The sequence below is a fragment of the Muscardinus avellanarius genome (genome assembly GCF_963383645.1).
Source record: "Muscardinus avellanarius genome assembly, chromosome: 1".
Taxonomy (NCBI): domain Eukaryota; kingdom Metazoa; phylum Chordata; class Mammalia; order Rodentia; family Gliridae; genus Muscardinus; species Muscardinus avellanarius.
In genome coordinates, this window is record NC_137786.1 from 31,608,350 (window position 1) to 31,752,528 (window position 144,179).

General features: G+C 39.1%; 3 protein-coding genes across 7 annotated transcripts in view; 1 reads left to right on the forward strand and 2 right to left on the reverse strand.

The window, feature by feature from the left end:
- Positions 1–3,263: 3,263 nt before the first annotated feature.
- Positions 3,264–37,738, forward strand: SKP2 (S-phase kinase associated protein 2; the record flags this gene model as incomplete). 3 transcript variants are annotated; one of them, XM_080698331.1, is made up of 10 exons in its annotated part: positions 3,264–3,307; positions 3,827–4,098; positions 14,621–14,732; positions 17,180–17,323; positions 19,402–19,536; positions 21,191–21,289; positions 22,940–23,070; positions 30,830–30,881; positions 31,031–31,138; positions 35,909–36,122. In XM_080698331.1, 10 exons carry the CDS (start codon positions 3,264–3,266, stop codon positions 36,120–36,122), a joined length of 1,311 nt encoding a protein of 436 aa, XP_080554457.1. The 3 variants fall into 3 exon arrangements, with proteins under 3 accessions (XP_080554457.1, XP_080554458.1, XP_080554459.1); XM_080698332.1 differs by lacking the exons at positions 3,264–3,307; positions 35,909–36,122 and adding an exon at positions 37,570–37,738 and having other exon boundaries at positions 3,924–4,098; XM_080698333.1 differs by lacking the exons at positions 3,264–3,307; positions 3,827–4,098; positions 14,621–14,732; positions 19,402–19,536 and having other exon boundaries at positions 17,295–17,323.
- A 5,485-nt stretch (positions 37,739–43,223) lies between these two features.
- Positions 43,224–94,628, reverse strand: NADK2 (NAD kinase 2, mitochondrial; the record flags this gene model as incomplete). 3 transcript variants are annotated; one of them, XM_080719710.1, is made up of 13 exons in its annotated part: positions 43,224–43,362; positions 45,449–45,572; positions 48,047–48,100; positions 48,245–48,300; positions 59,276–59,371; positions 60,688–60,753; positions 63,531–63,609; positions 66,636–66,772; positions 69,365–69,448; positions 75,105–75,186; positions 76,256–76,344; positions 77,574–77,662; positions 94,131–94,628. In XM_080719710.1, the coding sequence occupies 13 exons, from the start codon at positions 94,419–94,421 to the stop codon at positions 43,224–43,226; spliced, it is 1,386 nt and encodes a 461-aa protein (XP_080575836.1). The 3 variants fall into 3 exon arrangements, with proteins under 3 accessions (XP_080575836.1, XP_080575834.1, XP_080575835.1); XM_080719708.1 differs by lacking the exon at positions 60,688–60,753 and having other exon boundaries at positions 94,131–94,418; XM_080719709.1 differs by lacking the exons at positions 60,688–60,753; positions 69,365–69,448 and having other exon boundaries at positions 94,131–94,418.
- Positions 94,629–101,905: 7,277 nt separating this feature from the next.
- RANBP3L (RAN binding protein 3 like) overlaps positions 101,906–144,179 on the reverse strand; it is a gene marked incomplete at both ends in the record, with an annotated part of 66,858 nt that continues 24,584 nt past the window's right edge. The window contains 14 exons of the mRNA XM_080700707.1: positions 101,906–101,949; positions 103,547–103,736; positions 107,547–107,689; positions 108,431–108,551; positions 109,931–110,055; positions 110,391–110,511; positions 116,448–116,532; positions 118,403–118,503; positions 126,423–126,562; positions 126,941–127,012; positions 129,034–129,108; positions 130,843–130,920; positions 131,388–131,427; positions 133,053–133,111. Of these exons, the coding sequence (XP_080556833.1) occupies positions 101,906–101,949; positions 103,547–103,736; positions 107,547–107,689; positions 108,431–108,551; positions 109,931–110,055; positions 110,391–110,511; positions 116,448–116,532; positions 118,403–118,503; positions 126,423–126,562; positions 126,941–127,012; positions 129,034–129,108; positions 130,843–130,920; positions 131,388–131,427; positions 133,053–133,111 (1,394 nt within the window). The remainder of the gene's footprint in view (positions 101,950–103,546; positions 103,737–107,546; positions 107,690–108,430; positions 108,552–109,930; positions 110,056–110,390; positions 110,512–116,447; positions 116,533–118,402; positions 118,504–126,422; positions 126,563–126,940; positions 127,013–129,033; positions 129,109–130,842; positions 130,921–131,387; positions 131,428–133,052; positions 133,112–144,179) is intronic.

Here is a 144,179-nt window from a genome sequence, read left to right on the forward strand (position 1 = left end):
TTTAAGTTGTTTAAATGAATTCTTTGGTCCACTTTTTCTAATGAACAAATTAGAAACTTTCTCCTATTATTCTTTTAGATGTGTTAAGATAAAATGCTATGAAAGTCATATTTAATATAGAATTTAATTTTTTACCTTTCAGGTAATAGTGCTATTATTTGATTTAGGGCAATGTGTAACTTTAATTTATATAAGTAGAAACTCAAGCATAGAGAAAATCAGAACTCTTTTTTCTTTGCTCCAATCTATCCATCACAGATCATTAAAACAAAGAGAAATCAAGATCTACTTTAAAACTAATCAAGCTGAGTTGATGATGTGCACCTGTAATCCTAGTAGTTGGGAGGCTGAGAGAGGAGGATCCCAGGTCCCAAGCCAGCACTAGCAACTTAGTGAGGTCCCTCAGCAACTTAGTGAGATCATGTTTCAAAATAAAAACTAAAATAGGCCTGGGGTATAGTTTAAGGTAGAATGCCTCTGGGTTCAACCTCCAGTGTCCCCCCCCCCAAAGAAAATTAATTAAGGGAAAAGAATCTTTTTAAATTTTTACTGACGGATTAAAACTTTTGCTATGTAATTATCCTCAGCCTTCTGTCCTCAAAGCTAAATAATATGAGAGAAAAACGAGAGAAACTTTAAGATTTACTTTATGCTATGATGGAACTAAGAAAAAAGTATATCAACCTATATAAACAGATTCTCTCTTGTCATATTTGATTTTCAAAATGATAATAATTACTAATAAATATATATAGTTACTTATGGTTGTAGTTACTTATGGTTGCCAGTGTTTTATGCCCCCCAAGCCCTGATATTATTGATCATCTTATAGCTATATTGGGTTTTTAAATTTTTTATTATTGGTTTTGATTTGCATAAATGACACCTTTCTTACCTCTTCTAGTGATCTCACACTGTATGATATTTTCCTAATTTATAAATTCACTTGATATTCTATCTGAAGCTTCCAAAAAGCACTAGAAATTATGTACCTTAATGTCATTCAGTTACAAAAATATAAATCTTCTGTCCTGGATATTGATATAGTAATCTCTTACTAAAATGGAACATAAGGTATGCTGAATATGGTTAAATTAATGAGTATGCAGGAAATTAAAATATTCTATACTAGTAGTAATCACAATGCAGTCTTTTACGAGATAACACAGCGGCAACTAGTAATCTCAAATCTTCATCTAGTAATCTTAAATCTTGCTTATATTAAAAAGATTCAAATGACAATTTAAAGGTATTTACTGTACTAAAAGAACAATCATGATTATAAGAAATGCAAAAACCAATATTCCCATATTAGCAAGCTAAATTATATCTGTTACTAAGACAAATCAGTCTTCTAATTTTCAAAGTGAACAGACTCCCCTTTAAGAACTCGACAGGACCTTGTATCCACTGATTCAGGTATCACAAATATTCTATTTCTCTGTGAACTCTTAAATCCAAGACTGAACTAGGTTATTTCATATTTTTTGTTTATTGTTTTCCTCCATTGCAAACTCTATCTTGCTATTTTCTTGAAGAAAACTATAATTATTGGCTTAAAACATTTTCTCTAGTGAGTGTAATTTTAAGGGAAAGGCTGTAGATTCAAAGGAGGTAATTCCTTTCTCCAAAGTAATATAAACTACGTAAAAACCCAAAAGGATACATTTAAAAATCTTTTCCTTACAGTAACATTACTTTAATAAATTGTGAACAATCAGCTCTTTTTGACTAAAATCAATTTGCGAAGAGATCTCTTCTTTACACCAATCTCACCTACTTGCATGAACAAAGTAAAGGTTCAAAAGTGCTTTCTCTGTCAAGAGATGGTACTTTTCAAGCCAAGGATCAAGCTTGAAACCAGCACATACGTGGGCAAAGGTTTAAACAAATCATTTTTAAAAAAGAAACACAAGGGCATGTCACACCGCATATGAATTAATATTTTAATGTTTGTGATGTAGCTGGCCTGTTGACTTCTGAACTTTGTAAGCGCTCTTCATTTTTATCTGGCTTGGAATTTATTCCGTCCCTGTCCCACAGTCTTCCCGAGGTCACGGCTGGAGTAGCTTGCACAATGGATTTCGCCTGGTCATTCTACCTAGAACATGGCACGCTCCCTACTCTAACCGCCCCCAACCTCTTTTCTATTCGGATAGGCTAAATACAGCTCGCTTTTAGGCTGCGACGCAAACGTAGGCAACGGGTTGTGCCAGAGCACCGGAATGGCTTTCCTGGTGGCTCTTTGCGATACACGGGTACAGGCCTTTGCAAACATACTGTCATCCCATTTATTTCGTTGCTAGCACTTAAAAGGCTTGTCAAGGCTGCAAGGGGATGCGCAGCTTCCCCACCGCGCCCACTGTGCTCTCCTGCTGCCCTAAAATTTAACCACAGCTTCTAGTTCTAACTGCGCTTGTTTACACAAAGGCTTTAACACGTTTTCTGATTTGATCCTCATCCTAGGCCTGTGAGACGAGCGTGGTCGAGCCTATCTTATAGATGCGGGAAGGTCCCTGTGCACGAAGGGCCGCCCTTGTCCCGGGGAGGAAGAAGCTTCTTGGCAAAGGGACTGGCAGGTGTGACAGTCGGCTCGCGGGCTCGCACCTGGCGGGCGGGGCTGGCTACAGCCCCCACTCAGACCAGGGAGGAGCCCGGGGAGGTGGCCTCGCGGAGGCGGCCTTTCAGGGGCCCCAGGCGCCCTTTTACACCCGCCGGTGCACGGCCGGGACCCCAGACCCCAACGCGCTCCCGTCCCGGCTCACCCTCCGATCTCGCCAGACGGCGCCTGGAAGGGACCCGGAAGCTCCGCGTCCGCCACAGCTGCCCAGGGTCGGGGACCCGCGCTCGGAGGCGACGGCGGTGGCGGTCACCAGAAGGCCTGCGGGTCCCCAGAAAAGGAAAACCCGTTCTCAGTCAAGACGCTGACATTTCCCTGGCAGCCGGAGCTCCGCCCACTTCCTCCTCCCCGCCTACCCCGTACGTCGGCCAGCCCGCGCCGCGGGGGGTTGTGGGTACCGGGGAGGCGTGCCTAGCCTCAAAGGAAGGAAGTAGGGACCGGCCAGGCCAAGAACTACAATTCCCAGCAGGCTGCGGGGCCACAGGGGCGGCCGCCCAGGAGAGCGGGCAGAAGGGCCCTGCGCGCGCGGCGGGGATGGGACGTTGCTAGAGTTCGCGGGTCTGGCTTTTGGGGGCCGGGGCCGCACGCTGCCAGCCGCGGAGCACCAAAGCGGGAATCCCGGCGGCGGGCGGCCCTGAAATTAATGCAAGCGTTTAAAGCTTCCGAACCTGGGGACGCCATGCACAGGTAAGCCGATTGCAAAGAAAAAAAAAAAAAGGAAAAAAGAGACAGCATGAACAGACCTTTTTACTTCTTTTAGGCCACGAATGTTACTATTTGCTAAGGTTATTACTAATGCTGTTATTTGAATGGTTGCTTAGAGCCTCTTTGGGGGGAAAGTGTGGATGGATGGGTGCTTTTTATGCGAGGATCAGCTTGGGGTTTTATTTGGCGGTCACTAAATGGATTTCCCTGCTGTCGTTTTCAATCACTGTATGAGTGCCTTCCTTCTTTCCTTGTTCTCTCCACGGGAAGAAGTTCTTGAGGCCTTGGGCGGGATTGTAGATCGAAAAGCTTTGGGGTTATTTTTAGTATTTTCTTTTTTATTCTTGGGAACCCATTAAGGATACGTAAAAATATGCAATTCTATTAGCTTTTGGGGACGTTTTCTAAAGTCCATGACTTGTGCTGCTGCTTTTATGCCTACCCTGGAATTATTTAAGGGTGTGTTTTTACAAGGAAGGTGGGTATTGTGCCCTTCTGCAGGAAGCACCTCCAGGAAATTCCAGACCAGAGTAGCAACGTTGCCACCAGCTTCACTTGGGGATGGGATTCCAACAAGACTTCTGAGCTATTGTCTGGCATGGGCGTCTCCACCCTAGAGAAGGAGGAAGTGGACAGTGAGAACATCCCCCAGGAACTCCTCTCAAACTCCGGCCACCCCCAGAGCCCCCCACGGAAAAGGCTGAAGAGCAAAGGGAATGACAAGGATTTTGTGATCATCCGCAGGCCTAGGCTCAATCGAGAGAACTTTCCAGGTACTGTATGGAGGTACAACTGTCAGTTATCTGAGGGGTAGATTGAACTATTTTGTATTGGTAAATACTTGCTGGGGGATCTTTTGGGTGGGTCCTTTTTAAAATGACCTGGTTACATTTATTTTCCAGTGAAATAAGGCCAGTCCTCCATTGACATCCCCCACAATCTTGGTAGGTCTGTAGCTTCTGATACACAATCAACTTGAAACTTTTAATCCATGGAAGACATTCCTACTCTTTTCCGTAGAAGGGAATCTGCCTGCTCAAAGTCCAGTTTTGTGCCACTGATAAGTGAGAACATAAACAATGATTTTCTTGGTAGGATTCCTTGTATAATCTGCTGCTTTGTACCCCAGTGGATTTTCTGTTGTAAGCACTTGTCAGTGGACTGCTAAAGCCAGTGTTAATCTAAATGGAGGAGACTTACCCCAGGTTCACCCACCAGAGGTAGAATGGATTCAGTACAATACAGAACTCACCATTTATTATTTCTTTCCCTTTTGGGGGTGGGGGGGTGGGATGGAGGAGGGTGTTGGGAATTGGGCCTTTCTGTCTCTGAGCTACAACCTCAACCCTTTTTATTTTTTATTTTGAAACAAGGTCTTGCTAATTCACCAAGGGTCTTGTGAAGTTGCTCAGGCTGGCCTCGAACCTGTGATCTTCCTGTCTCAGCCTCCCAAGTACTAGAATTACCAGCCTCCTAAGTACTGGCATGCGCTACTGCGCCTGGCTCTGTTTCCCTCTAAATAGCTTCCCATTTCCTGGTTTCTCAAGCAGATGAATGTGTGCCTTCAGATTGGATCAGAACCTTGGAGTACTCAAAGCTATTGGATAAACAGTACATTGACCTGATGGTTAACAGTTTTTCTTGGCAGTAGGTCATTTAAAGATAGTAATTCAGCAAATATTTGCTGAGCACATACTGTATGCTAGGCATTGTTCTAGGGGCCGAGGATACAGCAGTGAGCAAAACAAATAATTCCTATCTTCGTGGTGCTTCCAATCTAGTGAGGCAACATAATAAACACAATAAAGATGAATTAATATGGCTTTATGTAGTATATTAGGAAATAATTTGTACTATGGCTATAAACAACCATAGAGCAAGCTAAGAGGGAGGTAGGAAGGTAGGCTGAGAGTCTTAAACAAGGTCTTGAGGAAGAGCCTCAGTTGCACAGTGGCCTTGAAGCAGAGGGAGTATGCTATGCTGATGCCTTGGAGAAAAAAAAGCCCCAAGCAAAAGAGTAGCCCTTGCTAGATCCTGGGGAAAGGGATAACATATTTGTCCGAGAAACATCAAGGAAGCCCAATACCAAAAGTAGAAGTATTGGGAGGTCAGGCTAGAGGTGGTAGTAAGCAAAGTTGTGTTACCAGCTGATTGAACCTTTTAAAAAGACAAATGATAAACTGTAAGGAGGTAGAGGATAGAAGCTTGAAGACTTAGGAGATGTGCGAGAGATGATCCGCAGTGGTCAGATTCTGGATATAGTCTGACATTAGAGACAGTAGAATTAGGCTCTTGAAATCGGCTGTAAAAGAGGTGATCAGAGTCCAAATTGAAATTGGGTGTTGATGAAGACAGAGATTAAAGAAATAAAGACAAAATCTTGCAGAGTGAAGGTAGATACATATAATCCTAAATTATCCATCTGGCTTTCTTTGCAGAAGGTTTAGTTGCTTGTTTTAAATTGTTTGTTTGTTTGTTTGTTTGTTTGTTTTTAGGAAAGAAAGCCATGCCAAAGTCATGACATGGGAATCCACATTAAGAATTAGATTAGCCAGGCGTGGTGGCACACACTTGTAATCCCCGCACTTGGGAGGCGGAGACAGGAAGATCGGGCAGGTTTGAAGCCAGCCTTGCTGGCTTAAGAGACCCTGTTTCCAAATAAAAATATAAAATAGGTCTGGGAGTGTAGCCTGGAGATAGAAGGGTTTACAGGAACCCCAGTACCACCAAAAAAGAAGAATTAGATTAATTGAGTCAGATGTGGTGGCAAATGCCTGTGATCCCAGTGATTCAGGAGGCCGAGGCAGGAAGATCACAAGTTTGAGGCCAGCCTTTGTAACTTAGGGAGACCCTGTCTCAAAATAAAAATATATATATATATTTTTTTTTTCGGTACTGGGAATGGAACCCAGGGGCATTCTACCTCTGAGGTATATACCCAGCCCTATTTTTTATTCTTTATTTTGAAACAGGGTCTCACTGAATTACAAAGGGCCTCACTAAGTAGTAGCTGAGGCTATCTACGAACCCGCGGTCCTTCTGTCTCAGCCTCCCAAATGCTGGGATTACAAGTGTGTGCTACCACACCCAGCCTCAAATAAAAATCTGAAAGGCTGAGAATGTAGTTTTAGAGGTACAATGTCCTTGGGTTCAATATTTAATAATATATATATACAAGAGAGAAAAGGAATGAATTATGGGTGAATTAGACAGGCACTAAAGGGTTTTGGTGATAGGCAAGTCTGGATTTGAATTGTTATTCTGCTGTTTATCCACTTGGAAAGTTATTTGAGCTCTCTAATCCTCATTTCATAGGTTGCTGTGAAGATTACGTGAGACTGTACATAAAGTTCTTAGCATGTTTCTGGCCCATAACACTCAACAAGTAAACCCAGTTAATATTTAATATTGGTCAACAAAATTCCTGAGATCCATTAGAGAGACTCCTTGACCTTTGCTTTTGTCCATAATACTGTTAGTCTAGCCCTGATAGCGTAGAACCCTTTTTCTTTAAAATTTAATGTCACTGCTATTTTTAGCATCTGGAATGTAGGCACTAGCAATTTGGTACTTGTCTGACCAAATGTAGTGAAAGATATTTTCTGCTAAGATGGATAGATTTTGATTAACTCGTCCAGTGCCAGCAGCTTTTGGCATGAAGTGTGATTGCTGCCTGTCCTTCTACATGTGGACAGACACAGATATAAGTTAAAAAGATACTTCTTAAGCAAGGTACTGGGAACCAGACAGAAGTATAAAGGATGGTTGCTGTCTCTTAGGAATTTGCAAATAATGTTGAAAAAAGAGAAAGAAGTAAGAGCAGCTTACATGCAGCAGACTAGCGGCCCGGTGAGTAGCTCAGACTGAGTGCACTAAGGACCAGAGAGCGGGAGCTCCCTTTGCAGAAGTGATCCAATTCCCGTTTAGGACTGGATGTGGATAATCTTTCCACTCAGTGAAAGTGGAGGTTCCAGGGAAAGAGAGGAGCTGAAAATGGTCCAGCCAATGAGTCTAGATTTTAAAACTGAATTCAGAAATGTAACTGGAAATGAGAGAGAGAAAAAATAGTGACTTTAGTGCTTTTTATTGCTCAAGAGAGAGGCACAAAAGACAGAGGGAAAGCAGTAGTAAACATGTGTATGTGCATGGCCTTACACACGTGTAGACTGTTTAATTGCTGTGGATGGGTGGGGGCAGTAGACTCAGTGATACAGGATGAGGGACAGCTGGTGTAGAGGATTCTCAATGGGCCTCCGGAAGCCGTGGCCTCCAGTGAAGATGGAACCTCATTCCAGGGAAGTTTGTCTGCAGTTGTCAGGACAGGTGGCTAATATCTCTGCCAAGATTAGGGTAGGACAGGCCACACCAGCTGTACAGAGAAATCTGATGACTAGCCCCACGTTGAATTTTTTGTTGATTCTTTATTAAGTAGTCTTTCCCTTCAGGCCTCAGTCCAGCCTCACATCTGGCAACTAAATCCTCTTCATCTGTTTATTTTGGAAGATTAAAGCTATATGACCAATCCATGCCAGAACAGGTTTGTTTAGCCCTTGGGGCCAGCGTATGGACAGAGTTGAGAGGAAACAGACCAGTGGGGAGGTCAGTAATAAGTGGAAAGAGGACAATCACATTTTATTTATGATTATTAAATTCCTGTTTCCTGCCCTTTAAACAGGTGGTGGCCATGAAAATGTGGTTGAACTAATTTGTTGATCATTTCATCCATGACTGTTAGATTACTTGACATTCCAGACCCTACAAAGGATCTCAGAGACTCTAAAGTTCAGAGTAGGTCCAAATCTCCAGGGAACTTGTTCAAAGTGCAGAATTCCTGAGATTCTGAGTCAGAAAGTCTTTGAGTCTGGGAATCTGTGTTTCAATATCCCAGGGCAAACACCCCCCCCCTCCCTTTTTTTAACCAGGAAGAAATGTATTATATTGCAATCCTGGATCTTTATCTGACAGTTTCACAAAGCTCTATTTTCCATCCTAAAGTATTTTCCACTTTGTTCTAGTTCATTCTTTTGTGTGTATATGTGTGTGTGGTACTTGGAATTGAACTGGGTGTTCTCTCTCTGAGCTACATCTCAACGCTATTTTATTTTTTACTTTTTAATAGAGTCGTCTAAGTTGAGGAGGGCCCTCCTAAGTTGCTGGGGTTGGCCATGAATCTGTTATCTTCCTGCCTCAGCCTCCCAAGTACTAGGATAATAGGCATGCACCACCACACCCAACTTGTTCTAGCCCATTCTTTGGGATAAAAAATAAAAGGCAGTTAAATCTATTAAATTGATTATATGACCCATCAATGAATCTCAGCCAACATTTCTCAAATCTCAGTTCTTTAGGAGTTTTATCAGAACCCTCCCAGGCATCTTCCTTTGTCTTGGAGTTTCTATTTATTCATTCAGCAAATATGTGTTCAGCACCATTCTAGGGATTGGGAATACAGCAGAAGACCAGCTAGGCATGGTGGCACATGCCTATAATCCCAGTACTCAGACACTGAGATAGTAGGCTCGCAGGTTCGAGGATAGTGTAACTTAGCAAGCTTCTCTTTGAAAAAAAAGTGGGGGGAGGCAGGGGTGGGTGTAATCCCAGTACTTGGGAGGCGGAGACAGGAGGATTGCAGGTTCTCGGCCAGCCTCAGCCACTTAGTGAGGCCCTCAGCAACTTAGTGAGACCCTCTTTCAAAATAAAAAAAACAGGGCTGGGAGTATAGCTTGGAGGTAGAGTGCACCTGAGTCCAATCCCCAGTACTGGGAAAAAAAAAAAAAAAAAGGAGGGGCTGGGGTACAGCTCAGAGTTTAGACACCTGTGGGTTTGATTCCCAGTACCACATAAGAAATAAAAAGCAAAAGATGCTGCTTTCATGGAGCTTGTCTTCTGTACCTTATTCTTCAGTTCTTCAAATCTGTACTCCTTACAGCCTCCAGGCTTGCACAAGTCTTTCATGGGAACCGAGGGTTGTACTCCTTACAGCCTCCAGGCTTGCGCAAGTCTTTCATGGGAACCGAGGGTTGTGGGGCCAAGGTGTCACTAGAGACCCCTGTTTGGTTTTGCTGTTCTGCTCACCTGGCCAAAAAAGCAGAAATGCTAAAAGCTATCATAGGCTCCTGTTTTTCTTGTTTGTGGAAAGAAGGACTCATCTAATTGGGCAGTTTCTAATATTCAGTGCTAGGTAAAATCTATGTGTAGTTCCCCAGAAAAGAAGCAGGGGGTGTTCCTACTTAAAACAAGCCAGCAAAAGCAATCATGAGGGGAGCTGCCTTAAAATTAAACTAAACAAACAAAAAATAACCAGTAGACATGTTACCAGGGCCTATCCTGCAAGTATTATTTGGTTATCGATGCCTAAAGACAGGAGCAATTTTTTTGTGTGTGTATGATGGTACTGGGGTTCCTCCGGGCTACACTTCCAGACCTATTTTATACTTTTATTTGGAAACGGTCTCTTAAGCCAGAGAGGCTGGCTTCGAACCTGCGTGATCCTCCTGTCTCCGCCTCTCCCAAGCCAGGTAATTACATGTGTGTGCCACCACGCCTGGCCAGACAGGAGCAATTTTAAAAGTCAAAACTTGGGCCGGGCGTGGTGGCACACGCTTGTAATCCCTGCGCTTGGGAAGCAGAGACAGGAGAATCGCGCAGGTTCAAAGTCAGCCTCGCTGGCTTAAGAGACCCTGTTTCCAAATAAAAATATAAAATAGGTCTGGGAGTGTAGCCCGGAGGTAGAAGGGTTCCATCCCCAGTACCACCAAAAAAAAAAGTCAAAACTTGGGATAGGTTTAGGGGCTTAGGATTATCTTCAGTTTTCTATTTGAATCTGAGTATAGGTAACGTTCTGAGAAATAGATCAACTCAGAGGAGTTACCTATACTGCAAAGATGGAATGCTCTGGAATGTCATCGTTCTCTGCAAGCCCCTCTTCCCAGAGGAGTTTGAGTGGCGTGGGAGGTGGTGGGTTTACAGAGGTGTGGGAAGCTGGGTTTGTACCTGGAGGAATCAAACCCGTGTGAGGATGATCCACAGTCAGCTGTCGGCTGCAGCCAGGTTTTGCCCTGGCTCAGCTCTGAATGCCATTGAAGACTGGAGGCTGTGGGTTTAATCATTGTTTCCCTTCACCTAGGCCAGTATGCAGCTTTGTGGGCTTTGCAAAAGCACGTGGAGAAAAGACCTCTAGATTTTTTCCTTCCTTTCTTGGCAAACAGACCACGTAGCAGTGCAGTCAGGAATCCAGGAAACAGATGTCTACTGTTTTGAGGATTCAATATGAAAAGTAAAATTAAAATTAAGTGTATCTCAGTCTGGATACCTGTCACAGAGCAGCTATTGAAGACAAACTTCTGCCTGGGCTGCTGGGACAGCAGTCTGTTGCATCCCCAAGCAGGATCCCTAAATTGGAGATGGCTTAAGGTCAACTGAGTGGAGCCCTGGGTTCATGGCTGTTAGTACAGGCTGTCCTGGGCCCTTGCTCCTCCCATAGGGGGTGGACCCATTGGTACCTCTCCCCATGTGTAATTTACTCCATCTTCCCTCCATCAACCAATTTGCTCGGCATGACTGACTTCTTTCTCTATAGCAAGTCAAGTTTAATTCTCACCTTTGCTTAACTTATAAACTCATCTAGTACAACTCTGAAGAGAACACAGAATCTTAGAGCAGAAAGGGAGAGAAAGAGGGCATGCTTTGAAGTCAAACCAAGGTTTGTGTTCCCACTGTGCCGTGTGTTGTGTGACCTTGTTCCTTTTAGGATGGTTGATAATTTTCTCCTGAAGCACCTCCCCGTTTCTCCCAAGGCTATTGGTGTACTGATACAGAACATCACTGCTGTGCTCTTAGTTTCTGTCTTCTGCCTCCTCTCCTCTATATAGCAAGATTGCTGTGCTGTTCCTTTGCAGGTACTGTACAGGCACTGATAGTGCCCTCTGCCACGTGGCAAGTCATCAGCTTTCTACTTCTTTTGACTCCACACTTCACATGGGGGCATGCAAGTTTGGAAACCCAAGTTTGCCTCTTGGCTCTTCTGCCTAATAATTGATACTACCTTGGCAAAGTTACTTAACCTCATGAAGATAAGTTTCCTCTTCGGTAAAACACATGTTGAAGCAGAGATTAACCTTAGTGTTAATAAATGCCTGAGACTTCTTAGAGCTTCTGATAAGTTGCAATTCACATTGTTAGGTTATGTATTTATTATTTCATCTCCCAGGGAGGCTGTTGGGCAGAAGCTATGGTTTATACCCAGCCCTCGGCAACCCTGCAATGTTTATAAGTAGAGTCATAGCCCAACTTTGTCATTTTACACATGAGGAAACTGGTCCTAAGAGGCTACTGTCTTGCTTATATTTAAAATAAAGCTAGCACTCTTCTCTGGGATGCCATCCATTCCTTTATGAAACATTAATTGGGCAGTTTGTAATATTTAGTGCTAGGCTCTAGACACTGGGCTTATAGTAATTAATTGGTTGGTTAATGTTGGTTAGCCAGTCACATTAAGACAGAATTTGTACATTCAAAGTGTAAAGGGGAAGTAAAAGGTCTAACACATTTAGCAACTATTTATCAAATGTCATTTCTGTGTGGCACTTAACTGTACATCAGATGTCATCATGTGCCTGGCATTGTGTTGGGGCTGCGTGTGCAGACCTGGGTGCAGGGCTTTGGTGGTAACCTGGCTTCTTTGAGCAAGTGCAATCTGGAAGACATACGAGTCAGTCATAAAAAGACAGAAGTTGCAGTACAAAACCCTCTTCTCTCTGGATTCTTTTCTGACTCACAGAGCTTCGTTGCCTGGGTTTGTTGGCCTCCTCATTCATCATTGTTTTGTACATTTTTCCAAAAAACTAAGGAGCACTAAATTTGTTCATGTATTTCATTATCTCATTTGCCTTTCATTTCACAGCAAGCCTTCCTAATTTCCTTTCCCATCCATCCTTTTTCTATTTTTATTTTTTCTGTGGTATTGGATTGAACCCAGGAGCAGCTTTCTTTCAAGTTACACTTTCAGCCCTATTTTATTTATTTTGAAACAGGGTCTCACTAGGTTGATGTGGGTCCTACTACTTGCCTAGGCTGTTCTCGAACCTGCGATCCTATTGTGTCAGCCTCTCAAGTACTGGAATTACAAGCATGTGCCACCATGCCTGGCTCCCACCCACCCATAGTGGACACTGTGCCTGGTTCATATCCCTTAAAGCTCACACTCCCCTAATACCAAAGGCTTTCTCCTGTCCATAGCTGCCACTCCATGCTTGAGGGCTTTCTCTGGACAGGAATGCTAGCGAGTTAACATCATAATGATCTCCAGCAATCGGTGGATGCATGTACCAGCATCCATCCCCTCAGGGTTCAGCTCTGGGGCAATTCCAGATCGTCTTCTAGGGTCCCCAGAAGATTTGAACCCCAGTACCCACCTCGATAACCTTCTTACTAATGTACGTCAACGTGTCTAACTTCTCTTTCAAGTCTCTCTTCTCCATTTTTTCCTGTGTTCCCTGGCATCCGTTCCCAAGTAAATCACTAGAAGTCCTATCTTTAGCATCTGCTTCTGGGATCTCAAAGTAGGAAGGTAGATGCGGGATTTTGGTAAATGACACTGTAGCACTTGTCCAGACTCTCCTCAGACCTTGGATTTTTGCCCATTGATGAAAATTCAAAGCAGCCTTAAGAAGAAGGGGTTATCACAAAAGAAAATATGTAGGTTTAGTGAGGGAAGGAGAGGAATAGACATGAGAACATTCAGCTCTGCTGCATTATTGAATCTTCCCCTCCTTGTCATTTAATCTTGACATTGAACAACTTTGCAAGATAAATCTGGTTATTATCATTCCTACAGATGGAAAATAGCGGCCCAGAGAGATGAAGTAACGTGCCCAGATGCACAGCCTTGGGGGCAACATAGTCAGGATTCCAATTAAGGCCGAGCTTCATCCTCAGGCCTAGAGTTCTTACAGTAGTCCATTAGGATGATCTTTGTTTATCATAGTAAAAAATCTCAACAAAATAAATTCAAAATAACTAAATATGGCAATTTTTTTTTTTTTTTTTTTTTTGCCAGATCAAATACTAGAATCTGATGGACACATGCAAGAGGAAGCAGAGGCCAGAGTATTAAACATTAACGGAAAAAATACTTACGCATGCCTTGCGACTTTTTTTCTAATTTGGGGGGCAAGCAGGGAGCTGGTTTGAGACCCTCTGTCCACTGCCCACTTTGGCTCTGGAGGAACTTTGTGGCAGCGGCAGGAAGGTTGCCACACTGACCTGCTTCCCCAGGTCGTGACCAAGGCTGGCATGGGCCATCTGCCGCCATCCCCTGGCTTACTCTCGGCTTTCAGGGCCTCAGTCGGTCCTCAACTTGGCCCCCAAAGCAAGAAGGACAGGCATTGACGGAACAAGTGCCTATCTCCCACTCATTCCTCATGAGGTCGCTGCTCCCGGGAGGCTTCCTTGTCCACCGCTCTACCCGCATGTGCTGCCCTGAGCCCTTCCCTAGCCAGTTGTGATACTTGATTGAAATTTCTTACTTGTTTGTCTCTCAGACTCAGCACAGTGAGGATCAGGACTGTGCCGTGTTTATCTCTCTAGAGTAGATCTCAGCAAATGACATATGTTCAATAGATGTATGAATGGACCAGATTGTTGGAAATACAAAGCATGTAAAATAATAATTTGGGTTCTCATTCACAAGAATTTGTGAACTAGTTGGGGCCTAGAAAGAGGAGTAAGTCAACAAATTGTGGTACAGGAGTGGCCTGCCCTTGGTGATGTCAAGGGAGGCCTTCCGTAGGAGTTGGGATTTAGTAGCAATTTGATTTTAAGTGAACAGCAGCTGGGAGGTGGCACAGCTCCTTTGTAAGGGCCATTGCAACAAGATGCAGAATGACTAGTTCTAAGACACTTAAAAGAAGGAGGAGGAAGGCCTGTTTGCCTTTTAAGTAATCCACACCAGAGAGAAACAAGGCCTGCCTTAGGACCCAAAGCATCATGATGTCTTCATGGGCTGGGACTCGCTCTGTGCCATCATTAATGTCCATAGTTGGCCAGCTGGCAGAGATGAGAGAAGTGATGAAACTGGTAGTCTTGGTTTTCTCTCTCCTTGTTTTGAAAAAGGGAGATAGTTACTTCAGAGAACACAGTCAATGTACTGGACAGAAAAATCAATGTGAGGATGAGGAATTCAGTTAATGTTAAATCCCCCTTGTAAGCCAATTATTGTGTGTCCCTTACATGCTTGGAGAGACTCCGTAGCTGCGATGGGGAAGATGAGAAATGGTATTTTTGGCCTCCTCGCAGGTGTTTCGTGGGACTCCCTTCCGGATGAACTGCTCCTGGGCATCTTCTCCTGCCTTTGCCTTCCCGAGCTGCTGAAAGTCTCCAGTGTTTGTAAGAGATGGTACCGCCTCGCGTAAGTATTCTGTACCCCTTTGGGCATATGCAGGGGAGGAATGGGAAAGGAAGGTTATGTGTCTGGTGAAGCTAAAAATCAAGAAAAATACAGCAGCTTCAAGCAAACTTGATAGCTTCCTTTTATTGATTGACTGATTTTTTTTTGGGGGGGGGTCTGGGGATTGAACCCAGCGAGTGTTCTCTGAGGTACATCTAATCCCAGCCCTTTTTATTTTCTATTTTGAACCAGTTTCAATTAGTTGCCTGTCCAAGGCTGGCCTCAATCTTGAGATCCTCCTTTCTCACACTTCCAAGTAGTGGATTTACAGGTCCTGCTGGTATCTTCCTACTTTTAATCAGTAGTTTCTTCATTTCACAGTAGAAAAGAAGTCTCCTGGAGGTGAGAACTTACCCCCATTTCTGACAGCTTTTGCTCCATAATCAGTTTGGCACCTGCTGACCCTTGTGGAGCCTAGGCCAGGCCATTTGCTAAGAGTGGCGAGAGTTCTGGGGGACCGGGAAGACATCCTGTCTCCCCCACTCAAGGGCGGGCTGATCACAGGAGGAGCAAATACAGATCTCTGGCACCAGGCCCAGATGTGAGCCCAGCCTCTGCCACGTATGCTGTATGTAAGCTGAGTTACTGGATGCTTCTGAGCCTTGGCCTCCCTGTGTGTAAAACAAGCATAGCCATACTAGACTGATGCTGGTGCCTGGCTCCCGGGCATGTTGAGCACAGGAAGCCATTGTGGGTGTTTTTTTTTTGTTTTGTTTTGTTTTTATGGCAGCACTTTTCAGGTAGAGATGGTGATCTGGGAAGGCAGTGGCATTCCTGAAGCCAGAAAAAAAGACTGACTTTTTTTGTTTGTTGGGGTATTTTGTGGTCCTGGGAATGGAGCCCAGGGCCTCACACATGTTCTGACCTTATACTGCTACTGAGCTTCACCCAGCCCTGGGCTTCTGTTTTGCTTTTTTGTTGTTGTTGGGTTTTTTCCTTTGTTTTTGCTGTTGTTTTCTTTGCAATACTGAGAATGGAACCCCAGGTGCACACTACCACTGAGCTACATCCCCAGCTCTATTTTTTTTTTCTTTTTTAATTGTGAAACAAGAGCACACTAAGTTGCCCAGGCCAGCCTCAGATTTGCTGCCCTTCTGCCTGCCTCAGCCTCCTGAGGAGCTGGGGTTACGTGTCACCGGCCCAACAAGACTCTGTGTTTCACTTGGAACTTTTTTCAGCTCCATCCCTCCCCACTCTCCACCCTGGTCATTCTTTGCTGTGTGTTCGTAAACCATCCATCTGGTGTCTCTCTCCATATATCTAGAACTCCCTTCCTGAAGCAGCAGGAACCCCTTGGCTGAACTCATCCTCCTGTGTATTAAAATGTATGTTATTTGGGAACAAGGTGAATGTTACAGAATTTTCCCCTGGTTGTCATAGGATGCTCGTTAGGCTGTTGTTGGCCGCCGTGCAAGGAGAAGTATCGGGGATGAGATTTGAGATAAGCAGAGCATGATCTGGTATCATTTTCTCAGCAGTGGATTTTAGTTTGGGCAAGAGCAAGGCACAGGACAGCCATCCTCTTAAGGTTATCTTATCTACAGTCCACTTCTTTAATAATTGGGGTCAAATTGCACACTGCTAATTCCTATAAAATGAAATTTTTGAAACCCTCGCCAGTGGACCACTTATTTCAATTCCTATTAGAAAAGAAAATCCTGGCACACCTGAACATTTAGAGAGTTCCCTCATATGCTTGTCCTTGCTTTTTTTTTTAATTTAATTTCAGCTGTGGGTTATTATTGAAACTCCCTTATTGTGCTTCTCAGTGCATTCTTAAAACCTCCCTTTCACTTTAGAAACATTATCCATAACCTAATATCTTTCCTTTTCCTTTCACATTACCCCCACAGACACATGCATCTATGCATGTGCACATATGTATACACATGTGTGCATGCAGTTTAAGGTTAAAACGTACTGTGAAATATAGCTGCACTATGACTACATTTTTAATAGGAAATGTCTGTGACAGCCGTATCTCATAATAAAATAGTACTGACTTTTTTCTGTTCCATTATATCTGCATGCTACTTTTGGTAATTGTGAACTGTCTTTACTTAACAAAAATGGCAAGTGGGATCGCTTAAGCAGTTTTGAACTTATTCTCCTAGTAATCAGTTAAACAATTTGAATAATCATTTTTAAATTTTAAATTCACATTGAATTTGAATACTGGAATTTTATCTGCTGGTTTCATATCACTGGCAGCACTAATTTTAGCACCAAGCCATCTGAATGGGAAGTATATAGAAAGAGAAAGATGGAAGTTTATCCGTGTTGCATAATCAACTTCAGATATCACTTCAAGGAGGTTTAGTGGCTGTGTCTTTCCTGTTGGTAATGTCTTTGGGGACCACCAGCATTCACTTTGACCACCTACTACACCATGCCCTTCTCTTATCTAGGTTTGACGAATCTCTCTGGCAGACCTTGGACCTCACAGGTAAAAATCTACACCCCGATGTGATTGGTCGGTTGCTGTCTCGTGGGGTGATTGCCTTCCGCTGCCCTCGATCATTCATGGACCAACCATTGGTTGAACATTTCAGGTAAAAATGGAAAATCCCTGAAAAAGATTTCTTTCTAAATCTTGAGGGGGTAACAGATCAAAACTCCGTTTTCCTTTACCTGCAGCAGGTATCTATGCAGTGTGGGAAGTTCATTGCATGTTGAACCATGTGGCCTTTGGGTTGGAACGTGACATAGGTCTCAATGACACCATCCCCATTTTAACTCAGGGTTACTATTGTTCATTATTTAGCTTCTCATGTTGCGTCCTCAGCAAATGGGGATTCTGAGTCTTACAAGGCAGGAGCAGGGTTGCCTTGTTTTTTTCCCGGTGCCCATTTCTGACAAAAATAAAATCAGGAAGAGTGTTATTTTCAGATTTGTAGCATGGGCTTTCTGTCCTGTTCTGAGCATATTTGCAACCTGAAAAAAAATGCAAATGCCCTCGTTTTGTTTTGTAGACTATTTTGACAAAGAATTTCTTCTCTGGTGCTGCTAATTATGTAGTATTAAGGTTTAATGCTTTCATATTTGAGTACAGTAACTAAATGCAGACCAAAAAAAAAAAAAAAACCCCAGCTCCAGACAGCAGAGCTATAGATAAAACATGTCTCCACATATGCCCCCTTCTTTCCATCAAAACCATCCCTAGTCAAGTGTGGTGTCACACACCTGTAATTCCAGTACTTGAGAGGCTGAAACAGGAGGATCACAAGTTCACAGCTGGTCTCAGCAATTTCACGAGGCCCTCTGCAACTTAGTGAGACCCTGTTTCAAAATAAAATGGGGTTGAACTTACAGCTCCAAGGTAGAATGCCCCTGGGTTCAATCCCTAGTACCACAAAAGTAAAGGAAATAAACATCTTTTCCCACTTTTTATTTTTTTATTTTTTGCAGTACTGGGGATGAAACCCAAGGCCTTGCGCATGCCAGGTAAGTGGTCTACCCTTGAGCTATATCCCCAGCCCTCTCCCACTTTTTAAAAATCTATTCGCATGGCCATTTCTTGTTTTCTTAACATGTGTAATCCCTTCTCTTCACTCCAAGATTCATCCTTGTCTGCTTTTCTTCTTAATGCACATGCTGTTCTCAGACCAGCTATGTCCTGTACTCTCACGTTATGCTCAGGCCTCTCAAATCCATATCTGTAGCTCAGCCCTCACTTTCAAACTCCTGATTATCTAAAACATACCTGGATTTCACCAAGAAATTGTACACACCTGAATTTCTTCAGGTATGTCCATGTTAGCATGTCTAAAATTAAACTTGGCCTCCCTATCAAAATCACTCCTCTTTGTCTTCCCTGTTTGTTTGTTTATTTACTTGTTTATATTTTTGTGGCATTGGGGATTGAATCCAGGGCATATTCTACCTCTGAGCTACTCCCCCAGCCCAATTTTTTATCCTTTATTTGAAAACAGGGTCTCACTAAGATTTAAAGGGGTTCTTTTCTTTGCCTTTTTTTTTTTTTTTTTTCCCCAGAACCGGGGATCAAACCCAGAGCTCCACACCTGCAAAGCAGGCGCTTTGCCACTGAGCTACATCCCGGCCCCAGGGTCCCACTAAGATTTGTTTATTTTTTTTTATAAATCCTTAGAGCTATAACTCCTTAGAGTTATTTTAGAGGGCCTCACTAAATAGCTGAGGCTGGCCGTGAACCTGGATCCTCCTCTCAGCCTCTCAAGTACTGGGATTACAAGCGTGCTCCGTCATGCCCAGCGCTGTCTTCCCTGTTTTAGTGAATACTGCTGTCACCCACCCACTCACTCTCCCAGGATCCAGGAGTCATCCTGGAGTTAATCTCCTTGTCTAGCACATCCAAAGCATTCTCCTGGTGCCCAGTACTTGATTTTCTAACTAGGGCTGTTTTGGGCAGCAACACAATATACTTGGCAAAAATCCTCTTGAATTTTAAAAATAAATGAGAATGGGAATTAGCTAGTAGCCATTTGTTTAATGGCTGGAATTATGTTTAGTACTTGAAACGTATATTTAGGATCTTGTTTTTGATTGGCTGCTCATGTGGGGAGGAGTCACATTTGATCTGGATGTACCTAGCATTGGCCACCTTACACAGCCTCTTTTTTTTTTTTTTTTTTTTTTGGTCTTCTTTGTTCAGCCCTTTTCGTGTACAGCACATGGACCTGTCCAACTCGGTTATAAGTATCTCTACCCTCCAGGACATTCTGTCTCAATGCTCCAAGTTGCAGAATCTCAGCCTGGAAGGACTACAGCTTTCAGATCCCATTGTCAAGTGAGTGGCAGCCAGAGTGGTCATGTGTGTGGATCTTGTTCCCTGTGTATGAGTGGGTACCCTTCTATCCAAGTCCAGATGGACACAGAAAGTATCTTATGCAGTGGTCCAGCTTCAGAAAAACTTTCTAGGACTTGCTGAGGCAACAGAAGTTTGAATGCTAACTATAAGCCAGGCCCTATGCAAGGTGCTAGTGCTAAAAAGATGGCTAGTACATGCTCCATGCCTCATTCATGGGTGAGAGATAATTGCAGTGCAGTGTGTTTGTTACATGCATTGGTGATTATGTGGTAACCCACCGGGAGGCCTAATTACGTTTAAAGGAGGGCAGCCTTCTCAGAGGAAATGACTCCTAAGCTGGATATTAAAGATATTCAGGCAGGAGATCTCCAAGTGATAGCATAGAGGAGTAGCCAAAGTAAAGCTACCAGTGTAGTTCCAAACTTTTTTTGGTACTGAGAACCGTACCCAGGAGCATTCTACTCAAGCTACACCTAGTCATTTTTTTTTTTTTTTTAAAGGTGTTTCTAGGTTGCCAAAGGCCTAGCTAAGTTGCTGGCCTCTCAAACCTGAGATACTTCTGTCCCAGCCTCCCATGTACAGGGATTACAGGTGTGCACTGCCGCACCCAGGTACTTCTAAACTCTTAAGCAGCTTAAAGTTGCTACAGCATTGGACCTGTGTAGGGGAGTGATAGGAGGGGAGGAGAGTCAAGGGCCACATTGTAATTAGGGCCTCTATGCCAGGCTATGAGGAAGTCAATGCTGGGAGGCTGTAAGTGGCCATGAAGCATGGTGAGGAACATGGTCCTGAGGATGAGAAGAACGTACCAGAGTTGAAACTTCAGAGGATTAGCTCATTAGGTGCCAAGGAGGGTCAAAAGGACATGGGGAAAACTAGACTATTTAGGACACTGTTGTGCTCATTCAGGTAAGAAAAAATGAAACCTGATATAAAAATACAACTAATAATAATAGCTAACATGTATTGAGCACATTTTATATGCCATATGTCAAGTTCTTTAAGTATATTCTTATTTAAATCTGACTACCACCCCATGAAATATTTTCTTGTTTCCTTCTTAAAGATTTGGAAACTGAGATACACCAAGAGCCTAATAACTTGTCCAAGGTCACTAAGTGGGTGGCCGAACCAAAATTTGAACTTGTCGTTACAACACAATTCCAGAATAATGACTCTTAATCACTAAATTTCTCTAAGCGAGACATTTAGGAATATAGTAAGAGCAAATTTAAGAGATGTAAAAATTTAAAGAACCTTGTGACTTTACAATTATAAATGTACTTAGAAGCTGATTTCAGTTATGGGTGAAATGGATATGTGTTTATTCCATTTCATTTTATTTTATTTTAAAAGTACATTAATCAGTGTTTCTTGTGTACTTAATCTGCCAGGTACTGTGCTGTCTTTTATTACATTATGTCATTGAATCTTAATATCCCCACAGAGAAGATACTGCTCTTGCCACTTTACATATGAGTAAACCAAGACAGAGGACCTTGCTCAGTGTCACAGAGATAGCGCAACGTGGATTTTAAACTCACTTTTGACTCAAAGGCCTGCTTTCCTCTGAATTCTTAATGATCAAATAAGAGTGCCTTAGAGTATTTCTCTGGCGTTTTTCTTTTTCTAGTAATCTTGCGCAGAACTCAAATTTAGTGCGACTAAACCTTTGCGGGTGTTCTGGATTTTCTGAATCTGCCCTGAAGACTTTGCTAAGCAGCTGTTCCAGGTAGGAAAGATTTGAACCTTGACGATAGAGCTCTCGTATCAAGTACACTCTTGTCTGAATAGAGTTGGATGGACTTTTTGAACTATTCCAAACTCTCCATATTGTTGACTTGGGTAATACAGCATCCTTTACTTTGCAAACTTTTTATTGATTTATTTACTTACTTACTTACTTATTTATTGGTACTGGGGATGGAACCAGGGGCATTCTATATCTGGGCTACACCTCTAGACCTACTTTTTTTCTATTTTATTTTATTTTTATGTGGATCATATTGAAAATGGCATATATTCAGACTGTGCTTGGTGCTCTCTCCCTCAACACACACTTTCCCTAAAGACCTGGAGAACATTATGTTAAGTGAGATCAGCCACGCACAGAAAGAGAAGGGACATATGTTTTCTCTAATATGCCCAAACTAGTGAGTATTAGGAATACGAGTAGAACTCCAGATAATGGAGGGGAAACCTCAGCAAAGCTAGAATGGAAGGGTAGGAGAGGAAGAAGGCTGAGGTTGATTAATGGAGGAGCTACATCCGAATGTGTAAAAGTATGAATGTAGCATGGTTAACCTGGACACTCATTGTTAGGAGGGGGGAGGGGAAGTGGGGGGAGAGAGGGCACTAAGTACTTTGCAAACTTTTTTACTCAACTCAGGAGACAAACTAATTCTGTTTGTAAGAGAGAGCTACTCACATAGTATTTCCTTCTTCTATTTATATGTTACTATTAAAATAAGGAAAATGTAGTGTTGTGTTTATCACAGTGTCTTGGAAAGAAATATTTCGATTTGACTGTACAGTCAGGTTTTTCCCCTATATCTACAAGTCTAATATTTTTAATCAACATGGTACATTGTAAGTATAAACCATAATAGATGTGAGTGACTTCATTAACTATATTTTATAACATCAGTGCATGATGCAGCAAATTGCAGGGTTATAGATATTGCTAATTGAGCGATACATGATTTTCAGAGTACACAATACTATGTGTATGTGCTTTTTTAAAACTATCCCTTGATCTTTGTGATCTAGCATTTTTACCTGTGTCTCAGTGATTTGTTGAATGTGGATTGCCTTTGGATAAGAATGTTATGAGTGAAATAAAATGTACAACACTACTTTTACTCTGCAGTGCTGGAAGTGGGGAGTTTAATAGTCTGACAACTGTCTTTGAAACCCTCATTGGCTCAGTTAGCAGAAGCAAAATCAGATTGACTTTCTGCATTGTCTCTGTCTTTATCAGGAGTCTGTAGTATAATCCATCACTTTTGTAAAACATCTCAAGTGACTGCTCAGTTTGTGTGGTTGTTTGCCAACCACCTGGGCTAGAGCTCCCCCTCTGCAGTCCTGGAAGGTTTGAGTCTTCTTCTGGAGGAGAGGAGAGTGCTCTGCTTCTTTTCCAGAAGGGGGCAGCATTCACCAGGGCCTTTGCTCAGATGCCCTGGCAACTTTCAGAGTCAAATGGGACAGGGAAGTATGTCTGGAGGGAGAAGACAATGTCAGATGAGCAGAGAGAGAGTGAGCAGTGAGTATTCTGTGGGAAGAATGTAAGGAATTTCTGCTGCCATGTTTGCTTTGCAACTTGAGGCAAGCTCATTCCTGGGCAATGGGTTCATGCTTTCCTTATTACCCTTCTTTTGTGCAGACTGGATGAGCTGAACCTCTCCTGGTGCTTTGACTTCACTGAAAAGCACGTGCATGCGGCTGTCACACACGTGTCAGAGACCATCACCCAGCTGAATCTCAGTGGCTACCGAAAGAATCTCCAGAAGTCAGGTTAGCACTTTGGGCCTGGGCAGCTGAGGCTTAACAGTAAAAAGAGATTGGGTAAATTGAGCTTCTCCTGAGTTATTCTCCACAGAAGTTGTCTCATTTAGTCCAGTGTGTATGTTTTTTTCATTTTCCAGGTGAGAACTGCTGATCAAAGGATTAGGTAAAGGGGAGCAGCTAGTGAGCTAGAATCATGATTTGAGTCCAGAGGAAGAGACCTTTATACTTTTAAACAACTACTACTTTTTTTTTTTTTCTTTCTACCTCCTAGCTACATGCACAGCCCTTTTTTATTTCTTTTTTGTTTGTTAGTTCTTAAAACAAGGTCTTGCTAAGTTGCTGAGATTTTCACTAAGTTGCTAAGGCTGGTCTTGAACCTGCTATCCTCCTGTCTCAGCCTTCCAAGTACTAGGGTTATAGGTATGCACTGTAATCAGAAAAACTACTTTTAATCAACTAAATTACTAGGCAAAACCCGACCATAAAAATGGATATAAGTAGTAGGTGGCCTTCTGTATCTGTCAGCACAGTATCCATGCATTTAACCAACAGCAAATCAAAGATTTTCAGAAAAAAAATTGTATCTGTACTGAACTTGTACAGATCTTTTTTCTTACCATTCTCTGAACAGTACAGTATAACTACTATTTATATAGTACTTACTTTAGGTGACATAAATAATCTAGAGATGGTTTAAAGTATACAGGAAGAAAGATTACATAGCAGTACTACACTTTTATATAAGGGACTTGAACATCCCTGGATCTGGGTATCTGACAGGTCCTGGACAATCCCTCAGAGTCTGCAGGATGAGTCTGCAGGATGAGTCTTAAGCAGCAGTTCTCCACTGGAGACAACTTTGCCTGTAAGGAAACATTTGACAATGTCTGAGATGTTTTTAATTATTACAGCTGTGGGGAGATTGTTGACATCTAGTAGGTTATAAACCTTACAATTTTTGCTATACTTTGGTTTGTGTATAAAATACTGAATTTTGATTTGTAGTATTAGTCTCAAGCTAATAATTTCAAGTCAAGGCTACACAAAACTTAGTTAATCTAGTGACACATATCCACTGTATCTTTATTTCTTGATGTTAGATTTCTAGCTCATTCAAGTGTAGAGCTTTTCTTTATTGGCATTTTTATTATGTTTTAAAAGATTTGAGTCAACCATATGTAAGTACTTCTTAAAATTTAAGTATTAATTTGCTTCTTCAGAGGTTAACACCCAGATAATGTCTGATAAGTCAGATATGCCAGGCTATAGAAAATAATGGCTAGATTTTTTATGAGTGGCCAGAGATTTAGTTCATTGTCTAAACATTCATTTAGTTCAGGTTTGAACTGCTACATTCCAAATGTCTGCTTTTTAAAAATGGGGAATATTTTCTTTAGAGATTTGTAAAAGTTACAAATTATAGCTTGATTTCATATCACTGCATCTATAAATGGTATTTCTGTTAGTATTGTTACCCTTTAAACATTGTTAAATCTTATTGTAATATTATATAGCCTTCTCAAAATTACATGCATATACATATTTTTTTTAAAAATGCACACGGCAGGCAAGGTGGCACATGCTTGTAATCCCAGTGCTTGGGAGGCTGAGACAGGAGGATCGCAGGTTTGTGGCCAGCCTCAGCTACTACTTAGTGAGGCCCTCTGCAACCTAGTGAGAACCTGTTTCAAAAATAAAGAATAAAGCCAGGTGTGGCGGCGCACGCTTGTAATCCCTGTGCTTGGGAGGCGGAGACAGGAGGATTGCGCAGGTTCAAAGCCAGTTGCCCTGGCTGAAGAGGCCCTGTTTCCAAATAAAAAAATATAAAATAGGTCTGGGAGTGTAGCCCGGAGGTAGAAGGGCTTCCAGGAACCCCAGTACCACAAAGAAAGAAAGAAAGAAAGAGAGAGAGAGAGAGAGAGAGAGAGAGAGAGAGAAAGAAAGAAAGAAAGAAAGAAAGAAAGAAAGAAAGAATGAATTTAATAAAAAATAGGGCTGGGAGTGTAGCCTGAAGGTAGAAAGAAAGAAAGAAAGAAAGAAAGAAAGAAAGAAAGAAAGAAAGAAAGAAAGAATGAATTTAATAAAAAATAGGGCTGGGAGTGTAGCCTGAAGGTAGAATGCTCCTGAGTTCACTCCGCAGTACTGCAAACACACACACACACACACACACACACACGACCAATCTAACATCTTGTCGCTCTTTCCTATATAGGAATGTTCTATGTAATAAAATGTTTTCACACACACACAACCCCTTTTCACGTGGCTGTACTGCATCATCAGAGCGGTGTGATACTCCGTCCAGTGGATATGGAATAATTCATATTAAGTCAATAATTATGCATGCGTCTGATCTCCTTCTAAGGAATGCTTAGAGTCTTTCCAGTTTTCCCCTTCTCTAAGCAGTGTTGGGATGGACAGAGACAAATCTTTGGGTATATTAGGATAGATTCTTAAAAGTAGTATTGTTAATTCAAAGATGTGGCACTCTTAAACCTTGGGTAGTTCTTGCCAAAGTACTTCCCAGGGAGTTTAAACCCCACCAAAGAGTGCCCCCCCATCAAATCTCACCACTCTTGCTTTTCCCTCGTCTGTCTTCAGGAGAAGGGTTGGCAATTTCCTACTTATACTTCTTTCCTACATCAGAATTTCCCACTACTTTACTGAGGGTTTTTCTGACATGAACAGGTATAAGGTTAGAAGGTTGCCATAAGGCAAATTGCTGTTAACTTTGGCTGACTTTGGATGTAAAACTTTTCTTTTTGTCCCTTCACAAAAAGAAAATAGCTTGTTTACCCAGTTAAGGCAGGAATTGTAGGTAATAAAATCCAGCTTGCTGGATATATTCAGTTCAAGAACAAAGAGAGTATAGAGTTGAAGTGTTACTTTCATAATTATACTCTGGGAATTCAAAAATTTGTGCTAATGTTATTAATATAGTGCACACCATTTCATTATATATAAGGTAAGATGGATTTGGTTTCAGCTTGCAGACTGGAGCCTTACTGCCTGGCTCAAATCTCTAGTCTTACTAGGGAAACATGAGGAAGTTGTTTAACTTTTCTGTTCATGTTTTATCATCAGTGAAATGGATAGAATAGTAGGACCCCCCCTCTAAGAGTTACAGTAAGGAATAAATGATTTAATATGTGTGCAGCATGTTGAACAGTTCTTGGCCCGTAGTTGCAGTTCAGTTACTGTTGACTGCTGATTACTGCCCCAATCCCTTCCTCCCCTAGGACAGCAGATAAGGGTGCCAGATGAGGTCTTCAGGACTTCACTTTGGGCCTTGTATTTGACCTCAGTTTTTCTAGTTGAAATCCCCTTTCCTCCAAAGTGATGGGTTGGATTATATGGTTTCTACAATCCCCTCTAGCTCAAGTGGATCTACTGTCTGTGGGTAAATAGAGCACAGTGAAGAGGGAATCTTGGCAGACTCCACTGTTAACAACATTTTCCACCAGGGGAGGACAGGGCTAAAATGAGGGCTGGAGAAAGAGTAATGTTATCCTCCCTCTACCCCACGTTTGGTTCTTTCCCTAGTGGTATCAAATAAGACGATTACCTAGTTTTGTTGAGGGCTAGTTGGCTGGCTAGGGGAGTGGTCACTCAGAGTTGTGTCATGCTCTTCTTCATCGCCTGGGCGTACATTGCACATGTGTTTATTGAGACCATGATGCATGGAGGCCTGTTCCAGACTTCTAAGGTGTGGTCTTGAATACAGCAAAGATGATCTCTCTGGTGCAGCTTACAGTCTGTGAGGGAGCCAGGCAGTGAACCAAGTTCTGTTTGTTAGGAAAGGAGGAAAACGTTCAAGTAGAAAAGATAAAGCAGAGTGAGCAGGTATGATGTGGCAGGAATGGACTACTTTTTTTTTAATCTATTTTATTTTGGTTCTGTGGATTGGACCCAGGGGCATTCGACCTCTGAGCTATATGCCTCAAGTCCCATTTTATTTTTTTTTATTTTGAACCAGGGTCTCACTAAGTAAGTTGTGGAGGGTCTCACTGAGTTTCTGAGACTGGCCTCCAACCTGTGACTCTCCTGTCTCAACCTTCCAAGGACTGGGATTACCGTGTGCACCGCCACACCCAGTAGGAATGGACTCCTTTGAGATGCAGTGATCCAACAGAGGGCCTCTCTGAGGAGGTGACATTTGAGCAGAGCCCTGATTGAGTGAAGGAGAAATACAGATGGATTGTGAAATAAAAATATTCTGGAACAGAGGACCAGCAAGTGCAAGACCACTTTGCACTGTGGCAACCAGTGTGTGAAAAGGAGCAAGAGAGATGAGACAGCTCGAGGGCTCTCTGAGCCAAGGCAAAACCTCGAGCTTCTGAGTGAGGCCGGAAGCCAGGGAAGTGTTCCGGGCTGAGCAGTGGCAGGAACCTTTTAAGAGACTCTTAAGCTGGGTTTGGTGGGGCACACCTGTAATCCAGTACTTGGAGGCTGAGGAAGAATTGCAGGTTAGAGCCAGCTCGGCACCTTAGCAAGGCCTTCAGCAACTTAGTGAGACCTGTTTAAAAGATAAAATAGGACTAGGGGTGTTTCACAGAAGTAGAAGAAACCTGGGTTCAACCCCCCGTACCAAAAAATAAAAAATAAAAAAGAGGGGCTGGTGCTAGGTGGAGAAAAGTCTAGAGGGGGGGGTGTGACACAGCAAGGACAGTTAGAAGACGCCGGTGGAGACATTTGAAGTGCCAAGACATGGTCTGAAAACAGCATAGGAAGACTTGGAGGCGGGTTGGGTGTGGGAAGTGACACAGTCAAATGTGCTTAGAGTTTGGGCCTAAGGCATACTACCCATGAAGTTATCAGTGAAATGGGAAGAACTCTGGGGGAAGGAATCAGTTCAGGGGACTATCAGTCAGCTTTTGAGTCCCTGGGAACAAAACACTTAACAGGCACAATGTAGAGGAAGAAAGCTTTATTGGCCACACCTGGTTGACCGGCTCCAAGGCAGACACTGCACTGCGGGCCTAACAGAGGAGGCCAAGCCGCTCTCGCCTCAGGGCAGCCAGGAAGCTGAGAGACTGAGGAGGCGCCAGGGCCTCGCCCGCAGTGACCCAGCTGCTCCTGCCCTGCCTGCCTCTCCACCTGGCTGCAGTGTCTGATCCATGCGCTTCTCTTGATGTTTTATATCTGGATTATAATAGGGGCAGACTGAGTGTTTGGCTTTAAGCCCTAAACTTGGATGCCTCTTTCCATATATATAAATGGGTAAGTTGAGAAGGCAGGTGGAAATGCAAGTCTAGAATTTAGGGAGGGGATGCAGCCAAAGATAAAGCTGTGAAACAATAACAGAAAACTTCTCAAGCGCTAAGGAAGTTTGTCTATTGTTATAAATAAATCACATTTATTGAGTCATTTCCTGCTTACACTGTAGCTTAGCTCATGTGACTTGCTTCTGTACAATCTCAGCATGCTTGCTGACTGTTTACTGTAGTTCACGTTTTAATAGATTAACATACAGCTTTTTTTTCCCCTCTGTTTGTATGTATATGTGTGTGAAAGAGAGTTGACCAAATTGAGATAATGTCTTATACAGATTTTCTTTTGTTATTTTCATGTTATTAAAAATCTTTTTGAGACGCCGGGCATGGTAGTGCATGCTTGTAATCCCCACGCTTGGGAGGCGGAAACAGGAGGATCACGCAAGTTTGAAGCCAGCCTCGCTGGCTTAAAAGACCCTGTTTCCAAATAAAAATATAAAAATAGGTCTGGGAGTGTAGCCCAGAGGTAGAAGGGTTTCCAGGAACCCCAGTACCACCAAAAAAAAAAAAAAAAAAAAAATCTTTTTGAGCCAGGTGTGGTGGCACAGGCTTGTAATCCCAGCATTTGAGAGGCTGAGACCAGAGGATCTCAGTTCGCGGACAGCCTCAGTTAGTGAGGCTTTCCACAACTTAATGAGACCCTGATTCGAAATAAAGAATAAAAAATGGGGCTAGGGATATACCTTGGAGGTAGAATGCCCCTGGGTTCAATCCCCAGACCCAGGGGGAAAAAATAAATTAAAAAAAAAAAAACCTTGTGTGGACCAGCGTAGTCAGTGCACACTTGTAATCCCAGCATTTGGGAGGCTGAGACAGGAGGATCACGGTTCACAGAGAGCCTCAGCTACTTAGTGAGGCCCTTTGCAACTCAGTGACACCCTGTTTCAAAACAAAGAATAAAAAATAGGACTGGGGATGTAGCTTAGAGGTAGAATGCCCCTGGGTTTTATCCTCAGTCCCCCCCCCACACACAAAAAAAAAGTAAAATAAAATAAAATGAAAATCTTTTGTGTGTGTGGTATTGGGGATTGAGCCCAGAGGCATTCTAACTGAGTTACACCCCTTGCCTTTTTTTAAATTTTTGTTTTGAAACAGTCTAAGTTGCTGAGGGTCTTTGCTGTGTTGCTGAGGCTGGTCTCAAAAATACAATCCTTCTGTCTCAGCCTTTGAAGTACTGAGATTATAGGTGTGTGTGACAACACCCAGCATTTATAACTATTGGTACAGTGCATAGTTCATATTCTTCTTTTTTTTTTATCCAGTAGTGGAGATTGAAACCAGTGGCATTGTACCTGAGCTACACACCCAACCATATTTTATTTTTACTGTGAAATAGTCTTGCTAGGTTGCTAAGAGTCTCACTAAGTTGCTGAGGTTAGTCTTGAAACTACGATCTTCCTGTCTCCGCCTCTCAAGTACACTGGGATGACAAGTGTGCATCACTACACCTGGCTCTATACATCTATTTTTCTAAAACTAGAATTACTGGACCAAAGGGCAAAATGTATAATGCTCTGAATATTTTTTTAACAAATGAATTCACTATCAAAAAAATTTTTTAAAATCACTTTCAGTCTCCTGAACGATTGCACATAAAATAAATATCACGGGTAGGGGATGAGAGAATCTGTTTTACTATTGTCGGTTCTAGGTGTTATAATAATTTTTCATTTTATGGTTGAAAAGTAGTATTCTAGTTTTATTTCATGTTTCTAACTCCATTTTTTGTTATCTGTATTTTGCTAATTAGCAGTTGATGTTCGTGGTGCCTTTTTGTTGTTTATCTTTTTCCTCTTCGTATAATAAGACTGTTACCTCATTTGACTTATGTAGAAAACATTTATTTCTCAGTTTTCTGTTGCTTCTCTAATTGTTTTGTTGTAACACCATAGAAGTTTAAAAGTTTTGTGTAGCAGATTAGAAGTGCTTTCTGAATGTGTCTTTTTATGTTTAGAAACAACTCATTTTTCCCAAGCATTGTTAAAATAGTTGCCCATGTTTCCGTGTTTAGAACTTTTTAAAAAGTGTGGAATTTGGGGGAATTTGCCATTTGAGTTGAAGAAATAATTTTTCCCAGGTATGGGAGCAGTAGTGTTCTTTAATGAGCCATGATTTCTCTCATCATGTTGAAGTGCCACCTTTATAATATATATGGTTTGTCTCTATGCTGCTAGTGTTTGATTTTACTTTTTGCTACTGTTCAGGGATTACTTTTCCTTGACTTTTCCAGCCAGTTACTGCTGATACATAAAGAAGTTACAGCTTGTCATTAACCCATCATTTTACACTGTTCTCTTAACATTCTCAGTAGCCTCTCTCTGAGAAGAATATTTTATATGCCAAGGAGACTGTTTTGGTTTTTTCTTTCTTCTAATGCATGACTCTAACTGCATTGTCCCGAACTTCTAGCACAATGTTAAATGCTATTAGCAATAGAAAATTCTTGCCTTGTTCATTTAACAGTGACCATCATGTTTGTTCATTTTTCCTAGATGTCTCGATCCTAATTAGAAGATGCCCCAACCTTGTCCATCTAGACTTAAGGTATTTCTTGTTTATTTTAAATCAAAAATTGAAAAAATATTGATTGCTCATTAAATGAGGAAAGGACCTAATACTGGATTAAAGAAACTAAGCAGTATTCTCCAGCTAGAAGGTATAGGTGGTTCTGAATACCTTCTGCTTTTTTACAGTGATAGTATCATGCTAAAGCATGACTCCTTTCCGGAATTTCTTCAGCTCAACTACCTCCAACACCTATCACTCAGTCGGTGCTATGATATCATACCTGAAACTCTACTGTGAGTATGTTTTGTCTTTTTAATACAATTAGAAGGCAGGGACCAACAGAGATGCCACTAGTATTAAAAATCCATTATTATTAATAGCAGACATTTAAAATTAAACATTAATATTAGTGTCATAGACTGGCTTAAAATGTCTGGTCAAGGTGAGGTGACTGAGATTATTCATTAAACATTTATTATTTAACATCGCCTTCACCCCCATGGTACTTGGGATTGAACCCAGAGGTATTTTACCTCTGAGCTATACCCCTTCAGCCACATTTTATTTTTTATTTTGAAACAGGGTCTTACTCAATTGCTGAGGGCCTGAGTGTCTGAGGCTGGCCTCAAACCTGCTGTTCTCTTATCTCAGCCTTCCAAGTACTAGCATTCACTGACAACAATTTTAAGTACTAATCATTGACAAAGTTGCAAAAGATGTAGAATTCTAGGAGCCTTTGCCTCCAGGGCACTCATGGTAATTAGGAAGGCAGAACCAATATGAGTGGGATTTTTTGGTTTTGTTTCCCCATATTGTTCAGATCAACTCTAGTTGATACTAAAAGCTTTTGTTTGGACTTAGAGAAAAAGTTCTGCCATCTTGCTATGTATGTCATGTGGATGGTAAAGGAACATGAAGAATCAGTAGGTGGTATAAATTCATAAGTCTAATGCTTTTTTTTTTTTTTTTTTTTTTTTTTTTTTTTTTGCAGTACTGGGGATGGAACCCGGGGGTGGGGGGCAGGTGTCCTACCTCCAAGCAACCCCTCAGCCCTGTTTTTTATTCTTTATTTTGAAACAGGGCCTTACTGAGTTGCAAAGGGCCACTAAGGAGCTGAGGCTGTCCACCAACCACGATTCTCCTGTCTCAGCCTCCCAAAGGCTGGGATTACAAGTGTGTGCCACGACGCCTGGCTGAGTCTGAAGCAAAGCGGATATTAGGACCCAAAAAAATGAAGTGACTAATTTAGATCTGATGATGAGTTAACTGGCTGAGCTGGTTCTAGATTCGAGTTCTCTTAGACCAATAGAAGCCAAACAGTCTTCATCCACTCTGGTGGTTCCTCTGAAAATTAATTTTACCTGTTCAGCAACTCCACAGAATCAAGATGTGCAAAGAAAAGAAGTCAAATCAATCTTTCTTCTAGGAAGTGTTGTACTCAGATCATCCTGGCAATGATATTATCTCTTTACTTTTAAAAAGTTTTATTTTATCTTATCCGAAAGAGCTTAATGACAAATGTAAATGCCTAGCGATTTCAGTAAAAACCACAAGAGGGCAGTGTCTTGCACTTGGTTCGGTGTTCTTTTCATTATAGTCAATCTGCCCCAAATGGGGCTGCTATCCAAATGACAGTAACTTGGCTTCGGTTTCCTACCAAGAAGGGTGGTGAATAAGTTAGTTTCAAGAACTGATGACTAAGTCAGATACTTCAGGTATACAAGGTGAACTAGTAGAAATAAATCCAGTAATTTTGATTAATTATTTTAAATAACCTCAGGGCTCAGGTGCTAAACTGATTATCTCATTTGGAAAAGTACTTCCTGAAAAGGATGTCAGAGCTGGGCTTGATGCACACCTGAAATCCCAGTACTTGGGAGGCTAAAACAGGAGGATAGCAGGCACAATGCCAGCCTCAACACCACAGTAATTCTCTGAGAGACCTTTATCAAGAAAAAAAGATTTAAAAAGGCGGGGGATGTAGCTTGGAGGTAGAATGCCCCTAGGTTCAATCCCCAGTACCAAAAAGCAAAGTTAAAATGATGTCGGTATTTATTTGTTGGCTCTCCAATGTTGGGTTCTAAATTTGTATACATAGAACTCTGATTAAAATTCCTGCCTCTATTTTCTAGCATCCAGATCTCCTAAGAACCTCTAGAGTCTACTCAGAAAGGTTTCTCTGTCATCCATTCTCTCCTGCCCTTGCCATCTAAGCTCCTACTTCTTTGCCTGGGCAGCCTGAAGATAATTCTTTTCTGATTTCTTTTCTCAAGAGAATCTATTATATGACTTGCTTTATCCCTTCTCTTCAGAAAGAAGATAAACAGGTAATAACCCAAGTGTTTTTCCTGAAGCAGAGGCAAGGGGAAGGCTGTGAGCCTTCACATTTTAATATTTGTAACAGTGGGATAATAGTTATACCTACTATAGCAATCGCTGCAGGCAGTTGACGGTTACGAGCTTGGGCCTAAAGTCACAAACCTAGGTGCGAGCCTTCTCCACATTATTATTATTATTTATTTGTTTTAAAATAAGAGAAATGGGCATCAGGAATTGGGTTACAAGTCAGAGTACTACAGTAGAATGAGAAAAGAAGAAAAATGCTACTCTTGAACCTCAAGGTAAAAATATATTTCTTAAGATATCATGTAAATAACACAATTTACATTGTAAGTCCTTTAAGGTGAGTTAGTTGTTTCCCTGTCCTTTTTTGTTGAAATGTTTTTTTCCTGTAACTCCAGTCATTTTGCAGTTGATTTATTTGAAAATTTATCCTAACAAAAATTCCAGGATGCCTCGGTAGTAATCTCCAGAGAGCCAGTCATCAAGGCTAAAGAAGTGGAGGCTATTTATTTCTTATCTCAGAAGTAGTAGGCAAGTAAAATCTGAATGTCTTTCTTCTGTAATAGTTTATAAGCTACTTGAGAAACTTTAGCCCCCCCCCCCCTTGGGTCTTCATTGTATTTATTTCCTTCTTCCTTAATTATTCTTAACCCTCCTCTAATTATTCCCTATTTCTCATTCAAGTAAGAAACACAAGCTGGAGATTGTGAGCTGATCTGAGATTAGGAGAAATTTAGCAGTGCTGTAAGAGAATCTGTAGTTGAGGCATTTAAAATTTATAAAGGAAAACAGGACTACGGAGATGAGGTAGGCAGCAAACCTGTGGGTCTATACTATTTTTTATTTAGTCAAAGTGAGCAAAGACCCATAAGACGTTACCAATGTCATTGCACACTTCGTGAACTGGAAATAAAGGCTTTTAAGATCTTCATCTCTATTTGCTCTTCGTTTTTCCGTCTCTTCCGTTGTGATGTCGGAGATACCTGCAAATTTGTTATCGAGGCAACATTTTTTTTTCTTTGTCTCCTCCCCTCTTTTAAAAGATTTTCTGATCCTCAAGCTGTCAGCCCATTTTATGCGGATCCCTCTTCTCGTGGAACTCTGAGAGTGAGGTGTGATTTCCTTCCTCACCAAATCTTTCTCAATGCTGCTGCAAGAACATCTCCTTCTCTACCATCTGTCATTCCTCCTCCTCTTCTCACTCCTGCCTACACTTTGCTCTTAAATATTACGCACTACAGAGGGATTCACAATGTGTTGCTTTGGATGTCCCAGAACTAGAATTTTCAGTGATTACAAAGTTCTCATACAAATTTCCCGTAAGAGAAATTCAAGGTTGGATTAGGATTGCCATCATCTTCAGTAGTGATAAATATAAACATTTATCAATTGTTACTCTCGTTTATACTTCCATTTCTACAGACCAGAAATCAGTTTAAGAACAATAGTTATTTGTTGCTCTTGACTTTATTTTGATCTGTTCACAACCTACAAATTTTATGCTTATTGTCTACTTATGAACAAACGTGTTTAATTTGGATAGTCCTTTTTATTTTCTAAATTCTCCATCTAGTAGTATGCTAGCATATATTAAACATCCCCAGTGCCTAAGACAGTTTATGGAATGTAAATATATACATTTAGAGGGGTAGTGGAAAGGCTGGAAGAACAGGTTGAGAATGGAAGGTCTTATGGCCCGCTGAACATTCTGGGTTCCCTAAAAGCAAAGGAAGCATCCAAGGTTTTGGAGCTATGAGGATGCCTTGGACATTGGTATAGAATAGGCTGGAAGGAAGGAAGATAGGAAGCCAAGTGAAAGTTCTTACAAAGTGGGTAAGTAATTATTGACTGTGAAAATTATGAAGGATGCTTTCAACTCTGGATCATTGATGTGTTCATTGACCTAAAGTGAGATTTTGTTGAAATTTAAAAAAAAAAGTGTTCCCCTTCCTGAGACTTTGGACTTTGTGTCCCAACCTGGAGCAAATACAAATCAGAGAGATGAATTTCTAGGCACATAGATCTGTGTGAAGAATTGTTACCCACACCAAAAAGTATTTATTTTGGAAGAAGAGGCTCTTATTTTTGTGACCCAGAATTTCACTGTTGCCTCTGTAAAGGTGTGACTGGTTACCCCTTTATCTGTGCCCAACTACATATACCTGTCTAAAATATTTTAGGGAAATTCACTGTTACGTTTCATAACATGAACCATTATTTAGAAGTCATCAACCCTGCTGAAATCTACTTTAGAGAGAGATGACCTTTATTCAAACAAAGGTCATGACCACATTAAATTTCATGTAACCCATGGTGATTCCAGCTGATATCATAGTAAAACACTTATGTTTACATCTCTAGCTTGCTACCTCAGAACACAGTAACCTCTTTCACATCACAGTGTAAATCAAGAAAAGAGAAAGGAAGCAAATGTTAGGAGTCTCATTCAACAAAAAGTACAGGTGCGTCTCCTAAGGCTTGGGCCTGATAAAGCTGGCCTGGGCTTTGCAGTTGATTCACCTTTACGTGTCTATAGCTGTACCACCCTGACCATGCATAATCATGTCTGCCTGACCTCTGCTGTTAACTCAAATTGTTTATGTTGAATTATGTTTCCAGGTAGTATCTTATAGAATGTAAGTTGTAAAAATTCAGTCATGTAACTCTAGTCAACATTTTTCCATAGATACTTCTCTGAAAGTCTCTATCTTCCTTTCCAGTGAACTTGGAGAAATTCCCACACTAAAAACACTACAGGTTTTCGGGATCGTGCCAGACGGTACCCTTCAGCTGTTACGGGAAGCCCTTCCTCATCTGCAGATTAATTGCTCCTATTTCACCACCATTGCCAGGCCAACTATGGGCAACAAAAAGAGCCAGGAGATCTGGGGCATCACGTGCCGACTGTCACTGCAAAAGCCCAGCTGTCTCTGAAGTACCTGCTGCAGGATGGTGTCTCCTCCTCTTTGGAATGGGGAGGATTGCTGGAGCACTTGGCTAGATTACTATTCATTTTCCCTTAGTCTTCATCCTGCAAGTATACTAGGGAACCCTTTACAAGGGAAAATTATGAAGTGTTGCTTTTTAAAAATGACTATTATAGCTTCTGTCAGTGCCATGCCCTTATGAGCCTAAATTGTAGGCCTTTGGAAATTTTAGGAGAGTGAACCTATAATTCTGAGATAACTTTTTACAAAGTAAAATTTGAGCCACCTTTCTCATGTGCCCTTCTGATTAACTATTTAGAATCAAGCTTAGAAATTACCACTGGCAAACAGTTTTCATAGACTTTATAGTAACTTTTATCTATATAGTTTTTTAGTGTTGCTTTATAAGACATGGCTTGGAAGAACAATAAGCTATGTTTGCAAGCTGAATAGTCCTACCTAAGATAATAGAATTTGAGGCGATCTCTTCTGGAGATTTAAAAAAATGCATTCCAATTTCAATTTAGATTTGAAATTAGCTTATTAGAAACGGCCCCACTTAATTCACTTTAAAGCTAAATAAACAACAAATTAAGAAATGACAAGCAGAATAGGGTTAGTATAGAACTGAAGGCTCGAGAATCAGCTTTCTGCATCAGGTTAGTCTGAAGTGTCCTTCATTGTTCACTGAGGTGCTATATTCTCAGAATTCTTAATTAGGTGAGAAAATATAATTGTGTCTTTCTAACTCTATAATCTAATTATGTTAGCATGAGTTGTTTAGCTTTTAAAATGACTTGCTTTGTTTTAGGAAGGCAGTATTATCCTAATCAGTTTCTATTGAAGAGTTGGAGGAATTCCAAACTGATACTGCCTGCTGTTTTCTTTAGTGCTAGATTGATAATCTTTATATTACTCTGGAATCAAGTATTTTAAATTGCCTTTTTTATGATCTCTCACAATATTTGAAACTATCCACTTTATAAAGGTTACTAAACCTAAGAACTGTTTGTTCCTCTAAATCAGAAATACACACTAGAAGCAAGTATATGTTCTGTACAGTTTTAGAGCAATCTGCATTAATTGTACCTACATAAGAGTTAAGACTTAGGTGTGTAACCCTTTGATAACATGAGTGTTGTTTTAATTTTTCAATTTGGTATATAGAACATAAAAGCAAATAGATCAAATTCTGCTTTCTACAAATTACAGAAACACTAGTTTTAAGTCAATGACCTCACCATACATTCAGTATGCAAAAAGCCAAAACTCATCATTTTTTTCTATTTTTTAAAATTAAAACTTTTACATAATGTTAGGAACAATAATATGAAGTGCCCTTATCTGCTCAGACCTAAGTAAGAACATTTTGAAGCAGTGTTACACAGGAGATTATGCTTCAATGTCTTATTAGTTAGAAAGTGCTAAATACTACTTGAAATTATTGTTTACAGATTAGTGATAAGGGCTGGTGGTAGGTCAGGTCATGCTCTGACTTCCGGATGCCCTCAAACATACAGTACCTGTACTTCCAAACTCAAGTCCAGCCATAAGCTATTTTGCCAACATGTCGGAGTAATCTGTATTTTTGTATTGATTTCTACTTTTATAAACTGGTTTTAAAATAAAATACATTTTTATAAAAATGAGTGCTTGAGCTCAGTTGTATCCCTCTTAGTTACATCATTAAAATCAGAAACCATATATTGTGGACTGCCATTTGGCCCAGAGGCCTCTAAAGAAGACTCTTCAAAGTGGAGCATGGTGGCTCACACTTGTAATGCCAGTACTTGGGAGGCTGAGACAAGAGGTGGCAGGTTCATAGCCAGCCACAGCTACTTACACCCTCTGCAATTTAGTGAGACCTTGTTTTAAAATAAAAAATAAGATCTGGTGGTGTAGTGCAGAAGGAGAATGCCCCTGGGTTCAATCCAGTTTTGAAAAAAAAAAAATGGAGCCCTAAACCATCCTACTTCATATTCTTACTGTCATTAAAATATTTATAATGCACTTTGAAAAGGTGCTGAGTGTAGGCTTTTAACCTTCAGCATGCTTCCCAAAGCAATGACATTTATAGAATATTTGGATTCAAGTGATTAATGTGATAGTCAAGTACTACTGTCAGCTAGTAACACTTGGTAAATACAGACTTCATCTGTTCATGATATAGATATTACTGTCATCTGAAGACTTTAGTTCCCACACCCAGAGGCCCTTTAGAAGTTCAGTTCTTTTAAAAGCCAGCCAAGCAGAGTGGAAGCACATGCTTGTAATCCCATCTATTACTTGGGAGGCTGAGACAGGAGGATCACAGATTCACAGCCAGCCCCAGCTACTTGGGCCCTCTACAACTCAATGAGACCCTGTTTTAAAATAAAGAATAAAGAAATAGGGCTGGGGATACTACTCAGAGGTAGAATGCCCCTGGGTTCAAACCCTAGTACTACAAAAAATACAGCCGGCCAAATGGAATGGTGATCCTTGAATAGCACCCCCATTTGTTGGTTATTCTGTTACATTATCATTACTATGCCTTGTTTAATGATGGAAAATGTCAAATATATGTAGTAAGTCAAAATTATGGTGAACCCCATCATCTAATTTCAAGTCATTAACTCCTGCCAATCTTGTTATCCATGATTGCAACCCTTCCCTTTATCCCCAGATTATTTTGAAACAAAACCAAGACCCATTGCACAAACATTTCAGTATATACCCCCAAAAGATGAGGATTCTTCTAGATTCTGAAGCATGGGCTATCAGGATGTTAGCGATTACATACTTGTCTCAAGTGTATTCTTACCTGTGTTTTGGTCAAGCTAAAACGTCCACACGTTGCATTTTGTTGACATCTTTAAAGTTTCAATCTTTGGATTCTTGCTTTTCCTTTGGAATTTACTTTTTACTTAATGTATTAGGTCATTTGTCCTATGTTCCAAAGTCTGAATTTGCTAATACTTCCTTAGAATGGTGTTAAACAGGCAAGTCTGTCCCATTTCCATAAATTGGTATTTTAGCTGTAGCAGAAGCAAGCTCTGGAACTGCTTTTTGACACCTTTTCTGCCTTATGTTCACTGATATCCCTTTACTCTTTTTTGGACACTTGATTCCTCTCTCACTGTCCTGTGCCCTAGTTATAATTTTCAGAGATAGACGAACACTGGCCAAGTGCAAAACTTGCTAAAGTGTGTGTGCCCCTTCTGGTAAGCTCAGCATTTATTGATAAAATACAAGTGGAGAACTGAATAGCAGCACAAGGGAAGATGCAGAGCATTGGGAGAAAACTAAGGTAGTCTAGGTGTTAGGTACCTAGAGAAGGTAAGAGAGGGGCGTAATAAGGTTAGCTCCACTTGGAGCCACAGGTTACTCCACCTCAGCTGATAGAACCCTACCCATAAACCACCTCCTTCATGGCCAGATACTGCCTATAAAACAGGTGTAACCAGCCTGAGGGGCTTTCTAGTTTGGAGCATGGACAGTGTGCCGAGTCGTGTCCTTTGGGTTTACTGCAATTTCATTTATCATGTTTGATCACCCTACCCATGGGTTTTGCTTAGGTACTGATGAAAAATTTTCCAAGTTAGCACAGAAGCAGTAAGCCAAGGCTCACCACAGCAGTAACTGCCCCAAATACATAATACACAATGGAGGGAGATTTCCAGATAGAATATACAAAGTCACCATGCTGCTTCCACTCCGGTATCTTGAGAATATACTTTTGTTTTCTCCCCCAACAATAAACTCTTTCTTCTGCTCAAACAATACACTGTTTTAATGTCTCTGAATTCTTTGCTTTGAGAACACAAGAACTGAGGACTCTGCACTAACCTGTAACAAAGGGCCTGGGCAAGTTGAAGGAAACTCCTTAGCACTGCATACCAAGGCTCAGAACAAGCAGAAATTGACCTCTTCTGACTCCTTCCCCTCCACCTGGCCACATATCTCGGAAGACAAAAGGTACTCTTCACCAAGGGCCTACTCCAAGATACAGGTCAAAGCCAAGAACCTATATTAAACTTATTTTATAGACTTGTTTTGCCTTGGATAATTTTTGTTTGGTGAATTTAAACATTAAAATGCTGATATTTGGGCATTTCCAAATACAAAATACCTGAATTCCAACTTTGAGCATTTAAAGTATTCAACTTAACAATATTTTTATTGCTAGCTCCTTGTTTAATGATTTTCTTTAAAATATCCTAAAACCACAAGACTTAATTCATACTTTCATTACTGCATAAAACTTAATATAAGCCTCACTGACTTATGCCCCCAGCCTCCAAAGTATGTTTAAAATGAAAAATCAACTGCATTCAAAAAGATAAAACTGCACCATTCATTAGATAAACACATTTACTCTTAACCCCAACACTATATATATATATTTTTTTCCATATTACTGAGTAATGTTATCCCTGGGATCTTAATATCTTATACAATTGATTGGTATATAATCTTATAAGGATACATGTGTTGGCAAAATGGAATGAAATAAGTATGTGTGTGTGTATACATACATACGTGTGTGTGTGTGTGTGTGTGTGTGTGTATTTGGTGGTACTGGGAATGGAACCCTTCTACCTCTGGGCTACACTCCCAGACCTATTTTATATTTTATTTGGAAACAGGGTCTCTTAAGCCACAATCCTCCTGTCTCCGCCTCCCAAGCACGGGGATTACAAGCGTGCATCACCACGCCTGGCGATAAGTTCTGGTTTTATATTGCTGTTCTCATAGGCCTGCAATTCCTAAGGAGCAATAATGTATCCTCAAATTTACATTTGATGCCATTTTATATTTAAATAACTAGGACTTTAAATTTCAAAATAAAAATTCATAATTGACAATTTTTTAAAGTGCATACAAATGTTAATTGGTTCTACTTATTTGGAAAATTAAGCTAATGTAAGCTTTTTGTACTTAAAGGCTATATATTAAAACATGACAATTTGATGTACAAGGGCCATGAATATATTTACATATGCAAGAAATACATTAGGTCAAAATTACTTAAAAAGAGCACATTTTCCAAGTAAGTACTTCACCTTCTAATTAAGTAACATCATGCTGTGTTAAATACTGTATGTAAATGAAGTCTATAGGCAGAGAATAATACCTAGTTTGGGGGAACAAGACTTTAGAAACAGTATTTCAGGAAAAGCTGGTTTTTAAAATAATGACCCAAGAGCTAAGGAAATAAGAAATGAGGTAAAACAGAAATAACAATGGCTTAATTTTATTTACATATAGTTGCAATTAAAATGTTAAATCGTTCATAGAAAATTTTGCTATTCTAACATCCTTTGCCTCTCATCTCTTAGAAATAAATCCCAAGGAGAAGCTATATTGCAAATGGAGCATAGTAAGCCTTTTCTAAAATCTTTCAAAATATGGCTTATGAACAATTATACACAGCAGGTTGCCTATTAATATGTTACAATCAGATTTCCTTCAGACAGGAAAGAGTGTTAGCATTTGTTTTCAAGAAAAGTATTTTAAACCTGTAAGGGAGATTTCTATAGTGTGGAACTTATTTGTAAGATATCTTATGATTTTTTCTTTAATAAACCAGAAATTAGATCCAGCTTCCGGAAAACTAATTTTTTATTTCCATCTGATGCATCATGTGAGTTCTTTGTTCAAAGTGTCTATGCAGATACTCTTAGTTAAGAAAATGAAAATAGATTCTTCTGGATACACACCAAGACCTAGACTACCTTGTACTTTAACAATGATTTTTTTTTTTTAATTTTTGATAAAAGCAACATGTAAATCATTTGCAAAACTAAGAGGACTTAATTTTAGTCTACATCCTAGCTTTCACAGAATTTTTACTTCTAGGTCACTAGGCTCAAATTCTATAAGGATAGTCTCATTCATCAAATTTATATCCAGCACCTGACACAGTAATACATGGCACAGAATTGGTGTTTAATAAATATTTATCAATGACAACAAAATTTTCCCAAGCAAGTAAAAAAAATATACAACTCTGAATAAATGGCTTGAGGATACCATTTCATTATACAGTAACAATGGCCTTTTGTGAAAATCCTAGGATTGCTTTTAAGTAGATAAAGAATTAAATAAAAAGTTTCCTCCAAAAATAAAGAAGTTCTTATAATGGGGGGGGGGGAATCCATGACATTCTACCTTACAAAGCTATTATGTAAAATTTAGAATGAGATAAAAGTGAAAACCATCACAATCCTAAGTAAGGCAATTCCAAAACTACTGTGGTTTTTACATATTACTAAAGAATCCTTTCTCTGACACTACACAAATTTTTTTTAAAGATTTTACCAAACTCCAGGGGAATATGTCTCATCAGGTCATCCTTTTAAGTCCTCGAATCCATGTTAGTTTTAAAGATGGAAGAGATCCATGTCATTTTTTAAAGTCAAGTCATTTTTTAAAAAAATTTTCTGACCTAAAATAGTATCATGATTTTGTCCCAATAAATGTATTTTATCAACCATTGCTGAAATTAAACAGAAAGAATGTCTAATTAAAGTATTCATCTATAATTTCAAAAATGATTGAAAATTTTAAAGAATAGCATCATCACTTTATTGTGTCCTGGAATTAGAAAATTCTTAGTAAATATTAAAAAGCACATTTACCTACTTCAATTAGGTCAATGTCAGGATTTATCAAAATTCTCCATCATCAAAAATTGTTTAAGTCTTGGCTGTTAGGTACTATAAAAAATATACACTAATCAAATGATACGTATGACCAAATTCACAAAATTAGGAAGAAAGGGAAGAAAACAACATTTGTACATTTATATTTCAAATCCTAAACATTTAATCCTTTATTTAAGCCTGCCTCTCTAAATTTAAAAAGATAATAACAATCTTGGTTAACCAATTGTAAATAATAGAGAAATTTCACTGGTATCAATTCTAATTTCATTTAGCCCATTTTCTCACACAGTGAATATATTTCTACAACAATCCAGCAGAGTGATACGAATCTCACTTTGTCACCTCTGAGTTAAAGGGCAACCAGTCTTAAACAAACAGAAAATAGAGTTTTAGTCCGGGTCTGTTTCCACAGTAAAGTATTTTTCCAGTAATCAAGATCTGTCATGTGAGGAACTCTTTCACTGTTCTAGAATCACAGTTCGAAGCTCATCTTCTTTATTGATCATCATCGAAGCAATTGCTCCATCATTAAATTCAAAAGAAGTTCCTCCATCCACAACCATGCAAGCATCCCAGCAGCGAGAACGAACACAAACCCTAAAAAGAAACAGATCATTACCAAAAACAAAACTAATCTTTTCTAAATCAAAACTAGCAGATTGCCGGGCGTGGTGGCACACGCTTGTAATCCCCGCGCTTGGGAGGCAAAGTCAGGAGGATCGCGCTGGCTTAGGAGACCCTGTTTCCAAATAAAAATGTAAAAATAGGTCTGGGAGTGTAGCCCGGAGGTAGAAGGGATACCAGGAACCCCAGTACCACAAAAACAAACAAAAAAAAAAACTAGCAGATCCATTTGGCCTTGATTACAAAAAAAAATCAAGCTGCTCTTTGCCATGAGAAAACTGGTGACTGCATAAATAATAATTGGAACAATTCCAAAGTCTCAGAATTTAAATGTTCAGAATAGCATCACCATTCACTCAAATATTTATCAGTGAACAAGTTCAGACTTTATGAGGAAACTAAGGCTGTTTTCATATGACTTGAATTATTACAAGGGTTTAAGCAAGAGTGGTTTCATGTGAAACTTTTACTTAAGGTTAAAGGAATATGGCACAGCTGAGTGGGCACCCTTGTATAAACATCCCCTGAACCAGGAATCACTTCCCTGTCTCAGTCCCAACTTATCGACTATCCTAATTTCTATCACTATAATAGTTAATAGCTTTCTCTGTCCTTGAACTTTAAATGGTATTTTAGCTACTCTAGTAGGTAATAGGGCATCTTATTATATCATTCTTTCATTTCCCAGATGAAATAATAAAGTACCTTTCTCATATGCTTACTAGATATCTTTTATGAAATGCCTGAGATTTTTGGCCATTTTTTCAATTGGGTTTGCTTCCATTTTATTGATTTGTAGAAATTCTTTATATACAGGTTGAATATCCCTTATTTTCCCTTATGGTGGTATATGCCTGTAATCTCAGTATTTGGGAGGCTGAGACAGGAGGACCACAGGTTCAAAGCCAGCATCGGCAATTTAGTGAGGCTCTAAGCAACTTAGCAAGACTGTTTCAAAATAAAACATAAAATAGGGATGAATGTGGAGCTCAGAGGTAGAATGCCCCTGAGTTCAATCCCTTACACAAAATGCTTGAGACCAGAAATACTTCAGATTTTAGAATATTTATATAGTGATAATAAGGTAACTTGCTAATGGAACCCAATTCTAAGCACAAAATTCAATTGTTACATATACACCAGGAAGTAATTTATATAGTATTTCTAGTGCACTTACATTTTTTCTGTGACCCATCACATGATGTTGAGTGTGAAATTTTCCATGTGTGGCATCATGTCTGTGCTCACAAAGTTCTGGACACTGGAACACTATAGACTTTGGACTTTCAAATTAGGGATACTCAACCTATACCATCTATTCTGGCTATGAACTCACTGATACATATTGGTTCTGAAAATGGCCTTTTCCTTTTCTCAATAGTATCTTTGAATTACTAGAAATTATTTTCTAGTGGTTTGATTTATGGAAGTTTCACTTAAAAAAGTTTAAAGAAATTAGTCCTACTGTAACTTAAGTTTTATATGAATGTGTATCCTGATTTCACTGCACAGCTTATAAAAAATAATTTTCTTTCTAATCCATGTTTTAAAAAATATTAATTTGATCTAAATATGTCTTGGCATATTAAAAAAACCAACAACATCCAATTAAGTAACTATATGCCTTTCACTTAAATTTTAGTTTTGCTAAAATGACACAGTAAGTTTAAAAGAAAATATTGTAGCCAAGTTAGCAAGATACCTCATTACTTGTATAGATTCTACTCTTCCTGATTAAGTTTAAATGAGTGACCCTAGTAAGATTAAATCTTTTTTTAAGACCAACTGTGTTTGGGGGGGTTTGTTTGGGGGGGAAAGGGGTTTTTTATGTTTTTGTTGTTTTAATGGAAACTAAACCCGAGGCATTTTAGCTCTGAGCAATAACCCCTACCCCTTTTATTTTTTATTTTGAAACAGGATCTATAGGTTGCTGAGGGTTGGCCTCGAATGTGTAATCCTCCTGTCTCAGCTTCCAAAGTTCTCAACAGACATGCACCACCCCTGGCCAAGTGTATTTTTTAATGGATGAAAAGTCACAAGCCACATGTAGGATACTTACTTTGAGGAGAAACAACGTTGACGACTGCTTGAGAAAACTCTGTTCGCTATTGGTTCTCGAATACTGAAAAGTATTTTTGGTTCTTCTGGACTGTAGAGAAGTGATTCATTATATTCATTTGTTACTATAAAGAAAAAAACAATATTCAAAAAAGGCTGGTCACTTCTGGGAAGTACAAAATGAAACACATGTTACTCCCAAGTAAAAATAAAAATTCTTATTTCTAAAGGTCTGTGTGGGAGCAAGTTTTTGGAACTCAAAACATATATTCAACTAAAAGAAAACAAAATCAAAAAAAGGCTTAAAAATTACTATTAGGTTCTACAACAACTCATTACCAATAGTACCACAGAAATAGATATGGTTGGGAATAAGAAAAAACTATGAAGCTAGTAATTTAACAAAAAATAGAACTAGTTAAAACACCCTCAAAAATATAACCTGAGATGCCATATTCCCCTGCCAAGTTCTTTCCAGAATACCATGTCGGAGAGTTTATAAATCAATACCCTTGATATAAAATAGCCTCTAACAATGCCAAATAATATGCTGTCTCCAATGAAGCTGTCATTACTCAAGGTATTTTTAGAAATCTTTTGGACCTGCTTTCTTTCCAGCAGAGAGCACTGGCATGCAAAGCATAAACTGGTTAAAGATGACTGTGTAAACTGGGCGGAGTGGTGTGCACCTACAGTCCTGCAACTCAGGAATCTGAGGCCAGATGCTAGCCTGAGCCTAGCAAAAGTCTTTCTCTTAAAAAAAAAAAAAAAATATATATATATATATATATATATATATATGGGAGTGAGAGAGGTACAACTGAAAAAATACATTTGAAAGTTTAAGTGCAAATTTTAAAAAAGACTGTCATTTATTATTTAATATAACCTTATTTTGGAAAGTATTTAAATTACAGGTGCTCCTCAACTTACAACGGAGCTATGTCTTGATAAACCCATTCGTTGAAAATAGTTTTAAGTTAAAATAGCTAACCTACCAAACACAAGACATGGAACACTAGAGGCAACTGTTTACCCACCTGACCTTGTGGCTGCCACAGCAAAAGTCAGGAGACACATCAATAACCCAGAAAAGATCACAGAGGGGAGGGTGGGGAAGGAGGCAGGGAACGCCCACCAAGTACTGTGTGCATTTATGTTCCCATCACTGCGGACTACGTTATGATGTTCAACTATAATGCATCAATAAAAGTATTCAAAAAAACAAAATTCAAAGTACAGTTTCAACTGAATGCCTATCATTTTTGTACCATTATTAAATTGAAAAATCATAGTTAGCTTTTTTTTTTTAAATCTAATTTACCCACAAAAATAAAAATCTGCTTCCTTGGGAACACATCACAAAAAACATGCTAGCTCTGATAAAACTTCAAAAGAGTGGTTCTAGAGATGCCTGGAACAGCGATTGTATCACTGATATTCACCACTGCTTCTGAAGGAAGTTAAATCTTAAAAGGAAGATTCAGATTTTAAGTTGGCTCTGTTTGTTGTAGTTTTTATACTGGAAATTGAATGCAAGGACATTCTACCTCTGAACTACACCACAAGCCCTATTTTATTTTGAAAACAGGGTCTCACTAAGTTGCAGAAGGCCTCACTAAACTGCTAAGGCTGACTGAGAACCAGCAATTCTCCTGTCTCAGCCTCTCAAATACTAGGAGTAAAGGTGTACACCGCCACACCTGGCAGGTTTGCATTTTTTTGACTGACATATCATGCTTGTACATATTTATGAAGTACAATGTAATGTTTTGATTCATGTATACACTGGCCAATTATCAACTCAGAACTATTAGTGTACCTACCACCTTAAATTTTTTATCATTTCCTTATGGTTCTATGTTAAGTTAAATTATATAATTAAGAATCAATTATTGCATTGTCTAAGTTTTCTTTATTTGATGCAGATTTAATGCTAATTGAAAAGTCATGATTAAAATAAGCTTTATGGCTGGGCGTGGTGGCACGCGCTTGTAATCCCCACACTTGTGAGGTGGAGACAGGAGGATCGCGCTGGTTCGGAGTCAGCCTTGCTGGCTGAAGAGACCCTGTTTCCACATAAAAAAGAGTTAAAAAATAGGTCTGGGAGTGTAGCCTGTGGGAGTGTATCCCAGAGGTAGAAGGGCTTCCAGGAACCCCAGTACCACCAAAAATAAATAAATAAATAAAACAAAATAAGCTTTACGGTTTCAAATTGAAAAAACAGGATCTATTTTATTTTAAAGAGCTGAAATCATAGGAAGTGAAACCAGGAATAAGGAAGGAATTTACTGTCAAAGCCCACGGAATTCAGGCATGCATTTCCTATGTGCTAGATACAGATTTTTCCATATTTTCCTATCTCCCTATCAAATGTTTCCAATTACAATGTTTGGAAATAAATGTTATATTTTTCATGGTTGACAAAATTCATAATATGGAAGTCTGGCTTTAAACTTTGTATTGTTTACAATTAAGAGTGTATTAACAGCATGTATGAGTCCAGAAAAGTACTTTGCTTTGCTAATTAGACAACCATACTTCACACTTTCCTTCCTAAACTTATTAGTTTATATTGGTTATATCATTTGTCACTGACCTTTCTCTACCAATTCTTTGTTCAATGGAAGATTCAAATTTCCTTGTCGTTTTGCTAGTGAGAGAGAGGAAAAGAGGAAATACTTTAAGTACTTTATATCATACACTAGCTAATACATAATACCATACACACACCATACATGCATCACGTTGCCTGCCATGACCACATGATGTAATGTGGCAGCCACAGGAAACTCACCAATGTTAAGAACATCTTCCACAGCCTGAGATGCCACCCTATTAATATTAAATGACCTGAAAACAAAAACCACAGAATTATTTCTTGGTTTAATTCTAAAATCATGCTCAAATTGAAAAACTGATAATCTACTTAATATAGAGAGAATTCTTAGAATATAAGTTATAAGTGAATATAGTATTAACACTAACATATAGGTATTGGTAGAAATTTATTCAGTAAGACCCTCAAAGCTCAGGAAATTAAGAATTAAGAAATGGTGGCATTAAATTAAAAAGGTTCTGTGCATCAAAGGAAATCATCAAGAGCAGAGAAAAGGGTTGGGGTCTGGAGGGAAATGAACCAAGTGGTGTGTGTATATATGTGGCTACCACTCTAACTCATTATGATATATAATTATAAAGCACCAATAGAAGTATATAGATGAAGATATCAATTTAAATCCTGATTTCACCATCAGCCACATGGCTTTGGGTATGTCAAGATAGAAGAAAAGAGAAGAAGGAAGGGATAGAAGGAGAGAGAGAAAAAAAGGGAGAAGGGAGGGAGAGGGAGAGACTCTCCTCGGGACTGAACCCGGGGGCATTCTATTTCCAAGCTCCACCCAGTCCTATCCCCACCCCCTTTGGAAAGTTGCTGAGGTTGGCTTCAAACTTGCAATCCTCTTGGTCTCACCCTCCCAAGTTCTAGGATTACAAGTGTACACTACACCTGGCCTTGGACTTTTTATACTGTTAAAGTAAAATCACCAACCTTCAGATCATTTGTGAAAATTTAAGCAATATAATTAGCTTGAAACAAAAAGTGCTCAGAAATGATGTGATAAGCATTATCAGGATGTAAAAAAAGGTATAGCTTTTCCCCAACTCCTGTGCTTTTCTTATCTCCTTGCATTTTTTGAAGAGAAAAGTATAGAAAACCAATTTTAGTAGTAATGGGAGTGAAGACAAGCAATGCTAGAAGTAAGCTGCATAGGATACTAAGGTGATGCAGATAGGACATAGTTATATACCAGCATGGGCAGTAACAGGAGACTGTCATAAGCAATGCAGAGAAGGCTGAAGTGCTAATCTAAGCCCTGTTTATTCAAATGCAGCATCAGTACTGGCCTCCAATAATAGGGTATGTGTTGAAGGGGAAGGCTGTATGTGCATGCATTCCAGCAGCTGTTATTCTTTATGTTCTTCTCATTGCTAAAAGTTGAAAAACTGAAACCATCAAAATATACACAATCTAAAGCAGAGAGTCAAAGCCCCACTGCCTTTAACAAAGCAACTATTTCATTAAGATTTCAAAGTCTATCTTGGTAAGTCTTCGATAAAACTGCTATGGTATGAACAAGTCCCCCAGAGTTTATGTCAGAAACGGAATCCTAGTACAAGTTTGAGAGACAGCACCTTTAAGAGGCAGTGAGGTCTCAGGGCTGTGCTGCTGTCAATGGGTTGATGCTGTGATCTCAGGGGTAGGTTCTGGATGAGTTCAGTTCTCCCATTACTACTATAATTGGTTTCCTGCATAACAACTAAGACAACAGCCTGCTGAGTCATCTCCCATCTGTGTGGCCTCAAAGATGACATAGAACCCTCTTCTTTTCTAATTAAAAGCTAACTTTCCTTTGTGAAGACCTGGCGAAAAAGACCCTGACTTTTCAGTCACACACACTTGAGCTTGCATCCAAGTTCTGCTGCTTACTAGTTGTGACTCTGGGCCTCAATATTAACCCTTGCTAAGCTTCAACTCCTTCCTTCATAAAGTGAGGATATATTATATCCTTTCAAGATTTCTCTAAGGCTTAATGTATAAAAGGCATCTAGCACATCTCAAAGTAGCAAGAGCTCAATGACTGCTTGTATTATAACACACAGAACATAGACTGACAGAATCATACAAATTCAGAAGAAACATGCTCTCAATATACTCTTAACTGTAAGCAATCAAATATGTCTTCTCCATTTTCCTCAGATAAGGAAGTTTGTACATGGCTGCAAAGGTAGTTTAGCCAGTGCTCCTAATTTGCAGGCCTGTACTCTTTTACAGTATGCCACTATGCATATTGAAAATATGTATAATACAGGAAAAGAAAAAGTGGAGCCCTTTTTATTTTTTTAATATATTTTTATTGGTGCATTGTAATCAAACATCTCAATGGAATACAAGACTTGTGATGATATACAAGCACACATCACCCAATTAGCCTTTATCCAATGCCCATCCCATTCCCTCCCCCTCCCTCAATCCCATGCTTGATTTAGTGACTGACTTTGATATATTTAAGTACATCATGTGCTTTAAAGAGATTCCATCTTCCCCCATTCTATCCCCTCTGATAGGTCACCTTAATTGCTCCTGCATAGGGCCCTTCCTTCAACTAGATTTCCTATTACCCATTTCTTCCTAGTTTTTGCATATTAGAGAAAGCATCTGATTTTTTTATTTTCTGTGGCATTTCCTTGTTTATGCCACACTGCAGGATCTGATCCTACTCTGGAAGGCCCAGCACCAGCCTCACCACACTGCAGGCTCCAATCCCAACTTTGCTGGCCCCAAAACCAGCCTCCCTCTGGCAGGCTTTAATCCTGGCCTCGCAGGGCTTGGCACCACCCAACATTCTCCTATCCTGGCCTCGGAGGCACCGGCAATGGCCTCACCACAAGGCAAGCTTGGATCCCGGCCTTGGAGGCAACGGCCTCACCACAGGGCAGGCTCTGATTCTGGCCTTGTTGGCCCTGGCACAAGCCTTACCACATGGCAGACTCCTATCCCAGCCTCTAAGGCCCCGGCAACTGCCTCACCTCACCAGCAGGTTCCGATCCTAGCCTCATTGGCCCCGGCACTGGCTTCGCTGAATGGCAGTCTTCTATCCTGCCCTTACAGGCCCCAGTACCAGCCTCGCCACATGGCAGGCTCCGATCCCATTCCTCAGAGGCCCCAACACCAGCCTTGCCTCATGGCAGGCTCCGATTCCAGCCTCGCTGGCCCCAGCACCAGCTTTGCCGAATGGCCAGCTCTGATCCCAGCCTCAAAGGCCCAGCACCAGCCTCGCCTCACAGCAGGCTCTGATCCCAGCCTCACTGGCCCTGGCACCGGCCTCGCCTCATGGCAGGCTCTGATCCCAGCCTCACTGGCCCTGGCACCAACCTCGCCTCACAGCAGGCTCTGATCCCAGCCTCACTGGCCCCGGCACTGGCCTCCCACCACTGCAGGCTCTGATCCCCGCCTTGTTGACCAGCGGTGCCCTATTTTATTTTTTATTTTGAAACAGGGTCCCACTAAGTTGTGGAGTGACTCATGAAGGAACCATTTCTAATTCTTATTTTAATTTAAACAAGTACCATACCATGTTCAGTAGGAAAGATGCTGTCATAATAATGAATGCTGTTAATTAAGATGTCTTCAAATTAGTCTGAGATGATTAAAAATAATTTGATATAGCATAGTAGATTAAGTTTACTTCTTTAAATAATTACTGGAAAAGACATTTTAGAAATATTACTCTCACTAGCCCTCACAAAAATCACATTAACTTACCTTTTTAATTTTTCCCCCAATACTATTATTTGGCTAAGACTTAAGTTTTTGTTTAAAGATGTAAAGTTATTTAATGCTTTTAATAAAATGTCTGGAAATTACTTCAAGATAAAAAAATGTCATTTTGATGTTATTAGAGACTGCATTGAATCTGTAGATCACTTTTGGCAGAATGATCATTTTGACTTTATTCTGCATATGCAACAGCATGGGAGATCTTTCCATCTTCAATTTCTTTCATATTGTTTTTAATTTTCATTGGAGAGGTTTTTTTACTCCCTTGGTTAGATTTATTCCTAGGTATTTTAATGTTTTTGAGATTATTGTGAATGAAAATTGTTTTCAGATTTCTTTTTCAACGGATTCATGGTTGGCATATAGAAAAGCTACTGATTTCTGTAGATTGATTTTCTATCTGCTACTTTACTGAGTTTGTTAATCAGCTCTAGAAGTCTTTTGGTTGAGGTTTTTGGGGGGTCTAAGTATAGGATCATGTCATCTGCAAACAGAGATATTTCAGTTTTCTTTCCTATTCGTATCCTTTGATATCCTTTAGTCTTATTGCTCTGGCTAGAGCTCCAGTACTATACGGAAAAGGAGTGGGGACAGTGGACACCCTTGTCGTATTACTGATTTTAAAAGGAATTCCCAGAGTTCCCTCTCCCACCAGCCCATCACCACCCCTTGTTCAATATGATGTTGGCTTTGGGCTTGTTATGCATTGCCTTTATGCTGTTGATTAAAGTTCCTTTTATTCTGATATTCTGCAGTGCTTTTTAACATGTATGGTGTTAGATTTTGTCAAATGCATTTTTTAGCATCTATTGATATGATTCTGTAACTTTTGTCCTTAGTTCTATTTATGTGGTAAATTACCTTCAGGTCTTCCTGTTGTTGATTCCTACTTTCATTCCATTATGATCTGAAAAGATGCATGGAATTATATTACTCTTTTTTTATTTGCTGGTAACTGAATTGTGGCCAAGAATAAAGGTCTATTTTGGAAAAGCTTCCAACCAGCAGCTGAGAAGAATGTGTATTCAGCTGCTGTCGATTGGAATAGTCTGTATATATCTATTAGATCCATTTGGTTTACAGTATTCTTTAGCTCTGAAGAGTCTCTCACCTTTTGTCAGAAAGAATGATCTCGACTTCCGGGAAGATGGCGACCGAGAAAAGCGGGGCTTAAGAGCCCCGCTAACAACAAATCTCCATTACCACAAAATCAGCACCTTTCATAGCCAGAAAACACCATCACCAGTGAAACAAAAAATCACCAGGCTCCAGAGAGAAAGCGGACTGAGAACAGAGCCACAGAGGAGATAACCGGCCTCACGCCCGAGGACGCGGCAGACGCGGCAGCAGCGCCATACTGCCGGCGGCACCGGCGAATTCACGGGACGGCTACAGCAAGCCGAGGTGAGCCACTGCGGAACAGCCAGGCGGGATTTCTCCGCGCAGAGAGCATCTAAAGCTCCCAGTGGCTGAGCTCAGCACACGCCGCAGGGATTCAGAGTGGAAATCAAAACCAAGAAGAAAAACACCAGCCCCACAGCCGAGGGCGTAGCAGCGGCGCCATATTGCCACTGGCGGCAGCAGCACTGAATTCAGCGAGGCCAGTACAGCTACATCTGCGTACTCAAGAACAGTGAGTCAAATTGTGGGCCACAGAGGAGAAATCCCAGTACTGTACTCCCTGGGACTTGACCCAGTGGGGGAGGGGCAGTGGCAGAGATATCACACCATAGGAGAACGTGCAACCTGGCACCCCCCACAGTCTAAAGCAGCCTCTATCGACTCTCTGGGCCGGAGACTCTGTGATAAAACCCAGTAAAGGAGTAGTGGGGTCTGAGATACTACTGACTCGAGATCCAGAACACCTTAAGTGAAGTCATAGTGACCCAAGGGAAGAACCCAGAGAAGGCACAAACATTCGAAATCAAGGGAAAGAGGAATAATACTGGAGCAATAAATGCCCACAACCCCACAACATCAGAACCCGATAAAACTGAAAATCAGATATTTCTAGAAGATCAAATCAGGAAAATAACTGTAGAAATAATAGAGGTGCTTCGAAAAGAACTCAGAGAGAGCCAAAAAGAGATAAAGGATGCAATTAATGAAGTAAAGGCCTCAATTCAAAGCACAAACAACCGATTAGAACACATGGAGAACAGAATCTCACTCTTAGAAGATGGGCAAACCAAAAATAAACGCATAGTTTCTAATCTAGAAAAAAATATCCGACAGCAGGAATCTGATATTGAAGAAATATGGACCCATTTTAAGAGAGCAAACCTAAGAATAATTGGAATAGAGGAGGGAACAGAAAGTGAAACCAAAGGGATCAACAATCTCTTCAAGGAAGTAATAGCAGAAAATTTTCCAAACATAGAGCAAGAGGTTGATACACAGGTCCGGAAAACTTATAGAACTCCCTTTAGACAGAATCGGAGAAGAGGATCCCCACGCCACATAATTGTCAAAATGACCAATGTGGAAGCCAAGTAGAGAATCTTAAAGGCAACAAAAACAAAGGGCCAAGTGACATTCAGAGGCAAACCAATTAGAATCACTCCAGACTTCCCAAACCAAGTCATGAGAGCCAGAAGGGCTTGGAGTAACATATTCCAAACTCTGAAAGAAAACAACTTCCAGCCAAAAATTTCCTACCCAGCAAAACTTTCTACCAAATTAGATGGAGAAATAAGAAGCTTCCATGACAAACAGAAACTGAAGGAATTTATGTCTTCAAAACCAGCACTAGAGAAAATACTCAAAGAGATTAACTACAAAGAAGAAATAGGTAACACACTCCGGAACTAGAGAAACAAGAGTTTCCATCCAACAGACAACTAAGATTGGTTATCTGTGGAGATTCATTATTTATGTTAGTCTTTTACCTATCTCTAAATGGTATTGTTTGCCTTTATTGTTGTTAATTTTTAGGATTTCTAGTTGGAATATTAATATACCTTCAGATATAGCATTTGGAAATATTTTATCCCATTCTATTAGTAACTGTTAACTCTGTTTACATTGTCTTTGGATATACAATATTTTTTTTTATTTTTTAGGGAGTTTGTATACTCCTCTGTTGCCTGTGCCATTGAAATCATAACCAAGAAATCACTGCCAATTTCAATGTTGTGAGGTTTTATGACCCAGATTTACTCCTAAAAGTTTATAGTCTTAAGATTTATATTTAGGTCTATTATCTATTTTGAGTTAATACTTGTATATGGGATTAGGTAAGGGTCCAATTTTATTCTTTTCCATGTAATTATTATTTTTTAACAATATTTAGTTAAAAGATTAATATCTCCACCACCAAATGTTTGTGGAAACCTTGTCAAAAATAACTTGACAATATAGGGAAGAATTTAGCTCTAGGCTTTTGTTTATCTCCAATGGTTTATATATCTGCCTTTAGAATAGTACTACACTGTTTCAATTATTGTAGCTTTATATGGTTTGAAATGAGAAAATATATATCTTCTAGCTTTGTTCTTTTTCAAGATCGTTTTGGGTACCTAGAGTCCATATTCCATATTAGGATAGATTTTTTTCTGAAAAATAAATATATAAATATATGATAGTTTCACCTAAAATTTAGAAAAAAATATTCTCTGGTAAGAAAGAAAGCAAAAAGAAATATTGAAATGTTATCTTTAAGTCATCAAAAGCTTGGTATCAGACAAATGAAACTGTTATGTGAGATTATCATTTTTAATTTTAGATAAATTGCCATAATACTAGATGTCAACTACTAAGCCAAGCATGGGAGGGAGGGATAGGGAGAGAATGGGGTGGGGATTGGGTGGGGGCTGACTGGGAAAAGTGTGCATGTATGTCTACAAAAGTATGTATCCTACTATGATGTATGAATACAATGCACCAATAAAAAAAAAAAAGAAAGAATGATCTCCCCAATACTATTGTATTGGAGTTTTAGTACTAAATTTCACATGGAAAAATAAAAGACCCAGAATAGCCAAAGAAATTCTCAGCAATAAGAACCATGTAGGAGGCATCACAATACCTGACTCTGAATTATACTACAGAGTTATAGTAATAAAAGCAGCACAGTACTAGCAAAAAAAAAAAAAAAAAAAAAAGACAGACACATAAACCAATGGAACAGGAGATACAGAAACAAATCCATGCACTTACTGCCAATTCATTTATGCAAAGGTGCCAAAAACATAGTTGGAGAAAAAACAGACTTTCAACAAATGATGTTGGGAAAACTGGTAATCCATTTGTAGAAGAATGGAATTAAATCCCAACCTCTCACACACTGCAAAAGAGATGGATCAAAGACCTAGAAATTATACCACAGACTCTGAAATTACTAGAGGAGGGCATAAGTCCAATACTCCAATATAGAGCCACTTCCTCAATAAGACCCTCAAAAGCTCAGGAAATTAAAACAAGGATAAACAGATGGCATTAAGTTTCTGTTTGCCAAAGAAAAACATCAAGAGTCTAAAGAGAGCCTATAGAATGAGAGAAAATCTTTGCTGCTATTCCTCAGAGGATTAATATGTAGAACTTAAAACACTTTACACTAAAAAAAGAATCCAATCAAGAAATGGGTACTGGAACTAAATAGATGCTTCACAAAAGAAGAAATACAAAGGGCCAATAAATATATGAAAAAAATGTTCAACATCATTAGCAATCAGGGAGATGCAAATCAAAACTACCCTGAGATTTCACCTAACCTCAATTAGAATGGCAATCATCAAAAAGTCAAATAATAAATGCTGGTGAGGATGTGGGGAAATAGGAACTCTCCCACACTGTTAGTGGGATTGCAAATTAGTACAGCAGCTATGAAGATCAGTGTGGAGATTCCTTAGAAAACTGGGAATGGATCCACCATATAATCCAGCTATACTACTCCTGGTATCTTCCCAAAGAGATTGAAATCAGAATATTATAGTGCTATAAACATGGATATGTATATATCAACACAAAACTCAATTAAGAGCCCAATCATGGAACCAGCCTAGATATCCATCAACAGATGAATGGATTACAAAATTACAGTATATACACACAATGGAATTCTACTTAACAATAAAGAAAAACAAAATTACATCGTTTGCAGGAAAATGAATGGACCTAGAGAAGATTATGTTACATAAGATTAGCCAGCCACAAAAAGTGAAGGATCATGTTTTCTCTCATATGTGGAAGTGATGGAATAATCAGGATAAAAGAAGGTCTTTAGATAATGGAAGAGAAACCCCAATGGCATGAGGGAAGTGGTCTAGGGGAGGGTGATGGGTGTGAGGAAGGGAGAATTAATGAAGGAAACACTTCTACTGACCGTATGTATGAAAATACCAATACCAATCTCAATATCCTTCATGGAAAGGGGAGAGAAGAGGGAGAGAACAGAAAGTGGAGGAACTGAGTTCTGTGTGCATGTATGTCCCTATCAATATGCACTACATTATAATGTGAGACTACAATGCACCAATAAAAGTATATTAAAAAATCTAAGTATAAAAATAATATGAGATAAAGAAAAGAAGTACAGAAGACCTCTTTCATGCCCAGAGCAAATAAGAGTGGACATAAGGTGGTTATTACTGAACTGCCTACTGGGTACATGGGATTCCCTCATAAATTTAAAATTTTCTACAATAACAAGTTTATAATATCATTCTGGAAAAAACAGGAAATAACAATCCAAATAAAATCATACAAACTTGAAATCAGTTTGATAAGCACTGGTTTAGCTATTTTTATGAGCATGTAGTCATTTAATTTTTTCTGAGTGAATATGCATTCGGTACTGTGCTTTGCACACAATAAATTAAGAAAAAAAAAACACTAGTCACCATCTCAAATCCTTCAAGTTGCTCAAACTAGCTGACTATTAGCATATTAGGTAGCTAAGAATGTGACAGGTACTATTAACAGCACTGTGAGAAAAGTGCCAGGGAAGGACAAAAGGGGGATTAATCCATTGTGCTTATGAGAGGAACTGTGGGTTAATGAAGAGCTCCCAAAGAGAAGGCCATTTGAAGTTTTTTAGCTAGTGGAAGGCAGAGTGTTCAAACATTCAAAGCAGGAATAAGTTGCACTGAGCAGAAACAAAAAGCCAAGAGAGAACAAGCATGTGCCGAGAATCGCAAGTAGCCTGTGGTGTCTCCAGTTGCTGGTGAACAGGGGTAACGGAAGGGCAGGAGTAAGGCCCGTAGGTCGCCGCCATGACCATATTTTGCAGGACTTTACGTGACTGAATAAGTAATATGCGTGGTCAGGGGTCTATGAAAGTTTAGAAGTACAATTCTGTTGGGAGTATCTAATGACAACCAGGAGAGTAAAAGGTGAGGCACAAAGACTGTCCATTAAAAAGCTGGGGGCTGCCGGGCGTGGTGGCACACACTTGTAATCCCAGCATTCAGGAGGCGGAGACCGGAGGATCAGGGTTTGAGGCCAGCCTCAGCTACTTAGTGAGGCCCTTTTCAACTCAGGGAGACCCTGTTTCAAAAATGAAAAGACTAAAAAAAAAAAAAAAAAAAAAAAAAAATAGAGCAGGGGGTGTAGCTCCAAGGTTGAATGCCCCTGGGTTCCATCACCAGTAACACACACACACACACACACACACACACACACACACACACAAATAAAATAAAATAAAATATTGGGGCCTAGAACAAAGCAGCAGCAGTAAGAACTGAGAGGAATGGGCAAATATTTGTGAAGTACAACACACAGGATTTAGAGACTGGGTTGTATGGAGAGCAGAATGCAGAATGCGAAGACTGAGAGGTAAGAACAAGGTTTTAAGTATTATTTTTCTTCTAGAGCATGGAGCAAAATAGCATTAAGCAATATAGGGAATCCAGAAAGAAAATCTGAAGACAGTAAACTCAGTTTTCAATGTGATGAATGTGACGTCTATTAACATCTTGTCCAGCAGGTCATTTTAGTTTGTACGTAGGAGAGAAGACAGCTACAACTATGTTTGGGAGGTATCTGCATGTATGTTCTCAAAAGCAAGACAGATTGTCTGGAGGTTATGAAGAGGACATAGGCTGCACCAGGTTATCCCCAGGCAGGCCTTTAGTGTAAAAACTTCAGATGCGTTTTGGGTTTTATTTTGCTTGGTTTGAAATGGGGCCTCCCTATGTTGCTGAGGCTGGGCTCAAGCGATCCTCCTGCCTCGGCCTCCTCAGTAGCTGGGAGATAGACCACACCTGACTCCCAGTTTTTTTTTTTGTACTTTATGTTCATTTCTTTAGTATATAAAATATATTCTTAACATTTTACACACCTAGTACAGTAAAAACCCAATCCAAGCTATAAGTATAATCTAAGAAAGTCAAGGCAAAAAGAGTGATGCAAAAATGGCCCAACCTCCATGACAGCGCTGGCACCTCTTGTGTACTAAGACCTCAGACGCTCCAATGGGAAAATTAAGTAAATATGTCACTTAGAGTATTCCAAAAATCTTGATAAGCAACACCCCAAGTTACTTACCAGGCCTTTGATCCTGTCCCTGTACACAAATTGAGCCCTGAACTCTTCTGTTTTTCCCATGGGCCATCATCAACTGAAATTTCATAGTAGGAAGCCCTATGAATTGAGAAAATAAAACTGTTTGCTGAGTATATGGTTCACAGTAAATTAAACAGTCTTCTTCAAAATTGATGAAATCTAAGCCAACTTTGACGAAGACATATCTAACTTAGTAGACACATACATCATGGTACTAATTCCAATGTTGATTAAGTGAAAAAGTTAGAAGGAAAAAAAACTTTTGTATGTCTCCATACCTTTCTGATCTATATGCTCCTTTCTATTGATACTTTAATGTTTCAAACAGAGGCTTTTAAATTTTTAATTAGCATTGACACTATTTTTCTTATGAAATCTAATGTACAGAGCTTCCTGTCGAATTCAAAAAAGGTAACACCATGCTTAAGTGACTTTCCTGATGGATAGTCCTGGATATATCTAAATCTGTATCTTACTGAGTTACCAATTGTTTCTTCTCAACTCTTCTTAAATTACATGACAATATAACACTGTCTAAACTGGTAGTAAGCTAACAGGAATAAAGTTATAAAGAAAATTCTAAACCAATTTTAGATAAGCAGACAAAACTAAGAATAAAATTACAACTGTAATTTCTTAAAGACATTTACATTTCTTAGATATGCCATAACTATTAAATCAGACAGGTTTTCTGACACCAGCAAAATTAACACTATTCTTTAACATGAATGTATAAATAATTTAAAATTACTCAAAGAACTTTTGAAATGTATAAAAGTTTACTTTAAAAACACTATCTTAAAATAATAGTGTCAATGGTCAATACTGGATTTTTTTTTTTCTTTTCCAGCAAAAAAAAGTTAACAGACCTTCATAAAATACAGCTTTTCAGAGTAATGACAATGACCAGACATGCTTGCTAACACTAACACTCTAGATAACTCATCTCTTTCACTAACCTTTTCGATTTCTAAAAATTCTTAGCTTATTAAGATTTTACATAATACAACTCCTTTTCATTTTTTTCTCTGAAGTCATATTTCCTTGTAAAAGCAAAAGACGACAGGACTAATATTCACATTTTACCTATTTCATAGCTTCATTCTGTCTTCCTAGAAAATGCACATTAGAAACCTATTACAAACAAACAGGCTGCCAAATCCACAGAATCTGGCTCTTATTATGGCAGAATCAAGTAGAAATGAGATTAAAAGTAAGTGGGGGTGGAGAGAATAGAAGCAGAAGAGGAAAGGAAGTACAGTCAGGTGAGAGATGTCGAGCTCAAAACAATGGGCAAATTTAGTGTCATTTTCACATGCAGGCTTATTTAGATTAGTCAATTCAGAGATTTTTTTGTTTGGGGAAATTATTTTTAAGGCAGCAATAAAACTCACAGTCCCTTTAGAGTGGGTATACTTCTTCTTAAATTGTCCACTGCTACAGCCCAAGAATAAGACATTCTAGGTTAGAACAAATAGGAGAAAAGAAAAAAAAACTGGGCTTTTAAAATGTTCTTAAATCGAAGAACATTATAAATGAGGCAGGAATCATATTGCTGCATTTCATATTTTCCAGCAAAGCACCCAAGTTTCTGGAGCATAGCAAAGCCTCAACACAAGCTCTGGAATCGGAAATGATGGGCTATGTAATAGTGTGGAGGGTTTTTTGGTACTAGAGATTGAGCCCAGGGGCACTACCTCTGAGCTACACTCCCAGCCCTTTTTTTTTTTTTTTAATTTTGAAACAGGGTTTAAGGTACTAAGGGCCTTGGTAAATTGCTGAGGTGGGCGGCAAACCTGCAATCTTCCTATCTCAGCCTCTCAAGTAGTGGAATTACAGGTATGCACCACCATACCAGGTTTATATAACTGTTCTCGTGCCAACAAATTATATGATCTTGGGCAAGTTATTTGAACCCTACAAAGCTTAATGTTTTCACTAATAAATATAACTACCTTTCTTACAGGATGCTATAAGCAATAAATGAAATAACATATACATGATACACAGCTTGACACATAGCAGACATTCAATAAATATTTTTCTGCCTATGAGTCCTATCATAGAATCTTTAAAAATAAGGTCTAATACCTCCAGTAGCTAAACCATGTTCAACTGGATCAGAAACCCAACTTATGGCTGTCCTTTTCTTAACAAAGACATAAGGTAAGATATCAAAGAATACAAAAGCAGCAGATGTCATCCTTTGGGACTTTACTCACTCCCCAAGTCTATCATCTAGTCCCAATTTCCTCCCTTTATATTTAATATTTTTAGTAACTACAAAGAGTAAAGCAATGCTAGTAGAAGCTCTTAGCAGTTAACCACACAATCTTTAAAACATCCAAACAATAAAACAGGCCATTAAACGGCTTGCCTAGAGTAAGCATAAAATCACAAAACATTTTACCTTTCTCATTTAATTTAGTACACTTTCTCCAAAATCAAATTTATTGCTGTTTCAGCTAATTCGTTGGTACTTAACTTATGGCTACATGACATCACTAATTACAGTTATTTTTCTCCTCCTATCACATCCATCTTCATATTGCTTCAAACTCGATATATAGCAAAAGAAAAAACTATATGTAATGTCTTACTATGTTAAAATACATTTTCATATTTTAGTATATTTTTGAGTTTCCTTCAAATATCTTATTTCTTTGAAGAATAAGCTTTACTGTAATCACTTTTTAAAATAATGGACAGGTACAGTGGCATAGGCCTATAATTCCAGTACTTGGGAGGCTGAGGCAGGATGATTGAAGGTTCAAAGCCAGCCTTGGCAACTCAAGAAACCCTCAGCAACTTAGTGAGATCCTGTTTCAAAACAAAAGTTAAAAAGGGCTCGAGAGCCAGAATGCCCCTGGGTTCAAGGCCCAACACCAAAATAAATGAATAAATATTACATACAAGAATAATTACAATTCAAAAGGATTGTTCAAATCATCCTGCCAAATAAGGCCTTCATTATTTTCAATATAACTAGAGTTGATAATAAAGCTACCTATTTACTACTCTCTAAAATGTGGACATCTTTTAGTTAGACAAATTTTCCTTATAATTCCTTATGAAATGATATGACTTGCAACAAACAGAATTACTGAAGGTTCCATAAGTTCAGGAAACTTGGGGATCAACTACACAGCTTTCACAGAGTTACAAGGTTCTGGTAGAGGAAAGTAAGACATAAACCACATTTCCAATCTTCTAACTCTAATTTACTGATATATACAAAAATGAGAAGTTCCAAAATACTACCAAGAGTTACATTAACTCTGTATCATAACAGTTACTTTATAGCTAGTAACTATGTCACAGAAAATTTGCAAAATAAAAAAAACTATTGATAATTTAGGCCTAACTTATCTAAATTTTAGATGCCCTAAAAACATTTTATCAGTAGTACATACTATATATTTATATCCTAATTAATAACTATGTTAATTTTAATTTTTGCTAATAATGATTATAATCTTGACCTATCAGTACACTTGCCTTATGATGTGTTAATCTTAAAAAGGATAGCATTCTTGTCAAAAAATGACCAGTCTGAATCTCACCATGTAGTACAGTTTGGGGAAAAATCATGCAAACCTAAAATAAGGAATATTCTGCAAACCAAGTAACTTAGACTAATGTATCAATATCATGAATCATCACCCCATGAACACATCAGGGGTGGGTCTCCGAAGCCATTCTTAATGCCCAAATGCATTTGAATAAAAAATCAGCTTTAAAGGACACTGACACCAATTAATAGAGAAATACTCTTTCATTTTAAGGTGAGGTTCTACTATGTTGCCCAAGTTGGGTCAAACCCTTGGACTCAAGAGAACCTCCTGCTTCAGCTTCCCAAGTACTAGCCACTGCATACAGCTCTGGGAGAAATTTTAGTATGAACTGTCTAATAAAATATATCAATTGCAAATGTATGCCTATTATATTCTACTCACAAACATTTATAAAGCACCAAATAATAAAAACACTAGGAAGTAATACAGTGAAGAAACCTCAGTAACTGTTTAATGTAGGGTTTCATGAACCTTTTGGTGACAGACCATTCCTTTCCCTTAATCTGTATTAACATGTATGATAGTTTGAGAAATGTTTCATTAAATATTAATTTCTATTAGTTGTATAGTATTATTACAATCTTAACCAAGTTGTAGAAATCAAATACATAAAAAAATCAGAACATTAAATTTCATAATTAAGATCATAGCATCTAAAGTACCTGGATGATAGACTCTCCCCAATGAAAACTTCATTTAGTGCTCTCACTGGCAGAAGTTGGGGCCCAGAAGCCTCAGACTCTGTAGAGGGGGGAAACAATGTCTAATAAAGCTCTGTAAAATTTTAAAATGAACAGGGCATGGTAGCGCAGGCTTGTAATCCCCGCACTTGGGAGGCTGAGACAGGAGGATCCCACAGGTTCGAAGCCAGCCTCAGCTACTTAGTGAGGCTCTCAGCAACTTAATGAGACCCTGTTTCCAAATAAAATATAAAATAGGTCTGGGAGTGTAGCCCAGAGGTAAAAAGCCCCTGGGTTCCATCCTCAGTACCACACACACAAAAAAAAAATTAAAATATTATATGAAAATTCATAAAACATTAAAACTTATGTAGTTTTAATAAAATCACATGAATCAGTCAACATATAGATTAAATACCTCTTAAACATAAACCTTAAAGTCGCCTAACTTTACACCAGTAAGTGAAGCTTTTGCCTCTCTAAGCCTTAAATTTCTTCTTGAAACAATTTTTAAAGTGACAAAATGAATTAATAAGATCCTTGTCACACTTGACTTTGGTTTTACCTTGATAGCTGTATCTAAAATAAGTGCCGTCTTGGATTTAAGCAGCAATAACTTGCTTCCTTTCCCACCACCAAACAGAAAACCTCAAGAGTGTTTTTAGCAACAGCAGTATTGGAGAAACACTGCCACATTTTCCTTTGGAACTCCTAAAAGTCTTTTTTTTTAATTGATAACGTTATGTGTACAGTTTAAGTAAGTTTTATAGATAATTACTGAAATAACACTTCACCACAGAAAACCCTCCAAAGGTTTCTTAGTGCTTTTAAGATTAAATTTGAGATTGTCAACTTCAACAGGTTCTCTCTCATTATATCAAGTTACAACTTGAAATGTCAACCTTATCTTCTGAATGTTGCCAGTAGCAGATTTATTGCACTCAAGTCCCAGTAGGCAAAGACCATGGGATAAATTCACTTTTCTGTCCCTTTCACAATTTCTCCTAAGTCAATGAATAAAATCCCATCCAAATTCTGGGAGGCAGTCTTCAAGACCGTCCTGAGTGATTCCTGCCTCCTCGTGCTCACACCGTTGTAAATACAAACACTCACTCACTCTCTCTCTCTCCTCCATCAAATCAGAGTCAAACTATGTGACCAACAGTGTACCATCATGTCTGCGATTAGGTTAGAAAAGACACCATGGCCTTTGGTCACGAGCAGCACTTAGAAGAGGCCAACATGGTGAGGAACTGAAGCCACCTGAGCACAGACATGTGAGGAGCTAGTATGTCCTCCAGTTCTGGCAGTTAAATACTGCTGGTCCTGGACTCAATCCTGAGAGACTTTAAACCAGAACTAACTGGCCAGTTAAGATGCTCCTGGATTCTTGGTTTTCACAACCTGTATAAGATTCTAAATTCTTAAAACTGCTGACTTTGGGGGTAACATGCTCCATAGCTATAAAGACCTAATACACTTTAGATGCTGACTCTACCACTGCTGTCGCCAACACAACTTCTGATCTGTCCTCTGACTGGTTGGCCTCATTATTGAAAGCCTCTGTTTATATGTTTGTTCATTTGAACATTAATTATATTTTTCTAATTTCTTTTGGATTTATAACTACCCATAGGAAGCTCGACTATTCCTTCAAATACAGAAAGCTGTTACAATACCAAGGATCATCACTTGTTATTTGCCTAAATTATCAGCTTAATCTCATAACATAAAAGAACTGAGACAAAAAGCTATGTTAAAAACTTCAATTAAATTTTATTGCACTTGATAAACTGTCTTACTTTTTCTTGAACATTTCTTCTCCTTCCTCTAGAACTACCACTAGTTAGAACTGAAGATTCTTGATGTTAAACCATGACTTACAAAAAGTTTATATGTATTTATTTCTTTCTTAAAATTATGACTGTTGGTGGGAGAGCCAATTCATCGCCTGGATGTAACAGTAACTTCTTCCAGTATCTTGCTATGATTTTAATAGCTTAAGAGTTACTAAAGACTTTCAAATACATAAATAGGAATGTGTATACATATAGATTCCTTAAAAATATTTTAAATCAAAAGTATTATTTGAAAAATCATACTATAGAAACAAGCTATACTTATAAATCACCATGAAAAAATAAATTTTTAAAAACAAAATATAAAACATCAGGTACCATGACAAAGCAGTGACAGAAAAGAGATATATAAAAGTAGTCATTACTGATTAAAGTTTACACAGAAAATGAGACAACTAGAGAAAAAATATCTTTATAAAAGTCCACAAATATTTCTCTTAGGATCTTATTGCATAATAAGAATCTTATAATTACTGGAAAAAGTGAAAGGATATGGATAAATAACAATTCAGAAGTTATCTCAAAACTGCGCATGCTTGTAATTCCCGCGCTTGGGAGGCGGAGACAGGAGGATCATGCAGGTTCAGAGCCAGCCTCGCTGGCTTAAGAGACCCTATTTCCAAATAAAATAGGTCTGGGAGTGTAGCCCAAAGGTAGAAGGTACCACCAAAAAAAAAAAAAAATCAAAACTGAGAATTCATCTTAACCCTCATATAAAAAGGTACGAATTACCAGCTAATATTCTTCTTTAAATATTTCAAAACAAATCTTAAGGCTGGGATGTAAAATTTCCCACCAAAAAGGATTTAATCAATAACTAAAATTATAACTATGGTAACTATATTTTAAGTATAACTACATAAAAATGTACAATTTTCCTTTAAACATCGACCATCCTATCGGTTATTTTATAATCCTCCCTAACTATGAGTTTTCAAACCTATCCCAGAAAACAGTTCTTTGTAGCACTCTGAATCTCATTGTGATGTGCAATTGCAATGCACCAATAATAGTATATTTTAAAAAGGTTCTTCTGAAACATGATATAGTACTCACTTCAGATTCTATGTACAGTAATTTTTACAAAACAAGTAGCTTATTTTTGTAAATTGTTCTCAGTGGCACTAAAATAAGTTAACTATAAATTATTACCTAAAAAAATCAGAAGTCAAAGAACTAGAAGTTAAACATTGCCTCAAACACTGATTATAATTTCTAATAAACCTACTTTCATCATCGACTCTTTCAATGTTGAAGGCTCTGCTATGCTGATTGAGACTTAGCTGCTGTTCATGAAGGTCCACAGGAATTGGGTTGATGCCAGTTCCTTCAAGGTATAACCTGATACGCTGTCTCCATAACCACCTTCAGAAAGTGAAGTAAGAAAAAGTATGTTAAAATAGAATACACTAGCCAGGCATGATGGCACAAGCTTGTAATACCAGCGCTTGGGAGGCCGAGACAGGAGGATCACACAGGTTCAAAGTCAGCCTCACCTACTTAATGAGGCTCTCAGCAACTTAGTAAGACCCTGTTTCCAAATAAAATAGGTCTGGGAATATAGCCCAGAGGTAGAAAACCTCTGGGTTTCATTCCCAGTACCACCAAAAAACAAAACAAAACACTAAACTAAGGAGATCAGATATTGTAATTATTTCACCAAATTGAAAAATACCTATTAAAAAACTAGCTATTTTGCTACTTAAAACCCACAGGTTCCTCTGGCTCAAAGAAAGATGTGGATATTGATTTCTCTTTTCATTATAAAAAAATCTAATGTATTTGTACAAAGTCTTCCAAATAACTTGAACTAAATTCTTTATCAAGAGCCCATTATGTCCAATATATAAGCTAGATATAAGTTTATATTTTGCTCAGCAAATCAAAAATAACAAAATTTTTAAAATATAGGCACACACAAAAAAAATATTCTGAAATTAAAACAGCATCATCTTAATGTAGTCAGATTAGATAAAAATTCCCCCAAATTTCATAATTATGTCATTAAAGAAAAAAGTATAAGTAACAAAAATAACATTTTTATTAGACCTAAAGTTTGAATAATATTTTTGATAAAGGAGAAAAGGACTCGTGTTTAATCAATTTCAAAATCAATACTAATGTATCAAAAGCCAATGGAGATTGTTAGATACATTTACAAAAATATATTCCCACTTGGTAGTTATATATTTGTCGCTTCTAGAACTGTCAATTTTCTGAAATGACTACAAACTAAAACTTCTGGTAATGGCCGGGCGTGGTGGCGCACGCTTGTAATCCCCGCGCTTGGGAGGCAGAGACAGGAGGATCGCGCAGGTTCGAAGTCAGCCGTGCTGGCTTAGGAGACCCTGTTTCCAAAAATAAAATAGGTCTGGGAGTGTAGTTCGGAGATAGACGGGCTTCCAGGAACCCCAGTACCACCAAAAAAAATAAAAATAAAAAAAAATAAAAATAAAAATTAAAAAAATTAAAAAAAATTAAAAAAAACTTCTGGTAATAAAGTGATTCTAAAAAAGTCAAGATTTGGGGGTACAGATGGGTAAGAGGAATAACATTTTACAGCACAGCAGGATGACTACAGTTGAGGATAAGTAGTTAAAGATTTTGAAATAGCTAGTAGAGAGGATCTTGAATGTTCCCAATGTGAAGAAACAATAAATGTCTGAGGTGATAAATATATCAACTACTCTGTTATGATTATTACACTTTGTATATATATGTATTGAAATATAACACTGTACCCTATAAATATGTTCAGTTATTATGTGTCAAAATATATATATATATTTTTTTTTTTTTTTGGTGGTACTGGGGTTCCTGGAAGCCCTTCTACCTCCGGGCTACACTCCCAGACCTATTTTTACATTTTTATTTGGAAACAGGGTCTCCTAAGCCAGCGCGCGCGGCTGGCTTCGAACCTGCGCGATCCTCCTGTCTCTGCCTCCCAAGCGCGGGGATTACAAGCGTGCGCCACCACGCCCGGCTTATATTTTTAAAAAGATTTAAAAACAATTTCACAAGTATCTGGGTGAAAGATTCTTCAAACTTTAAAAAGTAGTACAACTTGGCTTTATCATCCAGCTAACCTATCTTAGTTTCTCCCTCAACCTACCTGGTCCTTCTCATGAAAAGAGTAAAAGAAAGAAAAAAAAAATATATATATATATATATATATATATATATATATATATATATTTTTTTTTTTTTTTTTGCAATACTAGAGATGGAACTCAGGGGCATTCTACCTCTGAGCTACACACCCACCCCTATTTTTTATTCTTTATTTTGAAAAAGGGTCTCACTGAGTTGCAAGGAGCCTCCCTAAGTAGCTGAGGTTGTCAGCGAACCGTGATCCTCCTGTCTCAGCCTCCCAAATGCTGGGATTATAAGCATGCGCCACCAAGCTTGGCTTAAAGAATCATTTTTAATCCCATTCCACTGCATATATATATATATATATATATATATATATATATATATATATAAAACAGATATAACAGCAATCTCAACATAGTTGCATTAAATAGCCAACCCTAAATTCATCACTGGATAAGATATAAAAAATACAAAATCCGAGAATTAGAACCTTCAATTTTAGCACAGTTTTAACTATCTTTTTACTAAACAGCTAAGAGCATGTAACAAGGTTGAGAAAGTAGAGATAGGCTCCCATTCCACTGAAGAAGATAAAGTGTCCATTCGCGTTATATTCAAGTCTCATCTGTCAAGATTTTTCTACACACTTCCAATCTGCCTAGGATTGGAATCTAGAATAAAACAGACCTACTTAGAGTAAATCAGATCTATTTGTGACTCAGGTACTATATTACTTTTCATGGCTACTATTAAACCTAAGAAGTAATCCAAATACCTGATTTGTTTCTGGTGTTTTTTTTTTTTTAAACAACAGTAGCAATGTCACATATTAAAATAAGAGCAATAGTAAGAAATTCCTACCTGAACTCACCACGATAGAACTTCTGTAAGGCTTCTGGGAAGGAATGTGTATATCGAACAGGCAGACATAAATGCCCCTCGGACCTTTATTTTAAGAGGTTTTTGGATAGTGTAAAGGGGAGAAGAAAAAGGATGAAAGAAAATAAATAAATAAATAAATAAATACTTCAAGAAGTATCACTAAACTATAACAATCAGATATAAAAATATTTAAATTCTACTCTATACTTAATTTTTTGCCACAAAATTGTACTCTCAACAAAAGCAAAAACCAAATAAAAACAGTAGTCTAAGGTATTATGTAGTATGTTATGGCTTTAATGCCATGTGCGTAATACTTAAATTTCCACATTATGGTAAAGCTAAAAATAGGAAATTTGCTACTGATTAGCCTATAAATGGTATAGTGGAAAAAATATATATATATACCTATAAATGGTTTCCTAATGGTATAATGGAGTTTGCATTTTACCTTTAAATTAAGCAATTACTAACTATGGGCAAGCCTCTTTAGTATCAGTTTCCTTATTTCTAAAATCGTGACAAAAGCACCAACCATGAAAGGTTATTAAATATAAGCTGGGCGTGGTGTCGAACACTTGTAATCCCAGCATTCTGGAGGCTGAGACAGGAGGATCCAGGTTCGCGGACAGCCTCAGCTACTTAGTGAGGCCCTCTGCAACTTAGTGAGACCCTGTTTCAAAATAAAGAATTAAAAATAGGGCTAGAATGTCGCTCGGAGGTAGAATGTCCCTGGGTTCCATCCCCACAACCACACACACACACACACACACACACACACACACACACACACACACAAACGAAGGTGAATTGCAATGAGTTCACTGCTTGATGTGGGAGACAAATTTCAAATTAAAAGGAGGTAAGATCCCCTGTATGTCACTATGAACAGATAAGACTATATGACATTCTGATGATGTCCAGCAAGCTCAAACATCATTTATATGATACTTTCATCTTAGGTGAATGGTTCAATGTAGGCTTAGCAAAACAAACTTCTGGTAATAAAATGTAAATTAATTAATTTTTAAGTGTAAAGAGCAGAGAAAAAAGGTTTTGCAAAGTTCTGACTTATCAATTTCTTTATCTAAGAGGGTCAACAGTGAAGTTAAGAAAGGGTATTTTATTTCACTTTTTTTTTTTTTTTTTTTTGGTGCTGAGGATGGAACCCAGGGGCTTTCTACCTCTGAGCTACACTCCCAGACCTATTTTAAATTTTATTTGGAAACAGGGTATCACTAAGTTGCTGAGTGCCTCACTAAGGAGCTGAGGCTGGCTTTGAACCTGCACGATCCTCCTGTCTCAGCCTCCCAAGTACTGGGATTACAAGCATGTGGAGATTTTTTTTCACTTTTATGTGCACTGTAATTCTTTCTAGAGTGTTCACTATTTAAAAGTTATTGACAGTCATTTGATAGGAAGATACCTACAGGTCAACTGCAGAGAAGGCTCTCTTTTAGGTTGTCAGATTCCAGCTAGGTTTGACTTGGCTATTACATCCTCTTCTAGATGGCTCAATACTAGCAATGGTGCTGGCTGTTGACAGGAGGCTCAATTCCTCTCAATGGGGGCCTCTCCACAGGGTCTGAGTGACCTCATGCTGAGGTGGCTGACTCACCCCAGAATGCGCAATTCAACAACACACAGAAGCTGCAATATACCATCTACGACCTAGCCTTGGGGTACTCACACTGTCACACTATACTGAAAGAGTGGGGAGAGGGGACAACAAATACTACAGGGATATGAGGGCACAAACACTAGGCGGCGACCTTGGAGGCTGGCTACCTCTTGTCTTCTACCTCATTTTGAATATTAAATACACCAATGTTATTGTTTCCCAGGCTCGGTAGACAGACCAAAATCAAACATAACTTAAGTGAGTCCACAGAAGTAAACAATCTTGAGGTGGATGCTCCGTGCCAAGTGAAGCCTTAAGATGCTATTGCTTTAGCTGACATCTCACTACAATCTCACGAGATGCCAAGCCCAAGCCACCCAGCCAAGCTGCTCCTCGATTTCTGAGACAGAAACCATGAAAAGTAATAAAAGATTACTACTGTTTTACACCTCTAGGTCTGGGGTGATTTGTTATGCAACATTTGATAACTAATATGGAAAAGAAGAAACCAAAGGTAATATTAACTTCTGGGCTTTTATTTTTGGGTGGGGGGCAGTACTGGTGCATTATACCTCAGAGCTACATCCCCAGCCCTATCTTCTTTATTTTGAAACAGGGTCTCACTAAGTTTCGGAGAACCTCACTAAGCAGACACTGGTGGTAAAAGTGTGATCCTCCTGTCTCAGCCTCCCAAGTACTGGAATTACAAGCGTGCGCCACACGCCCAGCTAGAAGTGAATTTTTACACTGATCTTGAAGGAATGGCTGAAGGTAAACATGAGGGCGCTCTTGGAAGAAGCACACACACACAAATATGAGCAAAACCTGGACCTTCTGGAGAACTCTCACTCACTCTTTCAAATCACGTACTACCTTATGTCACAAAGCTTCTCACCATCCCAGACTGCGCCTCCAAGCATGGCGCTGCAGATGCTCAAATACAGTTACGTTTTGCTCTATGCCTTTAGGAAGGATGCCAGGCTGCTCCTAGAAGGGTTTCAATACATGTATGCATTTTTTTTACAACTGAAGAATACAGAGTGCCTGTGGGTATATAAGGATAGGGGAAACTAGAAAAGCAGGTAAGAAACAGACAGTAAAAGATTTTATCTGTTAACTAAGGAATTGGCAACTATCCTAAAGGTCAGATTTGCACTTAAAAAAAAAGACAGGCAAAATGTAAAACATGGGCTTGAAAGAGACTGCGAGTCATTGCAATAATTTAAGCTATCTGTAGTGGCAAAGGGATGGCAAGAAATGGATTCAAAGACAGGATTCCTAGAACTTAGCAGCAGTTTTATGATGGGGTAAGAAAGAGAAAGTCAGTTTCAACATAATTCCATTCATCAAGAATGACTAAGAAATCGCACAAGTTCGAAGCCAGCCTCAGCTGGCTTAAGAGACCCTGTTTCCAAATAAAATATAAAATAGGTCTGGGAGTGTAGCCCGGAGGTAGAAGGCCCCTGGGTTACAGCCCCAGAACCACCAGACCAAAAAAAAAAAAAAAAAAAAGACTGAGAAAAAAGATCATTTGTAGATATGTTGTGTGTGTGTGTGTGTGCTATACTAGGGACTGAAACCAGGAGCATTCTATCTCCAGCCCTTTTTTTATTTTGTTTTGAAACAGGGTTTCACTACGTTACTGAGACTGGCCTTAAATCTGCAATCCTCCTGTCTCAGCCTCCAAAGTACTGGGATTATAGGCACCCACCACCATGCCCAACAATATGTTGCTTTTCTAATATATCCAAGTAAAGGCCAATATGTTATATCATGAATAAAAGGAAAACTAATAGGAGATAAGGACTAAGAAGAGCCAGAAGCCAGAAAATGTAGAGCCTTGAAAGTCACAGTGAAAGTGACTTATACCCCCTTCCCCCTCCCCCAGTTTGTTCTGGATTGACTCTCAGCTAAAATTATAAATCCCAGGTGACTCACCACCTAACTCAGAATTAGATCCTATTCTGAGCTGGATGGAGAGTCCCTGCAAGATTCTGAGCACAGAAGCTATAGAGTATTATTGTTGGATGCAGTGAGAAGAGATTAAGGGTATGAATGGAAGCAAGAAAATGATATAGAGAATGAAGCAGAAAAAAGATGGCCCAGACCACAATATGTGAAAACACCAGTGACCAAAATGGAAGATCCTTCAAAAGAGAAGGACAAAGAAGTGGTCACAGAGATTAAAAGATAAGAATGTCAAAAACGCCAATGAAGTGTAGCTACAACAAGAGAACGGTAAGCACTAGACACTTCCCAGGAGTCGAGAAGAGGACTAAAACGTTCAGTGTCTAGGATATCACTGGTCCTTATGGCTAACGCAATGTCAATGAACTGGCCAAGGGCAAATCCAGAAAAGTCTGCAAACATTTAGAGATACTGAGTGGTGAGGAAGTGGACACACCAAGCTTGGGGATAAAAGGACAAAAAGAATGATAAGAGAGAGAGAGAGAGAAAGAGGCAGGGTAAAGGATTTATAAAATTTTCTTGAAAAATAGGAGCCTTAACCGGGCGTGGTGATGCACACTTGTAATCCCCGCGCTTGGGAGGCTGAGACAGGAGGATCGCACGGGTTCGAAGCCAGCCTCAGCTACTTAGTGAGGCTCTCAGCAACTTAGTGAGACCCTGTTTCCAAATAAAATATAAAAATAGGTCTGGGAGTATAGTCAAGAGGTAGAAAGCCTCTGGGTTCCACCTCCAGTACCACCAAAAAATAAAAAATTTAAAAATTTAAATAAAAAAAATAGGAGCCTTAAACAAGACTGTAAGCTAAAAGGAATAGGGTGCAAAAGGAAAGAGGAAAAAAGAAACCAATGATAGAACAAGATTTTCTGAAAGTGGGAGAAAAGTTGAGATGTTTTCATGTCCACTGTGAGAACATGGAAGGCTTGCTGAAGCAAGAATAAGGATGCAAAGCGGACACGACAGGTGACCAGCCGCTCCTGAAGTAGCCATCACAGGGAGTGGAGAGGAGAATGACCACGGCTATCAAGAAGCGCAGGGCCAACCTTAAGGACTGTTCTAAGTGCTGGAGACTAAGAGCTCGAAGTGCCACCACGCCCAAGTTCCTATAATCCTTTCTTCCCCGCATGACTTTTCCAATGCTGATAGAAGAGTAGAAAGGATGACAGACTGATCTAGTTTTGAAAAGATAATGAAAACAATATTTGAGAAACTGGCAAGAAAATAAACAAAGTAAAAGCACTCAATGAAGAAAAAAGAAGGGCTATAAAAACTGACAGTAAAAGGGCAGATGTAATGGAAGATGAGAAGGAATAGAAGTGCTGTTAGGCAGCTGCAGTCAGATTGGAATTAAGATTGGAGAGATGGGAAGATTCCAGATGATCATGAAGTCCACGTATGGTCATGGCTGTGAACAGAATAAGGGCAAATATCAGTGAAGCCAGAGAAGAAAAAAAAAAAAAAAGGAAAAACAACAGTCTGGGAGAAGTCCATTCTTGAAGCAATTCTGAAGTCACCCAGAGAAATCAATACAAGCAAAAGCAGGAAAGAAAATGAGAGCCATAACCAAGAACAGAAGATCATCATTATTATTAACTAATCCCTCTTCAGCAGTGTCAATGGTCCCAACACTCACCTGGTCAAGGGCTTAGGTCCATGCTGACACAGTTCCTATTCCCAGACTACCTGGGAAGCTAAATGTAAAGACTGGTCCCTCACATAGCATAATTTCTTATCACCAGTACCAGCAAGACACACATATATACATACATACATACATACATACATACACACATACACACATACACACATACACACACACACACACACACTTCTATGCCTGAGCTAAAAATCAGAGCTGTTCTCAAAAACGACTACAATGTAAAGACAACTGTGATTCATTCTACATTCAAAATTTCAAAGAAAGAATGCTTCCACTTAAACATCATGCACCAAAGAAAAATCCATCAATAGAGCCTAGCAGTATGAATACAGGGATGAAAATAGAGAATAGTTTTCAAATTTTAAGACTTATCATAAATAGTATACAAAGCAAAGCAGAAATGTCTGTATGTGTAACATGCAAAAAAAAAACGCCACAAACCAAGCACACAAAAAGAACATGTTCTTCCTTACCGTTCCGGATCAGTGTTTACCCCTATGACAGGCTTAAGTCTATCCAAGACTTTACTTGCTGCCAGAAGCATTGTGCCATCACCTAAGCGACATAAGAAGACAAGACATACCCAGCCTCTGTTATACAGCCAGTGGTGGTGTGTTGTTTTTTGTGGTACAGGGGACCGAGCACAAGGACATTCTACCTCTGAGCTACATTCCCTGCCCTATTTTTTTTTAAACAGGGTCTCACTAGGTTGATGTCTCTTACTTGTTGAGACTGTCCTTGAACTTGCGATCCTTCTGTCTCAGCCTCCCAAGTATTGGATTACAGGCTTGCACCACCACACCAAGCTCTAAGTGAGTTTTTTACAGGATTTTGAAAACTAGTACTTTTGTTTAAACAATTACACCCCACCTTCTTCTGACCGCCAAAGTCTACACCTTCCTTCCTATTACACTTTTGTGTTATCTCAGCCACGCTAATGCAGAATGTCAACAGTGGCAAGACATCTTGCCAAAAAACTACCTTCCTGTAGGTGGCTGTCCTGTGCATGGCAGAATGTTTGGAAGCATCCCTGGTCTTTACCCAGTAGATGCCAGTACTGTCACCCAGCTGGAAACCATTACTCTAACCCAACTTCTCTTTCCTTCTCCTGTAACATCAATCCAAATCCATACATTATTTAAATAAGAACATATTCCCAAGTGCCAGACTTCCTTCAGATCTTTCTAATAACTGCTGTCAATTTAAAGCTTTAGAAGGAATGGTAACAACAATGAAGTTCAGGAGGAAAGAAGATCGTAAGTATACTGGGGCCAATGAGGGACAGAATCTATCCATGCTGTGCTATCAACATCAGGATTTATTTAAAACTGGCATAACCAAACCAAAATACAGTTACAAGTAATCCCTCGAATTACTTAAAGTTTAAAGCATACTTTTAGATATACACACAGAAATATACACCTAACCTCATACTAACATCTTTTGCTATAAAAATAGAATATTACATAAAACCAATCTGCTTTAAAACTAACCTAAAAATCAAAAAATTTAGTCTTCTGGTAAGACAATGCATGCAGGCTTCAAAACAGCTAGACTCCAGCACAGTTGGACAGAATGTGTGTTAAAGAGCATTTTCACATCCCAACATCATTACTACAGTTACCTCCAGCAGCTATCACAGCATCTGCCCATCGAACAGTCTCTTCATTATATTCTCTCCTCTTTACTAGACGAACCTCAATTCCTTCTTTCCTAGGATAAAAAAGGTCAAGACTTTATAAAATTTCCACATATAATGAGAAGCAGATTATTAAGACAAGTAAATTTACATGCAACTTTGTAAATTAGCTTCCTTTTCATCTAATCACAACATCCAATTAACTATGACACGTCAGGAGGCATATGAAGAAACTAAATTAACTAAATCGCCAAGTGCTTTAAAAAGTATTCTTTATAACCCCTAGCAAATAATAACATTGGTCAAGATTTTGCTCTATTCTTTCTGATGATAAAATATGTTATTATATAAATGTTCATAACATGCCAGGCGTGGTGGAGCACGCTTGTAATCCCCACGCTTGGGAGGCAGAGACAGGAGGATCGGATCGTGCAGGTTTGAAGCCAGCCGCGCTGGCTTAAGAGACCCTGTTTCCAAATTTTATAAAAAAAAAAGTATAATATACGTCTGGGAGTGTAGCCCGGAAATAAAAGGGTTTCCAGGAACCCCAGTACCACACACACACAAAAAAAAAGTTCATAACATTAAAACTTGAGACACAATTTTCTAAAACCAAATAGATAGTAGTATTTGAGATTTAGTAAATATTCATTAAGTGTTCACTGAGTAGCAGACACTGAATAGCAACTAAAGTGCTTTTTTTTTATCTTTAGGGTACTAAGGATTGAACCCAGGGGAATTCTATCTCCAAGCTATACCTTCAGCCCTATTTTTTATTCTTTAGTTTGAATCTGGTTCTCACTAAGTTAGAGGGCCTAAGCAGTTGAGGCTGGCCACGGACCTGTAATCCTGTCTCAGACTACAATACTTTGTAATTTGCATGTCCTCATCCTGATTCCCTTGTACATATATAAACTTATCCAACAACTGCTTTCAGCCCCAAACTTGTTTCTTTAATAATTTTCAGATACTCAAATAATATTTGAATAAACTACCCATATAATCTACTATTCTAAGAAAGAAAATTTTACACATTCAATTGAAGCCTACTATGTATTGAATTCTTTGCAGAAACGGTACTATAAAACCAAAGAACTAAAAATACCTGTGAAACTTCAAAGTACAAGAAATATTTCCTTTTAAGAAGCTATAAAATTAGATCCATTAACTTCAACATAATATCCTAAAAATTATTTTTTAATAGACAATCTTTACTGAAAATCTAAGCACTGGCTGCTAGTACCAAATAACAACTGGAAGTCCTGAATATAAAATACCTCCCAGGACCCAATCCCAGACTTACCGTAAACTATCTATAATATGCTCTACGTTTTTGGTGTGAATATGATGCCGTTCGAGAAGTCCACTGTAGCTAGACCCTTTCAATGCAAGCTGTTTCAAAATAAAAGAAATATATTTTTGCTATATTACATATGATGTCTTTTAAAAGCCTTTTAAAAGCTTTCCAATAATTTTCTTAAAAGTACATTTTAATGACTACCTGTGAAACCTACAAGCTTAAATTGAACTAGAAACCCTGATTTCAAAAAAGGCATAATTTGGGGGTTTTTGTTTTGTTTTGGTGGTACTGAGGGTGGAACCCAGGGGCTTTTCTAACTCTAGGCTATACTCCCAAACACATTTTTTTTGGTATACTTTATTTGTAAACAGGATCTCACTAAATTGCTGAGAGCCTCACTAAGTAGCCAAGGTTGGCTTCAAACCTGTGTGATCCTCCTGTCTCAGCCTCCCAAGCACTTGGGATTACAAGCATGTGCCACCATGCCCAACTCATAATCTGGTTTTAATACTAAACATGGCATTAAGTTTTCTGAATCATGTCATCAAGATCACAAAATTTGCTTTTTTTTTTTTTGGCAGTACTGGAAATGGAACCCAGGGGCACTGTACCTCTGAGCTACACCCCCAGCCTTATTTGCTTTAGTCTTTTTATTTTTTTGACATTTTTATTTTTTAATAAATTTTTATTGGTTCATTGTAGTCATCTCAGTGGGGAAAAAAAATCATTCTTTTTGTTTTTGAAACAGGGTCTCACTGAGTTGCAAAGGGCCTTGCCAAGTAGCTGAGGCTGTCTATGAACCAGGATCCTCTGGTCTCCACCTCCAAATGCCAGGATTATAAGCCCCCTCCACCGACCCCCACAAAATTTACATTTTTATATAATTTTTAAAATTTTTAATGACTTTTTAACATGTTACATGAAAACAAGACAACCGTGCACACACACACACACACACACACACACATACGCACTGTACTGGGAGGATTGAGCCCAGGGGCATTCTTCCTCCAAACTACATACCCAGACCATTTTTCTTGTTTTGTTTTGTTTTGAAACAGGGTCTCACTAGGTTACTGAATCTTACTACTTGCTAGGACTGTCCTCGAACCTGTGATCCTCCCGTCTCAGCCTCACTAGTCCTGGGACTATGGTGTGTAGCCACCAGACCCAGCTACAAACTAATACTTCTACACTCAATAAAATGACCTTTATCCCACTTGGATTTGCTCTCTTACATTCAGATTTAGGAACTCCGTTTGGAACTTACCTTATGCAATCGAACAGGCTGACTAGCTCCTTGAGAAAGAATACCTTGTAGATATATAGACATATACTCTTCAACAGTTATTTTTCCTAGTTGGTTAGAACACTTTATAAACTATCTTACCACTAATATGTCTTCTAAATAATTCAAAGTAAAATGTTGAGAGACAGGTATAAATATATGCAGTGAATATCCATTTAATCAAGTAGGAAATCACAGGTAAAAACAATTTTTACACAGTAATTTCACTGTGTATTTTACTTTATTTGGTGCTGGGGATTGAACCCTGGGCCGCATATGCATGACAAACACCAAGCTATATCCCCTGCAGCCCTATTTTGACACAAGTCCTTGCTAAGTTGCTTACACTGGCTTTGAATTTACAATTCTCCTGCCTCAGCCTCCCAAGTAGCTGGAATTATAAGCACCTGCCACCACATCCAGCTTGTAGTTTATCTTTTTATTGTTGTTGCTAAATAAATTTTTATTGGTGCATTATAGCCATACATCTTAATGGAATAAAAAACTTGTGGAGATAAACACGTACATATCGCCCAATAAGCCCCTACCCAATCCCTAATCCTTCCTTCCCCCTCCCTCCTTCCCATGCTTGGTTTCCTGAATAACTTTGATATATATATATGGTCAAATTATTTTTGACAAGGTTTCCAAGAACATTTGGTGAAGGAAATAATAATCTTTTCACTAAATATTGTTGAAAAATAATAACTACATAAAAAAATAAAATTGGGCCCTTACCTAACACCATATACAAATATTAACTCAAAATAGATAAAAGACCCAGTAAAGGAGTAGTGGCGGCTGAGATTACAACAAACTCGAGATCCAGAGCACCCTAAGTGAAGTCGTGGTGACCTGGGGAAGAACCCAGAGAAAGCACAAACTTCTGAAATCATGGGAAAGAGGAACAACAATAGAGCAATGAATGCCCACAACCCCATAATATCAGAACCTGATAACACAGAAATTCAGAGATCTCTAGAAGAACAAATCAGGAATATAACTGTAGAAATAATACAGGACTTTGGAAAAGAATTTAGTCTAAAAGAAATAAAGGATGCGATCATTAAAGTAAAGGCCTCAATTCAAACTATAAACAATCGATTAGACCACATGGAGAATAGAATCTCGCTCCTAGAAGATGATCACTTCAAACACGAATGCATAATTTATAACTTAGAAGAAAAAAAATCAGAAAGCAGGAATCTGACATTGAAGAAATATGGGCCCATTTTAAGAGAGCTAACCTAAGAATAATTGCAATAGAGGGAAAAGAAGATGAAACCAAAGGGATCAATAATCTCTTCAAAGAAATAACAAAAATTTTTCCAAACATACAGCAAGAGGTCGACACACAGGTCTAGGAAACTTATAGAACTCCCTTTAGACAGGATCAGAGTAAAGGTTCCCCATGCCACATAACTGTCAAAATGACCAATGTAGAAGCCAAGCAGAGAATCTTAAAGGCAACAAAAACAAAAGGCCAAGTGACATTCAGAGACAAACAAATTAGAATCAGTTCAGACTTCCCAAACCAAGTCATGAAAGCCAGAAGGGCCTGGAGTAACATATTTCAAACTCTGAAAGAAAACAACTTCCAGCCAAAAATTTCCTACCCAGCAAAACTATCAAATTAGATGGGGAAATAAGTTTCCATAACAAACAGAAACTGAAGGAATTTATGTCTTCAAAACCAGCACTAGAGAAAATACTCAAAGAGATTAACTGTAGTTTATCTTTTTTAGATTATAAAGATTAACCGGGTGTGATGATGCATGCTTCTAATCCCAGCATTCAGGAGGCTGAGAACAGAGGATCGTGGTTCCTGAACAGCCTCAGCTACTTAGTGAGGCCCTCTGCAACTCAGTGAGACCCTGTTTCAAAATAAAGAATAAAAAATTGGGCAGGGGGTGTAGCTCAGAGGTCAAATGCTTCTGGGTTCCATCCCCAAACCCACACAAAAAAATAAAAATAAATAGATTATAAAGATAACATTTAACTTGGAAGAATGCGTATTTAAAAAAAAGATCAAATATAACCTTATTCTACCTTCCCAGTCTTTTGTCGATGAATACTATGTTTTAAAACAGTTTTGGCCAGGCATGGTAATGCACGCCTATAATTCCAGTACTTGGGAGACTAAGGCAGGAAGATCTCATTCTGAGGACAGCCTCAGCAAGTACTATGACTCTCATCAACCAAGTGAGACCCTGTTTCAAAACAAAAATAAAATAGGACTGGGGGTGTAGCTCAGAGGTAGAATGTCCCTCATTTCAATCCCCAGCACCACAAAAAATAAAAGTTTTAAAACAGTTTTTGTTTCAGTTTATAAAGATATATGAATGTTCAAAAGATGAATATTTGGCTATTGTAAAAATACAGATTATAACTCATAGTAGATTAGAATGCCTGTACAACAGTTTAATGTTTATTCATAAGCCTTATTATATTTAGGGCAAGCCAATGTCAATAATTGTGGGTTTTGTTTTTTTTTTTTCAAAAGAAAGCAGTAACCATGCTGGGCAGGTGGCACACACTTGTAATACCAGTACTTGGAAGGCCGAGACTGGAGGATAACAGGTTTATGGCCAGCCTCAACTACTTATTGAAGCCCTCTGCAACTTAGTGAGACCCCACTTTAAAAAATAGGGCTGCGGGGGTAGCTCGGAGATGCCCCTGGGTTCCATTCCCAATATCAAAAAAAAAAAAAAAGGAAAAAAGTCATGACCAAGAAAGGTAATGACCATGTAATTTTTCATTTTCTTTGGTCAACAAATCCAGTTTGAAAAAAACTACTCTTAAAGTAGAATTTCTGATTCTGGATCAACTTAGCACGCTCAGCCATGGATTAACCGAAACTGCACTAACCTCCTAAGGAATGCGTTTCTTCCCTGCTTTCCCTCTGCAATCTCTACTTGAACTCAAGGCTTTAAAAGACATCTACATGTGGAAGCTATAATCCCCAAATGCTATCCCGAGCCCTTTAGGGCTGAACATCAACTTACCCAACTGCCTGACATTTCTTTGGATGTGGAACAGACATCTCAAATTAGCATGTTTACTATCAAACCCTGATGTTCTATCCCAAGGATTCCCTACTTCTTGCTTAATCAAGTCACACTTGTTACCTTCTTCTCCCTTATTCCCACATCCAAGTGCTAAACTCCGGATCTGGTCCACACACACATCTTTCCTCTTCACCACAACCACTTCTGATCTCGCATCTGGACTGTTGCATGGGCCTCTAATGGGGCTGGCTACTCTCAGCCCTTCTGAGAGTCACATGTCTTTCACTGGCTTGACAGCTTGTAAAGGACCAGCTCCCTACCAACCCTCAAAGTTGACCTGACTTCCGCTCCATCCTCCTCCCTAGATTTTCCATCTCATAGCCCGCACACCAGTCTCACTGGCCCATTCTCCCCAATCTCTTTCCTCAGTACCTGCTGGAATATTCTCCCTCCCTCAGCCCAAACTGGGTCTCCTCTACCTTGAGGTGTGAGCAGACACTAATCACTGTTCACAACAGTGGCTGGTACTGCCTTCACCACCAAACATCCCCCCCCACACCAAAAAAAACCAACACCTGTTTGTTTCTTTCATAGCATTCACCACGCCTAAAATCATTTTGGGTATGGGAAAGGGGGAGCAGAGACTGAACTCAGAGGCATTCTACCTCTGATCTGAGCTACAACCCCACCCCAAGGTCTAAACTACCTTGCTCTGGCCTCTAACCAGTGATCTTCCTATCTTAGCCTCCTGAATGCTGGGATTACAGGCTTGTGCCACTAGTTCTGGCTTATCGTGGATATCTTTTAAATTGATGTGTTTCTCCTTCCAATTATTTAAGTACCAGGAGGGTAGCAGAGCAGTGATCTTATCTTGTTTGGCACTGTGCCCTCAGGGCCGAGGTATTGAATAAGTATCTGTTGAGTAGATTCATTCAAGAATGCCTCCGCTTTTTTGGGGGGGCTGCATGTTTCAGAAAGCATCAGCAGTGCACAGCAGATGCCAGAGTATCCTGTCCAAGTGACAACAGTGTACAAGGCCAGTCTTCTTCACCTGGTCAGAACGGCGCAGAGGCAGATTGGTCTGGGCAGTGTATCTTTTTGTTATAGTAATTATCTCGCATGATCCCATTTTGGGAGTGGATACTTTACAAAGCTAGAAATTAAGCTCCAATAAACTAAATGTATTAAACTTGAGTCTGACTGCCTAACTACTGTGTTCTAAATATTACCTAAATCAAATATTCAGCAAATATTCCCTGAATCAAATGTATTAAGTGGGGCACTGAATACTGCAACGGACACTGAGAACTAATTAAAATATACAATCAGTCTATTAGAATAGATTCACCAAACTTATTGTTTCTGACTTACTATAAATAAAACTTAAGGGTAATTGACCCTTGGACTTTAAGTCCATTTAGCTCTTCCGTTATGATCTGGGGTTTCAACTAGATGGGACATGAACCCAGGAATAATAGACATCAACTTCACTGGGTAAGCCCTGTAAATTTTACTTGGTGGTTTAGGAACTTCCATGTTTACATCCTTGTTTTCAGCAGCTTTAAGGAAATTAAGCTATTTAAGCAGATATAGAAACTTTGGTTTGAAATAGTGAAGGGGATTGAATTTGTGTGCGGGGTGGGTAGTTTAAGAGAAAAAAACTGAGTTTTTTTTTATGACTGCTAGGAACATTAAAATTCCTAAAATTCCAAATATAAAGTTCATTTAGAATCAGAGTCCTTAGCACTGGAGCAGAAATGTCACTTCATACATTCTTAGACCCACTCAAATTCCTTGTGAAATAATTCTCTAGTAACTCAGGCTGAGATTCATTTAGGGAATAGAAGTTCTTATGTTAATTACTGTCTCAAGCTCCAGCCAGTTGGGTTATTGAACTTCACTAATAAGAACTAGCTAACTAGGCAGTGAAGAGATACAGCATTTAAGAAAATCGCTTACCCACACCAATCAGAATTTTTAATTTGGTGGCACTGAAGGTTCAACCCCAGGGGGGTTCTACCTCTGAGCTACACCTCCAGCCATGTTTTATTTTTATTTTGAGACAGTGTCCAAGTTACTGTGCACTGACCTCCAACCTGCAATCCTCCCGCCTCAGCCTCCCAAGTTACAGGCATCCACCACCACTCCCAGCTCTTATCTGTATAATATGCAAAAGCTGAGAAGAACTTCAAACTTTATCCCTAAAATAATATGACCTTAAACTTAAAAAAAATACATTCATCAGATAAAAACTGAACACATAAATTCTTATAAACATTCTACCATTACAGGGTTAAAGAAATAAAAAATTTAGAATGAATCCTCAATTCTACAATGTTCCATATTAGGTATTAGTACTTAATATTTTTCAACAATTCCTCTTAATTCTTCTCTCCATTAAAAATATAAAAAGATTATTCGACAAAATCTTGAAAAAAGCTGCCAAGCGTGGTGGTGCACACTTGTAATCCCCGCGCTTGGGAGGCGGAGATAGGAGGATCGTGCAGGTTCGAAGCCAGCCTCACTGGCTTCAGAGACCCTGTTTCCAAATAATATAAAAATAGGTCTGCGAGTATAGCCCGGAGGTAGAAGGGCTTCCAGGAACCCCAGTACCACAAAAAAAAAAAAAAAAAACCTTGAAAAAAGCAGGTTAATCTCTCTCTTCTACAAAGAGAACTCTGATGTTAAAACACAACACAGCAAGAAAAAACACTTGAAGTCAGATATGATAGTGATATTATTTTCTAAATGGTATATAACAGTTTGATTCAATTATCATTTTTACTTGACCCAAACTGAATTTATTACAATCACCAGTTGAGTGTTACTATATTTACTTCATGCAATTTCCATGAAAGCTCAATAAGGGAAGAAGCTATGTCTTTTTAATTAACACATATGAAATGCACAAGCTTTTAATACAATAACATTTTGATATGTAACCTCACTTTGCCTAAGTTAAACATCCTTAAAAACACACACTTAGCTAAAAGTCATACTAAATATTACTCCAAACTGCTTAATAGTAAGTGGCACCTTTTCAACAGTTAGAAAATGAAGTCCTTGCCTATCAAGTGCTGGCCTAGTGCACTGAACCCTAAAGGTTTCTTCAGATACTTGATATTTATCTTGGGTCCCTTCTAATCCACTTATTCTTTCTCCCAGGCCCTCATCTCCACTTTGCCCTCCTTCTCTTTTCTGTGTATCTTGTACATTCTGTTTAATTCCTCCCTTGAATGTCAGTACTGCTCAAAGGTACATCTTTGGCTTTATCTCCCTGCCCCCTGCCCTCCACCGAGGAACTTGACCTACCAAGCATGAGTTAGTAACCTTGAAATCCATCGTGGGTTCAAGCCTCTCTGGAAGTACAGGCTCCAATTTTCAGGTAGTCTAAGTAACCTCTCCCCCAGAAAATCTAAACTTAAATACATATCCCCTCAATCTGCTCTCTGAATGCCATATATCAGTCAATAATTGCACCCCTCAGACAACAGAATAAACCTAGCTGGTGCCCTTAATTACTCTCTCATTCTGAATCTCCACAGCCAATCAGTGGTGGAGCCCAATCGTTATACAGGCAAACTGTGTCCTGTACATTCTCACTGTCCCTGCTTGAGTTGTGGACCATGTCAGTTCTTACCTGGTCTTCAGATTCTTTAAACTAATTACTTCTTTTAAAATCTGAGTAGCTCCCATCCCCCAATCTAATGGCCATCCAAAAGTCTCTTTCATGCGGTGGTTCTCCAATGCTGAAATCTCTGAAAAATTCACCCTCGGCATCCCCACTCCTATGTGAAAGACCAAAAAGTTCAGCAAGGATGGCATTATATATATGTCCGAAAACCACTAGAAGAGAAAGCTAACTTCTTAGCATAACAATTGACACCTTTGTATCATGTCCTTCCTGTTTCTCCAACACAAACTTACTCTTGAGCAATGATTTTCCTTTTTTTTTGGTAGTACTGGGGTGGAACCCAGAGGCTTTCTACCTCCGGGCTATACTCCCAGACCTATTTTATACTTTATTTGGAAACAGGGTCTCACTAAGTTGCTGAGAGCCTCACTAAGTAGCTGAGGCTGGCTTTGAACCTGTGTGATCTTCCAGTCTCAGCCTCCCAAGCGCAGGGATTACAAGCATGTGCCACGCCAGGCATTTGAGCAATGATTTTCAAACTGCCCTTACAATACATCATAAATTGGTTACTGTTACAGCCAGCATTCCAATTAAATAGAAAGTAGGACATACTGTAGGTAACAAGGCTAAGTTGCTTCCTGCAGTATAAGTAATGGAGTCACAATGTAAAATATTCTGACTTACAATTACAAACTAAATTATTCAAACAATAAAATAGTAAACCTCATTTAAAGTGAATCAATGAAGAGTTCCATTTTGGGGCTCTCCACTGTGCCTCAAAGGCATGCTGCTTTTTCCTATTTCCTACTAATTTCTTAATAAGCAACCTGTTTGGTTAAATAAAAAATGAATTAACATATATAAACATAACTAAGTTAGAAAATCAATAGTAAATCAAAAAATTCTAAAGAATGGGAACATATTTTTTAAAATATATCACTGATATATCATAAACAAAATGTTATACCTATGGATACAGTCATATTAAAAACAAAAACATATGCATGAGAATGTACGTACAACAACTTCAGGCCAGTAAATGTTAACTATTACATTTTATTTTTTAAAAATCTGAAGAAAAATATTAGTATATGCTAAATCTAGGTAGTTGAATATACAGGTATCTTGTTACTTTCTGAAACAACAACAAAAAACTATTTAAAAGTTGAAAAAAATCAAAGGTTTCCTTTTTTCTCCCTTTATCCCTGTCCTTTTTAATTTTTCTCCCCCTGCTTGTACTCCCGTGGACCACTTACAGTTTTATCATGTGATGTATTTCTTCCATAGACTTAAAAATCTTTGTATTCATCCTTGATTCTCAAGGACCTAAGAAGGATGCCCAGCAGCTGGCAGTGCTCAGTAAAAGGTTTGGTGAAGAACAGTTAAAAGTGATACTTCAAACTAAGTAAAAAACACCCAGGACACTGGTGATGCTGAATAGCGACACTGTACTAGTATTTGTAAAGTAGGTAATAAATTTAAATTTATGTTCTCTATCACAAAAATAACTCTTGAAAGGCAAAACTTCAAAACTGTAACTCAAAAAAATCATTAAAAAAAACAAACATGCCGGGCGCGGTGGCACATGCTTGTAATCCCTGCGCTTGGGAGGCGGAGACAGGAGGATCTCGCAGATTCGAAGCCAGCCGCGCTGGAGTAAGAGAACCTGTTTCAAAAATATAAAATAGGTCTGGGAGTGTAGCCTGGAGGTAGAAGAGCTTCCAGGAACCCCAGTACCACCAAAGCCAAAACAAAACAAAATAAAAACAAACATGAGCCAGGTGTGGTGGTGCACACTTGTAATCCCAGCATTCAGGAAACTGGAAGATCACGGTTTGCTCTCCATAACTTAGTGAGACCCTGTTTCAAAATAAAGAATAAAAAATAGGGCAGGGGATGTAGCTCGGAGGTCAAATGCGTCTGGATTCCAGCCCTAGACCAGCAAAAAAAAAAACAAAAAGAAACAAACAAAAAAAAAAACACTACACAGAGTTAAATAACAAATCTTCAGTTCACTGCAGTGATCTCAGTAAAGCAATCTATTTTTGAGTGACCAAATCAGTGCCATTGCCAAGTATATAATCCTATCAACTTTAAGAAAAAGAAAGTCGATTGGGTGAAACCAACTTCCTTGAATGCATCTGTTTTGTAATGTTTTGCAATTATTGAAATGGTTTTATATCCTGCATAATGCATGCCTAGTGGTCTACTATGAAAAGATAGTATAATTTTTCTAAGGCATAAAATAACTGGCACACTTGCTAATATTTTTAAATGACATTTCTATTACATATTACAAAGTTCATTGCTGATAATAAGTTCAACTTATATTTTATTAGTTATGATATTAATGCCCACCAATATAGTATAGAGCTTACTTCATAAAATAAAAATACAACCCAGCCAGGAGTGGTAGCAGTCACCAGTGACTTGGGAGACTGAGACAGGAGAATTACAAGTTTGAAGTTAGTCTGAGCAACTTATTGAGACCCTGTCTCAAAACAATAAAAACATTAAAAAAAAAAAAAGGCAGAGAATAAAAAAACAGAAAAAGTGATCGTAGTGAGAAAAATATTATTTACAATATCATGGATGGCCACATACATCTGCATCTGCAGTTTTTAAAGATCTCCAAGCCGGATGTAGTGGTACACTCTTGTAATCCCAGCATTTGGGAAGCTGAGACCAGAGGATCACAGTTTGCAGACAGCCTCAGCTACTTAGTGAGGCCTTCTGCAACTTAGTGAGATCCTATTTCAAGATAAAGAATAAAAAATAGGGCAGAGGGTGTAGCTCGGAGGTAGAATGCCCCTGGGTTCCATTCCCCAGGCCCACAAAAAACAAAAATAAAAATAAAATAAATAAAAACCTCCAATAATACTGATACGCAGTGAAGCCTAAACATCAGAGCTTTTAAGTTGCAGTAGTTAATGGTGGTATTCCAGTTCCTGTAATATTAAATCCTTTCACATTCCTGTGAGTCTCCTATGTGCAAGTAATTATAGAAAGGAGTGTACCTTAAGCCTCTGTTTTTGAAATTGTATTCCACAGAATTTAGAATGTTTTCTGCCAAAAAAAAAATTCCTATGGTCAAATAAAAATCACTTTAGGCTTTTATTTCTCAAATACATTGAGTGTGAATCCCCTTTATTATGTGGATCATATTGAAATTGGCATACATTTAGACTGTGCTTGGTGCCCCTCTACTCCCCCCAACAATGAGTGTCCAGGTTGACCATACTACGTTCATATGTTTACACATACTCAAATGTAGCTCCTCCATTAGTCAACCTCAGCCTTCTTTGTCTCCTACCCTTCCATTCAACTTTGCTGAGGTTTCCCCTACATTATCTGGAGTCCCTCTGGTATTCCTAATAGTCCCTAGTTTGGGCATATTAGAGAAAACATATGTCCCTTCTCTTTCTGTGCTTGGCTGATCTCAAATCATGTCATTTGCAAAAAGATGGAAAGATCTGGTGAACCCCCTTTAAAAGAACCCACATGGGTAACCTCTGCCTTAAGCTCATGACAGCTAGCATCTGGAAAAGCAATAGCAGGTAATAAGGCCCTGGACTGGAAGAAAGCTGGTCCCCAGCCTCAGGAGAAAAAATAACTAAAAATCATCTTCAAGTAATTACACCACCTTTGTTTAGTGGGGGTGGGAAGTGGAGAGAAGACGAAATTCTTGTCCCCAAACTGTTTACAGTCAAGAAGAAAATAATCACAAATAAGTATTATGAAGACATGATGATGAATACCTAAGCCCAACTTTGTATACCTGGAGAGAGGGAGGGGCACTGTCTGAGCCCCCCCCCCCAAAATAGGGGGATGAAAGAGTGTTCAAAGCAGAGGGGGCTACAAAAGTAAAACCACAGAGATGCATGATAAATCACCCTAAAACACCATTTTTTACCTAGCAGTTGGCAAAAATCCTCAAATGTGATAATCTACTTACAAAAAAAATCATGCGCTCATACACTACTAGTGAAAGTAATCACTGGTGTCATCTTCAAGGGAGACAATTTGGCAATACCTATTCAAATGTCATATGTACATTCCTTTCAATTTGGTAATCCCACGTCTAGATAATTGTCTTGGAGCTTGTCTTACACACATGAACAAATGTCCACTGCAAAATGTATTTGATAGCCGGACGTGGTGGCGCACGCTTGTAATCCCCGCGCTTGGGAGGCTGAGACAGCTGGCTTCGCTGGTTCGAAGCCAGCCTCAGCTACTTAGTGAGGTTCTCAGCAACTTAGTGAGACCCTGTTTCCAAATAAAATATAAAAAAATGGGTCTGGGAGTATAGCCCGGAAGTAGAAAGCCTCTGGGTTCCATCCCCAGTACCACCATAAAAAAGAAAAAAAAAAGGAATTTAATAGCAGAAATTAAACCAACCTGGGTGCTAATTAAGGCGCATGCACATAATGGAGTAGTGTACATACATGTATTAAAAATATGAGAATTTTTTTTTTCTTGGTACTGGGGATGGACTCCAGAAGCATTCTACCTCTGAGCTACACCCCCAGCCCTATTTTATTTTTATTTTGAAACAGAGTCTCACTAGGTTGATGGGAATCACTACTTGCTGAGGCTATGCTCGAACCTGCAATTCTCCTGTCTCCCTAGGACTGGGATTACAGGCATGTGACACCAAGCCCAGCAAGAATGTTCTTTATGACAATTTCCACAAAAACTTAACAGAATGTGCAATCTGGGCGTGGTGGCACACTCTTGTAACCCCAGTACTTGGGAGGCCAAGACAGGAAGATCGCAGGTTTGCAACCAGTCTCAGCTACTTGGGGAGTCCTCCGCAACTTAGCGAGACCCTGTTTCAAAATTTAAAAATATAGGGTTGGGGGTGTATCTCAGAGGTAAAATGTCCTTGGGTTTAATCCCCAGTTCTGCAAAAAAAAAAAAAAAAGAAAGAAAGAAAGAAAGAAAGAAAGAAAGAAAGAAAAAAATGCAAGAGTTCAAATGTTGTGTTATCACTGAATAAAAAGGGATGAGGCAATGGAAAAGAATATTAAACTGCTGATCTGATAAGATCATTTCTGAAAGGAAACACAAAATAACCGTTATTTTCCGGGACCGAAACTGAATGACAGGTATCAAGAAAAATCCTTTTTATTCTATAACATCCATATCTTTTACATTTTGGACCATCTTAATGTGCTATTGATTCATAAATATATTAAATCAGCATAACATCTAACTGGAAAAGGTGTTTGAAATCCCCAGAATATGAAGTTGAAGACTAGTAATCAGAAATGAAGCTGAAAAGGTATACACAGGCCCCAGTTCAGGAAGAGAGGGACAACCACTGGAAACTAGAGCAGTGTTTCTCAAAGTGTGACCTGGAAGCCACTTGTAAACCTGGGGAGCCAGTTAAAATGAAGATCCCTGGAATTTAGCCAAAGAGTCAGAAATGCTAGGGGTGTGGCTCAGAGAGCGTCTGGGAATTCTCCACAAATTCAATCAAACTTGGGGGCTAAGGTTCAGGCACCTGTACTTTAACAGTTTCCTATGTGACTAAATGTTACTGAGGAGCTGCTAAGGAGCTGTAAGCTGAGAAGCTAAGTGGCCAGATGTTCACTTCTAGATAGGCTACTCTGGTGTCTGCATCTGAAGATTTAGAGGTGTGAGGCTCAGTTCAAAGGCTCTGGTACAGCTACAGATCATTCTTTAATGTGATAGGCACTCATACTGCACACAACACACTTACTGCATACCACATGACAAAGTATTCTCTGCCCAAGGCCAGAACATAGGCCACAGCATCGTTTTCAGGAAACAAAATCCAAGGCACTCTCCCCCCACCCCCTCAACTACCAAGAAAGTAATAAACAGAAATAATTAAATCCAATAGTAGCGATACTGTTAATCTCAATACTTGGGAGGCTGAGACAGGAGGACCACAGGTTTGCAGCCAGCCTCAGCTACTTAGTGAGATCCTGTTTCAAAATAAAGAATAAAAAATGGGGATATGGGTATAGCTGGGAGGTAAAATAGACCCTGGGTTCAATCCCCAGTATCCCAGTATCAAGGAAAGGAAAAAAGAAAGAAAGAAGTGTAACTGGTATAAAGGATTAAGTGGAAGTCAAAACTCCGACCCAGCTTGAAGGATGTAATCCTATTCTGTATATGCCTTGTCAACCAAAAAAGATATTTCCCCTCATTTTTTATGTTTCCACAAAGTTAGAAAACCATGAGGTTTCCGGATATAAAATTACACTGGCACTCTGGCTCTCATCTGCTATCTGCATTTTAACAAATACCCTAACAGAGACCCATTTGCATTAAAAAAACAACAAAAAAAAAATGCTTTGACAAGAAACCAAGTTATCAGGACACTACAGACATGAAGCCATGGTGCCAGAAGATTTGAGTATTTGGCCATTTTCTTTTTATATCAAACTCACTTTAGTACCTTTTATCCCAACGATATAGCAAACAACATTAATGTTCTTACCACATCTGTTACAAATTCCATGTTAAAACCACTTCACAAGGTCCAGTGTTCTTTGCATGTTCCTAATATCTGATCTGAGCTACATCTAATGCTACTATATTGTTTACCACTGGTCCTTAATGTAAACATAAAACAATTCATATCAGTAAGGAACTAATCCAGTAAAGCTGTTAATAAAAACTATTCTACTGCTTGACAACTATAAAACTGTATTTTAGAATCTGTTATAAAGATTTCTTACTTCAAACAGAATTATCTGGCAATAGACAAATATTTACCTACTAGGGATTTCTCCACTCAGGGAGAGTACACTGGGTAGTTTGATTAAAACTTATTGATTTCCCAACATTTTTAAATTTTTTTTTAATGAGTGACAATCTAGTTCAGAGATCTAAGAGTTAATCCCAATTCAGATGACACCCACCTTCCTGAGGCCTTGAATTTCAAAATGCCCACACTAGAAAGGACCTTGGAAGATATCTAGTCCACTCCTATCGTTTCACATATTGAACTAGGTGAAAGTACTTTGAAAGCTGAATATGCAAAAATGCCATTTTTACGCATTAAGCCCAAAGAAGTTAAACACACAAGTTATCCACTAAGACCAGACCCTAGAGCTTCTGACACCCAATCCCATACTCTTTGACCATAACAATTGAGTGTAGTATCTCAATTTTTTCTTTTTATTGGGCGGTGTTGAGTATCCTAAGAGAGGTTTCAATAGAATTGTACGAAGAAACGTTTATGAGCCGGGTGTGATGGCACTTGCCTGGAATCCCAATACTTGGGAGGCTGAGACAGGAGGATCTCAGATTCACACCAGCCTCAGCTACTTAGAGAGGGCTTCTTCTCCTGAGCAATTTAATGAGACTGTTTCAAAAATAAAGAACAAAAAATAGGACTAGGGGTATAGGTCGAAGGTAGAATGCCCCAGGGTTCCATCTCCAGTACCACATACACCAAAAAAAAGTTTATGGGTATTTGACAATTTCTAAAAGGTGAACCTTGCAAAATTAGGAGTACTATCCAAAGAACACTCTCCTTTCCCAAAATAGAAACAATGTACTTTCATCTGACCTTATTCCCTGACTCACCCCCAATTTCACTAACAGACTCACATTTCTCTAGCCTCCTGTTCAAACCGTTGATTTAACTCTTTAAAGGCTCCAAGTGTTTTCTATAAACTAGTACCTTCAAACAGAAAACCTGCACCCACTTGCTACTTGCACCAGTGAGTGCAGGGGGCCCTCTTCAATTAATCCATCAAAGAATCTCGAGATCTTCAATACTGACAAGATTATGTACTTAAGCAAAGTTTTTTTTTATTTTGCGGTCACTACAAAATGTGAAGATTACAAACCATACCAGGTATTTAGAAAGGGCGGCCTACTCTTTCACAAAATTAAACTGGTAATGGTTATATATATGCAATTAATTCCAAAGTCTTTGGTGCAAAGCGCCAATAATTACAGATTTCTAAAGATGTTGCGAGATACTTCGTCCGTCCTCGGCAGAATCTCACTCCATTTCCTAAGGTTGCTGAGTAAGGACGTAAAAACAAAATGTTCAGAAAGGCAGGGGGCGGGCCCGAAATCGGTGCCCCCTCGGAACTCAGATACTTGGCCAAGACCTTAATTATAACACTCCTAGCACAGACGATCGCGGGGGCCGTGAGCTACACTAGACGCGTAGACTTTTTATTTCCTACATTAACCGAGTTTCTTGCCCTTGGCTCTTTCTATATAACATATATTCAAGTCAAATCTCCCTTGCCCTTCCCAGCTCCGAAGACACGTGTGCCTTTGAAGCAGGCTGGTGACACCTTCCAGCTCGCAGAGCGCTCGCCCGCACGGGCGCCCGGGCCTGGCAGAGCTGCGGAGTCAAAGGGGGTGTGTCCGCCGGACCTTCGCCCTCCTTCCCGCGCCCGGGGCCCTCTTTTTCGGGGCGGCCTGCGGAGCCGCCCGGGGCGTCGGGATCGCGGGCAGCCCCCGTCCCCGTGGTCTGAGAGCGGCGGGCGCACGGGTAACCCCGGCCCGGAGGCCCCACGCCCGCCGCCGCGCACACGCGCCCAGGCCCCAGGACGGAGCCGGACGGCGAGGGCGGGCGCGGAGCAGAGCCCCCCGAGGTCGGGCCCCCGCCCGGCCGGGCCGCGACCCACCAGCTGCTTCAGGTCCTCCTCCGAGAGCTCCGCGTAGCGGTACCGCTGCTGCTCGAACTCGTAGCGGGTGGTCTTGGCCACCACCACCACCCGCGACGGGCAGAAGCCGCCGTCGGGGCGGCTGCCGCAGCCCGCCAGCTCGCGCGGCCGCCCGTGCCCCAGCTGCCGCCGGCCGCCGTCGCCGCCCAGCCGGGCCCGCGAGGCCGGCGCGCCCGCGCCCCGCAGCGCCGCCCGGCCGCCCGCCACGCGCCGGCAGCCGCGCAGCAGGAAGCCCCGGTAGCAGGTCATCATCCGCCCGGCCGCGGCTGCAGGTTCGGGCCGCCGCCTGCGCCGCCCGGGCCTTGAACTTCGCGCCGGGCGGGCAGAGGTTAAGTGCGGGGACGTGCGTGGCCCGCGCCGCGAGGGGGACGTGCCCAGACGTTGCCGCGGGCGGGGACAGCGGCGCGATTGGGAGGCGGCGAGCCCACGCCGGGGACAGGTGGGCGGGGAGGAGCGGGAGGCCTCCCGCGGGAGGGTTTTGTTTGTTTATCCTCTCCATTGGCGCCTGCGCAGTGGCCTCTGCGCGCGCGCGGCCCGCCCTCCGGCCCCATCCCCTGCCCCGCGGCCGCTGTTCGCCCGCCCCTAACCCTGGCAGCCAATCAGAGCCCGCTGAGGCGGCCTCAGAGCGCGAGGGCTTCGAGGATTGGCTGGGGCTGGGGGAAAGGCTGGGATTCCATTTGGCGTTGCGGCTGTCTCGAGGAATCCTGCTGGAACCGGTCTGGGGCGGTGCGGGGGCCGTGTGGAGGGTTTTTAAGCGCCTGGCGGGAAAGTAAATGCCTAACGCTACCTCGCTGGGTTTCTTTCGCGGTTACCTGTAAAAGCAAACCACGTGCGCGCATTTTAACCCATGCCTATTGGATAGCTGATGTGTCCACAGCAGGGCGAGGGGTTGAGGAAGCTACCAGCACCCGCTGCGTAATTTGTAGTGACTGATGGAAAATGAAGATGCCGAACCTTTGGTTTAGAGGCGTTTAGGAGCACAAGAGGACCGCAGAGCATTAAGCCAAGCTTGGGGTCCTTCTAAGTGTGGGCCACCCAAGAGCCAGAGGGAGGGAGAAAGTAGCAGCCTCAAAAAAAACGTTGGGGATCATGGGTAGAGGAGTCTGGCCCAGTGGAGCCTGTCTAAATAAAATTTTAAAAACTACATAGAACAAGGGGGAAGGTTTAAGAGTGTTGATCATTTGGACTTACTCCTATAGGCAGTAGTTCTTTGTTGGCTTTTAACCGGAAGGGCATGAGTTGAAAGCAGTGTTTGATGACTATTGATCTGGCTTTGGAATGTTGGGTCAACTGGGAGGCAGAGAAAGAAAAAAAAAACTCTCAGACTAGCCACAAGTGAAGTGATGAGGCCCTGGGCGAGGATCAGAGTAAGGAAAACAGAAGAAAAAGCTCTTATTAGAAGGGAGGAATCCAGTGGCGATGACTTCTTAGTGTTTACTTCCCCCAGTTCCTAGGTCCTCTTGCTTTGGTGCCCTCTTTCCCCTTTGCAGTCCTGGCAGGACCAGTAAGTAGCTTTTGGACTTTGGGCCGGTTGCTTCATCTTACTGGGCCTTAGGATGTAAAGGAGGAGGTAAAACGAGAGTGGTTCTACCAAGCTCAAATCGATTCAGTGTATCTTTTGATTCTTAGCCACCAGTACCTGCATTCTGGGTTCGTTCTGTTGTTTGAGCGCCTTCTGTGCACGGGCAGTATTTTAGACTGGGGACATACACAGTTCATTCAGTCTCATAGGTGTTTACTTAAGTTCTGTTTCTGACCAGAACTTGTAGTATAACAGCCTCCCGTAAACTTGTGAGAAGTAACTCAACCTGTAATTGGCCATCCTCAGAGTCCTTCCTATTTTTACTATCCTAACGCTAAACAATTCATCAGCTGTTAGGAAGAGAGAAGTCACAGGTGACACTCAGGTTTGCAGCCTGTATGAGTAGGAGAATGTTAATCGACCCATTTAACAGGGCAGAAAACAATGAATAGGAAGAACCTGTTTGGGATCAAAGTCTGAGTTTTGTTGTGCACATTCAAAATTTCAGACATCTTCCTTCTTCACAGATAAGGACTCAGATTGTTGGCTTTCTCCCATTTCCAACTTACAAACATAATATATACTGACATCCCATTGGAATATGCCTTTTATCATCATTACTTGGATCTTGTCTCCTTCCATCGCCTGAAAAAATATTGATTCATTGAGCACTATCCTTTCATATGTATCTTGAATTTTCCCTCCCTACTGTATTTTCCTCTTCGGTGTTTAAACATGTTCATGACCATGATAGCTCCAAAAATTTAAAACAAAGAACCTTGAAAATTCTAGTTTTTTCCATATCGCCTACCTTCATGTTACAGCTAAGATGCCTGAAAACATGATCCGTTTATTAAGCTTTGCCACAGCCCTCCCTTCTATTGACCCCTCAACCAGCTGTAAACTAGCTTTCCCCACCACTTCACTAGAGGCTGCCATTCCCAAAGTTACAAACTAATTTGATTGAAATGCAGAAGACATTCTTCAGTCCTTAAGTTACCTGATTTTTCTGCTGCATTTGAAATGGCTATCAATTTTTCCTGCTACCTTACTATGTCTCCCAGCACACCAGTCCCTTCCATTTATCTGTCCTCTTTTTGGTTTTTTTCCTGAACACATCTCCAGGGTCTAGCTGTCTGTTCTCACACTCTCTTTCACTCACTACCCCCGCCATTCAATCTCCTAAATGAGTTTACTTGGTGTTAGGTGATGAAAACAGCCTGGGTTTTGAAATTTAAAAGACCTTGGTTAAAATCCCAGCTTTAGCATTTATTAGCTTTGTGAACTTTGAACTAGTTGCGTAACCTTTCTGGGCCTACTTTTTTGTTTATAAAACATGCTAGCTACCTGGTAAAGTGGTAAATATATGCACAAATGCCTAGCCCTGTGTCCATTACAAAGTAAACACTGGCAAATACTAGTCCTTTTTTTTCCTTTCCTGACTTCAGCTACTATAAACACCTTTAGCCCATATCTTTCTACTGGGCTTCAAATCCTTATTTGTAGTTTCTTATCAGATATCACTTGAGTTTTACACATACAACATATATCAATAAAGATCAAGTTCTATTTGATACAGAATAGAACTTTTCCAAATAGAACTTGCTAGGTGCTGGGGATTAAATGATAAACCAAAAGAGTCCCTGCCGTTGAAGAGCCTAAAGTCTCAGTGGTGATATAGTTATAGACAAAGTGCTATAAGAATTTTTAGGAGCCAGGGTGTAATTCAGACTAAGAAGAATTAGGGAAGGCTTTCTGGAAATGTCATGAATTCCTAAAGAATGTATAAAGTATTAGTATCATCAAGAGTAAGAAAGGAATTATGCAAAAGAAACAGCATAAGCAAAAGCATACAGGCAACGAAGTAGTAGTTCTGAATTCCTGGAAAATGTAGAGCCAGATGTGGTGACGCACACCTATAATCCAGAACCTGTGAGGCTGAGACAGAGGACCACAGGTTCAAAGCAAGCCTCATCAAATTATGGAGAGTCTGTCTCAAAGTAATATAATAAAAAGGGCTGAGGGTGTACCTTAGTAGTAGAATGCCCCTTGGTTCAATCCATAGTACCAAAACAACAAGATCACTAGAGTGGTAGGCAACACTAAGAAATACGGTTACAGAGAGGAAAGACCATGCAAAGGGTTATAATCATGATTAGCAATTTGGCTTTTATCCTTTAATTGCTAGGAAACAACAGAAGGAGAAAATGACAATTATTAGCTTTGCAAAATTATAAAGAAAAATTTCTTAGGATTATAGGCAGTGAATAAATCCTGAAAAGATACTCAACCTGATTAAAAAATCAGAAAAATACAAGTTAAGGTCATAATAAAGTGATATTTTATATCCACTAGATTGGTAGAAATTAAGAAATCTCAGTAATGCCCTAGTTGTTACAAAATTATAATGCCAAATCCTTATCAAGCTAAACATTCCTTAGTAATTTAATAATTACTCCAATGCCACAGTTTGCAAATATCATCTTAGAAATTTCAAATATCCTCATATATTCCAGTTTGTTAACTCCAAGTCTGCAGTCAAAAATTAACCAATACTCTGGGTATAATTTTACCATTGCAAAAAGTAAACACAACTCCTGACATTACTGGATTAATATCAGTTTCACAAAATATTCTCAAACAACTAAAAAAAAAATTGGAAATGTTACTGAATTTCAAACTTGAACCCCATCTAAGATGAGGCTGTGTTTCCTAGTGAATGAGCCTAGCCAACCATGTAATAGCCACATCTAAAGCAAGCTTAACTTTTTATAGGAAAATATATATACACACTTAATATTATATATTACATTTTATAATATGAAATGTTTGTTCAACATTTTGCAGGAACTATTATATAATTGCATATTCACAATTCAAATATTTATAGAGGTCATAAGGTTTATCCTTCCCAATCCCCAGGACTCCTCTACCCCACTTTACATATATATATATATCTGACTACAAAAGATATATACCCTTGTTTCATGACATTCCCTTACTCTAAACCTTGTATGGAATGTTCTTTCCCTTTCTTTGGTAGTAATGGATGTAAAATAATACTCTTTAAAAGAAAACATTTTAATGACCCATAATTGTTTAAACTAGAATAAAATCCTACTGAAATAAAAGAAAGGGTAGATTACCTTAATATAAGATGTATAATTAGACACATTTTTTTTTTTTTCGGATCTGGGGATGGAACCCAGGGGCATTCGACCTCTGAGCCACAGCCCCTGCTCTATTTTTTTTTTTTTAAAACCAGGTCTCACTGAGTTGCAGAGGGCCTCACTAAGTAGCTGAGGCTGTCTGTGAACTGTGATCCTCCAGTCTCAGCCTCCCGAATGCTGGGATTATAAGCGTGCACGACCACACCCGGCTTAGACACAATATTAGTATCTAATGTATTTGGGAAATAGGTAAGGAAGTTTTAATAAAAACAGCATCTATTAAAATCCAAAATGTAGGCTTTAAAATAACATACCTATGTAACTTATGAAAGGGAATATCATTTTACAATTGGAGTCAAAGGAGATAGAAAAGTCAAAAATAAGAAGGCCAGATGATGATATGGTATGAGGAAAAACTATACGATGTTTCTATTTCTATCATTGCAGTGGACTGAAAGAAGCATGAGCTAAATGTATTTCTGCTCTTCATATCTATTTCGTAATTCAGACATCTTTCACACTTTCTCTTTCTGCCTTCCTGATATTCAAATCTTATTTTTGGTTCTGTTGCACTGGCATTTCTTCATAAATCACAAGTTATATATTCTCTTTTTTTCCTTTGATATATGCAGAGAAGTCTAAAGAAAATAACAGAATTAATTCAACTTATATTAAAAATGTTTGCACATCTGTAATCCCAGTACTTGGGAGACTAAGACAGGAGAATTGCCAGCCTCAGCAACTTAGCAGGACCTGTTTCAAAATAAAAATAAAAATGGCTGGGAGAGTAGCTTGGAGGTAGACTATACCCCCTACACATACACACAGAGCACTGAGAAAATAGTGTTTTGTGCCATATTAGTGTGGGGACCAGTCAGGAAGATTAAAGAAGCCCTCGGTAATTAGTACTTCGTAATTAGTGTAGTCACAATATTCCCACATAGCTAAGCTTTTACAGTAGAAGAGAACCAATACTTGAATATTTTCTTTAAATGTCTCACTGTTCATAGCATACGTCTAATGAAAATTTTCCAGAGCGTGTATTTACATTAAGTTATTCTTCTGGCTCAGCATGGGTTGGGGAGGCAGAGAGGGAAGGAAAACTTTCAAGTATGTTTTCCACTCTTTCTATCCTTCCCTTTATGCTAAAGCTTTTCCTCCCTTTCTGTGTACCATGTCCCTCTTCCTCTCTCACATTAACATTTCTTGTTTTCTGAATCACCACTTAATTTATCAGTAAGAAATTTTATGTACTATATGTTCTGCAGAGTCACTGGAAGAATGAATGGACCTCTCTGAGCAACTAACATAGAATAAGTTTATAAGGAAAGACCAAAACTTTAACAATTGATTAATATTGAAATAACAAATAGTAACTCTACAAGAGTTCTTTCAATTTTCATGTTAAAATGTCAGGCATTAGCTGAGGTTTGGTTTAATAAATACATACCTATACAGAATTACTTTTATTACTATTTGAGATAATAATGTGAGATAGCTTTTAAAATGTATTTTCATGTTTGTATTTCCAAATAAATACCGTTCTTCAAAGTAGCACTTTGTGAAGTTATACCCTTATTCCTGAGGTGTTGTCGTTGTTCAAAATATTTCCAAAAAGACTTTTGGAAGCTGGGTGGTGTGATACACACCTATAATCCCAGTACTTGGGAGGCTGAGATAGGATTCCAGGTTCTTGGCCAGCCTCAGCAACTTAATAAAGCCCTTTGCAACTCTTTCAAAATGGAAATGAAAATAGGGCTGGGGATGTAGCTCAGAGGCAGAATGCCCCTGGGTACAATGCTTAGTACCACATACATACACACAAAATGCCATTTTGGAATTGTGAACTTTTATCCTATAGTAGCAGAATTGTTTAAGGATCCTAATCAAAAGTTATTTTGAAGTCATAAGGTAATCAAACTGGATTGAAGCTGGGTGTGATGGTACTTGTGAGGCTAAGACAGAACAATTACAGGTTCAAAGCCAACCTTAGTTTTAGCAACTTAGCAATATCCTATTTCAAAATTTAAAAAAAATCAAATAGAGATGGGGGTGTATTTTTGAGGTAGAATGCCCATGGATTTAATTCCCAGCAACACAAACACACACACACAAAAGAAACTTGAATTGAAAATGAAAGATGATTATAAGTACTGACACTAATTTCTCTAAATGGTTCGTAAAATATTTCTGAAATCTCAGAAGATAGCATCAAAATTCTGTTGCACAATTGTTGAAATTAGTCTATCATAATAATGGAATTTAAGAAAAAGACTCATTTGGTTTTATATGGTACATTCATTTAAAAATATTGATATAGTTGTATCTACTAGAATATTAATGACAATTTACATAAATAAAGAACAAGTTAACATTTTCAGATCTTAGTATTCTTACTTTAGGATACATAGGTAGTGTATTATATTTTGTTCATTTATTCAACAACTATTGTGTGCTGACCAAGAGTCAAACATATACAAGATGTGATGGATACAACTCTAAGAACAAACATTTCCTGCATGCTCAAATATAGAAGTTTATAGTATTAGGAAATTCAAAGGCTAAGTAAAAATATACATTGCCCAGAAAATAAACATGATTTATTGAAATGCTATCATGCAAATATAGTATTTTTTCAAAAAATGACTGAAAATTTAGTAAAATATTTGTTTTGTGGCCAATGTATGTCTATACATATTTTAGTTAGATTTTATCAAATTCAGCAATTTATAATTTTAAGTATTATATCATCAATGTGATGAATAGTCCAAGTTAGCTATCAAATCCTAGTCTAAATAAACTTCTTCAAAAATGATAAAGTTTGAACTTCTGAAGTCCATTCTTAAATTATATCATTTTCCACAATAATCAAAATATAAAATAACAGAAAAGTTTTAATTCCAACAAATCAGAATTCTTAATTTTTTTCCATGAAATCTCTTCAAGGAATGAATAGAATCTTCTCCTTAGTTAGGATGGTTTGGTATTGTCAGAATGGTGACCAGTCATTTTGTAGACATTGTCATGTTTAAGGCAGATGGTGCTCATGAACAGGCAACCGACTGCCTGTGGGTCCACCTAGAAGGATCTGCAATACAAATTTAAAGTATTTATTATGGAACATTATATTTAAACTATATTTAATATTGAATGCAAGTGAACATGAATACATTTATTGGAAAGGAAATAATAGAGAATCTATGTCTTTTAAGTAACATTTAGAAATGTTGCATATAATTTTAAATATTACATATTCAGATAATTAAAACTTTCCTTAATTTGGTGGAGCAACAAAATCCAAAAATTTAACCTTTGTATAGCTTCCATAACATTTTAACCTTTGTTTGCTGCATCTCCTAGAGAAGATGTTAAGTGAGAGAGAGAAAATGGCAGAGAAAGGAAAGTTCATATGATTGACATTTGCTTTGCATCAGATGCATTGTTTTGTATTAAGATAATTGAGTAATACCCCTTTCTTGAGATAGGATATCTCAAGTTTCAGAAGCATGTCTCACTGGTTGATGAATTTTGCTATTTAATTCCTTTTTCAAACTGACATTTTAATGGGTACCAATTCATTTACTAATTAGACCCCTTTTATTGTGGATAATATAAACATATAAGATAATTTTATTTATTCATTTCATATGTTTTTAGACAATAAGCCATTTGCTTAGTAGGATTTGTTTAAAGCAGCAAAAATGCCTATTCACTTTAGTTCTCTGGCCTTATAGAGTCGAAGAGGATATGATCCTAATCTGCATGTTTTGTATATTTTTTCTTTTAATTATATTTTTAGTATTAAGCAAAGGAAGACCTTTCATCCGGTTCTACATGCATTCTTTGATAAATTCTTAAACTCTATATTGTTTAACGGATTTAAGATGTAAGATTTAAAGATAATTAAAAGTTTAAAAATGTTTATTACTTCATTATCTTTTTAAATATTACTCAGTCCCCTCCAGAGCAGAATTCAGGGCTAAGTGAAACTATTACTGAACATACTTGGATGACATTATTAAAATAGCTACATCTATATAACAAAGGTAACCTTACTATTCTTTTATGATTTTTTTCCCCCAAATGAACATTGCTTTTAAATCCACCCATCAGGTCAAGCACTGAAACAAATCTATTTACTACTGGCTCTACTTCAACCTCTGTTTATCTGTGAATCCTGGTACAATAAAAGAAATAGTAGATTTTTGCCAGAGGCAAAGGAAGACCTTGAAGATCCGAACTCGTACAAACTAGTTATCCTTATAAGCAGTCAAATTCCAAGAGGGGAATGCACAGGATTTGTCAGGGTTTCAAGCTACATATACCTGGTGGCCCCATTACATATTCATAATCCCTCCTATTATTGTCAATAATAGAGTAAGTGAAGAGAAATAGGAAGAGGTGGGTAGCCTCAGGGTAGAATGTAATACTTTAAATGGCAGATATTGTCTTTTATGCAATTCCTAGGCAACTGACACACAGGGAACACAGGGAGGCTGACAGGTAAAACCCTAATGCAGATCTCCTGGAAAACTGAATTTCCAGCCCACTCTTCACATCCAAACAGCCAGGGTCTAACCCACTTTGAGCAGATCACTTTCACTCTTTAAAAATCTACTTAACACATTAGGATTTGGGGATTTATTTTTTAAACCTCTAACCTAATAAAACTAAAATGTATTTACCTGATCCATCTTTAGCGACTTCAATGAAATCGTCCTCATCCTCGTCACAGCTTTCGCAGTTTAATTGTTGGAGGACTGTTTCCGACTGGCTTTCTGAAGGATTGACATCTTTCTGTTGATTGGAGCTCCGAAGGGCAACAAGTCGATGATGTATGGCTGCATACAAATACCCTGTATCTTTGATACTGGCCTGCATTAGAAGTGTTAAATTGTTAAGAATATAAACCGGGTGTGGTGGCATATGCTTGTAATCCCAGCATGCGGGAGGCTGAGACTGGAGGATCATGGTTTGCGGACAGCCTCAGCTACTTAGTGAGGTCTTTCGCAACTCAGTGAGACCCTGTTTCGAAATAAAAAATTAAAAATAGGGCTGTGGGTGTACTTCAGAGGCAGAATGCCCTTGGGTTCTATACCCAGTACTTTAAAAAAAATTAAGAATATAAATTACTTCTTCATGTCAGCCACATTTTATTTTATTTATTTATTTTAAAAACAAATTTTTAGCCGGGCATGGTGGCGCACGCTTGTAATCCCCGAGCTTGGGAGGCGGAGACAGGAGGATCGCGCTGGTTCGGAGCCAGCCTCGCTGGCTTAAGAGACTCTGTTTCCACATAAAAATGTTAAAAAAAAATAGGTCTGGGAGTGTAGCCCGTAGGTAGAAGGGCTTCCAGAAACCCCAGTACCACCAAAAAAAAAACCCCAAAAAACAAATTTTTATTGAACATAAATGGTATATATTTAAACTATACTTGGTGCCCTCTCCCCCTGCCCCCATAAGCCACATTTTATAGATTTTTAGTCTTTCATTTTTTTAATAAGGAAGGAATTGTATGGCATAAATGTAGACTGTAAATAAGTGCTAACAGGCCTATAAATTGAGTAAAAAGATAATTAATTTTGAACTAAATTGTATTCTAAAGTGAATAATTTTATAAAAGATCCCAAGGTATACATTTTAATTTTTTTTTTAATTTTTGGTGGTACTGGGGTTCCTGGAAGCCCTTCTACCTCTGGGCTACACTCCCAGACCTATTTTATACTTTTTATTTGGAAACAGGGTCTCTTAAGCCAGTGCGGCTGGCTTCGAACCTGTGCTATCCTCCTGTCTCCGTCTCCCAAATGCAGGGATTACAAGCGTGCGCCACCAGGCCCGGCAACCAATGTGTACATTTTAAATTGAGAAAGTAAGCCGGGCGTGGTGGCACAGGCCTGTAATCCCCGTGCTTGGGAGGCGGAGACAGGAGGATCGTGCAGGTTCGAAGCCAGCTGCGTGCGCTGGCTTAGGAGACCCTGTTTCCAAATAAAAATATAAAATAGGTTTGGAAGTGTAGCCCAGAGGTAGAAGGGCTTCCAGGAACCCCCGTACCACCAAAAAATAAAAAATAAATAAAATAAAAATAAATTGAGAAAGTAAAATACTGTAATTTAAGCTTCCTATTTGAATTTAAGTATGTTAAGATAATTCTTCAATTTTATACTATAGAAAATTGGGAAAAGGACTTCTGTTTCCTTTCCATCACTTTGCTCAGGCATCCCTCCAAGCCAAATAGCTTTGTGGAGAAGCAAAGTTCATTCATCTATAACCATCAGAAGATATTGCCTTTTAATACTTTTTATGCCATTTTTATGACTGCTATTAATATTAAAATACTTATAACAATAACATTGGTATAACACTAATTGTTATCTTCTTTTTACTCAATCCTTACAGTAAAACTTTGGGTTCATTATTTATTTCACTTATATCAGTAAATGCAGGAAGCAAAGGTATTCAATACATCCTTGTTTTCTTCCTCCAAATGAGAAAATATGGCTCAGAAAGGTAAAAGGACTTGTCTGAGGTACAGCTACTCAGTAAATTTCTGGGACTTGAGTCCCAGGTTATTGTCATTTAGGTCAGTAGAATTAATGGAATAAAGTATGGTGTATAACAGAATTGTTCTATTAACAGAGGTTTTTTTTTTTTTTTTTTCTTCTTTCTTTTTGGTACTGGGGCATTCTATCTCTGAGCTACATCCCCAGCCCTATTTTTTATTGTTTATTTTGAAACAGGTTCTCACTGAGTTGCAGAGGGCCTCACTAAGTAGCTAAGGCTGTCTGTGAACCACAGTCCTCCTGTCTCTGCCTCCCGAATGTTAGGATTACAAGCATGTGCCACCATGCCCAGCTATCTTAACAGAGTTTTTGAAGAGTAAACAACTATTTTTTTTTTGTTCCTGAGATGTACTTTTTTTTTATATAAGTGGAACATATTGAAAGTGGGAGTAAACAACTATTTAACAGTATTAAAACACTAATTTACATTGATATGTAAAATTAAATTACATAGGTTTTTCATAATAATTTTAGCTACTTAATCTTCTCAGCAGCTTTATAAAGCGCTTCCTTTTTGCCTTCAAATTACATCTGAATAAATAAGTTTAAAAATAAATAACTCCTGAAAGTCTTACAGTATATACAGTATTGTACATGTATATGTACATATAATTGGATTTTTAAATTTTTTTTAATATTTACATATACATAATGAAATTTCTTGGGAATGAGACCCAAGTCTAAACATAAAACTTATTTATGTTTGGTGAACACCTTATACACACAGCCCAGAGGTAATTTGCAACTCTATTTTTTGTATGCCTGTGTCTTGATCGCAATCCATCATGAGAGGTCAGGTGTGGATTTTTCTACCTATGGCAGCATGTTGGGGCTTGAAAAGTTTTAGTGTTTGGAGCATTTGGGGTTTCAAATTTTTGAATCAGGGATGTTCAACCTAAATCGTATAAACCCATATTATTAATAGCAACCATCTCTAAGAGTGGAAATTTTTGAATGATTTTTATTACATTTGGTTGGCTTATCTTTATAAATATTCTACAATTTAAAAAGTCAGCATGGGTCAGGTCTTGAGCAGCAGAGTCTAATTGTGGTCATTAACAGTCTCAGTTTTTGGCACACTGCCTTGTCCACTCAAAACAAAGAGTTCTGGCTTGGCAGAGGATCAGGTGCTATCCCCCTAAATGCTAAACTTGATTGGAATATTTTTGCATCTTAACGTATCTGCACACCAGCTTTTCTCTCCCCGTTTCTCTATAGAAGCCTGTTTACTTGTCCCCATCTGCCTAAATCATTCGGGTACTCTGTATTCTCCAGTCTCCTGGGTCTCAGCCCATGAGGAGAACCCAGCTCTCTGGCGAGAGCTGGGGGCAGGTTGTTCTGTGCTTGGGTCTTGTATTTGAGGTCAAGCGTTCCTGCTGCCAGGAACAGCTGAACTGTGCTTCCATCCTGTTACCTTGGAGATTCACTCATGCTCAGAATTGGAATGTGCTCTGAGACTGGCTGGTGTGACTTGCCAGCCCTGTGCCTTTCCATTTCTCACTGGTTCTTTTCCAGACATCCCAGAGCTTTCTCTATCTCAGCTTGCAGTATGAGAGAGAATGCTGGCCAGCACCTCCCAGGAGCTATTCCTGACAATGTATCTCTGTTAACTTAGTAAGATGTTTACATGATTACAATAGTTTAAAAAATGTAGATGGCATATTATTATCATATGAATATCTTGGAACAGATACCAATTGGTGACTATTTACTATGGTGTTAATTGCTGAACTCCATATAAAATTTAGGGTTTTTATTAAACTATATATGCCGGGCGTGGTGGTGCATGCTTGTAATCCCTGTGCTTGGGAGGTGGAGACAGGAGGATCGCGTAGGTTCGAAGCCAGCCATGCTTGCTTAAGAGACCCTGTTTCCAAATTTCAAAAAGTATAAAAATAGGTCTGGGAGTGTAGCCCAGAGGTAGAAGGGCTTCCAGGAACCCCAGTACCACCAAAAAAATAAAAAATAAAATAAACTATATACAACCAAATGAATGGCTAATTTCTTTGACAGTGGTACAGATTATTATAACAAAATGGAAAAAAAAAAAAAGGAAATGAGGAATTGCAGAGATCCATTAATGCATTAGTGGAGTAATCCTCCATCACTGAAGTTTGTCACTTACCTGAATTAAAAATACTTTGATGCTATAGTCTTCTAAGTTAGTAGCTGTTATTCGTAAGTTTTTGTGGTTTGCTCTCTGAATCTTCATTTGAGCCCAGAGTCTGCTGTTGAGAATCAGCCTCAGACTGCCTTGATTGCGCATAACTATAATAGGAATGTAAATATATCAGAATACAGTTCCCGGTCCTTAGCCTTCCAAGAAACTCACCGTTTTCAAGAGCAAAGTAAATTTTGTAATTGTCAGACTGTATCTTCACTAATTGTAATTTGACTTAATACAATTATCACATCATATTCCTTACAATAATAATGATATTACTGTTCAGGTATGTGCTGGGTTCTGACACAGGTGTTTTACATCCAGTATCTCTAGAATTCTCACAATCGTTCACAGGGCTGTGTGAACTACAATCATCTCCCACTCTAAGTTGATGTAGCTCTGCCTAGCATGGTGGTACATGACTGTAAGCCCTGTACTTGGGAGCCTAAGACAGGAGGATCATATGTTCGAAGCTGACCTCAAAAACTTAGTGGGACCTTGTTTCAAAAAAAAAAAAGGGATATAATAATACTGGATACAGGGAGTGTAGCTCAGAGGTAGAACTCCCATGGATCCAGTCCCCAACAATGTGCGTGCACACACACACACAAAATTGATGGCCCTCAGGCAGAGAGATTGTCACTTGTCTGAGATCATCAGCTAATGCGTGGTATAGCCAGAACTAGAACCTATGTAATTGGTCAGGAGCACCTCCTTGAAATGGGAAGCCCATAGAGGACCTTGGAAGTAATATTGTCTTCTGCAGCTTGGATTATTGGTATGCTTCATAACACATCTCCAGAAAGCAGTGTGCACCAGTGCTAGGAATTCAGGCGACTCCTTACTTAGTCTTGACTGCAGTGTTCCAGACTTGCTGCTTGCTGTGTCATTCAGTCTCAGAGTTCCTCTGCCCCTTTCAATCCAGGATTGTGTTGTGTTGTTCAATATAAAAAGCTTGCAGTTGATCTAAATGACAAATTTGTAAAGTCAAATATGTAGAATTTTTAAAAGTAAATTATTATTTCTGATGCTATAACACTTTTATGTGTTTGGTCTTTTATAAGAATAACCTTTGTTGATGACTTACAAGCCAGCCTTTAAATGTTATTTAACCTTTTAAAATAAGAAATTTTTAAATAGGTTTTAGTTTTAAATAGTTTTTTATTCAAAAAATAAAAAGACCTACAAAGTGAAAAAGGTCTCCAACCCTTCTTGTTCCCCATTTGACAATCTCCACCCCCACAGTAGATAATCACTTATATTTTGCTTATCCTTCCAGACATATGTGTATGTATAAATATGTCAATACATATGTATGTTTTCTTTTTTCTATAAGTGGTAGGGTATTATATATAATTGCTTTTTCACTTATATGTTTCCGTATACACTATATACATTAAATTTCACTTAATATATCTCTAGGTACTCCAGCTCTACATTAAACTTAATATTATTTGAGCTATGGAATGTTATTTGAAAGGAATCTTGGAACTATTTACATGCTTAAAAATTTTCAGTCAGCATGAGAACTTGGAGAACTATTATGCTCTAAGACAGAATCCACTACTCTAATGATTACCAGTGGTTTCCAAATACTCTTATGTATAAGAATTACCTACACAAGATTGTTTAAAAAAAAAATACAGCATGCCAGGGCCTCAGCCTGTATTTCAGTAAGCCTGTAGTTAATCTAATCTGAGACATATACTTTGAGACATACTTCTTTAGAGTAAAAGTATCCTTGGATCATGGAAGAAGACAGAGACATTGGAGAAATGCAGATGGAGAAAGGCAAAGGGAAATTCTTGTCTTGTTTTAAAAAAATGATGAAATTGTAGTACCCTGGATACAATCAACACTCAAACACAACATCATAGAGTACTACATCTATGAAATTCCTGATTTATACAAAATTCTAAACTTTTCAAAAGGAAAAAAAAAAAACCCTAAACTAAAATCAAGTATATTTTAAGAAAACTTAAAAACCTTCAGTGTAAGTAGAAGTAATCAATCTTATGACAATAGCATTGATTATAAAAGCAGGCAAGAAACAAAGTAGAGGTCTGAAGTTATTTTGAGACAGACTCCCTGACTGTCTTTCTAAGGAACTAATGTGAATGGCCGTAAACCCAACAACCCATTTTCCTGCAAATTGCACATACAAATGTAAGAAGAAAAATAAAGTGTTGGCTTGAGCTTTGAAGGCCTCAGATATTTTTACTTAAGTGACTATGTCTTTGTGGAAACTATGTTTTTGTCTGCATCTTTAAAGATGTTCCTGCTAAGAGTAACTTTATTGCATATATATTAACTACTACTAGAAAAGGCAATACATTATATACGACCTTTAACACATTGTGTTCTGCTTCCTCCCCTGTTATAACATCAATTTTTTCCAGCAAGCATTTTCCTGATGGTTGGGAAGAGAAGGCAGCAGCTGATTCAATTAGGGATGTATTTTTAACAGAGTCTGTTCCAAAGAGAAAATGAGGAGGAAACACATAAAAGGCCCATTTTCCTTGCCATGAAAGTTCTTTATTGCCCCCACTAACACACATGGCCCCTTATCTTATATTTAAAAAATCAAACTGCTTGAATTTGGATAAAACCTCATTGATTTCCCTCATAGCAGTAAGTCAAACATTTTATAAAGCTTATACCATTAGGTAACTGATATTATATTTATGTGTTTTAATGTTTACCAAAAGTTTTTTTAAATGCTGGGCTGTTGGTTTTTAAACTTTATAGATATTAAGCAAATAACATGAAAAACACGAGACAACATGGTTAAACCAAATGTTTTACAAGTAAAATAATTCTTACTTGACTTTGGAAAGCTGAGAGGAAATTTCAGAATTGATTTGAATGTTTTATGCTTGGCATATGAATCATTTTCAAGTTGAGGCTGGATGAGTTTTTGAGTATCCTAGGTGGAGAAAAGATACACAATTTAATTTTATCCCTATTTGCAGAGAGCCAAAAGATACTTTTGTTGTTCCATTTCAACACAGCACATACACGCTGTTGTCTGGGTTTTTATTTCAGGCTTTCTGTGAGGTGAACAGAGAACCCTTCACTATTGTTAGAGGCCTTGGTTCTAATCCTCAAGAAACATAATCTAGTTACCACCAGCCTACTTTAGATGGGACCTAGTCCCAGAAACAACGGGAAAAGTTCTAGTGGTACAGAAGAAGATAGTGGCCCTTCTGTGCTCCCACTAGACTGACCTAATGTCTAGGAAGGGTGACTATTCTGTTTCAAATTATCACAGAATTCCCAGAATTCATTCTTGCGATGCACTTCATGAAAAATAAAGTAAAATAAAAAGTTATCCAAGTGCTTTGGGCCTGTGTGTGCCTATCACTGAGCTGCATTAAAATGTGACACTACAATTCACCAATAAAAGTATACTTAAAACAATCAAGTTATCCAGAAAGCCCACTAGGTGTCTCAGAGAACATTTTTACAGAAAGATGGAACTTTTCCTCCAAGACAGTTTTGCCAACAATTGCTTTTAAGGCTGCATACTTGCTGCTCTCTACATCTGATGAAATCATAGCCTGCACAAAAACAGAAAAGACATACCAAGCCATCTATGACCATATAGAGCCCCCTGCAGAGCAGGGAGAGGAGGAACAATGTACTGAAGAGCTCATGCTTCTGTCTTTCCTTTATGAACTCAAGATTCTTTCACATTATTTAATTGGACATCAAGTCATTGCCTTACAGTTGGTAGAGATGTACATACTTACTTTCATTTTAAGGAAATGGGAAATCTGGCTCAGAAAGTTTAATAACTGACTCTAAAAGCACGTGGGAGACTTCCGGGAAGATGGCGACCGAGAAAAGCGGGGCTTAAGAGTCCCGCTAACAACCAATCTCCATTACCACAAAAAGAGCGCCTTTCATAGCCAGAAAACACCATCACCAGAAAAAAAAAAAAAAAAAAAAAACCACCAGGCTCCAAAGAGAAAGCGGACTGAGAACAGAGCTCAGGGCCACAGAGGAGACACACGAGCCCGAGGACGCGGCAGCAGCGCCATACTGCCGGCGGCAGCGGTGAACTCAACGGACGGCTACAGCAAGCCAGGTGAGCCGCTGCGGAACAGCCAGGCGGGATCTTTCGGCGCAGACAGCATTTAAAGCTCCCAGTGGCTGAGCTCAGCACATGCTGCAGGGATTCAGAGTGGAAATCAAAACCAGAGAAGAAAAAATACGCCAGCCTCATGGCCGAGGGCGTGGCAGAGGCGCCATATTACCACCGGCGGCGGCAGCAGCAGTGAATTCACCGAGTCCAGTACAGCTACATCTGCGTACTCAAGAACAGTGAGTCAAATTGCGGGCCACAGAGGAGAAATCGCAGTATTGGGCCTCCTGGGACTTGACCCAGTGAGGGAGTGGTGGTGGCAGAGATATCACACCATAGGAGAACGTGCAACCTGGCACCCCCCATAGTTTAAAGCAGCCTCTATCGACTCCCTGGGTCGGAGACTCTGTGTTACAACCCAGTAAAGGAGTAGTGGGGTCTGAGATAATACAGACTCGAGATCCAGAGCACCTTAAGTGAAGCCATAGTGACCCAAGGGAAGAACCCAGAGAAGGCACAAACCTCCGAAATCATGGGAAAGAGGAATAACACTGGAGTAATGAATGTGCACAACCCCACAACATCAGAACCTGATAAAACAGAAAATCAGAGATTTCTAGAAGATCAAATCAGGAAAATAACTGTAGAAATAATAGAGGTGCTTCGAAAAGAACTCAGAGAGAGCCAAAAAGAGATAAAGGATGCAATTAATGAAGTAAAGGCCTCAATTCAAAGCACAAACAACCGATTAGACCACATGGAGAACAGAATCTCGCTCTTAGAAGATGAGCAATCCAAAAATGAATGCATAGTTTCTAATCTAGAAAAAAATATCCAACAGCAGGAATCTGACATTGAAGAAATATGGGCCCATCTTAAGAGAGCTAACCTAAGAATAATTGGAATAGAGGAGGGAAAAGAAAGTGATACCAAAGGGATCAACAATCTCTTCAAGGAAGTAATAGCAGAAAATTTTCCAAATATAGAGCAAGAGGTTGATACACAGATCCAGGAAACTTATAGAACTCCCTTTAGACAGGATCGGAGAAGAGGATCCCCACGCCATATAATTGTCAAAATGACCAATGTGGAAGCCAAGCAGAGAATCTTAAAGGCAACAAAAACAAAGGGCCAAGTGACATTCAGAGGCAAACCAATTAGAATCACTCCAGACTTCCCAAACCAAGTCATGAGAGCCAGAAGGGCTTGGAGTAACATATTCCAAACTCTGAAAGAAAACAACTTCCAGCCAAAAATTTCCTATCCAGCAAAACTTTCTACCAAATTAGATGGAGAAATAAGAAGCTTCCATGACAAACAGAAACTGAAGGAATTTATGTCTTCAAAACCAGCGCTAGAGAAAAGACTCAAAGAGATTACCTACAAAGAAGAAATAGGTAACACTCACCAGAACCAGAGAAACAAGAGTTTCCATCCAACAGACAACTAAGATTGGTTATCTGTGGAGATTCATTATTTATGTTAGTCTTTTACCTATCTCTAAGTTGTATTGTTTGCCTTTATTGTTGTTAATTTTTAGGATTTCTAGTTGGAATATTAATATACCTTCATATAGCATTTGGAAATATTTTATCCAATTCTATTAGTAACTTTTAACTCTGTTTACATTGTCTTTGGATATACAATATTTTCTTTTATTTTTTAGGGAGTTTGTATATTCTTCTGTTGCCTGTGCCATTGAAATCATATCCAAGAAATCACTGCCAATTTCAATGTTGTGAGGTTTTATGACCCAGATTTTTCTCCTAAAAGTTTATAGTCTTAAGATTTATATTTAGGTCTTTTATCTATTTTGAGTTAATACTTGTATATGGGATTAGGTAAAGGTCCAATTTTATTCTTTTCCATGTAATTATTATTTTTCAACAATATTTAGTTAAAAGATTATTATTTCCACCACCAAATCTTCGTGGAAACCTTGTCAAAAATAACTTGACAATATAGGGAAGAATTTAGCTCTAGGCTTGTATTTAACTCCAATGGTCTATATATCTGCCTTTAGAACAGTACTACACTGTTTCAATTATTGTAGCTTTATATGGTTTGAAATCAGAAAATATATATCTGCTAGCTTTGTTCTTTTTCAAGATCGTTTTGGGTATCTAGAATTCATATTCCATATTAGGATAGATTTTTTTCTAAAAAATAAATATATAAATATATGATAGTTTCCTCTAAAAAAACAGAAAAAAATATGCTCTAGTAAGAAAGAAAGCAAAAAGAAATATTGAAATGCTATCTTTAAATCATCAAACACTTGGTATCAGACAAATGAAACTGTTATGTGAGATTATCATTTCTAATTTTGGATAAATTGCTATAATACTAGATGTCAACCACTAAGCCAAGCATGGGAAGGAGGGATGGGGAGAGAATGGGGTGGGGATAGGGTGGGGGCTGACTGGGCGATGTGTGCATGTATGTCTACAAAAGTTTGTATCCCACTATGATGTATGAATACAGTGCACCAATAAAATAAAATTAAAAAAAAAGAAATTAAAAAAAAAAAAGCACGTGGGAGCCAGGCGTGGTGGTGCACGCTTGTTATCTCAGCTTTCGGGAGGCTGAGACAGGAGGATCACGGTTCGCGGACAGCCTCAGCTACTTAGTGAGGCCCTCTGCAACTCAGTGAGACCCTGTTTGAAAATAAAGAATAAAAAATTAGGCAGGTGGTGTATCTCGGAGGTCAAATGCCTCTGGGTTCCATCCCCAGACCTGCAATAAATAAATAAATAAATAAATAAATAAAAGCACATGGTCAGCCAGGGAGCCAGGAGCACATCCTGGCCCCCAAATCACAAGAGCACAGGTTTACAAGGTTAATTAGAGGAGAAACAAATTATCTCTACAGATCCTGTTACCTTTTAGGCTAACTGAAAGAGATGGGAACCTCAGGTCCTTTTATTTTTTATTTACTTTATTATTATTTTTGTGTGGGGAGGGTGTCTGGAGATGAAACCCAGGGGCATTCGACCTCAGACCTGCCCTATTTTTTTATTCTTTTTTATTTTGAAACAGGGGCTCACTAAGTTACGGAATGACTCACTAAGTAGCTGAGGCTCTCCGTAAACTGCAATCCTCTGGTCTCAGCCTCCCAAAGCTGGGATTACAAAAGTGCACCACCACGCCCAGCAAGCTCAGGCCCTTTTAGAAGCCAAATTAAATGTTCCCATAAGACAGGTACACAAATGCTTTTTCAAACCAAACTTCCACAGTTCTGACAGTAGTTAATTTGCATAGATATCCTCTGTCTCTTTTTGCTAGATTACAAGTCCCTGTGGGTATGGTGTCTCCCTTAGCATTCATAATCACTTGCTCAGGTGCTTTTCAAACCTGGCTGTACATTAGAATCACTTGACACTGTTCTCATCCACAGAGATTCTGACTTAAGTGGCCTGGGGTGGGACCCAGGCATAAGAAATCCTTAAAAGGCTCACCAGAGGGTTCTAATATACAGCCAAACTCGAGTCCACTGCTTTACGTGCCACAGAAGTTCAGTACACATTTGTTAAATGAGTTGAATGTTCAAGTTAAATTAGAAAGCATCCTAAATGTGTCTGACAGTTTACAGAAGTTGTGGATAATCTGGCATCAGACTTAGAAACAAATGATAGAGAATAAATCTGCCTAAATAGACTGCATGAAACTTCACCCTGGAGCTTGGTACATTCTAGTTTAGTTTCAAAGATGTGGGTCAGCGGCTTTAGGATTGGTGGAGTTGACCTTATTTGGGGGAGTGACAGAGTGTGCTTTTAAGCCCAAAAGCTATGCTACTATTCTTGGAATTGAGGAGTAAACTGAGGCAGATCCAGAATAAGCAAGGTCTTAGAAAGGATCAATTTCTGAAAGCCCTAAATATCTCGGAATAGGTTGGCATTGCGAGTTGGCCCTTTTATTAAATGGAGCCTCGCAGAGGTTTTAAAGCCTCTGCACTTCCTTAGGATTCTTCATGTAACTGGTAACCCTAAGATGAGCTAGCCACCTTGGGCCTATGGAAGCCATGCGCCTGGTCTAGATGGGAGCTGGGAAAGGCATGAAGGTTAGAGGGACAGGTCGAAAGCACAGGCACCACCACCCACACCTCTCCCTCTTCCAGGTCTCTGCTGCAGAGTGCGCTGTCTTGGAGATCAGAGGTCTGTGCCGCGCCAAGAAGCCGCTGCTTCATGCAGGGGGATGCTCAGTGTTGAATAAGGATGATAGTAATACTAATATGGAATTTTTGCTTGGTAAGTATATTATCCCAGGCAAGTATAGTACTATGGTGTATTTTTTTTAAGAAGCTACCAAAAGAACTTATAGTAAATGCCTTTTGATGTAAGAACTCAAAGGGTAGGATTGTGATTAAATAATAAGAATTCATTAGTGAGTAGTTTCAAATGTATTTTTATTATAAAAATGCTATTAAAACTGCATTTAAATAGCATTACCAGTTGGGCTTATCTGACTGCTGCAGATAATTTTGGAATTTCCTCGGATACTTTTGTTTTAATACAAGTCAAAGAACTGTTTAAAATTTGACATCGGTAATAACGTTATAATTACACAGTTCCCTTTCTCTGTGGGCTCCTCTCTATTATTCTAATACCTAGGCATGCTTCCCAAGAGCATCTTTCCACTTAAAGCAAGAGAATGTGCCTTTGAACACAGAACTTAAAAGTGTGTTCCAATTTAACATTGCTTTTAATTAATGTGCCTTCAGAATTTTGATGTGACAGCTCTCTCTATAATAATAGAAACATTTACCAAAATCTTACCAAAACTCTTTCCACCATATTCTCTCCAAAAACAAACTCAGAACTGCAGCTTTTAAAAGAACTCTTATCTTCATTTGGTTGGCATCTAAAAAAAAAGAAATAAGCATTTGCTATTTAAGATATATGGATAAAGCTATTTTAAATGTTAGCTGGCAACATAATCAAATAATTAGATTTGTGTGAAGCATAAATATCTATGGCTAACTTTTGTTTATCTGAGGTTAATGAGAAATTTTGAAAAAACTGAGATAGGTACTTAAAAAGGTGATATGCAGAGTACTTGCCAGCACTGGTATTGCCTCCTACATAAGCTCTATGGCCATAGCAGTGCTGGTCAGATGGGATCAGCTGGGAGGGCTGCTCAGTTGTAGTCTTTTGGCTTTTCCAGAAAAGGCAAAGGGAAGCTGATCTGTGCTCTCAGTTATACTTAAGTGTGCATTGGTTTAACTTTTTGTCCCCAAAACTTTTTTTCCTAAAGCATTTTGCAGGACAAAAAACTGGGAGATATGCAGCCCTCTCTTTGCAGGCGGACCTGCTCAAGGCTCTTTATTATACTTGCAGGCACACAGTAGACAAGTGCTACTGTATCGGGTTGGAAACCACTCCCAGGAGTCCTGTGTCCACAGCTAGGGTTTTTTTTTTTGTTGTTGTTGTTGTTTTGTTTTGGTGCTAGGAATTGGACCCCGGAGCATTCTACCTCTGAGCTGGACGCCCAGCCCTACTTTGTTTTATTTTCAAACAGGGTTTCATTAAAGGGTGGGTGAGGGTCTTGCTCAATTGCTGAAACTGGCCTCAAACTTGTGGTCCTCCTTCTCTCATCCTCCCATGGTGGCGTGTGCCACCATGCCTCACTCCACAGCTGGTCTACTGTTCTCTCTGATCAAACATTCCTTCATCAGCAGGAATAGTAAGAAATACTGACTTTCCGTTTGGGACATCTATATAGCTTCCCTTTTTGTTTATCTAACTTATGACAACAAATAATAGATAAGACCAAAATTATTTAATAGGGTAAAAAGAAAGCCAAAGAAAGAAGAAAGATTAACCGGCTAATTAATGCCCAACTACTAAAAGTTTAGTCGTTTTCTTGAAATATCTCATCCAAATCAATGAGAATGAAGAAAATCCAATATTAATATGATGATATTTAAATATCAGATATTTTGAAAAGTATTTTAAGCTTGTGTTTTTATAAAATGTCCTTTTAAGCCAGGCTGTATCTCAGAGGTAAAAGAATCCTGAGTTCAAACCCCAGTAAAACACACACATAAACAAACACACACACACACACACACACACACACACACACACACACACACACACAGAGTGTACTTTCAAATGAAAAGCTTAGCAATGTATCTACACAATGTCAGAAAATTATTTTCCACAGGCCAGGCGTGGTGGCGCACGCTTGTAATCCCCGCGCTTGGGAGGCTGAGACAGGAGGATCACACAGGTGTGAAGCCAGCCTCAGCTACTTAGTGAGGCTCTCAGCAACTTAGTGAGACCCTGTTTCCAAATAAAATACAAAATAGGTCTGGGAGTGTAGCCCGGAGGTAGAAAGCCCCTGGGTTCCACCCCCAGTCCCACAAAAAAAAATTATTTCCCACAAATGGCTATAATGTTTTTTCTTAGTATAGGTTGAACATCCCTAATACAAAAAAATCCAAAATTTCTTAAGCACCGACATAATATCACAAGTGAAAAATTCCTGGCCTTATGTGATGGGCCACAGTCCAAATGAACAAAATTATTTAAAATATTTTATAAAATTGCCTTCAGGCCATGTTCTAAGGTCTATATGAAACATCATAAATAATTTGTGTTTAGACTTAGGTCACATCTCCAAGCCTGTATATTCAAATACTCCAAAATCTTAAAGATAAATACGAAATCTAAAATACTTACAATCCCAAACATTTCAGAGAAGGAATACTTTACCTATATTAACTTACCCCACTGATGTTGGACCTAAAAATTGCTGGTTAACAGACAGCTGGCTTGAAGTTCTGGCCCTTGGTAAATTATCACTTAATAAATTAGAATTCTCAGAAATCTGGAAGAAAAGAAATCCACCATAAAGTTCATTAGAATTGCCTTTCTATGGATAGGGGGATCAGAACCCCCCCCCCGAAAAAAACCAGTTACAGTGAAATGTGTCAAAAGCTTACTATGTTTGTTACCTTGAGACTTTTATGTATATTAACTCATTTCCTCACAATAATTCCATGTACTTTGTATTTATATCTTCCACATTTTATGGATGAATAAATTGACGTAAAGAACTTTCCCAGGAGATCACATACAACAAAAAGAAGCTGACATTTGAACACAGGTCTGACACCAAGCTTTGTAAACAAAGTATACCAAGACTATATATTTTTCTCTAATATTCAGAAATCTTGTTACTTTTTACCTGTCTAGCTAAATGGAGTTGTTCCTTATTTCTGGGTCAGGTGAGCTCTTCCAGCACCATTTAGTCCCTGGAGTACCCTAAGACTTTCACCATCACAACCCCCTAATGTGAGAGCAAGCTCCTTCCATTCCTTCATCCTGAAATTTTCCACTGGTAACTTAGCCACTTGGTTACTCTGTTTATGAGCGTATACCTATGCACATTACCTATACTAATATATAACACAGAGAGAATATGTAGAATTTTAGAATTGAAAGGAATACTATCAACCACCTTCCTTCCCCCACCAGGGATTTGCAAAGACATTCTGATGGGTCATGTCTTTAAAGGTAGTTGGGATCTGTTTCCACCTACATTTTTATATCAATCAATAAAAAATCATTTGGGCCGTTCCCCCTTTTATTACAGGAATTTGAAAACTGGTGAATGTGTATAAAGAGAGCATTGCTATAGTTAGCAAAGATCGAAGTATGTGCTCATGACTTAGGTGCTCAGATGATTTATCTCTCAGCAAAATGGTGGCCTTTACTCTTATTTTGCTTAAAAACAGAGTTTTCAGGTGTATATAATTTGTTGTACATAAGTGTCTGCCTTTAATATAAATTAATAAAGAACATAAAAATAATAATTCTATAAAATTCACCTGGGTATAGTTTTCATCAGATCCATGAATTACATTCCCTTGGTCAAAAGTATTACAGAGCACTTTGACATATGCAACTGAGCTCTTCAATAATTGGAAATAATGTCTACTCATTAGACTTTATAAATGGCTCAAGAAGAAAAGCTTGCAAACATTTCCTTGAAATTTTCTTTTATACTTTACCATTTAGAAAATGCCAAAAACTATATTAATAGATTTTATAGTATTCAATACAAGATTTATAAAAATTATTCTGAGAAAGAAATACTGATCTATTTTTATGTCATAACATGTAATCAAAATTTTAATCTATACTTTATAATGCATGCAGTTGCAAACACAAATGCAGTATAATGACATCTTAAAAATTAATCAATTAATTAGTCATACTTTTCTCACATAATTTAAAGCAAATTAAACAACATACTTCACTTTCTAAATAGATAAAAGAACTTATATGATATGGTTATTTTAATGAAACTTTAAATAATACAGTGATCTAAAATTAAAAACATTTTACTTGAAAACTACTTACATCTCCTACATAATTGATTAAATGATTTTTTAGTTTCATAAATTCATAATGGGCCTCATGAGATTATATCTTACAATAAAAAGGGGTGAAAGTATAAAAATGTCATTGAGTGCTGATCAAATTGAACTCCCTCATTTCATTTGTAAAAAGAGAATGTTGGGCACTCTGATTAGATAAACATAAGTAATGGCAGAGCTAGGATTAACACCATTCTGATTTTTTTTACAGTACTGGGGATGGAACCCAGGGACAACCTACCTCTAAGCTACACCCCCAGCCCTATTTTTTAGTCTTTATTTTGAAACAAGGTCTCACTGAATTGCACTAAGTAGCTGAGGCTGGCTGTGAACCATGATCCTCCTGTCTCAGCCTCCCAAATGCTGGGATTACAAGCGTGCGCCACCACGCCTGGCCTCTGATTGTGTTTTCATTGACTTAAGATGGAGGACACGTTTTTCACTTACATGTGCTGCTGCTCTTATATTAATAATGGGGAAACAAAAAGAATAAACAAGTAGCTTAGCTGGAAACAAATGCTTAATGGAATAACTCAAATTCCAACCACTTATTTTGGGTCTCATTTCTCTTATTTTTACTAGAAGACACTGCTAGAGCTCCGTCCGTGACCTGCGCAAATGAGGATCTCCTTAGAGAAGTTTACAGTGAGTGACTTGGACATTCCAGTAGATGGAAAAAAGACTTATTTGTGTCTGGAGGCTGCCCAGGCCCTCATAATGACACTGTGTAGGGCACTCCACTTCCTGCTCCTATTATTCATGAAGATGGGTCTGGAGCTCACCCCTGGTCTGACCTGACAAAGCCACACTACAATGTCAAAGAGCTGGGGCTGCAGAACATCCCCCTTCTCTTGCCTGATGGCCAGTTGGTACCTGCCCTCCTCATTGTTTCCCCAGTTCCAGCATGGCCCCCTTGCTTTGGAATAAGACCCACTGTTGGGAGCCATTAAGGCCTTCCCCTAGATTGGTGTCTCTGACTCAGCTGATTGTCCTTCACCAAGAGTCAACAAGGTTTGGGGTTATGGAAAGTTCAAAGAGGTCTGAGAGAGGATCAGGTGGTGATGACACGAGGGTACTGATAGGCCTATCTGTAATATGTGTTTTGTATTGGTCTTTATTATATTCCGGTGGTGGTAGCACAAGAATGTTGATTGACTTGTAGCTGTGTATAAATACCTCTGGAAAAACAAAGTCGGTGTCGGCACAATAAAGACGAGATTGACCCAGAAGCTGCGTTGGCCAGGAGCGTCCACGCAATAGAGAATACTGACCCAGGCATAGTCGTCTACCAGTAGGAAATATTGACCCACGAACAGGGGTCGACCAGTAGAGATAGTAGGCTGGCAGCTCCCCCACGTTAAGGTTAAAACTTTTCATCCTCGCGCCTCACTTCAGAACCCCTACTCTTGCCGGCTGGCTCTGGCAGGTGGTGGCCCGTACAGGGAGCAAATTCTGAAACAGGATTCCGTGAAGGACACCGCTGAATAAAAAAAGAGCGTGCTCGAAAGATTTTTGGTAGCGGTGAAACGTGGGAATTTCGTAATATATAATCGGTCACTAAAGTAAAGCTTTGAGCAAAAGAAACTAAGCCGGCAAATGAAGAAAGAAACTAAGAAAACGAAGAAAGAAACTAAGATAGAAAGTGAAGAAAGAAACTAAGATAGAAAATGAAGGTGCCTAACGTGTAAATAGTAATAAAGGATAGGTCAGAAGATTAGTTCCTAACGTAAGAGTTGTAAAAATCCAATGGGTCTAAAAATGTAATATACAATGGGTCAGAAGATTAGCTTTTTGTTTTTGTTACATAGGCTTTTTGTTAGAGAAACCAGGAGGGAACATGAGGGCGCTTTGCCCTCGCTTCCTGAAGAAGATACTTTAGATACTGAAACAGGAGCATTTTGAGGAAACTGCTGCTCAGCACCATAGGAATGAGTTGGGGGTTTATTCAGACATTCCAAAAAGAGTCGCCGGAGCCCGATTTTTGTATAAAGCAATTACAGATAGCCTTAGAGACTTTAATTAAACGAGTAGATGAGATAGCTCCTTCACATAGTGAAAAGGGAGGATCTCAACAATATTGTCCTATTAGCAATGCAAGCCTTCAAAATTCTCCCACTGTAGCATTTGCTAAACAAAACAGTGAAAAACACAGATCTTTATCTTTACTATCACCACTTCAAGCAGGTATAAATCACGCTGCAGAAAACTGAGAAGATACTAAAGGATTCAGAGCTTTTCCAGTAACTGAAGACCCTGATGGTCAAGGAAGTGTTATTAGGGGACACAGGCCTTTTCCTTTCAAACAAAAGAATTAAAAACGGCTTGTGCTCAATATGGACCAACAGCACCTTTTACTCAAGCCATGTTAGAATCTCTCTCTATGGAGGCTTTGTGTCCTTCTGATTGGAAACAGATAGCCCGAGCTTGTTTATCAGGGGGTGATTTTTTATTATGGAAGGCTGAATTTGTAAAACAATGCCAATCCACAGCAGATTTAAACATAGCTCAGGGAATACCCATAAACTTTGATATGTTAGCAGGAGAAGGACAGTTTAGGGAGACTGCTCAGCAATTAAAATTTAGTCTAGCTTCTTATGCTCAGACCAGTGCTGCTACGCGTCAAGCATGGAACAAGTTGCCTTCTTCAGGAAAACAAACAGAAGATCTTTCAAAAATAAGACAAGGACCAGATGAGCCATATCAGGAGTTTGTAGCCAGGTTATTACAAACTGCTAGTAGATTGATAGGTGACAGTGAAGCAGGGCTGTTGCTCGTAAAGCAATTAGCCTTTGAGAATGCTAATGCTGTTTGTCAAGCTGCCTTACGCCCTTTTAGAAAGAAAGGAGACCTGTCTGATTATATTTGGCTATGTTCCAATATAGGACCTGCATATATACAGGGACTAGCTATGGCTGGAGCATTACAAGGGAAAACTGTACAAGAAATCCTTTTCTAACAACATAAATTGGGACCTAAGAATAATATGGTTAAAAGCTATGGGTATAGACAAAATGGTCATTTAGTTATCTGTCCACAGAGGCAGAATGCTATAATAGATGAGAGCCAGGCTTATGTCCTCGATGTAAAAGAGGGAAGCATTGGGCTAAGGAATGTAAATCAAGGACTGATGAGCAAGGGAATCAGTTCCTGTCAGGAAACGGAAGGAGGGGCCCGCCTCAGGCCCCGCAGCAACAATGTTATGGGGCACTTCAGACAGCTGTACCACAGCAGGACAACTCTCAACAAAACAAACCATTCAGGACTTATTCAGAGCAACCCCAGGCAGCGCAGGATTGGACCTCTGTGCCTCCACCTATACAGTATTAACTCCTGAAATGGGAGTGCAAGCCCTTCCTACTGGCACTTATGGTCCGTTACCTAAAGGGACAGTAGGATTGTTGTTAGAATGAAGTAGTGTCATCATGAAGGGAATTATAGTAGCCCCTGGCATAGTTGATTCTTACTATGAAGGAGAAATAAAAATTATGATACATTCTCCTCAAGGAATAGCTGTTATTAACGTAGGCCAACGACTGGCACAATTAGTATTGCTACTTTAGGTGCAAACTAATAATAGTGTTCAGAGACCTCAATGGGGTTAAAAGGGATTTGGTTCATCAGATGCTTTTGGGGTCCAAGCAATTGGAACTCAAAGACCAGAATTGAAATTGTTTAGTAATGGGAAAGAATTTTCAGGGTTATTAGACATAGGAACAGATGTTTCTGTTATAACAGCTGATCTATGTTCTGTCATAACAGCTGATCTATGGCCTAAGCATCCTTCCCTCATTCACCTTAAAGGCATAGGACAGACGCAAAACCCCAAACAAAGCAGTGATTGGCTTACTTGGAGAGATGAGGAAGGCCATACTGGAGTTTTTCAGCCCTATATTGCTCCAGGACTTCCTGTCAACTTATGGGGCCGAGATGTTATGCAGAACATGGGTGTATATCTTTATAGCCCCAGCCCTATATTGACACACCAAACGTTAGATCAAGGACTTTTACCGGAAGAAGGTCTAGGGATAAATAATCAGGGTGTTATAGAGCCTTTAAAGCTTCATTTACAACGCCCTCGAGCAGGTCTAGGGTGTTTTTAGAAGGGGCTGTTGATCAGCCTGTACTCCATGCCGATTCTATTACTTGGAAAAATGAGGACCCAGTTTGGATTGATCAATGGCCCCTAACCTTAGAAAAAATAAAAGCCGCAGAGCAGTTAGTACAGGAACAGCTTGTCTGTGGCCATATAGAAAGTTCTAACTCCCCTTGGAATTCAGCCATATTTGTCATTAAGAAAAAATCTGGTAAGTGGAGACTGTTACAAGATTTAAGGCAAGTTAATAAAACTAGAATTAATGGGAGCTTTACAGCCTGGACTACCCAATCCATCAGCTATCCCCAAAGACACTTATAAAATAATTTTAGATTTTAAAGACTGCTTTTATATGATACCTTTAGCACAACAAGATTGTAAGAGATTTGCCTTTAGTGTTCCATCTACAAATTATAGAGCTCCTATGCAAAGGTATCAGTGGAAAGTACTACCTCGGGGAATGGCCAATAGTCCAACTCTGTGTCAAAAATTTGTTGCAAAGGCTGTAGTTACTGTCAGAAGATCCTATAAATCTGTATATATGATACACTATATGGATGATATTTTATTAGCACATACAGATGAAGGAATTTTGTTGTCAGCTTATGCTAGCTTACAAATTGCATTACAAAATAATGGTTTGATTATAGCTCCAGAAAAAGTACAAAGAGAACCACCGTATACTTACTTGGGAAACATTCTTTATCCCAAGACTATTAAGCCACAAAAAATTCAATTACATAGGGATAATTTAAAAACCTTAAATGATTTTCAAAAACTTTTAGGAGATATTAATTGGCTAAGACCATCTTTAAATATTACTACTGGAGAATTAAAACCTTTGTTTGATATCTTGAAAGGTGACTCAGACCCAACTTCCTCTCAGATCTTAACAGAGGAAGGGCGTGCTGCTCTTAAAAAAGTTGAATTGGCTATTGAATGTCAAAGAAAACAGTACATTGATTATACTAAAGAATGGGCTGCTTATATATTAACATCGGCACAACCCATTGCAGAAACTTTTGGTTATGCTGAACGAAGAACTGTTAAAAACGCCAGGAAGATGGGACATCTACAGTTGACACCTGTGATATTGCAGACAAGTACAAAGACTGATATTTTGGACAGAGAATTGATTGTACAAAGACCGATATATTATTTTGGACAAAGACTGATATGTAATTGTGCTATTGAAGGTTTGACTTTGTGGGGCCCTGGTTACTCAGAGAAAAAGGATGGAAATGCTAGCCCACTAATAACTTGTTTACTCTGTAAAACTGATTCAATATGTAAAAAGCATTGTGTTAATTGGAGAAAATATCTTGCTGAAATACCTGTTACATGATACTCCCAATACCTTGTTTATTAGAGACTCAGGACAGAGTGTGGTCTCAGGACAAAGTGAGAACAGTTTTTCAGCAAAAGTGCACAATTTACCTTTGAAGGGTACCCCCATTTAAGAGGCTGGTAGTCAATGACGGGTAAGATTTCCTTGGGACAAGGAAACCTAAGACAGGATATACAGCTTAGCTCTGTATTATCCAAAGATGGGTAATCCTTGATACCTGAAGGAAACAACCTAAGACACAGTCTTCTTAGAATATAATAAAACAGACACAGTCTTCTTAGAATATAATAAAAAAAAAGGGGGGGAATTGTTGGGAGCCATTAAGGCCTTCCTTCCCCTAGATTGGTGTCTCTGACTCAGCTGACTGTCCTTCGCCCAGAGTCAACAAGGTAAATACCTCTGGAAAAACAAAGTCGGCGTCGGTGCAATAAAGATGAGATTGACCCAGAAGCTGCTTTGGCCAGGAGTGTCCGCGCAATAGAGAATACTGACCCAGGCATAGTCGTCGACCCGTAGGGAATATTGACCCACGAACAGGGGTCGAACAGTAGAGATAGTAGGCTGGCGGCTCCCCCATGTTAGGGTTAAAAACTCTTCATCCTCACGCCTCACTTCAGAACCCCTACTCTTGCCAGCTGGCTCCGGCAACCCACAGGTTCCCAATGCCCAATACTCAGCTTTACCACTTAGAAGTGACCCTGTTGCAGGGAACAATTCTCCAATTTAAGAGGACAAATTCAATAACATTGCCAAGAGCTGTTTGCAGTCTATCCCTGTGTTTCTCAAGCCTGGCAGCTTCTTCAGTAACAAAAGAGCCCAGGTAGCCCTCAGTACTGGATGTGGTGGTGAGGCCCAAAGACAACCTGCAGAAGTAGGATGGGGCGGGGGACTCAAGTCAGTCCTGCCATAGTGAGGCTTCTCACCTCAGGTTTGATTTTTTCTCTAATCTTGCGCGATTCCGACGTGCTATGCTCAGACATTTTCCTTACTTTTTTACAGCTTTGAGCTTGAGGTGGCTGCAAAATAGCAGGTCTTAGAACATGTTCAGAATGCTTCAGAGGACCTTGAACAAACAGAATTAAAGCATCAATTTTTTTCGTTAAATTTCCCTTTCTTCCTATTTCTAATGCATTTTGATGAAATGCTCCCTTCTCCCTATTTTTAACTACTAACATGCTGTTTTCTAACATCATGATTAAATGAAGAATAGTAACTAATCAAAATCAAAATACCCAGCGAAGTGCCTCCTGTTCACATCATGTCTACCTTTTTCCCAGTAAGTGTTCATTTAACATGGGACTTGGATTACTAAATATTTTTATCCTTCATTTTTGTCACTCTGCCTTACCTCCATAAACTGAAAACACGTATACATATACAGGTTAAAATATAAATGGTAAAATGTAAAATTTCTGAGGCTCTTGAAATCGAAGCTACATACCTTGTTCTGTACTTTGCATATCACTATTCATTTTCACAAGAGTTGGTGTCATAAAAACATTGTTTTTCTTCACTGAAAGAAAAGGTATTTAAAAAATTTAAATCAGTGTCAGTTTCAACACTTTGGGGGACTTAAAAACTTGTTCTAAGCTAACCAGTAGATGTCACTATTGGTGCTAACAGTGGAGGCAGTGCCCAAGAGGCAGGTTCTGCTTAAAATGGGATTCCTGGATGAGTTTTACTACCTAACTTTGTTTAATCACAGAAATCTAAATGAAAATTATGTCACCAGAAGAAATTGCAGTCTTTTTTTTTTATAATCATGAAACAATGTACATTGGGAAATCCTGCAGATTATAGAGCCTGATTTGTAATGAATACTATGTGCGTTAATATGTAGCTCATACAAAATGTTATAAACCTGTTAACAAAGTCTGCTCCCCACACATTTTAATAAATATACCTGAAGTGAGAAGTAAAGACGACCATTGTTATAAGCGTGTTGCTGGGCCTGGCTGTGGCTGCTATCATAGATATCTGTACATTTCAGTGGGTGAAAATCTCTTAATTTCAAGTTGCAGAAAGAGCAAATGTTGCGTATTTGGTTAATGGAAATGATTAAAAATATAAAATTTGCCTCTTCAAAATATAGACTATATGGGATAGAATTACTTTTCTAATTCAAAGTTTGATTTAATGTTTTTTTGTGATCTTCATTATTTAAAACCAACAATGATTATCTTGTGTGATTGTGTGTGTGTGTGTGTGTGTGTGTGTGTGTGGTCCTGGGGATAGAATCCAGGGCCTTGTGCATTGTGCATACTGGCCAAGCACTCTACCACTGAGTCACATCCCTAGTCCTAAAATCAAACAATGAGTGGATCAAATAAAATCCTGGCCAGGCATGGTGGCATACTCTTGTAATCCCAGCATTGGGAGCCTGAGACAGGAGGATCATAGTTACAGCCAGTCCTAGTTATTTAGTGAGGTCCTTTGCAACTCAGTGAGACCCTGTTTCAAAATAAACTATAAAAAATAGGGCTGGGGGTGTAGCTCAGAGGTAGAATGCCCCTGGGTTCCATCCCTAGTACTGCAAAAAAAAGTCTTACTTTTCTCTTTTCCAAAATCATCAATATTTTGCACAACATAAAATAGAATTGTGCTTACTGATCAGTGTTCCCTTATTAGCTCTTTGTGTATGTCTAGTTTTTAATTAATTTAAATGAATTATATAGATAACTTCAAGCTATCCCTTTGTCTTATGTATAAATAAATTAATAAATAAAACACCTTGCCTCTGGGATTAGGCCTCCTATTTCTCTCAATGTCTTAGGCTTAGAAAGGGTCTGTTGAGCTAAGAATTGTTTCTTCTGTGTCTAAAAGGTGCTTGATAAACTATTGCTCAATCATACTTAAAATGATTAATAAGAAGAATATAGATTTATTTATTTGAAAATATTGTAGTTCCTGAAAAGAGGAGGATCAATTAAAAGAATGTGAATAATTTATTTTTCTACTTCTTAGAGGCAAACGTAACTTGGAAAGGCAGTTGGTTTTCAGTAGAAATAAATCACACAAGAATAGAAATCATCATTTTAATGTGGAGAAAGTACTAACCATTTCAAATATATTATTATGATAATATAGCTTTACTTAGCAAAGCACAACAAATTTCAAGTAAAGAGAAGTAATGTCTTAGCAAAAATCTCTAATTGCACCACAGTCTAAACTTTAGAATATAAATCTAAAACATGTAAGTGTTGTAGTACTATATAATCTACATAGATGAACAAAACAACAAGTTCTTATTTTACAGAGCTGCTGTATATAAAATGATGCTGTCATAAACATGAAATCTTAAAAAAATCAACTTCAAACTTTTTACCCAAAATAAGCACATATACTGTCTGGATTTGTGGAGTTAGTATTCATAAAGCATTCAGAGTATTCTCTGCATACTTTGCTAAGGCCTTTATTGGATTTCTTACTAAATCTTAGCATTTTATGATAGCTGAGGAAGCAAGCTCATCATTAGTAAGAATGATTTTGGAAAGTCATAGTGTGAGGATTAAGGTTCTAGAAGCTCTCTATTACCTGGCCCAGAAGGGGGGAAGGTGGGGAGGTCAGTGAAGGATGAAGATCTCAGGCGCTTCTGAGCCGAGATTGACGCTAAAAACAAAGTGCAAACTCAAGTCAGTACAGAAGTGGAGTTTTTCATTTGATGTCTTGATTTGGATTTTTCCTGTTTTAGAAAAAATTTTAGATCACCAATTGAGAAAAATCTTTGTATTTTTATCAATAAAAATAGTGTCTGTGGTAAGGATTATAAATAAATTTCCTTTCCATTCAATTCAGTACATAGTTCTTGAGCGCTAACCATGGGTAAACACTCTACCAAGTACAGATGACCTCAAGGAACTCACGGTGAAGACTCCAGGCATATTAATTTATAGCTGTATTGCAAGACCAAATGCAGTATGCCATTAGGAAAGAAATCACTGGCTGGGCGTGGTGGCGCACGCTTGTAATCCCCGCGCTTGGCGCTTGGGAGGCAGAGACAGGAGGATCACGCAGGTTTGAAGCCAGCTGCATGTGTGCTGGCTTAGGAGACCCTGTTTCCAAATAAAAATGTAAAAATAGGTCTGGGAGTGTAGCCCGGAGGTAGAAGGGCTTCCAGGAACCCTAGTACCACCAAAAAAAAAAAAAAAAAAAAAAAAAAATCACTGGTGTGCTGTGATTAGGAAGAGGCAAACCAAGTTAATGATTGATTTAGATATATAGTGTGTGACAAAGTTCTTTTTTTTTTTTTTTTTTTTGCGGGTCTGGGGATGGAACCCAGGGGCGTACGACCTTGAGCTACACCCCTGCCCTATTTTTTATTCTTTATTTTTAAACAGGGTCTCTGGTCTCTGTTGCAAAGAGCCTAAGTAGCTGAGACTGTCCTTGAACCGTGACCCTCTGGTCTCAGCCTCCCAAATGCTGGGTTTACAAGCATGCGCCACCATGCCCAGTGACAGAGTTCTTTTTAAAGGATAGGCATCTATTTAAATAGACAGACACTTTAAAAAATGTCTATTTTTCTGGGCGTGGTGGCACACGCTTGTAATCCCCACACTTGGGAGGCAGAAACAGGAGGATCACGCAAGTTCGAAGCCAACCTCATTGATTTAAGAGACCCTGTTCCCAAATAAAAATATAAAATAGGTCTGGGAGTGTAGCCCAGAGGTAGAAGGGTTTCCAGGAACCCCAGTACCACACACACACAAAAAGCCTATTTTGCCGGGCATGGTGGTACTCGCTTGTGATCCCCATGCTTGGGAGGCTAAGACAGGAGGATCACACAGGTTCAACGCCAGCCTCAGCTACTTAGTGAGGCTCTCAGCAACTTAGTGGTGAGACCTTGTTTCCAAATAAAATATAAAAATAGGTCTGGGAGTATAGCCCGGAGGTGAAAGCCTCTGGGTTCCACCCCAAGTACCACCACCAAAAAAAAAAATAAATAAATAAATAAATAAATCTATTTTCATGATTACAATGCACCAATAAAAAATTTTTTTAAAAAGTCTATTTTCAAAGCTAATACATACTCAGTGCAGATATTTTGAAATCACAGCAAAACACAAAGCTAGAGTGGGAACAGGGGGATCACAGGTTTGCCGTCAGCCTCAGCCACTTAGTTCAGCCCTCTACAACTTAGTCAAACTCTGCTTCAAAATAAAAATAAATAAGTAAATGAAATGAGGCTAGGAGAGTAGATCAGAGGTAGAATGCCCTTAGGTTCAATCCTCAGTAACACACACACTACATTATAAAAATTGTTCAAACTCTTTTGAAATTTTCTTAGTAATTTTACACTCAGAATAAGAATAGCAATGGTCAGTCAATAGTTGAGGCTGTACCCACCTCCTTGGGACTGAGAATCTGTAGTATGCAGAGTAAAAGATGAAGAACGTACACGCTTTCTCGAAAAACCATTATTTTCTGCAAGATATTTAATGGGAAGGGTAAAATTGTTTACAATGATAAATTATCCTCAACCAGTGATATTGGGAGAAAAAACAGAACTCATCTTTTGATAACATGTTAACTCCTAAAGCCCAGTTTTAAATATTGAGTTTGATAGGATGGTGATTATAAGCCTACAGGCATATCATGTTAGCATGAAACAATAAGAAATCAGTGGTTTTGGCAGAGAGCTATCTATGCATTCTGAAGTTCTACGAAGAATATTTCTGGGTAAGGGACAGAGAGTGAACGATCATGGATTTTTAGTTGTCCTCGGGGACCTGCATGCAGCTTTCAAAACAAAGGCTGATACATCTCCATGTGTATTTAAATACAAGAAAAGCCATTAAGTTTTACAGTCTGTGCCACACATCAACATGCTTGTGCCTGCTTATTTTCTTTATATAAAGGTTGATTTTGAAGTATAGAATATAAATCATTACCGTGTTCTGCTGCCTCACACAGGGTGTCTTCTGCAGGTCTCTGAAAGGACACAGAGCTGTCATGAAAGCCGGGTATTTGCTGTTTTTGCATCAGTCCCCACCCCGCTGCCTTATAAGGGAATTCTCCGGAGCCAGGGCTGCTCAGCACCCCCACCCCAGGACAAAGCAACACACTCGTATTCACTAGGCAGACAGTGGGGAAGCCAAGTCCAGTAGTTTTATATGTCAGTGACTACAATATTCCTTGTAGGAGTCTGTTTGAAATGTAGACTATCAGCAGGGTGTGGTGGAGCACGCCTGTAATTCTAGTAACTGGGGAGGCTGAGAGAGGAGGATGGCAGATTGGAGAACAACCTAGGCAATTTAGCTAGATTCTCAACAACATAGCGGGATCCTGTTTCAAAGAAAAAATAGAAAGGGCTGGGGAGTGTAATTTGGAGGTAGAATGCCCCTGGGTTCAGTCCCCAGTATAAATAAATAAATATATAGTTTCTGAGGCACCCACTCTCAAAATTCTAATATAATCTGTCTAGGATGAGTCCCCCCCCCCTTTCCCTTTTTTCTTTTGTTGCTGGGAAATGAACTCAGGGACATTCTGCCCTTGAGCTATACCCCTAGCCCTTTTTTATTTTTTATTTTGAAATAGGATCTGATTACATCGCTGTGACGTTGGCCTTGAACCTGCAATCCTCCTGTGTTAGCCTCTCAAATACTTGAATTACAAGTGTGTGCCACCATGCTCAGCTAAGAATTGCTTTATTATTTCTTTGTTTGTTTGTTTGTTTGTTTTTGCAGTACTGGGGATTGGAACCCAGGGGTATTGTATCTCTGTGCTACACTCCCAGATTATATATATATATATATATATATATATATATATATATAGTGAATTATATATATTTATATGTGTGAATTATATATATTATAAGGAGGAAAGGTTTATTTTGAACATATATCATATAAATATATATAAATATATTTATTTATTTATTTTGAAAAGGGTCTAAGTATTTGGGAGCCTCATTAAGTAACTGAGGCTGGCCAAGGACCTGTGATCCTCCTGTCTCAGCCTCCCAAGTACTGGGATTACAAGTGTGCACCACCACACCCAGCTTTGCTTTAATAACAAAGTTTGGAGGTCATTTTTTTTCTTTGTAGTTTAATTTGTTAAATGGGTATGCAGCAAATGGCCTATATTAAGTTAATATAAAGACAATAATAATAATAATAAAGTGAGAGTGCTACAAATCTTTTGTCTTTCAAAGCAAATGATTTCAATGAGATGCTGAAAGAACAAGGAGCATCTCTGTTTCCTTTTCAACGAGTATCAGAGTTTAAAGTTTATTTTATACCCAGTTTTAGGCAAGGTCAGTGGTAGGGACCCATGTCAAGCCTTAGCCCTCCTAATCTCTTTCAGTCCCTCTCCTCTCAGGTCACTCCAAACAAATTAATAGAAGAAAAATGTTACCCACAGCTTTGAGACAAGGCCTCTGCCTTCCCATTTAACCAGACTACGTAGCTGTTCCTGAAGCACCACTCTTCATGAAGGACAAGGAGTAAGCCAGCGTAGCTGTGATGCTTCTAGTACAGATAGAGTCTCAAAATATCATTTTTTTGGTCACAATAAAATAAAAGTGAAAACACAGGAAAATAGTTTGGTCTTACCTTAAAAGCACATTCTTTCTTTTCAAAAACAAATAATGGTTGAGCAATAACAGATTTTTCTGTCAAAGCAAAAGAATAGGCAAGGGATTAAAGCCTATACTGCCATTTCTAACACCTCTTAAAATATCTGAAGATTTTTTTAGCTTGTATTTTTCTTGCTTTTTGGCAAATTCAAATTATTTTACATGAATACTATACATGCATTTTTAACAGTTAATGATTTAACAGTTAATGTCAGAAATACTACTTGAGGAAACTGATGATAGTACATTTCTATATGCAGAGAGATAATCCTATCAAGAGAACAGGCTTTAAGTGCTTAACGAAAACAAAATATAATAATCTGCCTTTAGAACTTCATCAGGACAAAATGATTGACATCTTTAGAAGTAAAAGTTTCAGTAGGTGAACATTTTCATATGAGAATAGTTCTTCACCTTGGGTTGGAGCTTAAGCTATGAATAATATAAATGTACTTCCATCCTTAAAATGACCCCCAAATAATTTATATTTTCTTATATTAGATATAAGCAGTGAGACTCCTAGTGGCTTTAAAATAGTTTTGTGACAGTACAAGGGTACACTTATGAATTATAATAAAAAGTGGGGTTCTTATGAACTGGACTTAGGAATAGTCATCCTTAGAACAGTATAACTTAAACCTAAGCCTAAAAAAGTAGCACAGTGACTTACCCTTCATTAAGGCTATAGCTAAAACCATGCAAAAGCAATCTTCAATGGCAGTATTAAGGAGAGGATCACAAAGAGTTCTTGTAGCTTGGAAGGAATATGGTAATATAAGAAGGCCTTCTTCATTTATTCATTCAACAAATATTTATTAAGCATCTTTTTTATGTATGTGTGTGCGCCAGCACTGACTGATACATGGTCTGATTTATAGTGTATGAGTATCACCACAGTCACCTTTGCTCCTCGACGCTGCCTAACACATTGGCTAGAAAACAGATAATCTCCATACTTCCTCTTCTATTTAGATACCCTTCCCTTCTCTCAGACACTCTCTTTGCTCCAAGGACAGAGTCAAAAGTAAAGATTTATCAACTACTGGGTTCATAACAAATGCTGACTTCCTCCTCCTCCTCTTCTTCCTCCTCCTCCCTCATACTAGGGATTGAACCCAGGGGAATTCTCTCTGGGCTACACCCCTCCCCACTTTATTTTATTTTTTTTATTTTGAAACAGGTCTCATTCGTTGCAAAGGACCGCATTAAATTGCTGAGGTTGTTGGAGAATTTTGTTGTTGGAGAACCTGCAATCCTCCTGTCTCAGCCTTCCAAGTACTAGGATTACAAGAGTGTACCACCATGCTCATTTTATAGCAGACTTCTTACCTCTACCAGAATTTGAAAATAAAACAGGGTTCTTAAAATTATATTTTAAAAATTTAGCCATTTTATTTCTGATAAGATCATTACTCAATCCATTTATTCAACAAATTCTTTGAGAAGTGACTATGTACAAAACATTCTCAAGGTATTATAAATAAAGCAGTAAAAGAAAGAGATGTAGTCTCTGCCATCCGAGGGCATACACTGAGGAGTAAAAAGAGAACCAAGCAGTTAATTACGTGATTATTTAAATTCAGTTGGGATACAAGTTGTAAAAGAAAAGTCCCAGATTCTCAGCAAGTGACCAACAGAGACACCTGTCTACTTTTGAGATCATGGTAGGTTCCCTAGGGGAGGCGATTGTTAGGCAGACTTGTAGGCTGGGTGGAGGTAGCAGGCAAAGGTGGTCAGAAGGGCATTTCAAGCAGAGTGGGGAGAAAGTCTCTGAGGATGTATACAATAATGACAGAGATCAACATGGTTGATGTCCTAAGACAAGAAAGGACAAGTGCTACATAATGGGGCTGAAGATGAGGTTGTAGCTTTAAAAGAACTTGAAGGTTTAGCCAACAATATCTATTTATTTATTTATTTATTTATTTATTTATTTATTTATTTATTTATTTATTTATTGGTGGTACTGGGGTTCCTAGAAACCCTTCTACCTCCGGGCCACACTCCCAGACCTATTTTTATACTTTTTAAATTTGGAAACAGGGTCTCTTAAGAACCTGCGTGATCCTCCTGTCTCTGCCTCCCAAGCGCGGGGATTACAAGTGTGCGCCACCACGCCCAGCAACAAATTTTATTTTTATTCTATGAAAAATGCAAGCTGGGCGTGGTCAGTATTCGGGAGGCTGAGACAGGAGGGTAGTGGTTTGGGGACAGCCACAGATACTTAGTGAGGCCCTTTGCAACTCAGTGAGACTCTGCTTCAAAGTAAAGAATAGCCAGGCGTGGTGGCACACACTTGTAATCCCAGCATTTGGGAGGCTGAGACCGGAGGATCGTGGTTCGCCAGCAGCCTCAGCTACTTAGCGAGGCCCTCCGCAACTCAGTGAGATCCTGTATCAAAATAAAGAATAAAAAATTTGGCAGGGAGTGTAGCTCGGAGGTCGAATGCCTATGGGTTCCATCCCCAGACCCGCAAAAATAAATAAATAAATAAATAAATAAATAAATAAATAAAATAAAAAATAAAGAATAAAAAATAGGGTTGGGGGTGTCACTCAGAGGTAGAATGCCCCTGGGTTCCATCCCCAGTACTGCAAAAGAAAGGAAGGAAGGAAGGACGGAAGGAAGGAAAGAAGGAAGGAAGGAAGGAAGGAAGGAAGAGAAAGAGGAAAACCCAGTGAGGCAGAGAACTTTTCTGATATACACTTTTTTGTTTTGTTTTGTTTGGTTTGGTGGTACTGGGGTTCCTGGAAGCCCTTCTACCTCCAGGCTACACTCCCAGACCTATTTTTATATTTTTTTAAATTTGGAAACAGTCTCTTAAGCCCGCGAGGCTGGCTTCAAACCTGTGCGAACCTCCTGTCTCCACCTCCCAAGCGCAGGGATTACAAGCGTGCACCACCATGCCCGGCAGGACTTCTCTTGATCAAAGGGGATGGGCATAATAATTAATAATAATAAATAATAATAATAAGCAATCTAATTTAGGAGAGCTAGTAAGTTCTAGAAGAGTGCTGGGGAAGTTGCTCTGTTATTTCTTTGTTTAAATTTTACATCTATAAGTTTTTGAGAAATGCAACAATTAAAAGTTTAAAATATAGTCTTTTGTTACAAAGAATGAAAATGAGAGGATGTTAAAGAAAATACATTAACACCTAATAATTTTGATGTTTTGCCTATTTAAAAATCCAAGTATCATTTAATAAATTCCTGTGTTCATTGTTTTCTGAATATTTTGTTAAGAGAATATATTTATTCATTCTACAAATATTTCATTGAGGACCTGGCAACAAGAAAAAACACAAAGTACTATCTATATAACTCAATCTTGGTTTATCTTAATTCTCCACAATGTGGGTCAGTGCTTTTATTCATCTTGTTTGACTTAATCCTTTTAAAACTTTTGTAAATTGAATATGTCTTATACAGCATAAATCAGGAAACTATGTCTCAATTAACTTTCTCAAAGCCATGCAGACCACTAATAAACAGCAAAGACTTTAATTATGCCCCACCCCCTCTGAAAACCATTGAATTTAACTCCTACCTATCATTTTATGTTAGTTAGCTTTCTGTTACTATAACAAAATACCAAAGAAAAGGTTTGCTTACTTATTTATTTATAAGGAGGAAAGGTTTATTTTGACTCATAATTTTGAATGTTCCAGGCCTTGATTGGTTGTCCCTTGTTGCTTTGGGCTTGTAGAGGCAGCACAACATGGTGGAAGAGCATGGCCAGGAGAGGCAGGAGCTAGAGTCTCACAATTTTCTTCAAGGGCATGTCCTCAATTACCTAAAGACCTCCCATTAGGCTCTACCTATTAAAGGTTCTAGCACCTTCCAGTGGTACCTACCCAGGGACTAAGTCTCTAACACAGGGGCCTTTGGGGAACATTCCAGATCCAAACCATAGCTCTAACATGCATCTAATACAGAGCTATCAGCTCAATTCATGTATGTTCTCAATGTACAATATGAACAATCTGGCACCATGCCAAGAAAAAATAAGTATAAAATAGTGGCACACATATTTTTTAATTTTGTCTAAGTTGATTGACTATACATACATATTTCTATTCCCTCCCAAAATCAGACATCACATAATAATAAAGCACTTTTGGGAGTAGAAGGATGAAGCCACAAAGTTTCTCTTGAAGAGAAGTAATAGCAACAAAAATCTGTAATCTTGGAAGTGTAAGGATAAGTGGGAGCTGGTTTAGCAGATCAGGAAAACTGAACCGCAAGCTCAAGACAGCGGTGGGCATGCTGGAAAGTACCCCAGTTTCCCCAACAGAAACCCCCAATTCAGGAATTGATACCACCAAGGACTTCTAGAAGGAGTGATGAAGTCTATCTAAAAATAGGAAGATGTTTTGTCTATTTGGCAGCAAAGCAACTATACCTCTCCTTACCTAGCAAAAGACTGGAGGATTATTCCTTGAAAAAGATCAAATATCAGGTACAATTTAAAGTGGAAATTCTATAATAAACAGTGGAGTTAGGTAAAAGTTTACAAACTACAATATAATATATTGTTTGCTACTATTGCTATAACAAATTACACGAAGTTTAGCAACTTAAAACTATTAAATGTCTTATATTGCAATTCTGGGGATCAGACGTCCAGAATGAATTGGTGGGGGCTGTGTTCTCCTGAGGCTCTAAGGAAGAATCCATTTCCTCGCTGTTTTGAGCTTCTGAAGGCTGCTCTCATTCCTTGGCGGGTGGCCCTGTGTCACTCCAACCTCTGCCTCTGCCACGGCACTTCTGTGGCGGACTCTCCTGCTTCCTCTATTTCACAATAGCCCTGATGATTACCCAGGCCCATTTAAGCAAACTGAGATAATTCTCCCCTCTCAAAATCATTCAGTTAATCACATCTGCAAGCTTCCATTTGTCATGGATGCAATGATATATCTTCATAGGTTTGGGGCTTTGGGATGTGGACATCTAAGGGAGACATTATTCTATCTGCCAGGAATACAGGATATTAAGTCCTCATTCTATTTGACTCAAAGAATGCTGGCAGCCAGGTTTTTTTCTTCCAGGCAGAGAATTAGAAGATTTTTCTCTGAAAAATCTGATTAACTCAAAAGAAAAGAGTCATCCCTATTGACAAGAGGGTTCCCGGGTGAATGGTCAAGCCAGACGGTGAGTCCCCAGTTCAGGTGCGCATGGCTGCCAGTTAGCATTTTTGTGCCCCTCATTAAATATAAGCAGGCAGTCAAGGGTCACCAGACATAAGACACAGAATTAATCCAGCAAACAGGAAAAAGCTAAAGGGTGTTTTAAATATATAGATATAGCTATATAACTAATATTCTCACTAATATTAAATAGCCATAAAACAAACATATGCCAGTATTTTTAAAAAAGAGAATAAGCATTTAGAAATTATATTTCAAAATATAATAGAATCAATAAAGTAAACACAATTAAAAGATTTAGAAAATAAAGTTGCATAAATAACCCAGAAAGTAGAGCAAATAAACAGAAATAGAAAAATTTCTATTTTGAGGGGCTATGTGACTACTGAGCTTATGAAGTAAAAATAAACAGACATGGAATCAATCATCAACAAAAAGAAACAATTATGAATTAATATCCTAGGTGAAGAAAGTACTGCAGTTAACATTTTTTTTTTTTTTTTGGTGGTACTGGGGTTCCTGGAAGCCCTTCTACCTCCGGGCTACACTCCCAGACCTATTTTTACATTTTTATTTGGAAACAGGGTCTCCTAAGCCAGCGCACGCGGCTGGCTTCGAACCCGCGCGATCCTCCTGTCTCTGCCTCCCAAGCGCGGGGATTACAGGCGTGCGCCACCACGCCCGGCTGCAGTTAACATTTGGAGAAAGATGTAAGAAAACCCAGGTGATCTGAACAAGAGACAATTTAATATTTGCTTAATAATAGCTGTTCAAAAAGAGAATATTGAAAATGGGATAAAATTATCAACAAATAAATTACTAAAATTATCCCAAATTGAAGGACATGTTTCCAGATTATAAGAGCCCATTCAATGCCTAGGATGTCAAAATGAACTTATATCAATGCACATCAGAAAATCCTGGAGCCCTGTGGACAAAAAAACAAAAACAAAAACAAAAAACAGATTTTTAATGGCATCCAGAAGGGAATAACAAAGGTCACATGTAGGGGAAAAAACCTCAACACGGCTGTACTAGTTCATCTGGAAGTGTTGGGAAAAATTTTGAAACAGAAGAAAATATTTGCATCCATGTTTAGGTACCAGATGTATGAGTTCTTTTGTCCATTCAATAAATGAATTTTACTCAGCCATTAAAAAAATACAATTGCGGTATTTTCAGGGAAATGGATGGATCTTGAGGACATTATGCTAAGCGAGATTAGTCAGCCACAAAAAGTAAGGAATCGGATGCTTTCCCTAATATGTGAAAGCTAGGGTGAAAGGGGTCATAGGGGAAACTCCAGGTGAAAAAGGAGATCCTATACAGGAGCAAATAAGGCAACCTAACTGTGGGGACCGGAGGTGGGGAGAGAGAAACTCTTTAAAGCACATGATGTACTTATTCATATCGAAGTCAACCACTAAACCAAGCATGGAAGGGAGGGATGGGGAGAAAGTGAGGTGGGGACTGGGTAGGGGCTGGCTGGGTGATGTGTGCATTTATGCCTACATAAGTTTTTTACCCCATTATGATGTATAAATACAATGCACCAATAAAAAATTAATTTAAAAATGATAAAAATAAAATAAATGATCATGCTCTATTTAACAAAGGGAATTTTAAAGAAATTATTTTCCCACCGTCCCTTTCTAGGGGGTGAAACTCATTACATCACTGAACTATTTAGCTCACTTTAATCTTGATATCATTTTCTACATACCTTTCATTCTAATCTATCTAGATTCTGTAAGGGTTGCTGTTGACCACAAATGACCTTAAGGCAGCAGTGGACTGTCCACTGGTGGTCGGAGCGCATGTGGTGCCACAGGTGTTGCTTTACATACTTTCCCCCCATTATTCTGACACCAAGTGTTAACTGTGGTACTTTCTTCACCTAGAATATTAATTCATAATTCTTTCTTTTTGTTGATGGTTGATTTCCTGTCTGTTGGTTTTTACTTCATAAGCTCAGTAGTCACAAAGCCCAAAGCCATTGAACCACTTGAGTACATAAGTGCCACTGTATAATGAAAGCTCTATGTTCAGGTCTGTAAACCTAACAGCATGGCTTGGAGTGCTTCCTCGGGGGTGATTCTGACTGCTGAGTACTTACACGGACCATGGTGATATCCAGTGTGATGAGCCCCACCCATTGCCTGCTAGCTCGAAGACCTAAAAATAGCGCCGAGCGGAAGCTCTGTGAGGCCCATTAAGCAGTAAACAACTTTCAGGAAGTCCGGTAACCGGAGCATGGGGCGCACGGGAACACAACATACCACTGTTTGTAACAAATAAGCTAATTTTGCATGGAGCGAGTGATCTGAGTGCTGATTGGCTGCTTGGGATATATAAGCGGGGAGCGGGGAGCGGAGAGGAGAAGAGTATGTAAGAGCCTGGGATAATAAAGAGTCCGAAGAAGATCGTCTCCGGTGTCGTGCTTGAAAGCGGCAAGTGGTGGCCCGTACGGGGAATCTCTCTCAACGAGACGGTCAGAACTTTGGACTTTCCAGGGCAGCCGGCTGGTAAGTTCTCCTGTGAAGAGGGAGGCTCTACAAAGTAGAGGATCATAAGATTGTTCTTTCCCAACTCCGTTTGAGGACGAAGGGGAGCTCCTTTGAGGGGAGGATTTATAGGGTAGTATACTCTCAGGCTGGACCTGAGGCTGAATAGGTATGGGAAATAATCCATCTCATCCAATACAAAAGGCTTTAAAAGCCTTATTAAACGGAAAGGGGTTAAAACTTAGGGATAAGACTATTCAGGGTTTTTTGAGCCAAGTGGATGAGGTGGCCCCTTGGTTTGCAGTATCAGGAAACTTGACCCTGGCAAGTTGGGATAAGTTAGGGAAGGATATTAAAAGGGCAGAGAAAAACAATCAAGTCACGGGAGGAACTTATCCTTTGTGGCGCCTCGTCAGGGCATGTTTGGAGCAGAAATACTTCAAACCGCTAGTGCGAGAGGGACAAGTGGCACTTGATCTGTTAAAAGAGGAACGGTCCACTTCCTCTCACCCAGCTAGTGAACTAGGCTCTGAAGGGGAGGGGGACTCGGACGAGGAACTTGTGGCAATAGAGGAGGAAGTCAGCAGATTAACCCTAGCTACGGGCCCCTCGCAGGGCTCTGTTCCTCCGCCCTATAATCCCTCAGCTCCAGGACAAAGCGAAGGCCGCTCCTTTAATGAAAAGGTATGGCGTGAGCCGGAAATGTTACTATCCAGACAGGCTTTCCCCGTGTTTCAACCACAAGGAGGAGGACCTCGGTATCATGAGCCTTTAGATTATAAGCTTGTAAAACATATTGCTGAGTCCGTGCGGACTTATGGTACCAATGCTGCATACACCGTAGCCACCTTAGAAAGCATTTACAGGTATGCCATGACCCCTGGAGATTGGCAGAACTTGGCCCGAGCGGCTTTGACCCCAGGACAATATTTAGATTGGAAGGCTTTCCTTATTGAGTTCGCAGCAGAGCAAGCAGCGGTGAATCAGGCCGCAGGACAACCTGCCTGGAATTTGGATATGCTTTTGGGACAGGGACAATTTGCTAACAACCAGACCTGTTACCCTCAACAAGTGTATGATCAGATAAACAATTTGGCCACCAGGGCATGGAAAAGTTTGCCTAATAAAGGGGAGGTGTCAGGCAATCTTACTAAGATAATTCAAGGTCCCACTGAGCCTTTTTCTGATTTTGTGGCTAGGATGGTAGAAGCTGCTGGACGAATATTCGGGGATGTCGATGCAGCCATGCCACTTGTTAAACAGCTTATTTTCGAACAATGTAATACTGAATGCAAACAAGCTATAAATCCATATAAAAGTAAAGGTTTAGAAGTATGGATGAAGTTATGTAGAGAACTCGGCGGACCTTTAACCAACTCGGGGCTCGCTGCGGCTATCATGCAAGCATCTGGCAGGCAAAAGGGCAATAACAACACCCGACTAGGAAATTGCTTTTCATGTGGGGCGGCAGAGCATTTAAAAAGAGACTGCCCAAAACGAGGCTCTCTCTCTCAAAAGAGCCCACCAGACCTATGTAAGAGATGTAGAAAAGGCAGACATCCCGCCTCAGAGTGCCGGTCCGTTAAGGATATTGACGGCAATATCCTACCGTCCCATGATCAGTCGGGACAGGGTCGCCCGCTGTCAAAAAACGGGAAACGGGGCCCCCATCCCCAGGGCCCTTACAAGTATGGGGGCCAACAAATGTACAATGCTATAGAGACACACCAAACACCCCAATGGCCCAATCTCCAACCGCCCAAGGAATCCGGAGAGCCACTCCCGGTTCAGCGGGATTGGACCTCTGTGCCACCACCCGGCTGGTATTAACCCCTCGAATGGGAATTCAAATTATGTCGACTGATATGTCAGGGCCATTACCCCCAGAAACGGTGGGCATAGTTTTGGGGCGATCATCATCCACCATGAAAGGCCTAATAACTCATCCTGGAGTTATTGACCAAGATTATGAGGGCGTTATAAAGGTTATGGTCTCCGCCCCCAGAGGAATTGTTGCCATCTCTCCTGGTGATCGGATAGCGCAGCTGTTATTATTACCTAGTCTACATTCTCTCTTCCCTTCAAAAAAGGAACAGCGAGGAAAAAAAGGGTTTGGGTCCTCTGGTACTAATATAATATCTCTCGCCTTTGATATGGGAAAACGACCTTTAATTACTTTGAAAGTGGAGGGAAAGCCGATTCTAGGATTGCTTGATACAGGGGCAGATACTAGTGTAATTGCTTCTAAGGATTGGCCCCCCGCCTGGCCCATAAAAAAGGCTGACACACAGCTTAGAGGATTAGGATACATTAAAACACCTGATATTAGTGCTAGACCCCTTCATTGGGAGGACCAAGAAAAACATTCTGGGACCTTTACACCCTATATGCTGGAAATTCCGGTCTCCTTGTGGGGTCGAGATCTACTTCTGGACATGGGATTCCGATTACATAATGAATATTCTCCCCAGGCGCTACATATGTTTAACAAGCAAGGTTTTCATCCATCATTTGGATTAGGGCGAAACCTACAGGGACGGAGGAGCCCTGTCCCCACTGAAGGACAAAACACTAAACAGGGATTGGGTTTTGTGGAGTAGCCACTGGGGAGGCAATTCCCATCACTTGGAAGACGGGGGATCCAGTATGGGTTTCCCAGTGGCCTCTCCCCCGTGAAAAATTGGAAGCAGCAAAAGAGTTAGTAAAAGAACAACTAAAATTAGGACATATCCAATCATCCACATCACCCTGGAATACCCCTATATTTGTAATAAAGAAAAAATCAAAAAAATGGAGACTATTACATGATCTCCGAGCCATAAATGAACAAATGCAAGTTATGGGACCAGTCCAACGTGGACTCCCCCTTCTCTCAACTATTCCAAAATTCTGGCCAATTATAGTGATTGATATAAAAGATTGCTTTTTCTCTATACCATTAAATCCTCTAGATACCCCACGTTTTGCTTTTACTGTGCCATCCCTAAACCAAGAGCAAATTGACCAGAGATATGAGTGGAGAGTGCTCCCCCAGGGTATGGCGAATAGCCCCACTCTTTGTCAACTATATGTGGATGCTGCCTTACAACCTGTTAGGGATAAATTCCCTCCATTGCGTTGTCTCCATTATATGGATGATATCCTAGTACATGTTTCTGTTGATACTGTTTCTGGAATTATATATGCTTCTACTCACACAGGGGAAAAAGCTCGTGACGTTATCGCTCATTGTCTTGAAGCTTGGGCAGCATGGAATGTGCCAAAAGAAATAAAAACTGATAATGGTCCGGCTTATACCTCACAAAAATTTCAGTCTTTCTGTAAACAGATGGGCGTAACATTAAAACATGGCCTTCCATATAATCCTCAAGGACAGGGCATTGTTGAACGCGCCCATCGCACAATAAAAGAATATCTAATAAAACAAAAAGGGGGAATAGGTGAGAATCTGAA